Source organism: Pan paniscus, chromosome 8 (assembly GCF_029289425.2).
Source record: "Pan paniscus chromosome 8, NHGRI_mPanPan1-v2.0_pri, whole genome shotgun sequence".
NCBI lineage: Eukaryota > Metazoa > Chordata > Mammalia > Primates > Hominidae > Pan > Pan paniscus.
Genome location: NC_073257.2, coordinates 50,422,445 through 50,566,623, shown reverse-complemented (window position 1 = coordinate 50,566,623; position 144,179 = coordinate 50,422,445). Strand labels below are relative to the sequence as shown.

The window sequence follows — 144,179 nt, the reverse complement described above, 5'->3', positions numbered from 1 at the left end:
GCATTTGGCAGTGGCAGTAGCTTTCTTTGTTTCTGGAAATTTGTTACAGACATGGGAGCTCACAGCAACCTCTTTAGGGCAAAAAGATTGTCTGATGAATTAAAAGTAAATGGATCCAGCCAGGTGCGGTGGCTCATGTCTGTAATCCCAGCCCTTTGGGAGGCCGAGGCGGGTGGATCACGAGGTCAGGAGATCAAGACCATCCTGGCTAACATGGTGAAACCCTGTCTCTACTAAAAATATAAAAAATTAGCTGGGCATGGTGGTGGGTGCCTGTAGTCCCAGCTACTTCAGAGGCTGAGGCAGGAGAATGGCATGAACCTGGGAAGTGGAGCTTGCAGTGAGCCAAGATTGCACCACTGCACACCAGCCTGGGTGATAGAGCGAGACTCTGTCTCAAAAAAAAAAAAAAAAAAAAAAAAGTAAATGGATCCAATGTTACTAGCAGCATTATTGATTATAGTCAAAAACTAAGACCAATCCAAACATTCATCAGCTGTTGAGAGGATAAAGAAAATGTGGCATATTCATACAATAGAATATCATTCAGCAATAACATGTAATGAAGTACTGACACATGCTACAACATGGATAAACCCTGAGGAGATTAAGCTAGTGAAGAAGCCAGACATAAAGTCCCACATATTGTGTGATTCATTTATATGAAATATCCAGAGTAGGCAAATCCATAGAGACAGAAAGTATAATAGATTAGTGGTTGCCAGGGTCTGGAGGCAGAGGGAATGAGGAGTGACTGTTAATAGGTAGGGGTTTCTTTTTTGGGTGGGGAAAATGTTCTGTAATTAGATAATGGTCTGGTTGCATAACTCTGTAAATACCCTAAAAGCCACTGAATATCACACTTTAAATAGGTGGGCAAGATAGCCATATGTGTGTCATACTTAGGGTACTCAACTCTGCCCAGTTTGCCAAAATTTCCCCAGTTTTAGCACTGAAAGTCCTGAGTCTTGGGAAAACTTTTAGTCCCAGTAAAAATGGGACAGTCATCCTAGGCTGGGACTTAGAAGACAATTCTAGAAAATCTACTTCTTGGAATGAGTTTTGCGGACCCAACTGGAAATTTTAGAACATAAAAATATAAAATATAAAATTCACTGGATAAATTTAATAGTATAATAGAAATGGCAAAGCAAAAAGTAAGTAAATTTGAAGCACAATCAACAGAAAATGCCCAATGTATAGATGAGATAGAAATAAACAATTAAAAAAATAGAACATTTAACTCTGGAACCAACCAAAAGGTCTAATTTATATGGAATTAGAGTTCTAGGAAAGGAAAGAAAGAATTGTACAAAAATAATATTTAATCCCAAACAAGATGAATGAATATGAAGAAACCCAAGACTAAAAATATGAGAGTTAAACTGAAAAAAAAGGAAAAACATTTAAATCATAGGTAGAAGACAGTGCAAAAACATATTTTTAGTTCTAAAAGAATGAAAGGTTGATCTAGAATTATATAGCCAATAAAAGTATCTCTAAAGAATGAAGGCTAAAAACAGACATTTCAGATAAAGGAAAACAGAAAATTTGTATCCAGCAGACCTTCACTATATGAAACGCTAAAGAAAGTTCTTATAGATGAAAAGAAATGATATTAGAAAGAGACTCAGATTTTAAAGAACTAATAAACAGCATCAGAAACAGTACATGTTTGGGTAAATATAAAAGGTTTTTTTCTTCTTGATTTCTTTAATATGTATATGACTTTAAAGCAAAGAATATAATATTATCTTTGGTTACTCCACACATTTTGATAGGTTGCATTTTCACAATTCAATATAGTTTTGAATTTCTCATAAGACATTTAATTCATATATTATTTAGAAGTCTGGTTTTTTATTTTTATTATTTTTTACTTCATGAATTTTTTTTCTTTTTTTGAGATAGAGTTTTGCTCTTCTTGCCCAGGCTAGAGTGCAATGGCACGATCTCAGCTCACTGCAACTTCGGCCTCCTGGGTTCAAGCGATTCTCCTGCCTCAGCCTCCTGAGTAGCTGGAATTACAGGTGCCTGACACCATGCCTGGCTAATTTTTTGTATTTTTAGTAGAGGCGGGGATTCACCATGTTTGCCAGGCTGGTCTCGAACTCCAGACCTCAGGTGATCCACCTGCCTCAGCCTCCCAAAGTGCTGGGATTACATGCATGAGTCACTGTGCCCGGCAGAAATTTTAATTTCAGTTGCATATATGAACTTAGTTATTGAAAGATATATGTAAGAGAATGTAAAGTATATTTCTTCTACACACCTTTTTATTGTGGTAAGAACATTTAACATGAACTATACCCTGTTAATATTTTTTTTCTTTTTTTGAGATGAAGTCTTGCTCAGTCGCCTAGGCTGGAGTGCAGTGGTATGATCTCGGCTCACTGCAACCTCCGCCTCCCAGGTTCAAGCGATTCTCCTGCCTCAGCCTCCCGAGTAGCTAGGATTACAGGCAAGCACCACCATACCTGGCTAATTTTTGTATTTTTGGTAGAGACGGGGTTTCACCATGTTGGTCAGGCTGGTTTCAACTCCTGACCTCATGATCCGCCCACCTCGGCCTCCCAAAGTGCTATGATTACAGGTGTGAGCCACCGTGCCCAGCCAACAAATTTTTAAGTGTACAATACAGTATTGCTAACTGTGGATACAATGTTGCATAGGAGAGCTCTAGGATTTAATCGTCTTGCATACATGGAATCTGCTGCATAGCATCTCCTCATTTCTCCGTATCCCCAAACCCTGACAAAAAAAGCATTCTACTCTTTGATTCTATGAATTTGACTATTTTAGATACAGTAAGTCCTCAATGTCATTGATAGGTTCTTGGAACTGTGACTTTAAGTGAACCGAGGTACAGAAGGTTCTTGAATAGTTGTTCCCCTACAATGTTGATGGGAAAAAAAAAAAACCCCAAAACTGGCTTTGTTATACGTCCTTTACCTTAATGTTACATTTTCCAAGTACCTATCAATGATGTTAAGGGAAGACTTCCTGTACCTCAATATAACCGAAATCATGCCATATTTGTCCTGCTGTAACTGGCTTATTTCACTTAGTGTAATGTCCTTACAATTCATCCATGTTGTTGCATATGGCAGAATACCTTTCTTTAAGGCTCAACAGCATTCCCTTTTATGTATGTACCATATTTAAAAAATTTATCTGTCAATGGACATTTAGGCTAATTCTACATCTTGGCTATTGTGAATAATGCTGCAATGAACATGGGAGTGCAAGTATCTCTTTGAGATCTTAATTTCAATTTTTTGGATACATACCCAGAAGTGGAACTGCTGAATCATATGGTAGTTCTATTTTAAATTGTTTTAGTAACCTCCATGCGGTTTTCCATAGTAGCTGCACCATTTTACAGTCCCATCAACAGTGAAAAATTGTTCCAGTTTCTCCACATCCTTGCCAAAACATGCTATCATTTTTTTAAGCTTAGTAATCCTAACAGGTGTGAGACAATATCTAATTATGGTTTCAATTTGTATTTCTTTGATGATTAGTGATACTGACCAGAAGTGTCTTAATTAATCACCAAATACTTTAGGATTTCCTACTTTTCTGCTGTTGATTTTTAGTTTAATTCCATTGTGTTGTGAAACCATATTTGGATGTTTATCCTTTTAAATTTGTTGTATATTTTATGGCTCAGAATGTGATCTATCCTGGTGAATATGCCATGTGAGCTTGAGAAGAATGTGTATTTTGCTGTTGTTATATGAAATATCTTGTAAATGTAAATTAGTTAGTTCAACAATACTCTTACTGTTTTTCTGTCCACTGGATCAATTACTGATGAAAGAGCACTGAAGTCTCCAATTATAATAGTGAATTTGTCTTTCTCCTTGCAGCTCTTAACAGTTTTTGCCTCATGTATTTTGACACTCTTGTTAGGTGCATACACATTCAAAATTGTTATGTCTTCTTGGACAGTTGAACCCTTTATCATTGTGTAATGCCCCTCCTTTATCCCTGATAATTTTCCTTGTTCTAAAATCTACTCTGAAATTAATATACCTACTCCAGCATTCTTATGATTAATATTGGCATGACATAGCTTGCTCCATCTCTTTACTTTTAATTTATCTCTCTTCTTATATAATGTGGGCTTCTTGTAGTTGTTTTATGATCCACTCTAATAGTTCCTTAAATTGCTGTATTTAGACCACTCACATTTAAAGTGATTATTGATATAATTTGATTAATATATACCATATTTCTTTCTTAACCTTTTAGCATCAGAGGTACATGTACAGGTTTGTTACACAGGTAAATTTCATGTTGCAGGGGTTTGCTGTACAGATTATTTTCTCACCCAGGTAATAAGCACAGTACTTTACAGGTAGTTTTTCTTTCTTTTTTTTTTGAGACAGAGTCTCACTCCGTCACCTCAGGCTGGAGTGCAGTGGCACAATCTCCACTCACTGCAACTTCTGCCTCCCAGGTTCAAGTGATTCTTGGGCCTCAGCCTCCCAAGAAGATGGGAAATGGGATTACAGGCACATGCCACCACGCCAGGCTAAGTTTTGTATTTTTAGTAGAGATGGGGTTTCACCATGTTGGCCAGGCTGGTCTCCAACTCCTGACTTTAAGTGATTTGCCTGCCTCAGCCTCCCAAAGTGCTGGGATTACAGGTGTGAGCCACCACGCCCAGCAATGGGTAGTTTTTCTACCCTCAACCTCATCGCATCCTCTACCCTCAAGTAGGCCCTGGTGCCTATACTTCCCTTTTGTGTCCATATGTACTCAATGTTTAGCTCCCACTTATAAGAGCGTGTGGTATTTGCTTTTCTGTTTCTGCATTAGTTTGCTTAGGATAATGGCCTCCAGTTCCATCCACGTTGCTACAAAGGACATGATCTTATTCTTCTTTGTGGTTGTGTAGTATTCCACAGTGTATACTGCCACATTTTCTTTATCTAGTCTACCATACATGGGAGTTTGATTCCACGTTTTGCTATTGTGAATAGTGCTGTGACAAACATATGCATGCACATTTTTTTTAAGTTTTAAAAAACTTCTTTAATTTTTGTGGGTACATAGTAGGTGTATATATTTATGGTGTACATGAGATGTTTTGATACAGGCATGCAATGTGAAATAAGAACATCAGGGGAAATGAGGCATCCATCCCCTCAAGCATTTATCTGTTGAGTTGCAAACAATCCAATTACACTCTAAGTTATTTTAAAATGTAAAATTTCTTATTGACTATAGTCACCCAATTGTACTATTAAATAGTAGGGCTTATTCATTCTATTTTTTATTTTTTTTTTTGAGACAGAGTCTTACTCTGTTGCCCAGGCTGGAGTGCAGTGGCCTGATCTCAGCTCACTGCAACCTCCGCCTCCCAGGTTCAAGTGATTCTTCTGCCTCAGCCTCCTGAGTAGCTGGGACTATAGGCACGTGCCACCATGCCCCCGCTAATTTTTGTATTTTTAGTAGAGACAGGGTTTCACCATATTGGCCAGGCTGGTCTCGAACTCCTCACCTTATGATCCAACTGCCTTGGCCTCCCAAAGTGCTGGGATTACAGGCATGAGCCACTGCTCTGGGCCTGTTTTCTGGTTATTAATCCTTTGTCAGAGGGGTAGTTTGCAAATATTGTCTACAATTCCGTGGGTTGTCTTTTCACTTTGTCGATTGTATTTTTTGCTATGCAGAAGCTTTTAAACTTGATGTGGTCCCATTTGTCCATGTTTGGTTTGGTTGCCTGTGCTTGTGGGGTATTGCTTAAGAAGTCTTTGCCCAGATTAACATCATGGAGATTTTCCCCGATGTTTTCTTGCAGTAGTTTCACAGTTTGAGGTGTTAGATTTAAGTCTTTTATCCACTTTGATCTGTTTTTGTATATGATGAGAGATAAGGGTCTCGTTTCATTATTTGCATATGAATATCCAGTTTACCCAGCACGATTTGTTGAGGAGACTATCTTTCCCCCAGTATACATTCTTGGCATCTTTGTCAAAAATGAGTTTACTGTAGATGTGTGGATTTGTTTCTGGGTTCTCTATTCTGTTTCATTGGTTTAAGTGTCTGCTTTAATGCCAGTACCATGTTATTTTGGTTGCTATACCTCTGTAATATAATTTGAAGTCAAGTAATGTGATTCCTCTAGTTTTGTTCTTTTTGCTTAGAATAGCTTTGGCTATTCCAGGTCTTTTGTGGTTCCATATAAATTTAAAGATTGTTTTTTCTTTTTTCTTTTCTTTTTTTTTTTGAGACAGTCTCGCTCTGTCACCCAGGCTGGCATGCAGTGGCACGAACTCAGCTCACTGCAACCTCCGCCTCCTGGGTTCAAGTGATTCTGCTGCCTCAGCCTCCCCAGTAGCTGGGATTACAGGGGCCCACCATCACACCCAGCTAATTTTTGTATTTTTAGTAGAGACGGGGTTTCACCATATCGGCCAGGCTGGTCTCAAACTCCTGACCTCAGGCGATCCACCCACCTTGGCCTCCCAAAGTTCTGGGATTAAAGGCGTGAGCCACTGCACCTGGCTGTTTTTTCTATTTCTATGAAGAAGGTAATTTGTATTTTGATAGGCATTGCATTGAATCTGTGGATTGCTTTAAGTAGTATGGACATTTTAACAATATTGATTCTTCCAATCCATGAATATGGGATATTTTTCCATTTTTTGGTGTCCTCTTCAACTTCATCAGTGTTTTATAGTTTTCATTATAGAGATCCTTCACTTCCTTGGATAATTCCTAGGTACTTAATTTTATCTGTGGCTATTGTAAATGGGATTACCTTTTAAATTTCTTTTGCAGATTGTTCACTGTTGGCATATAGAAATGCTACTGATTTCTGTATGTTGATTTTCTATCCTGCAACTTTACTGAATTTTTTAGTCCTGTCAGTTTTTTGGTGGAGTCCTTAGGTTTTTCCAAATACAAGATCATATCACCTGCAAACAAGGATAATTTGATTTCTTCCTTTCCAACTTAGAGGCCTTTTATATCTTTCTCTTTTCTGATTGCCCTCGATAGAACTTCCAATACTATATTTAATAACGGGGTGACAGCATGTGTCCTTATGGTAGAATGATTTCTATTCCTTTGGGTAGACATCCAATAATGGGATTGCTGGATCAAATGGTAATTCTGTTTTAATTTCTTTTAAAAATTGCCACACTGTTTTCCACAATGGCTGAACTAATTTACTTTCCTATTAGCAGTATATAGGTGTTCCCTTTACTCCACAACCTTGCCAGCATGTTAGTTTTTGACTTTTAATAACAGCCATTTAGACTATTGTGAGATGGTATTTCATTGTGGTTCTGATTTCTTTTCTCTAATGATTAGTGATATTGAGCATTTTTTCATATGCTTTTTGGCCACAAGTATGTCTTCATTTGGAAAGTGTCTTTTCATGTCCCTTGACCAATTTATAATGGGGTTGTTTGGTTTTTGCTTGTAAATCTGTTTTAAGTTCCTTACAGATTCTGCATATTAGACCTTTGTCAGATGCATAGTTGGCAAATATTTTCTCCCTTTCTGTAGGTTGCTATTTGCTCAGTTAATAACAGAGTTTCTTCTACTGTGCAGAAGCTCTTTAGTTTAATTAGGTCCCATTTGTCAATTTTTGGTTTTGTTCCAATTGCTTTTGGCATCTGTCATGAAATCTTTGCCCTGTCTTGTGTCCAGAATGATATTTTCTAGGTTATCTTCCAGGGATTTCGTAGTTTTAGGTTTGTGTTTCTAATCTATCTTCAGTTGATTTTTGTATATGGTGTAAGGAAGAGCTCAAGTTTCAATCTTCTGCATATGGCTAGCCAGTTATCCCAGCACCATTTATTGAATAGGAAGTGCTTTCACCATGACTTTTTTTGTTGACTTTGTTGTAGGTCAGATGGTTGTAGGTGTATGGCATTATTTCTGGGCTCTCTACTCTGTTCCATTGGTCTATGTGTCTGTTTTTCTACCAGTACCATGCTGTTTTAGTTACTGTAGACTTGTAATATAATTTGCAGTCAGGTAATGTAATACCTCCAGCTTTGTTCATTTTGCTTAGAATTGCCTTGGCTATTTGGAGTGTTTTTTTTTGTTGTTGTTCCATATGAATTTTAAAACAGTTTTTTAGGTTCTTTGAAGAATGTCATTGGCAGTTTGATATGAATATCCATGAGCACAGAATGTTTTTTCCATTTGTTTGTTTCTTTGAGCAGTGTGTTGTAATTCTCATTTTAGAGATCTTTGACCTCCTTGGTTAGCTCTATTTCTAGGTGGTTTTTTTTTTTGTTTGTTTGTTTGTTTTAGACAGAGTCTCACACTGTCACCCAGGCTGGAGTGCAATGGTGTGGTCTTGGCTCACTGCAACCTCTACCTCCCAGGTTCAAGTGATTCTTCTGCCCCAGCCTCCCAAGTAGCTGGGACTACAGGCGCGCACCACCACACCTGGCTAATTTTTGTATTTTTATTAGAGAAGGGGTTTCACGATGTTGGCCAGGCTGGTCTCAAACTCCTAACCTCGTGATCCACCCACTTGGCCTCCCAAAAAGTGCTGGGATTACTGGCGTGAGCCACTGCACCCAGCCCCTAGGTATTCTTTTTGTGGCTCTTGTGAATAGGATTGCATTATTGATTTGGCCCTCAGGTTGGATGCTTGAATGTTGTGTTGAATATCTACCATGTTTCTTTTTTCTTTTCTTTTTTTTTTTTTTTTTTTGAGACAGAGTCTCCCTCTGTCGCCCAGGAAGGAGTGCAGTGGCATGACCTCAGCTCACTGCAAACTCTGCCTCCCAGGTTCAAGCGATTTTCCTGCCTAAGCCTCTCGAGTAGCTGGGATTACAGGAGCCCACCACTAAGCTCAGCTAATTTTTGTATTTTTAGTAGAGATGGGGTTTCACCACCTTGGCCAGGCTGGTCTCAAACTCCTGACTTCAGACCTCACAAAATGCTGAGATTACAGGTGTGAGCCACCATGCCCAGCCTGACAGTGGCTGTATTATTTTGCATTCTCATTAGCAATGAGTGAGAGTTCTTGTTGTTCTACATCCTCAAAAGCATTTGGTTTTATTAGGGTTTTGGACATTGGCCATTATGTATGTAGTGGTATGTTATTGTTTTCGTTTGCAATTCCCTAGGGACACATGATGTTGCGCATCTTTTCATATGCTCATTTGCCTTCTATATATCTTCTGTGGTGAAGTGTCTGATCAGCTCTTTTGCCCAGTTTTTAACAATTTTGCTTGGTTTTTACTGTTGAGTTTTGAGTTCTGTGTATATTCTGGATAACCATCCTTAATCAAACATGTCTTTTGCCAATATTTTTTCCAAATCTATGGCTTTTCTATCTCTTCATATACTTTCAAAAATTTTTTGAAATAAATTCAAATGTTGTCCTAGAGTTTGCAACATACAGTGTAAACTAATTCAAGACCACTTTCAAGCAACACTATATAATGCTTCACAGGCAGTGCATGTAGGTACTTCGTAACAGAGTGATACGGTTTGGCTGTGTTCCCACCCAAATGTCATCTTGAATTGTAGTTCCCATAATCCCCACGTGTCATGGGAGGGACCCAGTGGGAGGTAATTTAATTATGGGGGCAGTTACCCTTATGCTATTCTCATGATAGTGACTTCTCATGAGATCTGATGGTTTTATAAGGGTCTTTTTCCCGTTTTGCTTGGCATGTCTCGTTGCTGCCACCATGTGAAGAAGGATGTTGTTTGCTTCCCCTTCCACCATAATTGTAAGTTTCCTGAGGCCTCCCCAGCCATGCTGAACTGTGAGCCAATTAAACCTCTTTCCTTTATAAATTACTCAGTCTTGGGTATGTCTTTATTAGCAGTGTGATAATGAACTAATACACAGAGTATCCCAACCTGTTCTCTTTCATCCCCTATAACGCTGCAGTCATTAATTTCATTTATCCATTAGCTATAATCACAAAATGCACTTGAACTGCTGTTAGATCAGAATAAGAAAAATAAAACATATTATTAGACTATTATTTATTCCTTCTCTAACTCTCTTCCTTTATGTATATCTGAGTTTCAACCCCATACCACGTTCCTTCTCCTGGAAGAGTTTCTTTTACAAGATAGGTCTACTAATGACAATCTCCTTCAATTTTGTTTATTTGAGAGTCTTTATTTCACCTTCACCAGTAAAAGATAATTTCACTGGATACAGAATTCTAGACTGGTTTTCTTTCGCCCTTTTAAATATTTCACTCCACTCTCTTCTGCTTGAATAGTTTTTGAAGCAAATTACAATGTAATTATTATCCTTACTTTTCTATGGGTAAGTTGTTACCCCCCCCAACCCCCATTGGCTTCTTTCAGTATTTTCTCTTTATCTTAGAATTTTCTGTAGTTTGAATATGATAGGCCTAGGTGTGGGTTTTTTGGTGTGTCCTACTTGGTGTTCTCTGAGCTTCCTGGATGTGTGGTTTATGTTTGTCACCAATGTTGGAAAATTCTCACTCATTATTATTCCTTCAGTTCCTTTTTTCTTCCTCTGTTATTTCCAATTTACATGTGTTACACCTTTTGTAATTGTCCCATAGCTCTTACGTTTTTCAAATTTTCATTCTTTCTCTTTGATCATCAGCTTTGAAAGTTCCTAGTGACATCTCCATGTTCACTGATTATTTCCTCAGCTATGTTTTATCTACTGTCTTCATTTCTGTTAGAGTGTTTTTTATTTCTACCATTTCCTTTTTGTTCTTTTAGTTTCTAAGCCTTTGTTTATATTACCCATCTATTCCTGCATGTTGTCCACTTTTTCCATCAGAGTTCTAAGTATACTAATCACATAAACTTTAAATTCTTGCTCCAATAATTCCACAACCTCTTCCATATCTAAATTGAGATCTGATGCTTTCTAGTTAGAGGGTTTTGCTTTGTTTTTGTTTTTGTTCTTTTTTGTCTCTTAGCATGCCTTTGATTTTGTTGTTGTTGTTATTGAAAGCCAGAAATGATATATTGGGTAAAAGGGATAGATGGATATGGGCCTTTACTATAAAGTTTCATTTAAACAAATTTTTTTAATCTTTGTTTTTAAAATTATTCCTGAAACATCAAAGTTTCATTTTATCTGGCTAGGAGTTGGGCTGCATTTACCGTTTGCTGTAGCTGTGGTGTCAGAAGCTAACATTTCCTCTAGTGTTCTTATTTTTATCTTCCCTGTCATCCCTGTGTTTCCCTATTCCTTCTTAAGGCCTGAGGCTTGCAGTTCTTTTACCCATAACTCCATTATTATACAGGCAGCCGATTGTTGTGTGTTAAGGTGTGAGGTGAGGGGAAACGTTCTATACTGATATCATTGGGTGTCAGTCTTTTACTGAGCATCTGTCCTTGTAGCTGATGTGGAAAATAGTTTGGTAGTTTCTCAAAAAGTTAAACATAGAATTACCTTATTGAGAGGTAAAAGTTACGTGGTTAGGGTGGGTCCTTGGTAAAACTCATTTTGTTTTGTTTTGTTTTTAGATTGAGTCTCGCTCTATTGCCCAGGCTGGAGTGCAGTGGCACAATCTTGGCTCACTACAACTACAACCTCTGCCTCCCAGGTTAAAGCGATGCTCCTGCCTCAGCCTCCTGAGCAGCTGGGATTACAGGTGCCCACCACCACGCCCCGCTAATTTTGGTATTTTTAGTAGAGACAGGGTTTCACCATGTTGGCCAGGCTGATCTTGAACTCTTGACCTCAAGTGATCCGTCCAACTCAGCCTCCCAAAGTGCTGGGATTACAGGCGTGAACCACCGTGCCCGGCCAGTAAAACTTTTTAAAGAGAGAAACAGCCTGAGAAATCAGGCTGCAGGCACAGGTAAGGAAACTTGCACAAATCTCCAGCCCACTCAGATAAAGGAACTTGTTGCCAACACAGAAACGCCTTTGTTGTTTGTGCCTAAAGACATGCCCACAGCTATCTTGGTAAGAGAACGAGACCTAAAATATAGAAATGCCTTTGTCCTTTGTATAACCAGTGGGCTTCCAGGAAATAGTCTCTTCGTTTTTGGGCATGTACACAGTGGGTTCCGGTGGGCACTTTCCTTTCCTTTTCTGGACATGCTTTGGATTGTGAGCTGAGCCACTGTGAACCATCACTTCAGCCTCTGATTTGTCCCAGGCCAAGCTTTCCCTTCCACTCCTGATTGGTCCCAGGCCAAGCTGAGTAGCGCTCTCTTCAAGACTACTTAGCATGTCCTTTCCCTTCCCAGTCCATAAAAACCCCAGCCCCCAGCCTCACAGTGGGCAACCCACTCGGGCCCCCCTCTTTGCTGCAGAGAGCTTTCTTCTTTCACTTATTAAACTTTCTCTCCAACCTCGCCCTTTGGGTCCATGCTCCTTAATTTTCTTGGCCCCTGGGTGATACCTCATAATGAGAGACTGCTACATTGTGGTGTATTGGTAAGACAGCAACATTATGAGGCAGCAATTCCACTCCTGGTTAAAAATAAATGTTCGCACAACAACTTGCAACATAAACGTTCATAGCAACATTATTCATAATAGCCAAAAAGCAGAAAGAGCTCAAGTGTCCATGAACTGAAAAATAAACAAACTGACATATCCATAAAATAAAATGTAATTCAGCCATAAAAGGAACTAACTAGCATTTCTCTCAAGTGCTAAAGAATGTTTCTTAGAAACATCATGCTAAGTGAAAGAAGCCAGAAACAAATAGCCACATAGTATATGATTCCATTTATATAAAATTTCCACACTAGGAAACTCCATAGAAATACAAAGTAGACGTAGCAGTTGTCAAGAATAAGGGTGAGGAAATAATTGGGACTAACTGCTAATAGAGATGGGACACTGAAACAGAAATAGGACATATAAGGAAAGTTTTGTTTTGTTTTTGAGATGGGGGTCTCACTCTGTCACCCTGGCTGGAATACAGTGGCACAATCATGATTCACTGCAGCCTGGACCTCCCCAGCAGAGCGTGATCCTCTCACATCATCCTCTCAAGTAGCTGGGACTACAGGTACATGCCACAACATGTGGCAAATTTTTTTGTAGACACGGGGTTTCGCCATGTTGCCCAAGCTGGTCTTGAACTCCTGGGCTCAAGCAATCCACCTGCCTTGGCCTCCCAAAGTACTGGGACTACAGGCATGAGCCACCATGCCCAGCCCTATGTAGAGTCTGAAAGAAATCTCAAACTATGGACTTCAGTTAACAAAAATGTGCCAATATTGGTGTGCTAATTGTAACATACTAAGGTATGACATCAACAACCGGGGAAACAGTGTGAAGTAATATATGAAAACTCTTTGTACTATCTTCACAATTTTTGCAAATCTAAATTAAAAGTTTTAAATTCTTGTAAATTTAAAATTATTCAACAAATGGTGAAAAGTATAAAAAGTGACCCATAAAAAGCAGCAAAACAACAAACAATGAGAAAAAGTGATTGAGTTAAAGAAAAAACCTTAAATCACCAATTATAAATATGCTACATGTTTACCAACTAAAAAGAAAATAATGATGACAGAAAAGAAACATATAACATATGAAGCAAATGGGAATTCCAGAGATTTTCTTAAAAATCACTGAATGTGGCCAGGCGCGGTAGCTCACGCCTGTAATCCCAGCAATTTGGGAGGCTGCGGTGAGTGGATCACTTGAAGCAAGGAGTTTAAGACCAGCCTGGCCAACATGGTGAAACACTGTCTCTACTAAAAATACAAAAGCTAGCTGGGTGTGGTGGCACATGCCTGTAATCCCAGCTACCTGGGAGGCTGAGGCAGGAAAATCACTTGAACCTGGTAGGTAGAGGTTGCAGTAAGCAGTAAGCCAAGATTGCACTACTGCACTCCAGCCTGGGCAACACAGTGAGACTCCATCTCAAAAAAAAAGCAATTTCTAAAAATCCTATAAACAACAACAACAAAATGTTAAAAGGAGACAGAGAAAAAGCATACAACATATCCTGAGGAACAAAGATTTAAAAATTATCTTAGACTTGCATCACAAAGTATCCAAGCCAAAAAACAAAGGAATGAAACCTTTGGAGTATTAGAAGAAAAACACCCCTACCAATATAATCCTATAGCCATCTAAAAAATCTCCCATAAAAAGGCAAGAAATACCTTTTCATGCTCCCAAAAAACAAAAGCTGGGAACATTTATCACCAGGAAAATTGCATTACCAGAAATGTTAAATGGAATTCTGTTAAGCAAAAGGAAAAGAATACCAGATGAAAATCTGAATATCTACAAACGAATGAAGAATTTACCAAAAATGGTAAATAATGAGACAAATATAAAATATTTCTCATTCAAAAATTAAAAGGGCTGGGCACGGTGGCTCACGCCTGTAATCCCAGCACTTTGGGAGGCAGAGGCGGGCAGATCACAAGGTCAGGAGATCGAGACCATCCTGGCCAACATGGTGAAACCCGGTCTCTACTCAAAATACAAAAATTAGCTGGGCATGGTGCCTGTAATCCCTGCTACTCGGGAGGCTGAGACAGACGAATTGGTTGAACCTGGGAGTCAGAGGTTGCAGTGAGCCTAGATCGCGCCACTGCACTACAGCCTCCATCTCAAAAAAAAAAAAAAATTCTTTAAAAGGTAACTGTTTAAAGCAAGCAAAATAGTATAATGCAGGATTTATTGGAAACACAGCAATGGGGCCGGGCGTGATGGCTCACACCTGTAATCCCAACACTTTGGGAGGCCAAGGCAGGTGGATCACCTGAGGTCAGGAGTTCAAGACCAGCCTGGCCAACATGGAGAAACCCCATCTCTACTAAAAATACAAAAATGAGCTGGGCATGGTTGTGCACACCTGTAATCCCAGCTACTCTGGAGGCTGAGGCAGGAGAATTGCTTGAACCCTGGAGGCGGAGGTTGCAGTGAGCCAAGATCATGCCACTGCACTCCAGCCAGGGTGACAGAGCAAGACACTGTCTCTCTCAAAAAAAAGAAATGGAAAGTATGACAACAATAGTGCAAAATAGGAGAGGAGAAACTAAGTACACTCTAAGTTAAAGGATCTATTATTATTTGAAGGTAGATTGTGATAAATTAAAGAAACTGATGTAAATTTCAAAGAAACACCTATATAATAATGTTTTTAAAGTTGATCCAAATTGTGAAAAAAATGGAATACAAAAATACATTTAAAAAGACAAAGAAAAGAATAATGAAATAAATAAAAAACAATTAGTCTAAATAACATGGCATACAAACGTTTCTCCCTGTTCCTCCTTTCCTCTGGAAATAACAAGGGACAAGAAAAGGAAATTCTGAAAAGTGGTAAGAAAAAGGTAAACTGGCATATGAGCCCAGAACTGGAGGAACAATGCAACAGCATGGCACTTTATCTACACAGAATAAGGCATCCCAGACCCAACATTTCCTGACCTCCAAACTAGCAACAAAGCAGCCCTAGTAAGCTCATTCCTTTCCCTGAACTAAAGGGAGTCCCCTCTTACAGTCTCAGGCAAGCCTGAAACCCCTGGCAAAGGTGACTGACCTGGAGAATCCTCCAACAGTAAACAGGCGGAGAAGTGCTCCCCTCCCCAACCAAGAGACTGAAGTAGGTGAGGCCCAGCCAAGAAAAGGTCTCATCCAGGAAGCCTCTTTGTATCCACAGGCCTAAGAATTCTCCATCCCCACCAACAGATACCTCGTGGAATGGCCTGGAGAAACTCCTTTGGCTCCTTCAGGCAGCACCAACAAGAACCAGAGGCAGGCCCATCTGTACTAGATAAAAGGAGTAGACTAAAATAACACCAGAAAGACTCTGAAAACTGTCACTGGAACCACAGCCCATAAAGGTAAGCCAAGAACTGCAAGCTGAAACCTAAAGAAGGTATCTGCCTGCAAAAATAAAAGATTGAAATAGGACTCACAGTTTCCAAACCTAAGTAGGAAAAATGTACAGGATACCTTTAAAAATCACACATCCTAACAAAAACCAACAACAACAACTTGAAAGAGAGAAGAATCAAATGACACTAACACTGAGATGGATCAGATACTGGAATGATCTGGCAGACTTTAAAGCAGCCATTAGAAATAATGCTTCAGGCCAGGTGCCGCAGCTCATGCCTGTAATCCCAGCACTTTGGGAGGCTGGGGGCAGGTGGATCACTTGAGGCCAAGAGTTCGAGACCAGCCTGGCCAACATGGTGAAACCCCATCTCTACTAAAAATATAAAAATTAGCCAGGGGTGGTGGCACACACCTGTAATCCCAGCTACTCGGGAGACTGAGGCAGGAGAATCACTTGAACCCAGGAGGGGGAGGTTGCAGTGAGCCAAGATTGCACCACTGCAGTCCAGCCTGGGTGACAGAGTGAGACTCCGTCTAATAATAATAATAATAATGATGCTTCAAAATCAATAATACAGGAGTGACATCACCAAGGTGGCTAAGCAGAAGTTCCTAGAGCTAGTACCTCCCACAAAAACAACTAAAACAACTTCTTTCAATGAAAACAACTAAAGGAGATCAGAATAAAGCACAGGAGTCAAAGAATCTTGCAAAGCACAGAGACACAGAGAAACTCAGGCGGGCTGCACAGAGAAGGAAAGGAAATACCTCACCTCTGCCACCCCATACCCCAACTGGGATCAACTTGGAACCAGGAAGGACTTCTCCCTGTAGGGAAAAGTCATGCAGGAGGATGCCAGCAACCCCCATTACCACATGGACACCTGCAGTCTTTGCCACTGGGGACTCCTACAGGCCATACAGGTGCTGAGCCCACCTGAGGGAGCTGCTCAGAGCTATGCTTCACAGCTAGACCAGTGAAACAGCATAGACAGCCCAGAAAAAAAACAAATATATATGGTGAACTAATTTTCAGCAAGGGCACTACAAGGACACAATGAGGAAAAGGCAATCTCTTCAATAAATGGTTCTAGTAAAGCTGGTTTTTCAAATACAAAAGAATGAAATGGGACCTTTTTCTTATATCACACAAAAATCAACTCAAAAATACATAATAGAACTAAAAATAAGACCTGAAACCATAAGACTACTTTAAGAAAACACAGAGGGAAAGTTCCTTAACAGTGGCCTTTGCAATGATTTTTTGGATATCACACCCAAAGGTCAGGCTACAAAAGCTAAAATAAATGGAACTAAAACTAAAATGCTTCTGCATAGCCAAGGAAACAATCAACAAAATGAAAAGGTAACATATGGGTTGGGAAAAAATATTTGTAAACCATATAGCTGATAAGAGTTTAATATAAACAATTTATTTAAAAACTCATACAGTCAATAGCAGAAACAAATAACCTGGTTAAAAAACTGGACAAAGGACCTAATAGACATTTCTCCAAAGACATAAAAATAGCCAACACGTATATGAAAAGGTGCTCAATATTAGTAATCATCAGGGAAATGCAAATCAAAACCATATGAGATATCATCTCATACCCATAGGATGTCTATTAACAACAAAAAAAGACAAAAGATACTAAGTATCAGCAAGGGTATGAAGAAAAGGCAGCCCTTGTACACTGCTGGTGGGAATATAGATTGGTGCAGTCATTATGGAAAGCAGTATGGAGTCCTACAGACATTAAAAATAGAACTTCTGGCAGGGCGCAGTGACTCACACCTGTAATCCCAGCACTTTGGGAGGCCAAGATGGGCATTTCACCTGAGGTCGGGAGTTCAAGACCAGCCTGACCAACATGGAGAAAGACCATCTCTACTAAAAATACAAAATTAGCCAGGTGTGGTGGCGCATGCCTACAGCTACTTGGGAGGCTGAGGCAGGAGAATCACTTGAACCCAGGAGGCAGAGGTTGTGGTGAGCTGATATCACGCCATTGCACTTCAGCCTGGGCAACAAGAGCGAAACTCTGTCTCAAAAAAAAAAAAAAAAAAAAGGAACTTCCATATGACCCAGCAATCCCGCTTCTGCCTACACCAAAAGAAGATGAAATCACCACCTCATAAAGATCTCTGCACTCTGATGTTCATTGCAGCATTACTCTAAGTAGCCAAGATATAGAAACAACCTAAGTGTCTGTCAGTGAGCAAACAGATAATGAAATTGTGAAATATTTATACAATAGAATATCATTTAGCCTTAAGAAGGCGGCTCTGCCATTTGCCACAACATGAATGAAACTGGAGGACATTATGCTAAGTGAAATAGGCCAGATACAGAAATTAAAATATTGCATGATCTCACATGCATAACTTTTTTAAAAAGTCAAATATTGAGACAGAGAATAAAACAGTGGTTAACAGGTGTATCGGCAGGGGCAAACAAATCAGGAGAGGCAGGTCAAAGCATACAAAGTAGCAGACATGTAGGATGAACAAGGCTAGAAATCTAATGTATAATGTGAGGACCATAGTTAATTATACAGTGCTGTATTTGGGAAGATTGTAGCTGCTCTTGCCACAAAAAAATGGGTAAGTACACATGATGGATATGTTAATTTACTATTGTAAACATTTTACTACCTATATGTATCTCATAACATCATGTTGCATAACTTAAATATACAGCTGGCCCTTGAATAACACAGGTTTAAACGGCAGTTCATGTAAATGTGAATTTTCTTCCACCTCTGCCGCCCCTAAGACAGCAAGAGCAACCTCTCTTCTTTCTCCTCCTCCTCAGACTACTCCATGTGAAGATAAGGATGAAGACCTTTATGATGATCCACTTCCACTTAATAAATAGTAAACATATTTTCTCTTCCTTATAATTATCTCGGTAACATTTTCTTTTCTGTAGCTTTATTGTAAGAATACAGCATATCATACATATAACCTTCAAAATATGTGTTAATCAATTAATACTGGCAAAGCTTCTGGTGAACAGCAGGCTATTAGAAGTTTTGGGAGAGTAAAAAATTATACATGAATTTTAGATTATGCAGGGGTCTATATTCTTAAACCTCACATTGATCAAGGGTCAACTCCACTTATAAAAGAAAAAAAAAATAGCTGTAAAACAGCCTTGAGCAGATCCTTCAGGAGGTATTCCAGAAGAAGGCATTGTCATCATAGAAGATAACAGCTCCACCCAAATTACTGCCCCTGAAGACCTTCCAGAGGAACAAGATATGGAGATGGAAGACAATGATATTGATGACCCTTTGTGTACACCCTGGATAATGTGTGTGTTTAAGTCTTGGTTTTTAACAAAAGAGTTTTAAATGTTTAAAAAAATAAATTATAGGTCGGGCACAGTGGCTCACAACTGTAATCCCAGCACTTCGGGAAGCCAAGGCAGGCGGATTGCTTGAGCCCAGGAGTTTGAGACCAGCCTGGGCAATATGGCGAAACCGTATCTCTACCAAAAAAGAAAAATAAAATCAGCCAGGCATGGTGGCTCGCAGCTGTAGTCCCAGCTTCCTGGGAAGCTGAGGTGGAAGGATCACTTGAGCCCAGCTGAGACTGCATTGGGCCGTGATTGCACCACCGCACTCCAGCCTGGGCAACAGATGAGACCCTGTTCCAAAAAATAAAAAAAAAAAAATTGAAAATAGAAAAGAGCTTAGAAAACAAGAATATTAAGGGGGGAAATGTGTACTGCTGGCTGCACAATGTGCTTGTGTTTTAATCTAAGTGTGTTATTACAAAACAGGCAGTAAGTTAAAAAAAATTAAAAGTTTGGTCAGGCACGGTGGCTCACACCTGTAATCCCAGCACTTTTGGAGGCCGAGGAAGGTGGGTCATGAGGTCAGGAGTTTGAGACCAGCCCGGCCAACGTGGTGAAACCCCGTCTCTACTAAAAACACAAAAATTAGCTGGGTGTGGTGGTAGGTGCCTGTAATCCCAGCTACTTGGGAGGCTGAGGCAGGAGAATCGCTTGAACACAGGAGGCGGAGGTTGCAGTGAGCTGAAATTGTGCCATTGCCCTCCAGCCTGGGCAACAAGGGCAAGACTCTGTCTCAAAAATAAATAAATAAATACATTTAAAAGTTTATAAAGTAAAAAAGTCCCAGAAAGCTAAGGTTAATTTATTATTGGAAAAATAAAAGTATTTTTTTTTTTGAGACGGAGTCTCGCTGTGTCTCCCAGGTTGGAGTGCAGTGGCGCGATCTCGGCTCACTGCAAGCTCCGCCTCCCAGGTTCATGCCATTCTCCTGCCTCAGCCTCCCAAGTAGCTGGGACTACAGGCGCCCGCCAACACGCCCGGCTAATTTTTTGTATTTTTAGTAGAAACGGGGTTTCACCGTGTTAGCCAAGATGGTCTCGATCTCCTGACCTCGTGATCCGCCCGTCTCGGCCTCCCAAAGTGCTAGGATTACAGGCGTGAGCCACCGCGCCCGGCCAAGTATTTTCTATAAACTTACTGTAGCCTAAGTGTCCAGTGTTTATAAAGCCCACAGTAGTGTACAGTAATTTCCTAGGCCTTCATATTCACTCATCACTTACTGACACACAGAACAACTTCCACTCCCACAAGCTCCATTCAAGGCAAGTCCCCTATACAGGTGCACCATTTAAAAAATCTTTTACAATGTATTTTTATTGTACCTTTTCTATGTTTAGTTACACATATACCACTGGGTTACAACTGCCTTCAGTATTCAGTACAGTAACTTGCTGTATGGTTTGTAGCCTAGGAGCAATAGGTTATATCAGATAGCCTGGGTGTGTAGTAGGCTATACCATCTAAGTCTGTGTAAACACACTCTATGATGTTCAAACAATGACAAAATCACCTAATGATACATTCCACAGAAGATATCCCCTATGATTAAGTGATGCATGACTATATACAGAAAATCTCAGGGATTCACAAAAGATATCAAAATTAAGTTTATCAAGATCAATGGAAATAGGGTCAGTGTACAAATATCAAGTGTATTTCTAAATACAAACAAGGGACAACTGGTAATTGAAATTAAATAATAATATTTACAATAGCACTCAAAACCAAGATATACCTAGGGAAAAATTTAACATGTGCAACATCCATACACTGGCAATTAAAAGCATTGTTGAGAAACAATTAAAGACCCAATTAAATTAAAGGCACACTTAAATGGAGAGAGATATCATATTCATGGATGAGTCAATATTAAGATGTCAATTTTCCCCAAAGTAATTTAGAGTAAATGAAATCCTAATCAAAGCAGCGCTTTTTTTTTTTTAAGAAATTGACAAGCTCATTCTAAAATTTAAGTGGAAATGCAAAGGACTTAGAAAAGTCTAAATGATGCTGGGCACATTGGCTCATGCCTGTAATCTCAGCACATTGGGAGGCTGAGGAGGGTGGATCACCTGAGGTTAGGAGTTCGAGACCAGCCTGACCAACATGGTGAAAACCCATCTCTACTAAAAATACAAAAACTAGCTGGGTGTGGTGGCAGGCGTCTGTAATCCCAGCTACTCAGGAGGCTGAGGCAGGAGAACTGCTTGAATCCAGGAGGCTGAGGTTGCAGTGACTTGAGATTGCGCAATTGCACTCCAGCCTGGGCGACAGAGCAAGACTCTATCTCAAAAAAAAAAAAAAAAGTCAAAATGATTTTAAAACAGAAAACAAACTTGAAGAACTTATAGGACTTCATTTAAAGATGTACTTTAAAGCTAAGACAATGCTCTGTAAAGAAGATACAAAGGTCGATGTAACACAGTGGTCTCCAACATTTGGCACCAGGGACTGCTTTTGTGGAAGACAATTTTTCCAGACCAGGGTGGGTGGGGGAGGGGATGGTTTCGGGATGAAACTGTTCTACCTCAGGTCATCAGGCCCTAGTTAGACTCTTATTCAGCACTCACAACCAAATCCCTTGTATGCTCAGTTTACAATAGGGTTTGCCCTCCTGTGAAAATCTAATGCCGCCGCTGATCTGACAGGAGGCAGAACTCAGGCAGTAATGCTTGCTTGCTCACCTGCTGCTCACCTCCTGCTGTGAAGCAGGGTTCCTAGCAAGCCATGGACTGGCACTGGTCCGCTACCTGGGAGTTGGGGACCCCTGGTGTAAAATTAAGAGTCCACAGGTACATAGCATCCCCCTCCCATATACAGGCAAACACACACAAATAATTAACTGGATTTCAACAAAGGTACTGAGGTAATTCAATAGAAAAAGTTAAACTTTTCAGCAAATGGTGACGAAACAACTGAATAGTCAAGTGGGAGAAAATACATCTCAATCCTTAATTTATACCATACACAAAAATTAACTCAAAATAGATCACATTTACTCAAAATAGATCAGACATTTTGAATAAATTTACTCAAAATAGATCTAAAAACAGAGTTAAGGTACTGAGAAAACATGGGGAAAAAAACTTTGCTAACATTAAAGATTTCTTAGACAAGACCATTAAAGAAGAGCACATGCTTGTTGTCCCGGCTACTTGGCACGCTGAGGCAGGAGAATCGCTTGAACTCCAGGAGGTGGAGGTTGCAGTAAGCCAAGATTGTGCCATTATACTCCAGTCTGGGCAAAAAGAGCAAAACTCTGTCTCACAAAAAAAAAAAAAAAAAAAAATTCCACAGACTGGGGAATAATATTCACAATGAATAGAGAATTCCTGAAATTCAAGAACAGCAAGACAAAAAACCCAACTAAAAAGACAAAAAACCCAACTAAAAAGTGGGGAAACAATGTAAGCAGACATTTCATAAAATATGACATACAAATGGCTAATAAGTGAAAAATGCATAACATCATTATTCATCAGGTAAATGCAAGTGAAAAACACAGTGAAATGCCACTATACACTGATTAGAGTAACTACATTAAAAACAGTGACAATGGCAAGTATTGGCAAAAATGTAGAATTAAAACTCTCAAACATTAATGACAAAAATGTAAAATGGTACAACCCTAGGTTTGCAAAGTAAGTATATATAAAGCCAAATGAAAGCTTTGCATGTACTTATCCTACAAACCTAGAAATTTTACATCAAGTATTCACCCAAGATAAATAAAAACACATGTCTACAGAAAAATACACAAGAATGTCCCCTGGCAGCTGTTTTAGTACATTTTGTGTTGCTATAAAGGAATACATGATATAATTTATAAATAAATTTTATTTATAAAGAAAAGAGGTTTATTTGGCTCATGATTCTGATGTCTGAGAAAGCTTAAGATTGGACATCTTGTGAGGGCCTCAGACTGCTTTCATTTGGCAGAAGAGACCCAGTGATCACTGTGCATGGAGATCAAATGGTAAGAGAGGAACCAAGAGAGTTAAGGGAGGTGCCAGGCTATTCTTAACAACCAGCTCTCATGGAAACTATTGGAGCGAGGACTCTCTCACCCTTGAGAGAGGGCATCATCTATTCATGAAGGATCTGCCTCTAGGATCCAAACACCACCTATTAGGTGCCACCTCTAACATGGGATCAAATTTCAACATGAAGTTCAGACAGGACACACATCCAAATGATAGCAGCAAGTATATTCCTTGCAATCAAAAACCAGAAACAACAGAATATATAAGTCAAAATATACACATACAATAGAATACTAGTTATCAATAACATGAAGGTGTTACTAACACATGTTAAAACATAGGTGAATCTCAAAATCATGCTGAATCAAAGCAGACAGACACAAATGAGTAAATCCTGTATAACTCCATTTATGTGAAATGCTACAAAAGATAAATCTAGCCTGGTGATAGAAAGTGGATAATTAGGGTCAGGCACAGTGGCTCACACCTGTAATCCCAGCACTTTGGGAGGCCGAGGCAGGTGGATCATGAGGTCTGCCTGGCGACAGAGCGAGACTCCATCTCAAAAAAAAAAAAAAAAAAAGTGGATTAATTGGTTGCCAGGGCCAGGAGGGGAAAAGGGGAAGTGAGTGACTGGGAAGAGGAATGGGAAATCTTTCTGGGTAATGGGTATGCTCTGTATCTTTTTTTATTATACTTTTTTTAAAATTATACTTTAAGTCCTAGGGTACATGTGCACAACATGCAGGTTTGTTACATAGGTATACATGTGCCATGTTGGTTTGCTGCACCCATCAACTCGTCATTTACATTAGGTATTTCTCCTAATGCTATCCCTCCCCCAGCCCCCAACCCCTGACAGGCCCTGGTGTTTGATGTTCCCCGCTCTGTGTCCAAGTGTTCTCATTGTTCAACTCCCACCTATGAGTGAGAACATACAGTGTTTGGTTTTCTGTCCTTGTCATAGTTTGCTGAGAATAATGGTTTTCAGCTTCATCCATGTCCCTGCAAAGGACATGAACTCATCCTTTTTTATGGCTGCATAGTATTCCATGATGTATATGTGCCACATTTTCTTAATCTAGTCTATCATTGATGAACATTTGGGTTGGTTCCAAGTCTTTGCTATTGTGAATAGTGCCACAATAAACATACATGTGCATGTGTCTTTACAGTAGCATGATTTATAATCCTTTGGGTATATACCCAGTAATGGGATGGCTGGGTCAAATGGTATTTCTAGTTCTATATCCTTAAGGAATTGCCACATTGTCTTCTACAGTAACTGAGCTAGTTTATACTCCCACCAACAGTGTAAAAGCATTCCTATTTCTCCACATCCTCTCCAGCAACTGTTGTTTCCTGACTTTTTAATGATTGTCATTCTAACTGGTGTGAGATAGTATCTCATTGTGGTTTTGATGTGCATTTCTCTGATGACCAGTGATGATGAGCATTTTTTCATGTGTCTGTTGGCTGCATAAATGTCTTCTTTTTGAGAAGTGTCTGTTCATATCCTTTGCCCACTTTTTGATGGGGTTGTTTCTTTCTTGTAAATTTAAGTTATTTGTAGATTCTGCTCTGTATCTTAAGTGTGGTAGTTACTACATGAGTGTATACTGTTGTAAAAACTCATTGTATTAGTCCGTTCTCACAGCTATAACGATACTACCTGAGAGTGGTTAATTTAAAAACAAAAGAAGTTTAATTACTCACAGTTCAGAATGGCTGGGGAGGCCTCAGGAGACTTACAATCATGGTGAAAAGTGAAGGGGAAGCAGGCAACTTATTAACAGGGCGGCAGAAGACAGCAAGTGAGTGCAGGGGAAACTGACATTTTTGAAAATATCAGATCTCGTGAGAACTCCCTCACTATCATGAGAACAGCACGGGAGAAACCACTCCCATGATCCAATCACCTCTTGTCAGGTCCTTCCTTCAACACATGGGGATTACAATTCAAGATGTAATTTGGGTGGGGACACAGAGCCCCAAACCATATCACTCATAAAAGTGGCTAAACAGGGTATCTTTTACCATGTTTAAATTATACCTAAGTTGATTTATAAAAATTATCATACATTGTTTTAATAGTGAAACAAAATTTTGAAATTTCATAAACAGGAAAATGGACAACGTTTTATAGTTACACAAAGTCATTTATTATACCTTATTAAAATAAGTAAAGCTAAACTTATCAGCAGGTAAAAAGGTCAAAACCATGCATTTGAAGACAAAAGCTGAATAACTTCAACTTTTGCAAATACTTGCAAAACAACAAAATGTTATTGTACATACACAATAGTATATGTGTTATATGGAAAGAAAGAATAAAAGTAATGAGATGTGGTATCAATAAAAGCCAAGTTGAAAATAAGGCTTAAAGGTGGTAAAGGTTATAGGAAGTTAAAGGAATTTGGGAATGATATGCAGATGCTTCAACTACTTGTGTAATACTTTACTTCCAAGCTGCAATAAGTACACTGATGGTTATGTTATGAAATATTTGACTAAAACTACACCAGCCCACCTAAAAGAGTTCACTAAAATTGAGTCAATAGGCTTGGATTCAAAAAAGTAAGCTATACTGAGCTTCCTGTGGCTCTGAATTGGAGACTAAGGTCACATGGGCTAGAGGTTTCTAGGTGGTCCTCTAGCTTTGTACACACACTTAATGTGGTTTCCAGTCTCTGCACCTAGGAAGAGGGGCAGATGCAGCCTCAAGGACAACGTATATCCCACTGCCTCTGGCTGGTCCCAGTGTACGTTCTGGTAAGAGGGTCGTCCATCCTGAGCTCCCCTAAGGGTAGGTCCACTAGGCAGAAAACGCAGAGGCAACAGTATAGTTGGAGGGCAGACTAATCAAGGACAGGAGAGGCTCATGATAGGAAGGGCCATGGGGTAACACTCTTTCCCCAAAAGTGGACTCAGAGACTGAAAAGGTTATTGAATTTATTTGTGCTTTACAAAAATCATCATACTCTACAGTTATTATTTGTATAGAATTCTATTTACAGTTATATTTACATTTAAAAATTTGGGGTCAGAACAAAACATGACTGATTTTTTTAAAACATGACTTTCAGTATAATATTGTATCTAGAAGAAAATTTCTATTCATTATTTCCTAAATTGACACATTTCCTTTAACACAATCTTCAGATATAATAAGGTCTGAATTTTTGTTAATGTCTTCACATTCAAAATATCTGTTATAACTTTAACTAATATGAATTATCTTGCTCAGTAAAATGGCATTTCTTGATATAGGCTCAACTACATTTGCTGCATTCTTTGAGTGTCTTCCCTATTATTTCTTTAATATACAATGAGTAAAACTAGTGCATAAAGTTGTCACAAGAAAAAAAAAACCCACAGAATGTTGACGGTTTTTTCTAAATGTGGTTTATCTTATTTTTATTAATGGTCATTCTCTGGAAGAACATTTTCATATAACCATGTGAGTCATTAGATTATTTCCTATGTAAGTTCTTTAATAAACTCCAAATTATAGCAAAATATTTCCCCATATTCCCTACATGTATTAGTAGCATTTCTTCTACATGTATTCAGTTACTTTGTAGTTGTCTCTTACAGCAGATTTTCAAACATTCATTACATTATTAGGAATTTCCCCTATGTCTATTCTCTCTCTTTTTTTTTTTTATTAAGTTTTAGGGTACATGTGCACATTGTGCAGGTTAGTTACATATGTATACATGTGCTATGCTGGTGCGCTGCACCCACTAACTGGTCATCTAGCATTAGGTATATCTCCCAATGCTATCCCTCCCCCCTCCCCCCACCCCACAACAGTCCCCAGAGTGTGATATTCCCCTTCCTGTGTCCATGTGATCTCATTGTTCAATTCCCACCTACAAGTGAGAATATGCGGTTTTTGGTTTTTTGTTCTTGCGACAGTTTACTGAGAATGATGATTTCCAATTTCATCCATGTCCCTACAAAGGACATGAACTCATCATTTTTTATGGCTGCATAGTATTCCATGGTGTATATGTGCCACATTTTCTTAATCCAGTCTATCATTGTTGGACATTTGGGTTGGTTCCAAGTCTTTGCTATTGTGAATAATGCCGCAATAAACATATGTGTGCATGTGTCTTTAGCAGCATGATTTATAGTCCTTTGGGTATATACCCAGTAATGGGATGGCTGGGTCAAATGGTATTTCTAGTTCTAGATCCCTGAGGAATCGCCACACTGACTTCCACAATGGCTGAACTAGTTTACAGTCCCACCAACAGTGTAAAAGTGTTCCTATTTCTCCACATCCTCTCCAGCACCTGTTGTTTCCTGACTTTTTAATGATTGCCATTCTAACTGGTGTGAGATGGTATCTCATTGTGGTTTTGATTTGCATTTCTCTGATGGCCAGTGATGATGAGCATTTTTTCATGTGTTTTTTGGCTGCATAAATGTCTTCTTTTGAGAAGTGTCTGTTCATGTCCTTCGCCCACTTTTTGATGGGGTTGTTTGTTTTTTTCTTGTAAATTTGAGTTCATTGTAGATTCTGGATATTAGCCATTTGTCAGATGAGTAGGTTGTGAAAATTTTCTCCCATTTTGTAGGTTGCCTGTTCACTCTGATGGTAGTTTCTTTTGCTATGCAGAAGCTCTTTAGTTTAATTAGATCCCATTTGTCAATTTTGGCTTTTGTTGCCATTGCTTTTCGTGTTTTAGACATGAAGTCCTTGCCCATGCCTATGGCCTGAATGGTAATGCCTAGGTTTTCTTCTAGGGTTTTTATGGTTTTAGGTCTAATGTTTAAGTCTTTAATCCATCTTGAATTGATTTTTGTATAAGGTGTAAGGAAGGGATCCAGTTTCAGCTTTCTACATATGACTAGCCAGTTTTCCCAGCACCATTTATTAAATAGGGAATCCTTTCCCCATTGCTTGTTTTTCTCAGGTTTGTCAAAGATCAGATAGTTGTAGATATGTGGCGTTATTTCTGAGGGCTCTGTTCTGTTCCATTGATCTATATCTCTGTTTTGGTACCAGTACCATGCTGTTTTGGTGACTGTAGCCTTGTAGTATAGTTTGAAGTCAGGTAGTGTGATGCCTCCAGCTTTGTTCTTTTGGCTTAGGATTGACTTGGCGATGCGGGCTCTGTTTTGGTTCCATACAAACTTTAAAGTATTTTTTTCCAATTCTGTGAAGAAAGTGATTGGTAGCTTGATGGCGATGGCATTGAATCTGTAAATTACCTTGGGCAGTATGGCCATTTTCACGATATTGATTCTTCCTACCCATAAGCATGGAATGTTCTTCCATTTGTTTGTATCCTCTTTTATTTCCTTGAGCAGTGGTTTTTAGTTCTCCTTGAAGAGGTCCTTCACATCCCATGTAAGTTGGATTCCTAGGTATTTTATTCTCTTTGAAGCAATTGTGAATGGGAGTTCACTCATGATTTGGCTCTCTGTTTGTCTGTTGTTGGTGTATAAGAATGCTTGTGATTTTTGTACATTGATTTTTTTATCCTGAGACTTTGCTGAAGTTGCTTATCAGCTTAAGGAGATTTTGGGCTGAGACAGTGGGGTTTTCTAGATATACAATCATGTTGTCTGCAAACAGGGACAATTTGACTTCCTCTTTTCCTAATTGAATACCCTTTATTTCCTTCTCCTGCCTAATTGCCCTGGCCAGAACTTCCAACACTATGTTGAATAGGAGTGGTGAGAAAGGGCATCCCTGTCTTGTGCCAGTTTTCAAAGGGAATGCTTCCAGGTTTGCCCATTCAGTATGATATTGGCTGTGGGTTTGTCATAGATAGCTCTTATTAATTTGAAATACATCCCATCAATACCTAATTTATTGAGAGTTTTTAGCATGAAGTGTTGTTGAATTTTGTCAAAGGCTTTTTCTGCATCTATTGAGATAATCATGTGGTTTTTGTCTTTGGCTCTGTTTATATGCTGGATTACATTTATTGATTTGCGTATATTGAACCAGCCTTGCATCCCAGGGATGAAGCCCACTTGATCATGGTGGATAAGCTTTTTGATATGTTGCTGGATTCGTTTTGCCAGTATTTTATTGAGGATTTTTGCATCAATGTTCATCAAGGATATTGGTCTAAAATTCTCTTTTTTTGTTGTGTCTCTTCCTGGCTTTGGTATCAGAATGATGCTGGCCTCATAAAATGAGTTAGGGAGGATTCCCTCTTTTTCTATTGATTGGAATAGTTTCAGAAGGAATGGTACCAGTTCCTCCTCGTACCTCTGGTAGAATTCAGCTGTGAATCCATCTGGTCCTGGACTCTTTTTGGTTGGTAAGCTATTGATTATTGCCACAATTTCAGCTCCTGTTATTGGTCTATTCAGAGATTCAACTTCTTCCTGGTTTAGTCTTGGGAGAGTGTATGTGTCCAGGAATTTTTCCATTTCTTCTAGATTTTCTAGTTTATTTGCGTAGAGGTGTTTGTAGTATTCTCTGATGGTAGTTTGTATTTCCGTGGGATCGGTGGTGATATCCCCTTTATCATTTTTTATTGCATCTATTTGATTCTTCTCTCTTTTTTTCTTTATTAGTCTTGCTAGCAGTCTAACAATTTTGTTGATCCTTTCAAAAAACCAGCTCCTGGATTCATTGATTTTTTGAAGGGTTTTTGTGTCTCTATTTCCTTCTGTTCTGCTCTGATTTTAGTTATTTCTTGCCTTCTGCTAGCTTTTGAATGTGTTTGCTCTTGCTTTTCTAGTTCTTTTAATTGTGATGTTAGGGTGTCAATTTTGGATCTTTCCTGCTTTCTCTTGTGGGCATTTAGTGCTATAAATTTCCCTCTACACACTGCTTTGAATGCATCCCAGAGATTCTGGTATGTTGTGTCTTTGTTCTCGTTGGTTTCAAAGAACATCTTTATTTCTGCCTTCATTTCGTTATGTACCCAGTAGTCATTCAGGAGCAGGTTGTTCAGTTTCCATGTATTTGAGCGGTTTTGAGTGAGATTCTTAATCCTGAGTCCTAGTTTGATTGCACTGTGGTCTGAGAGATAGTTTGTTATAATTTCTGTTCTTTTACATTTGCTGAGGAGAGCTTTACTTCCCAGTATGTGGTCAATTTTGGAATAGGTGTGGTGTGGTGCTGAAAAAAATGTATATTCTGTTGATTTGGGGTGGAGAGTTCTGTAGATGTCTATTAGGTCTGCTTGGTGCAGAGCTGAGTTCAATTCCTGGGTATCCTTGTTGACTTTCTGTCTCGTTGATCTGTCTAATGTTGACAGTGGGGTGTTAAAGTCTCCCATTATTAATGTGTGGGAGTCTAAGTCTCTTTGTAGGTCACTCAGGACTTGCTTTATGAATCTTGGTGCTCCTGTATTGGGTGCATATGTATTTAGGATAGTTAGCTCTTCTTGTTGAATTGATCCCTTTACCATTATGTAATGGCCTTCTTTGTCTCTTTTGATCTTTGTTGGTTTAAGGTCTGTTTTATCAGAGACTAGGATTGCAACCCCTGCCTTTTTTTGTTTTCCATTGGTTTGGTAGATCTTCCTCCATCCTTTTATTTTGAGCCTATGTGTGTCTCTGCACGTGAGATGGGTTTCCTGAATACAGCACACTGATGGGTCTTGACTCTTTATCCAATTTGCCAGTCTGTGCCTTTTAATTGGAGCATTTAGTCCATTTACATTTAAAGTTAATATTGTTATGTGTGAATTTGATCCTGTCATTATGATGTTAGCTGGTTATTTTGCTTGTTAGTTGATGCAGTTTCTTCCTAGTCTCGATGGTCTTTACATTTTGGCATGATTTTGCAGTGGCTGGTACCGGTTGTTCCTTTCCATGTTTAGTGCTTCCTTCAGGAGCTCTTGTAAGGCAGGCCTGGTAGTGTCAAAATCTCTCAGCATTTGCTTGTCTGTAAAGTATTTTATTTCTCCTTCACTTATGAAGCTTAGTTTGGCTGGATATGAAATTCTGGGTTGAAAATTCTTTTCTTTAAGAATGTTGAATATCGGCTCCCACTCTCTTCTGGCTTGTAGGGTTTCTGCCAAGAGATCTGCTGTTAGTCTGATGGGCTTCCCTTTGAGGGTAACCCGACCTTTCTCTCTGGCTGCCCTTAACATTTTTTCCTTCATTTCAACTTTGGTGAATCTGACAATTATGTGTCTTGGAGTTGCTCTTCTCGAGGAGTATCTTTGTGGAGTTCTCTGTATTTCCTGAATCTGAATGTTGGCCTGCCTTGCTAGATTGGGGAAGTTCTCCTGGATAATATCCTGCAGTGTGTTTTCCAACTTGGCTCCATTCTCCCCATCACTTTCAGGTACACCAGTCAGACGTAGATTTGGTCTTTTCACATAGTCCCATATTTCTTGGAGGCTTTGCTCATTTCTTTTTATTCTTTTTTCTCTAAACTTCCCTTCTTGCTTCATTTCATTCATTTCATCTTCCATTGCTGATACCCTTTCTTCCAGTTGATCGCATTGGCTCCTGAGGCTTCTGCATTCTTCATGTAGTTCTCGAGCCTTGGTTTTCAGCTCCATCAGCTCCTTTAAGCACTTCTCTGTATTGGTTATTCTAGTTATACATTCTTCTAAATTTTTTTCAAAGTTTTCAACTTCTTTGCCTTTGGTTTGAATGTCCTCCCATAGCTCAGAGTAATTTGATAGTCCGAAGCCTTCTTCTCTCAGCTCGTCAAAGTCATTCTCCATCCAGCTTTGTTCCGTTGCTGGTGAGGAACTGCGTTCCTTTGGAGGAGGAGAGGCGCTCTGCTTTTTAGAGTTTCCAGTTTTTCTGTTCTGTTTTTTCCTCATCTTTGTGGTTTTATCTACTTTTGGTTTTTGATGATGGTGATGTACAGATGGGTTTTTGGTGTGGATGTCCTTTCTGTTTGTTAGTTTTCCTTCTAACAGACAGGACCCTCAGCTGCAGGTCTGTTGGAATACCCTGCCGTGTGAGGTGTCAGTGTGCCCCTGGTGGGGGGTGCCTCCCAGTTAGGCTGCCCGGGGGTCAGGGGTCAGGGACCCACTTGAGGAGGCAGTCTGCCCTTTCTCAGATCTCCAGTTGTGTGCTGGGAGAACCACTGCTCTCTTCAAAGCTGTCAGACAGGGACATTTAAGTCTGCAAAGGTTACTGCTGTCTTTTTGTTTGTGTGTGCCCTGCCCCCAGAGGTGGAGCCTACAGAGGCAGGCAGGCCTCCTTGAGCTGTGGTGGGCTCCACCCAGTTCGAGCTTCCGGGCTGCTTTGTTTACCTAATCAAGCCTGGGCAATGGCGGGCGCCCCTCCCCCAGCCTCGCTGCCGCCTTGTAGTTTGATCTCAGACTGCTGTGCTAGCAATCAGCGAGACTCCGTGGGCCTAGGACCCTCCGAGCCAGGTGTGGGATATAATCTCGTGGTGCGCCATTTTTTAAGCCCGTCGGAAAAGCTCAGTATTCGGGTGGGAGTGACCCGATTTTCCAGGTGCCGTCTGTCACCCCTTTCTTTGACTCAGAAAGGGAACTCCCTGACCCCTTGCGCTTCCCAAGTGAGGCAATGCCTCACCCTGCTTCGGCTCGCGCACGGTGCATGCACCCACTGACCTGCGCCCACTGTCTAGCGCTCCCTAGTGAGATGAACCCGGTACCTCAGATGGAAATGCAGAAATCACTCATCTTCTGCGTCGCTCACGCTGGGAGCTGTAGACCGGAGCTGTTCCTATTCGGCCATCTTGGCTCCTCCCCCTCTATTCTCTTATTTACTTTGGAAGATGACTTATGGTAAAAGGTTTGCCAAATTCTTTACATTCACAGGGGTCATGTCCTATTTGATTTCTCCTACGTATTTTCAGGTATGAATTGCTTGAGAAAGATTTCTCTCATTTCTACATTTATAAGCTTTTTCCCATGTGTATCCTTGGATGTGCTATGAGACTTGATTTCTCAGAGGGTTTCCCACACTGGTTACATTCATAGGGTTTCTCCCTTGTACTTCTCTGATGTACTTTGAGGCCTGAGCTGCAACTGAAGCTTTTCCCACACTGATTACATTCATAGGGTTTCTCTCCTGTATGTGTTCTCTAATGTTTAGTGAAATCTGACTTATGATAGAAGGACTTCCCGCATTCATTACATTTATAAGGTTTTTCCCCTGTGTGTATTCTCTGATGTACAGTAAGGACTGATTTCTCAGAGAAGGACTTCCCACACTCATTACATCCATAGGGCTTCTCCCCTGTGTGTGTTCTCTGATGTGATTTGAGGACTGAGTTGCAAATAAAGGTTTTCCCACATTTATTACAGTAATAAGATTTCTCCCCTCTGTGTGTTCTCTTATGTACTGTATAGTCTGCCTTATGGTAGAAGGTTTTCCCACATTTTTTACACACATAGGGTTTGTCTCCTGTATGCATTCTCTGGTGTATTGTAAGGTATGAATTCCTAGAGAAGAATTTCCCACATTCCTTACATTCACAGGGCTTCTCACCTGTGTGTGTTCTCTGATGTTTGGTTAGGTCTGATTTATTGTAGAAGGTTTTTCCACGTGCATTACATTTATAAGGTTTTTCCCCTGTGTGTATTCTCTGATGTACTGTGAGGACTGATTTCTCAGAGAAGGATTTCCCACACTCAGTATATTCATAGGGTTTCTCCTTTGCATGTGTTCTCTGATGTACTTTTAGGCCTGAGTTACAACTAAAAGTTTCCCACATTGAGTACATTCATAGAGTTTTCCCCCTAGGTGAGTCTTCTGATGTTTAGTGGCATCAGACTTGTGGCAAAAGGTTTTGCTACATACCTTACATTCATAGGGTTTCTCGCCTGGGTGAGTTCTCTGATGTATTGTAAGATATGAACTCCTAGAGAAAGATTTCCCACATTCATTACATTCATAGGGTTTCTCACCTGTATGTGTTTTACGATGTATTGTGAGAACAGAGTTGCTTATGAAGGTTTTTCCACATTGATTACATTCATAGGGTTTCTCCCCTGTGTGAATTCTCTGATGTACTGTAAGATATGACTTATGATAGAAGCTTTTTCTACATTCCTTGCATTCACAGGGTTGCTCTCCTGTGTGAGTTCTCTGATGTATTATGAGGTGTGAATTCCTAGAAAAGCATTTCCCACATTCCTTACATAGGGTTTCTCTCCTGTGTGGACTCTCTGATGTAGAGTGAGGAGAGATTTCCTAGAAAAGCATTTTTCACATTTATTACATTCATAGGGTTTCTCCCCTGTATGGATTCTTTGATGTTTGGTTAGCTTTGACTTTTCATAGAATGGTTTTCCACATGGCTCACATCCACAGACTTCCTCTCCTCTGTGTGTTCTCTGAGTTACATTAAGTACTGACTTCTCGCACAAAGCTTCCCCTGATTTGTTACTTTCAAATATTTTCTCTCTTGTGTTAGGAAAGCTTGATCTGTTAAAATTCCTACACTTTCAATATGTTTATAGTGTTTCACCTCCAAATGAACTCTATGTTTCAAGAAAGGGGACTTCTCAAAGGTTTTTTCATATTCATTAAACTCATAAAAGTTTTCTCTTTTTTCTGACATTTTATGGACCATGAGAGTTGAATTATTACAGAACACTTTATTACATTCATTGTGTACACAAGGATTCGCTCCTGTGTAAGCTTGCTTATATGTAATGAAAACTGCCTTTCCATAGAAATCCTTTTCACATTCCTTATATTCAAAAGATTGCTCTAAATTTTGAATTCTCAGATATGGAATGAAGTCCTCCTTATGACTGAGACATTTTCCATTTTGAATAAACTCATAAGGTTTCTCTTCCATATGAGTTTTTTCATGGTTACTATTGAGGAATAGTTTTCCATATGCACTGAGGTCATGAGGCATCTTTCTTAAATAGTTTTTCTTACTATTAAATAAATCTGAAATGTATTGCAAACTCATACCACATAAGTCACATTTACAAGGTATTTTTATGGAAGGAAGTGGGTGTATGCTGAAATCAAACACTTTTCCTACTATGTTACCACTCTCTATAGTCAGTGTTCTGTTGTTGATATATGGAGCTTGCCAGATATGTCTGTCCTGGATTTCCTGACAGTGCTCTAAGTTGATCATCCACTTTGCAGACTTCTAGAAATAAGAAAAAATAACCACAACTTATGAGTCTTGTGATATTTGTGATGAAATTACACTTACATACATACGTGCTTTTATATATAGTTGACTTAGTTTCCTGGAATAAAGTAATCCAAAAACTGTTAATCTCCTCCAGCCCTTTGGCTAGAAGAAAATAAACATGAAACCTTATAATGTGGAAAGTAGGGTGGAAATTTAGAACACACAATGGGCAATTTACAAATATGTACTTTGAAACAACACAGAGGTTACAAATAACCATAAAGCACAGTGAATATAGAATAGACACAAATAATGACACAAAACATTAGATATAAAAATGATACTAAAATATATAAAATAAATAATATAAATATAAAAATGGCTAATCTAGAAATGGGACACGCAGAGAATGAGAGGGGCAAGGAAAACTAGTAGTTAACAGTGTTCTAGAAAAATATCAGAGGAGGCCAGGCGTGGTGGCTCACACCTGTAATCTCAGCATTTCGGGAAGCCCAGGAGGGAGGATCACCTGAGGTTGGGAGTTCAAGACCAGCCTGACCAACATGAAGCAACCCCGTCTCTACTAAAAATGCAAAATTAGCTGGGTATGGTGGCACATGCCTGTAATCCCAGCTACTAGGGAGGCTGGACAGGAGAATCGCTTGAACCCAGGAAGTGGAGGCTGCGGTGAGCTGAGATCACACCATTGCACTCCAGCCTGGGCAACAAGAGCAAAACTCTGTCTCAAAAGGAAAAAAAAGAAAAAGAAAAAAAGAGAAGAAAAATGTCAGAGGAATGGTTTTATTTGTATGAAACATATCAAGTTTTAAATGGTGTTCTTCTACCACTTGAACCCACAAGGCAGGGGTTGTAATGGTTAGTGTTTCAGGTGGTATGAGTGAAAAGTGAAAATATAAAATATAAAAATATTTAGAAGACAGTTTACAAAAGTAAAATAGTAATAGATATGTTTTGTTTTGTTTTGAGATGGAGTCTGGCTCTGTCACCCATGCTGGAGTGCAGTGGCGTGATCTTAGCTCACTGCAACCTCTGCTTCCTGGGTTCAAGCAATTATCCTGCCTCAGCCTCCCGAGCAGCTGGGATTACAGGCACCCGCCACCTTGCCCAGCTAATTTTTGTATTTTAGTAGAGACATGGTTTCACCATGTTGGCCAGGTGGGTCTTGAACGCCTGACCTCAGATGATCCACCCCCCTCAGCCTCCGAAAGTGCTGGGATTACAGGTGTGAGCCACTGTGCCTGGCCTTTTTTTGAGATGGAGTTTTGCTCTGTCACCCAGGCTGGAGTGCAGTGGCATGATCGCAGCTCACTGCAACCTCCATCTCCCAAGTTCAAGTGATTCTCCTGCATCAGCCTCCTGATTAGCTGGGATTACAGGCATGTGCTACCACACCCGGCTAATTTTTTATATTTTTGGTAGAGATGGGGTTTCACCATGTTGGCCAGGCTGGTATCGAACTCCTGACCTCAAGTGATCCACCCACCTCGGCCTCCCAAAGTGCTGGGACTACAGGCGTGAGCCACCACACCCATCCCAATAACAGACAGTTACTTAACATCATTAAGAAAGGATGACGGAAAGACAAAAGTAAAATAACATTATGAGGGTCATTTGTGAGAGCAGCAGGCTTATAGAATGTAACGAATAAGATAAGTGAGGAAGATTTATGATTTGTCAGTAATGATTTCAGTTTCAGTTCTTGCCAATTTGCAGGGTATCAGAACATCCTCCCAGACTCCTGACCGCAGGTAAAACACTGCGTGAGTGGCCAAAGGCACTGGAAATAGAAAGGGGAAGGTCATCAGACCAAAACTTTGTATCATGGATATAGCAAGAGCTTATTATTATTTTTTGAAGATTCAATTTTATTGTTTTTCAACAGGTAATTTATGGTGATTACTGAAAACATATCAAGTTGTCTCCTAAATGTTAGTTTGTATCTTGTATTTGTCAGAGTTTTCCTACGACATCCACTGCACCTTTCTTCTTTTTGTACTTTGTTTTTTTGATATTTTCCCATTTTTTCTTCTTTACATCTTTGGAAGTTATACTATACCAGTTTCTCAATGGTTGGCTACTCATTAAATTTTACCAAGCTTTCTCATTCATCAAGATCCAGAGTTAGTTAACTAATGATACAATATCCATTATATGCCACATACCAAAGTGAGTTAATATCGTAAACCTCTTTTCTGAATTACAGAAGGATTTTGAAACACAATTTGATTATCCCCACCTCATTTATATGCAACTATTGTTTATTATATAATTGTGTCTTTTTTAGCGCTACAAAGTAAGTATCATTATTATTTTATACAAACATAATTTAGATTTACCTATGTTTCCTAAATTCCTATCACTTATTTACCAATACTCCCATCTCAAGCATTCTTTTAGGGTTCATTTTCTCTCTTCCTGTATTTGCTATTAGAATTTTACTAAAAAAATATGCAAAAGGTATGGTTTTTATAATTTATTGCAGGATCAATCCAATTTTAATTCTTTTTAAATGTTAAATGTAGTGTTCAGTAATCTGTGCTGACAGACATTCCTTCTTCCTTACTCCTTTTATTTCCTCTTTTACTACTCTGAATGTGTCTTATATGGTTGTTTTATAATTACTAATAAATCCATGGTCTTAATTAATGGGTGTTTGAAAATATATTTTCCATTATTTCTGTTTACTCTCACAAATGACTTATTTCGTCAGGTTTTGGTTTTAAGCTCATGTTTTGTTTAACTGTAAGTGGGAATATTGGGGATGCTTATCCTTGAGAGGAATTATTTTCCTTTCCTTAAAGCAAGCTACCAACCTGAGGTGACGGCCTAGAGTCTGGATTCCCTAGTGTGGGAGTATAGGAGAATAAGGGTGCATAAAAGCCCTCTATCCCTACAGCAGGAGTGCAGAACTACATTGGGCCCAGGATCCTTTACTGACAGAAAAATAGAGGTCTCATAACACTGAAGAAGAAGCAGGTACAGTTATACCTCAGGCTCTGCAGGGGATTGTTTCCAGAACTTCCCTCAGATACCAAAATCCACAGATGATCAAGTCGCACAGTTAGCCCTGCCACACCTGCAGATACAGAGGGCTGACTGTACATGGTGAAAGCCCCCATGCTGAGGCCCAGGCACACAGGGCCTGCCTATGACTAAGGCTGTGTTAGAACAACAGAGAACACCCTTGCCCCCACCACAAGCATGGCATAGAGTAACAGGGAGCAGCAGCCTATTGCTGGCAGAGGGGCAAGAGCAGGGAGACACAGGCTTGGAGGGACAGCTAACAGCCGACACAGAGAAGCACGCGGAAAATTCTCCTAATGCAAAATATCTAAGAACTATGGGATAACAGACATATACAAGCAACCGGAGACCCAGGGAAAAAAGATGAAAAACATCAAACCACAGTTGTGAAAAGTGAGAGAACAGCAAGAAAGAAAAATACCACACACACACAAAAGGCAAAATCTATAAATATCATAGCCAAACAGCTAAAAACCAAGGATAAAAAGAAAATCTTTAAGGTAGCCAGAGAAAACAGGATATTAAATGCAGAAAAACAAATATTTTTAAATTACAGCAGGAAATAATATCTAAGTCAGAAGACAACAGAATGAAATATTTAAAGTATGGAGAAAAAAAATGTCAACCTAGAATTCTATACCCAGAGAAAAAAAAATCTTACAAACAAAGATAGTTTTTTTTAGACAAACAAAAGCTCAGAAAATTCACTGCCAACAGAGCTTTGCTTTATGAAATACTAAAGGAAGTTATTTACACAAAAGGAGGAAGATACACAAAGATATTAAGAATGCCTAAAATGTTTTCAAAATGGGGGGCAAATATAAAAGACTTTTAAATCATTATAAAAGACGACTGGCTTTATAGAGCAAAAATACTACTGATACATTGTGGGGTCTCTAAGTAAAAACATATGTCTACAATATCACATACAAAGGGAGGAAGACTTTAGCCCAGGAACTCAAAACCAGCCTGGGCAACATGGTGAGAGCTCGTCACTACTAAAAATACAAAACAACTAGACAGACATAGTGGTATGTCCTGTAGTTCAAACTACTCAGGAGGCTGAGGTGGGAGGATCACCTGAGCCTGGGAAGTTGAGCCGTGATTGTGTGACTGCACTCTAGCCTGGGCAACAGATCAAAACCGTATCAAAAAAACAAAAAAGAAAAAAAGGGAGGACGGAATGGAGCTGTATCAAATCTTAAATCTTACATTGTTGTAAGATTCTAAGGTTATATGTGAAATAGTATAATATCACTTGAAAGGAGACTGTGATAAACTGATAATGCTTATTGTATATCATGGGGCAACCACTTAAAAGAAAAATTAAGAAAGAAGTACAGGCTGAGTATCCCTTACCTGAAATGCTTGAGACCAGAAGTGTTTTGGATTCCGGGTGTTTCTGGATTTTTTATTTTTTCAGATTTTGGAATATTTGTATATTGTCCTTTGAGGGAGTACTTGTGTGAGGGAATCTAGGTGATATGGTTTGGATTCGTGTCCCTGCCCAAATCTCATGTCGGATTGCAATCCCCAATGCTGGAGGTGGGCCTGGTGGGAGGTGATTGCATCATGGGGGCGGATTTCCCCCCTTTGGTGCTGTTCTCGTGACACAGGTCTCAAGAAATGTAGTTGTTTAAATGTGTGTGGCACCTCCCACCTCTCTCTCTTCTTCCTGCTCTGGCCACATAAGACGTGCTTGTTTGCCCTTCACCTTCCACTATGAGTGTAAGTTTCCTGAGGCCTCTGAGTTATGTTTCCTATACAGCCTGCAGAACTGTGAGCCAATTAAAACTCTTCCCTTTATAAATTACCCAGTCTCAGGTAGTTCTTTATAGCAATGCAAGAATGCATATAGCAATGCGAGGACTAATATACTATGCATGTATACAAAGATATATCACGGCTAAAGGGGGTTGAGAAAGTCTTTTTCCCTTAGGGACACTGAATAAACTATGTGTTGTGCCCCTACACTTTGTGCCCCATCACATAAGGTGTGGAACTTTCCACTTGTGGTGTCCTGTTGGCACTCAAAAAGTTCTGGGTTTTTGAGCATTTCAGATATCAGATTTTCAGATCAGGGATGCTCAACCTGTAATACTAACAAGAATTCAGCGGAGATAAAACAAAATAAAAATTATCAATCCAAATGAGAGAAAACAAGGAAAAAAAGGAAAAAGAACAAATGAGCAAGGAGGAAACACTCAGCAAAATAATATGAATCCAAACATTAAAAAATTGTATTAAATATATGTGGTTGAAATATCACAATTAAGAAGTAGAAGTAAGACTGGGTGCGGTGGCTCACGCCTGTAATCCTAGCACTTTGGAAGACCGAGGCAGGCAGATCACTTGAGGTCAGGAGCTTGAGACCAGCCTGGTCAACATGGTGAAATCCTGTCTCTACTAAAAGTACAAAATTTAGCTGGAAATAGCTTGAACCCGGGAGGCGGAAGCTGCAGTAAGCTGAGATTGTGCCACTGCATTCCAGCCCAGACAACAGAGTGAGACACTGTCCCAAAAAGAAAAAAAAAAAAAGTAGAAGTTTTCACATGAATTATAAAAGCAATATCCAACCACATGTTATTTTAAGAAATTCATGGCTGGGTGCAGTGGCTCATGCCTGTAATCCCAGCACTCTGGGAGGCCGAAGTAGGCAGATCACAAGGTCAGGAGTTGGAGACCAGCCTGGCCAACATGGTGAAACCTCGTCTCTACCAAAAATACAAAAAATTAGCCAGGTGTGGTGGCACGTGCCTGTAATCCCAGCTACTCGGGAGGCTAAGGCAGGAGAATCGCTTGAACCCAGGAGGCAGAGGTTGCAGTGAGCCGAGATTGTGCCATTGCAGTCCAGCCTGGGTGACAGAGCAAGACTCCATCTCAAGAAAAAAAAAAAAAAGAAATTCACTTTAAATATAAACAGATTAAAAGTATGGAAAAAGGTAAATAAAATTAAAAGACAACTGGAAGAGCTAAATTAATATCAAAATAGTGTTTAGAACAAAGAGTATTACTAGGTATAAAGAGAGATATTACATAATTATTAAGTGGTTAATTCATGAAGTAGACATAAGGATCGTAATATGTACAACTTAATAATGCTCCAAAATTCATAAAGCAAAAACCAAAATAATCAAAAGGAGAAATTCAATCCAAAATTGCAACTGAAGACTTCACTGTTGTGTATCACTGACACAGAAAGTTTTTGAGTGTTAGACCTTGACCTCATTTTCCCATTAGTCCTATGATTTTTATTGTACTCATTTGCAAAGAGCAGTGATTCTTAGGAATGTATACACTGCATTTTAACATAATTCACTTTATTAGAATACTGTCATTCTTCCCACTTGTTTTTAACCTCCACTTAATCAAATTAAATACAGTCTATAACGCCCAGGTTTTCAATAACACATTCTCACATTTGCTTTAGAATTAGTTCCTCAATTAAATTCAGAGGCTACCACCAATATTTTTACCATGCTTTTTGTGTCACTTCTTGGTTATCTGATATTCATCCTCTAATAAAAGGTCTTAGGGAGAAAGGGCCCAGAATTCTTGCCTATTCAAAAAAAGGTTTCCTCTTTTTTGTTAAAGAATCGCTCTTTAACCTGGTATAAAGTTCTTAATTTGACCCACCCTAATGATTTTGTAGCAATTGCTCTGCAGACTTTTATCAGTTTTGTTTAGCAAACTTTGTTATGGAAAAGGCTGAGATCAGCTGGGCTTTTTTCTTATATTGACTGGCTGTCAAAATGATTCTTTATCTTTGAAGTCTAGTAATATTATTAGGAATATATCACGATGTTGATCATTGTTGGTCTGCCTTCCTGAGGGATGGTTTGTCTTTTTATGTAGACTCAATTGTACCTTCTTTTCCCCAAAAAGTGTTATTGGAATATTTTCAATATTGGCTCTATTTATTTCATTTTCTACTTTGGGGAATCAACGGTATGTAATAGCATATATGTGAAATATCTTTTATACTATCTTCTTTATGCAATATTCACCTTTTATTTACTTCAGTTTCTTCTTGCTTGAAAGGCTTTCCACATTTATTTCTAATCTACATTTCAGCAATGCCTATTCTTTGGGAATCCTCCAATTTGCTTTTATTTTTTTTGAGATGGAGTTTCATTCTGTTGCCCAGGCTAGAGTGCAGTGGTGTGATCTTGACTCACTGCAGCCTCTGCCTGCTGGGTTCAAGTTATTCTCCTGCCTCAGTCTCCTAAGTAACTGGGATTACAGGTGTGCCACCATTCCCGGCTAATTTTTTGTATTTTTAGTAGAGATGGGGTTTCACTATGTTGGCCAGGCCTGTCTCAAACTCCTGACCTCAAGTGATCCACTGGCCTTGGCCTCCCAAAGGGCGGGGATTACAGGTGTGAGCCACCGTCCCTGGCCCCAATTTGCTTTCTTTACTGTGGTTCTTATTTTCTCTTCCAATTCTTTTCTCAGCCTGACATCCCAGAATGCATTTTATTAAATGAATTAAAACATTATACTGTTGCCTTAACATCCTTCTTGAACTCTCATATCATGCAGGTAATCAATTCAATTAGTCCTTTTTGAAATTCATGGTTTATTATTTGGCCCAATTATTTATCTACTTTATGTCCACTTTGATCAGGTGACATTTCATCACCTACTTTTTTTTTCTAATCTTTTTCAACTCTTTTTTCTTGCAGTAGTTTTGTGGGGCATTTTATGCTGGTTCCTTTTGGATTACTCAGCTTCAAAGGACATGAGCTTTTACACTCCATCAGTTTTACTAGGTAAAGGGAACAGAGCCATGTCTTAACCTAACAAGAGAGCTTCTTATGAACAAGTGTTTTGCACATACACCAAACTCAGTTTATGCATCAACCCAGATTGTCGCTCCTTTCTTGTCAGAGTAGCCTTAGTAATGGCTTGCTCTGTTATCACCCTCTTGTACTTTCTCTTTGTCCTAACCAGCCTTATTCCCCATTTCCTCACTTCTGCAGTAGGTCTGCCTATCCTGACCAATAGTTATTGAGTAAATTTTTATTTCAAATTGTTTGTAGGAATACAAGCTAAGATAGCATGTAAGTTTATTTCCCCACATACAGGTGTCTGTAACATTTTTTTTTCTGAAATGGAAAGTCTCATCTCTTGCATTGTCACAGAAAAATATGACTTGTGTGTCTGTTTCCATACGTAACCCTACATCAGCTTCACAGAACCAAACTGCATTCAAAGGAGCTCCAGCTGTCCTGTGCACAGCACTGATGTTATTCCAAGAGAGATTTAAGCTTTGCACCTCAGAGTATGTACTTTATCTCTGTCAAGTATATTACCAGTTCCTTCAAGCACCAGAAATGTTTTTGTTTCTTTTCATCTGCTGGTACATATAGACCTCCTTAATTTTTCAGTGATTCTGGCAGCATTTCCACTTGTATTGATTTGGGGTTTCAGATATCCTCTATTGTCATGAGATAAAGTTGTATTGCTCTTTTTCCTTATTGCTTCTGGATGATCTGTAGACAGAGACAGAGAAAATGCTGACTTTACACATCCTGCTTCAGAGAAGCTCACTTTCTCCATGAAACACTGTGTCTTCACTTTGCTGCAGGATACTACATTCTTTGTTTTCCACTCATCCCCAAACTGCTTTTTCTTTCTTCTTTGCTCAGTCTCCTCACTTTCATGACTTCTGAAAGCTAATGACCCAGGGGACAGCCTCCAGTCCTACCCCAAAAGAGAGGTTATCTAATCCATCAGCTTTAAATACTAAACTTAAAAACTGTTAACTACTGCCATAAGCTGATAATTTCCAAATAAATATCTTCCTCTTGGACTTGCCCCAAACTACCTGCTTATATGCCCAAATGCTTATTCGCCATGTAAACCTGGATATTTTATAATCACCTGAAACTTTATGTGTGCAAACTAAACACGTAACAATCCCTCCAAAACCGTTTCTCCTCAATATCCCCCAACTGGTACCCACTTATCCAACTGCTCTGGGTGAAATCTTTAGAGTCACTCTTGACTCCTTTCTTTCTTTCATGTTCCATATCCCACTCAATAGCAAATGTTACAGGTCCCACATTCAAAACATATTGAAAAGCCAACCACTTTTTAATTTTTTTTTGAGACAGAGTCTTGTTCTGTCACCTAGGCTGGAGTGCAGTGACGCAATCTCGGCTCACCTCAGCCTCTGCCCCTCGGGTTCCAGCAATTCTCCTGCCACAGCCTCCTGGGTAGCTGGGATTACAGGCGCATGCCACCACGCCTGGCTAATTTTTGTATTTTTAGTAGAGACGGGGTTTCACCATGTTAGCCAGGCTAGTCTTGAACTCCTGACCTCAGGTGATCTGCCCACCTCAGCCTCCAAAAGTGCTGGGATTACAGGCGTGAGCCACTGTGCCCAGCCAAAAGCCAATCATTTTTAATAATCACCACCACTCCAAAGTGTAAGCTACTATTGCCTTTTTGCAGACGGAAATACTCTCCTGACTCATGCTCCTGCTTTCATCCCTCTGTCCCCAATAGTATTTTCTTTGCTTACCAGCCAGAGATATTCATTTAAAAGACAAATCAGAAAATGTTCCTTATTGGGTCAATAGCTTCTCATTTTACTCAAAATAAAATCATAGTCCTTATCATGGCCATATGGCCCTACATAATTTGGGCTCCCATTACCTCTCCAACATCAACTCATACCACTCTTGCCTCATTCATTCTTTTCAATCCACACTGATATTTGTGTGTCCTCAAAGACCACACGTGCACTCCTGCCTCAGTGCCCTGCACTTGATGCTTTCCCTGCTATCAAGACTACCCCCAACTCCCACCCTCGTATCATTCAAGTTCACAGCATCCAAAAGCCTACCTTTCTAAAGTTTAACACTCCATCATTCTTAACCTTCTTTAATTTCCTTACTATTTTACATGACCACTTGGCATATCTGTGCATGTGTGGTAGTGCTGCCATTTTTGATCCTTATCTTTTTCTCCCAATCAGAAGGTAAACTCCATGAGGTCATGGATAAAATTCAGTTCACTACTCTATTTCCAGCACCTAAAACTTGAGTGACACACAGTAGGAATGAACATACGAGCAAACTCTTTTTTTTTCTTTGTTTTTTGAGACAGAGTCTCGCTCTGTCGCCCAGGCTGGAATACAGTGGTGCAATCTCAGGTCACTGCAACCTTCACCTTCCTGGTTCAAGTGATTCTCCTGCCTCCGCCTCCCAAGTAGCTGGGATTACAGGCACCTGCCATCATGCCCGGCTAATTTGTATTTTTGTAGACATGGGGTTTCACCATGTTGGCCAGGCTGGTCTCAAACTCTGACCTCAGGTGATCTGCCCATCTTGGCCTCCCAAAGTGCTGGGATTACAGGCATTGAGCCACTGTGCCTGGCCATGCAAATTCTTGAGAATTAAAATAATTCATACCATGTCACTGGCATCCTTCTGCTTAATACATGCCAATTCACCTGGGTATCTCTGGCCTGGGGGCTCTTCCTCTAATGTCTATGGCTGCTCTCCTTGTTCCAATTTGAAGATCACTTCTGGTTTAGGGACGCAATATCCTGTGAATGGGAAATGACATGGAAACTAGGTGAGGATAATGGACTTTAGGACCTCTGAAAGAGGGAGAAAATGAAACTTCAAAAGCCAATTTCAACCGTGTGTGGAAAAAGTAAGAAAACAACAACATTCTTTACAGCACCCCAAACAGTTCTTCTGCTTAATACTCTGAATATCAAGTTTAGTTTAATTAACCTTAACAAAACTTCCACAAGTTTCAGCAACCAAGAAAATATGTACACACTAGGAGTCTACATGAAAAACAGTTCCTACCTACCCACTGAGACGAGGTGGCTGTAGTTCTCTAGCATCACATCCCTGTACAGGGTCATCTGAGCAGGGTCCAGATGCTGCCACCCCTCCTGGGTGAAGCCCACAGTCACATCTTTAAATGACAAGGATCCCTGAAACAGTACATTCCATTCAAATTTAAGCAATCAAAATTTAAAGACATAAACGCTGTAAGAGAATTATTATAATGTTCACTATTCACAGTTAATCCAAAAACGTGTTATAGGATGTCTACTTTTGCACCGTACTTGGTTGGAAAAAAGAAATCATAATAGATATACCCCACCACCATGATAAGTAATTGGTGTCCCACCATGTGCCTATGTGTCACAAAGAATTCTCCTACTTTGGGGGAATATGAAGACAACTAAAACAATGTTACTGTTCTCAAGGAAAATATAGTCTGATAAGCACAGGCAAACCTATAATCACATAACTACAATAAGATGTTGCAGGTACCATAGTGAAAAGATGTAAAAAGTTATCTAAGCTTACAAAGGGGGAGAAAAGTTCTATTCCTGCTATTTGGTTGGGTTTCACTGAGGAGGTGAAGATTTGAATTCTTAAACAACTAGAGTGTTATTCATGAACTCAGGCAATAGCACAAGAATGGATACAGCTATCATATGTAGTTAAAGGAGTAACAATAAGCACATAGAATAGTATTGTTTGGGACGCTGATAAGATAAAGAGCTATAGAGGTATTCAGGGAACATCACTGAGTAATTTTGGACTTGTTCCTATAGAATTAGGGGTATCCAAAATATTTGGACATTTTTCAATCCTGGGTAATCTTTTTTTTTTTTTTTTTTTTTTTTTTTTAAGATGGAGTTTCATTTGTGTTGCCCAGGCTGGAGTGCAATGGCACAATCTCGGCTCACTGCAACCTCTGCCTCCTGGGTTCAAGCGATTCTCCTGCCTCAGCCTCCCGAGTAGCTGGGATTACAGGCATGCGCCACCACACCCAGCTAAGTTTGTATTTTTAGTAGAGATGGGGTTTCTCCATGTTGGTCAGGCTGGTCTCGAACTCCCAACCTCAGGTGATCTGCCCGCCTTGGCCTCCCAAAGTGCTGGGATTACAGGCATGAGCCACTGCTCCTGGCCCTATCCTGGGTAACCTTTTTGTTAATTTATAAATTATAAACTTATATTGCCAATCTATATATTAAATTTCACTCTTTTTCTTAGATTATAATATATGTAGGTAGGCATTTGAATATTTTCTTCTTTAATCCAATGGACTGTTTCGTCTAGCTCAGAGATGACTGACTGCTGCGGGTAGTGGGAAGCCAATAAGTAGACACAAACCAGCAGAGAGAGAAAGAAGCACCATTCCCAGGTTAGCAACACAAACAGCTGGTGAATGTTCATGGCATACACTGAGAACTGGAAAATAGGGGAAAAAATAGGTCAGAGCGTAAAAGTGAGTGGAATAAGGCAAGAAAAGATATAAAAAGTTATAAGAATTAGAAGAAATTAAATAAAGCTATCAGTATCTGCAGATGTCATAATTCTGCATGAAGAACACGCAAGGGAAGCTACAAATTATTGTAAGTAAGAAGTGAATTCAGTAAGTTTTTGGATACAAGATCAATGTATAAAAATCAAGTGGAGGCTGGGCACAGTGGCTCACGCCTGTAATCCCAGCACTTTGGGAGGCCCAGGAGGATGGATCATGAGGTCAGGAGATGGAGACCACCCTGGGTAACACGGTGAAACCCCATTTCTACTAAAAATACAAAAAATTAGCTGGACTTGGTTGCATGAGCCTGTGGTCCCAGCTACTTGGGAGGCTGAGGGAGGAGAATCGCTTGAACCCAGGAGGCGGAGGTTGTAGTGAGCCGAGATCGCACCACTGCACTCCAGCCCAGATGACAGAGCGAGACTCTGTCTCAAAAAATAAATAAATAAAATCAAGTGGATTTCGGCTGGGCATGGTAGTTCACACCTGTAATCCCAGCACATTGGGAGGCTGAGTGGGTGGATCACCTGAGATCAGGAGTTCGAGACCAGCCTGACCAACATGGAGAAACCCCATCTCTACTAAAAATACAAAATTAGCTGAACGTGGTGGCACATGCCTGTAATCCCAGCTACTCCAGAGGCTGAGGCAGGAGAATCACTTGAACGCGGGAGGCAGAGGTTGTGGCGAGCCAAGATTGTGCCATTGCATCCCAGCCTGGGCAATAAGAGCAAAACTCCAGCTCAAAAAAAAATAAAAAATAAAAAATCAAGTGGATTTCTATATACCAGCAACTAATTGTTTCAAAGTACCACCTATAGTGCCATCAAAAACAAGAAATACCAGCCGGGCACGGGGGCTCACGCCTGTAATCCCAGCACTTTGGGAAGCCAAGGTGGGCGGATCATGAGGTCAGGAGATCGAAACCATCTTGGCTAACACGGTGAAACTCCGTCTCTACTAAAAATGCCAAAAATTAGCCGGGCGTGGTGGCAGGCACCTGTAGTCCCAGCTACTCGGGAGGCTGAGGCGGGAGAATGGCGTGAACCCGGGAGGCAGAGTTTGCATTGAGCCGAGATCGTGCCACTGCACTCCAGCCTGGGTGACAGAGTGAGACTACATCTCGAAAAAAAAAAAAAAACCTCAGAATAAATCTAACAAATCATTTTTAAGACAATTACACAGAAAATTATAAAGCATTCTCAAGAAAAACAAAACAATATCTTTAAAAAAACAGAATATCTTTAAAAATAAAGGAACTAATTATAGTCATGGATTGGACAACTCAATATTACAAAGTTCTCAATTCTCCCTAAATTGGCCTATAAATTCTAGGTAATCCCAATCAAAAGCTTAGCAAATATTTTTGTGGAAACTGACAAGTTGATTCTCAAGCTTATATATAGAAATTCAAAGAACCAGCTCGGTGTGGTGGCTCACGCCTGCAATCCCAGCACTTTGGGAGGCCAACCCAGGCAGATCACAAGGTCAGGAGTTCGAGACCAGCCTGGCCAACATGGTGAAACCCCATCTCTACCAAAAATACAAAAATTAGCTGGGCATGGTGGCACGCACCTGTAGTCCCAGCTACTCGGGAGGCTGAGGCAGAATCGCTTGAACCCCGGAGGCAGAGGCTGCAGTGAGCTGAGATCATGCCACTGCACTCCAACCTGGCGACAGGTCTCAAAAAGAAAAAAAAAAAATTCAAAGAACCAAGAATGTTCCCATCATCATAAAATGAAGGCAAAAGGCCCGGAGTGATGGCTTACGCTTGTTAATCCCAGCAAATCTGGGAGGCCAGGGCAGGAGAATCACTTGAACCTGGGAGGTGGAGGTTGCAGTGAGCTAAGGCTGTGCCACTGCACTCCAGCCTGGGCGAGAGAGCTAGACTGCACTTGAAAATAAATAAATAAATAAATAAATAAATAAATAAAAATGGAGGCAACATTTTAAAAACTAAAAATAAATTTTTTTTAAACCACCAAGAATGGCCAAGGCAGTCTTAGAGAAGAACAAAAAAATGTGTGAACTCACACTAATTGTGGTTGTCAGAATTCTAAGATGAGCCTCAATGACTTACATCATTATATAATCTCCTCCTGTTAGTGTGAGAATTTGTAGCTCCAGTAAAGATTATATTACATTATATGGCAAATGGATTTTGCAGTTATAATTAAGATACCTTAATCAGTTTATTTTGAGTTGATCAAAAGAAAGATTGTCTTGGTGGGCCTTACCCAATCAGGTGAGTCCTTAAAAAGAAGGTAAAGTGGCCGGGCATGGTGGCTCATGCCTGTAATCCCAGAACTTTGGGAGGCCAACGCGGGCAGATCATGAGGTCAGGGGTTCAAGACCAGCCTGGCCAACATGGCGAAACCCCATCTCTACTAAAAACACAAAAATTAGCTGGGTATGGTGGCGCGCGCCTGTAATCCCAACTACTCAGGAGGCTGAGGCACGGGAATCGCTTGAACCTGGGAGGCGGAGGTTGCAGTGATCAGAGATCGCGCCACTGCACTCCAGCCTGGGTGACAGAGTGAGACTCTGTCTCAAAAAAAGAAGGTAAAGTATCAGAGAAAAGTTCCTACTGGCCTCTAAGAAGAAGCAAACTATTATGGGTTCTCATTTATGGGAAATGAATTCTGCCACGTGTGTATGGGGGACTCTGAGCCTCCATTAAGATTGGTGTCTCAGGCAATATCTCGGTTGTGGCCTTATGCCTGAGCACAGGACCTAACTAACCCATTCCCAGACTCCTGATCCATGGAACCTGAGGTAATAAAGTTGTGTTGTTTTGTGGCAAACTGTGGTAACTTATAACGAAGCATTAGAAAACTAACACACTAGTGGATATAAGAATTTATTATAGAGTAATTTAAGACAGTGTGGTATTGGTGAAAGAATACATTGAAACACCAATAGAAGAAAAGTATGGTCTAGAAACAGACCTTCAAACATGGATACCTGATTTATTTTTAAAAGTTTCACAGCTGAGCAGTGAGGAAAAGGACAGTCTCAATAAACTATGCTGATTAAATGGGTTTAAATATGGGGAAAACTTGACTTCAATCTCACACAATATGTGAGAATCAATTCCAGATGAATTGTAGGTTAAAATGTGATGAGTAAAAACAACAGAACTTCAAAAACATAACATGAAACTATATTCACAAGCAAAGTTTTTTTTAAAGCAAGATACAAAAGCACTAACCATAAAGGAGAAGACTGAAATAAACTGGACCACATTAAGAATGTCAATTAATCAAAAGACACCATTAATGCAAAAAAAATGCAAATCAGAGAGAAAAAAATATTGACAACATATCAAACTTTTAAAGGGACTATACCCAGAATATATAAAATACTTCTAAAATCAATACAAGCAAGATGACCTAATAGAAAAATGGGGGAAAAGATCCGAACAGTCATTTCACAAAAGACAACACTAACATGGCCAATAAACATGCTAAAAGTGCTCACCCTAAATAGTCAACCATTGGGAAAGATTATTGGGAAGAGGATGTTCACACAGTCTCCATATTCCAGCCAAAGATTATTAGTTTAAAAAAAGGAAAAGAAAGGCTGCTTTTCAAATGGAGATATTTGGTACTATTAGAAATAGTGGTACAAAGAGATCATATAAAAATTACATAATAAACTGGCATAAGATAAATGTATAGGCTGGGCGTGGTGGCTCACGGTTGTAATCCTAGCATTTTGGGAGGCCGAGGCAGGCGGATCACGAGGTAAGGAATTCGAGGCCAGCCTGGCCAACACAGTGAAACCCTGTCTCTACTAAAAATACAAAAATTAGCCAGGCGTGGTGGCAGGTGCCTGTAATTCCACTTCCTTGGGAGGCTGAGGCACAAGAATCACTTGAACCTGGGGGGTGGAGTTTGCAGTGAGCCGAGATCGTGCCACTGCACTCCAGCCTGGGCGACAGAGCTAGATTCATTCTCAAGAAAAAAAAAAGAAAAAAAAGAAAAATGTATAATCTGAATCTAATTGTGAGGAAAAACAAATCAGTCAAATACAGATGTGCAGGCATTCTACAACAGTGCTTCTAAGCGTGGTTGCATATCTCCTGGGTATGGGAATATTTAAAGAGCTTCAAATGATTCTAAAGAGCAGTTAAATTCAAGAATAACTGTTCAACGAGACTCCTGACCAGGACTTATTTTAAATGTCCATTATTATGAAGGAATAAAAAAACCCATCTTTGATTGGCTCTTGGGCCCAGCAAAGCTACAGAGGACATTTTTGGGGAAAATGGAAATTTTGTTTTGTTTTTTGAGACGGTAGCTCATTCTGTCACTCACACTAGAGTGCAGTGGTACGATCATAGCTCACTGCAGCCTTGACCTCCCAGGTTCAAGTGATCCTTCTGCCTCAGCTTCTTGAGTAGCTGGGACTAAAGGTGCACACCGCCATGTCCAGCTAATTTTTAAAAATTTTTTGTAACATGGGGTCCCATTATGTTACTCAGGGTGGTCTTGTACTCCTGGGCTCAAGCAATCCTCCCACCTTTGCCCCACAAAGTGTTGGGATTATAGGCATGAGTCACTGTGTCTGGCCTGGAAAAATTACACATAGATAAAGACAGAGAGAGAACATGTGGAAGAATACTTAAAAGTGTTGAATCTAGGTAAACTGGTGTTTATTGTCCTCTAAAAAGGACAAACTGGGAATAAGTATCTGTAACTTAAGTGACAAAGAAAAGGCAAAGCGTTCCTAAAAATACAGAAGGGAAGGCCGGGCGCAGTGGCTCACACCTGTAATACCAGCGCTTTGGGAGGCCAAGACAGGCGGATCACCTGAGGTCAAGAGTTTGAGACCAGCCTGGTCAACATGGCGAAACCCTGTCTCTACTAAACATACAAAAATTGGCCGGGCACAGTGGTTCACGCCTGTAATCCCAGCACTTTGGGAGGCTAAGGCGGGCAGATCATGAGGTCAGGAGTTCAAGACCATCCTGGCCAACACAGTGAAACCCATCTCTACTAAAAACACACAAAAAATTAGCCAGACATGGTGACAGGCACCTGTAGTCCCAGCTACTCACCAGGCTGAGGCAGGAGAATCAATTGAACCTGGGAGGCAGAGGTTGCAGTGAGCTGAAATCGTGCCACTGCACTCCAGCCTGGGTGACACAGCGAGACTCTGTCTTAAAAATAAATAAATAAATATACAAAAATTAGCTGGGTGTAGTGGCAGACGCCTGTAATCCCAGCTACTTGGGAGGCTGAGGCAGGAGAATCACTTGAACCCAGGAGGCAGAGGTTGCAGTGAGCCAAGATCATGCCACTGCACTCCAGCCTGGGCGACACAACAAGACTCCATCTCAAAAAAACAAAACAAAACAAAACAAAACACAAATGATTAGCCTTTAAAGTTAAAAAAAAAATGTAACTTAAAATTGCATTGAACCAGTCACTCCTATCAGACTGGCAGAAACCCAAAAGAATAACACATACACTTAGTTTGGTTTGCTACAGGCATAAAAGCATACTCATATCCTGCTCATGAGAATACAAAATAAGCAGCCATTATGAAGTGAAATATGGCAGTATTCAGTTACATTATATATGTATGAATTTACCACTGGACCTAGAAATCCCACTTCTAAGAATCTACCACAAAGACGCATTAGCCAAAAATTGAAAAGATGGGGCTGGGCGCGGCTGCTCACACCTGTAATCCTAGCACTTTGGGAGGCCAAGGCGGGCGGATCACCTGAGGTCAGGAGTTCAAGACCAGCCTAACTAACATGGTGAAACCCCGTCTCTACTAAAAATACAAAAAAAAAGTTAGCCAGACGTGGTGGGCACCTGTAATGCCAGCTACTCAGGGGGCTGCGACAGGGAGAATCTCTCGAACCCAGGAGGTGGAGGTTATAGTGAGCCGAGATCATGCCATTGCACTCCAGCCTGGGCAACAGAGCAAGACTCCGTCTCCACAAAAAAAAAAAAAAAAAATTGAAAAGATGTAGGCACAAAGCTAAAGCAGTATTTACATTGCAAAAGACTGGAAACAACCCAAATGTTGATTAGCAAACAACTGGTTGAAGGTATGTCGTACACTCACACTACAGAGTGCTAAGCGACTGAAACAAGACCTGAGGAAGACCTGCATATCCCACTGCAGAGTGAACTCCAGGTGCTATTATATGACCAAAGGAAGTCTGAGAAAATCAAGTATAATGTGGCAGCTTTTATACACAAAAGGAAAATATGTGTATCCACATACAGATCTGCTTATATTAAAAATAACAATAAAAAGATAAGTCATAAAACAAAATAAATCATTCTTCATAAGGTGAGGAAAGGAACAAGGAACCAGATGGAGGGAAAGGGATGAATTCCAGACTGATCTCTGAATATACTTTGCTTTACAGATTTGTCTTTGGAAACATTTAAATATTTTTCATAATTATAAAAAATGATTCTCAAAATAAAAACTCTAAAAACAAACAGCAATGAAACAAATAAATCTAATTATATCTAAAGTTGATGCCGTACCACTCAGAGAATTATTTCTGCTAAATTTAAAACAAAGGAATCTAACTGTATGTCACAATGGGGCTGTGCCCTAAGGACAAAAGAACTGCAAAATAAATCTTAAACTGGTTTCAAAAATATTTTGTTAACAATAATATTGGTATTGTTATTTTGGTATATTATGCTTTACAGGATAAAGCAAATAATCATGTTAATGCCCTTTGGAATATAGATTTTCAAATTAAGAAAAAAGGCCAGGTACGGTGGCTCACAACTATAACCTCGGCACTTTGGGAGGCCAAGGCGAGTGGATCACTTGAGGTCATGAGTTGGAGACCAGCCTGGCCAACATGGTGAAACCCCCTCTCTTCTAAAAATACAAAAATTGGCTGTAATCCTAGCACTTTGGGAGGCCAAGGCGGGTGGATCACTTGAGATCAGGAGTTTGAAACCAGCCTGGCCAAAATGGTGAAACCCCATCTCTACTAAAAAAAAAAAAAAAAAAAAAAAAAAAAAAAAAAAATTGAAATTAGCCAGGCATGGCGGTTGGGCACCTGTAATCCCAGCTAACTGGGAGGCTGAGGCAGGACAATCGCCTGAACCCAGGAGGCAGAGGTTGCAGTGAGTCGAGATAGCACCATTGTACTCAAGCCTGGGCAAAAAGAGTGAAACTCCGTCTTGGGGGAAAAAAAAAAATTAGCAGGGCGTGGTAGCAGGCGCCTGTAATCCCAGCTACTCAGGAGGCTGAGGCAGCAGAATTGCTTGAACCCAGGAGGCGGAGCTTGCTGTGAGCCAAGATGGTGCCACTGCACTCCAGGCTGGCTGACAGAGTGAGACTCCACCTCAAAAAAAAATAATAATAACAATAAGCCGGGCACAGTGGCTCACGCCTGTAACCCCAGCACTTTCGGAGGCAGAGGCAGGCAGATCACCTGAGGTCGGGAGTTCGAGACCAGCCTGACCAACATGGAGAAACCCCATCTCTACTAAAAATACAAAATTAGCCGGGCATGGTGGCACATGCCTGCAATCCCAGCTACTCGGGAGGCTGAGGCAGGAGAATCGCTTGAACCAGGGAGGCGGAGGTTGCAGTGAGCAGAGATTGTGCTATTGCACTCCAGCCTGGGCAATAAGAGCGAAACTCTGTCTCATAAAAAAAGAAAAATAACACAAAGATTACTATAAAGGATTTCAAATTTATAAATTAGTAAGAAATATAGAACAAAATCAATAGAAAAGTACGTAAGGTATATGAACAAAAGAAAACTGAAAGGCTCAACCCTACAATCAGAGAAATTGAAATCAAAACAGTGAGATTTTCTTTATCCACCAGATTGGCCATAATTTTAAAATATGACTATATTAATTGCTAGGAAGAAGATAAAGAAAATGGTACTCTCGGCCAGGTGCAGTGGCTCATGCCTGTAATCCCAGCACTTTGGGAGGCCGAGGTGGGCGGATCACAAGGTCAGGAGATCGAGACCATCCTGGCAAACATGGTGAAACCCCATCTTTACTAAAAATACAAAAAATTAGCCGGGCGTGGTGACGGGCGCCTGTAGTCCCAGCTACTAGGGAGGCTGAGGTAGGAGAATGGCATGAACCCAGGAGGAAGAGCTTGCAGTGAGCGGAGATTGCGCCACTGCACTCCAGCCTGGGCGACAGAGCGAGACTCCATCTCAAAAAAAGAAAAAAAAAAGAAAATGGTACTCTCATAAACGGCTGTGGTATGGTAACTTCGTAGACAAACTGGTAGCACCAAGTAACTCTGGAAATCCTTTCTCGCTCTGTTGCGCAGGCTGGAGTGCAGTGGCTCGATCATAACTCACCGCAGCCTTGAACTCCTGGGCTCAAGCAGTCCTCTTGCCTCAGACTCCTGATTAGCTGGGACTGGAAGCATGCACCACCATGCCCAGGTAAGTAAAATTTTTTTTTATAGAGACAGGGTCGCCCTATGTTACCCAGGCTGGTCAAAGACTCCTGGGCTCAAGCAATCCTCCCACTTTGGCCTCTCGAAGTGCTGGAATTACAGGCATAAGCCACTGTGCCCAGCCTGGAAATCCTTTCTCTTTATGCAGACAAAGTAAAGGATGTTTACTGAAGTATTACACACAATAAGGAAAAACGGAAATGACCTAAATGCCTTTCAATGAAAAAATGGATAAATGCAGTATGGTCTCAGAATATATGGAATAAAAAGGAATAAACTAATCAACTTGGATAGATCTTCAGTGCAATATTAATTTTTTTTTTACAAGCTGTAGTAACATATATACAAAATGAGATGGGCTATATAATTCTAAAAAACATAATAAACAAAAATATATACTCTTCCATGATACAAACATACATCTCCATGTACTTATACAAAGAGAGTAAGAAGCCAATGCATGTATGTAAATAGGATGGAACAGGGAGTCAAGGATCAAAACCCAGATGTGGTGGGCTGAACAATGGCCCCACAGATATCCACGTCCTAATCCCTGGAACCTGTGACTATGACTATAAATGGCAAAAAGGACTTTGCAGATGTGATTATGAAACTTGAAAAGGGGAGATTGTCCTGGATTATCCAGGTTGGCCATAAATGTAATCACATGTCTTTATAGAGTCAGAGGGACATCTGACTACAGATGAGAAGGCATTTTACAGACAAAGGCTGACTGAAGTCATCATGTGCTTTGAAAATGGAAGGGGCCATGATAACCTGAAATAAGCAAGAAAACAGATTCTCCCTTCACAGCCTCCAGAAGGTACCAGTCCCGCCACCACCTTGATTTTAGCCATATGACTAATTGCAGACTCCTGATTTCCAGAACGCTAAGATAATAAATGTGTGGTTTACGCTACTACATTTGTGATAATTTGTTACATTCAGAAACAGGAAACCAATACATGGGGGATATGTTATTTACCACGAGGTTGAAAAGATTCATTGAATGAGATGTCATTAGAAGGAAGGTAAGAGAAGAAGGTGGTGTGGCGCCACAGGAACCAGCAGCACAGGCTGTGCAGAAAACAGGCAGTAGGGTCAGGTGCTGCAGAAAGGTCAACTAACTCAAAACCTGCAAAATACTGGTGACAGACCACAGTCTGGGAAAATGGCAGAGAGGGGAACACCCAGGGTCCATCCTTCCACAGAAATACGGGAAAAAAAAGTCAGAGCAGCTTTATTAGAATTCTGGAATATAGACAAAGGTTTACAGCAAGTAAGCAAATCTTAATCAGGAGAATAGCAGCTGAAACCTGGTAGGAAAGATCTATGTTGTTTTAACTCACCTTCGCCCCATCCCCCTCACAAGCTGTATGAGTTTGCTAGCACTGTCATAATAAAGTACCAGAGACCGGGCGGCTTAAATGACAGAAATGTATTTTCTCACAGTCTGGAGGCTAGAAGTCCAAAGTCGAGGTGTCAGGAGGGCTGCTTCCTTCTGAAAGCTCTGAAGGAAGGTTCTGTTCTAGGATTCTCTCCTTGGCTGGTAAACAGCCACCTTCCCCATGTCTTCACATGGTCTTCCTTCTGTACATCTCTCTGTGTCCAAATTTCCCTTTTAAAAGGACACCAATTGATATGGTTTGAATTTGTGTCCCCGCCTAAATATCATGTCAAACTGTAATCTCCAATGTTGAAAGAAGGGGCTGGTGGGAGATGACTGGATCATGAAGGCGGATTTCCTGCTTGCTGTTCTCATGATAGTGAGTTCTCACAAGATCTGGCTGTTTTTAAAAGCGTGTAGCACCTCCCCCTTCACTCTCTTCCTCCTGCTCTGGCCATGCAAGATGTGCCTCTTTCCTCTTTGCCTTCTTCCATGGTTGTAAGTTTCCTGCGGTCTCCCCAGTCATGCTACCCGTACAACCTGCAGAACTATGAGCCAATTAAACCTCTTTTCTTTATAAATTACCCAGTTTCAGGTGTTTCTTTATAGCAGTGCAAGAATGGACTAATTAATACACCAGTCATATTAGATGAGGGCCCACCCTCATGACTTCACTTTAACTTTATTATCTCTGTAAATAATCTATCTCCAAATAAGGCAATGTTCTGAGGTACTGTGGGTGGAGCCTACAATGAGTGAAATTTGCAGGAGGCACAATTCAACCCATAACACTGACTCAGTAACAGTCCTTAAGATGAAATCCCGTATTCCTGGTATGAGTTCCCAGTGCTTGAAGGAGCAGAATAGAGCTGGTTCTCAAACAACTGGGGTTGACTGTTTTGCTCTGTCTGGTGGTGGCCGAAAGAGTAACACACAGTGCTAAGAACTCTCAGACAGAGAAATGACAATGTGGCAGGCACCTATTGAAATCATTTAAAGGTAAATGAACCAGCTGTGGCCTTTGGGGCAAAGGATATTAGTTGGGGTGAACAACAGATACATAAAAATAAGCCTGGGAGGAAGAGTGAGATGCTTTTGGGCTTTGGAAAAGCTTCTATATACTCCTGGGAATCCAGATGATGACACAGCAATCTAGGACAAGGCCCATGCTCAGAAAAGACCTGAGAAGGCCCTAATCTTTCACTTCTGTTAAGTGGTAAAACTATCTCTGCTTGTAGATGACATTTTCTTATGAACAGAAAATCCTTGAGAATCCACAGGGAAACCATTAGAGCTAATAAAGAAATTCAAGGCTGGGCGCGGTGGCTCATGCCTATAATCCCAGCATGTTGGGAGGCCGAGGCGGGCAGATCACGAGGTCAAGAGATCGAGACCACCCCTACCAACATGGTGAAACCCTGTCTCTACTAAAAATACAAAAATTAGCTGGGTGTGGTGGTGCATGCCTATAGTCCCAGCTACTCCAGAGGCTGAGGCAGGAGAATCACTTGAACCCAGGAGGCGGAGGTTGCAGTGAGCCAAGATTGTGCCACTGCACTCCAGCCTGGCAAAAGAGCAAGAGTCCATCTCAAAGAAAAAAAAAAAAAGAAAAAAAGAAAAAAAAGAAATTCAATAAGTTATAAGACCAAGATTAGCACAGAAAAATTAGCCATTTTTCTATAGCAATTAGAATCCAAGAAGTAAATTTTAAAAACAATTTACAATTAAAAAAAAATTCTAACTACAATAGCATCAAAAGAATACTTAGGAATAGATTTAACCAAGGAGGTCTGAGACTTATACACTGAAAACCATAAAACTTTTGCTGAAAGAAATTAAAGACCTAAATAAAGGGAAAGATATTCCTTGTTCATGAATAGAATACTTAATATGGTTAAGAAGGCAGTACTTCCCCAAGTGTTCTGCAGATTCAATACAAAATCGAATAACCTTTTTTGCAAAAACAGACGTGACCGTCAAACTCATGGAACTGCAAGAGACCCTGAAGAGCCAAAACAATTTTGACAAAGATAAATAAATTGGGACTTACACTTTCTGGCTTCAAGACTGCTACAAAGCTACAGTAAACATAACAGTATGGAACTGGCACAAAGACAGACATATAGATCAACTGAATGGAATTAAGAGTCCAAAAAGAAACCCATACATCTATGGTCAACTGATTATCAACAGGGGTGCCAAGACAATACAATGGGAGAAATAATAGTTTTTTCAAAATTAGTTTTGGGACAACTGGATATCCACAGGCAAATAAATGTGAAATTGGACCACTTCCTCACACTATAAACAAAAATTAATTCAAAATAGGTCAAAGTCCTAAATGTAAGTGCTAAAACCATAACACTCTTAGGAGAAAATATAGAAGTAAATCTTCATGACCTTAGGTTTGGCAATGGATTCTTAGATATGACATCAAAAGTATGTGCAACAAAAGAAAATATACATTAACCAGACTTCATCAAAATTAAAACCTTTTATGAATTAAAGGATACTATCAAGAAAATGAAAAGAAAACTCATAGAATGAAATATTTGAAAATCATATATCTAACAAGGGTCTAGTACACGAAAGTACTCTTACAATAAACCCAATTTAAAAATGGACAAAGGACTTGAATAGACACTTCTGCAAAAGAGATATACAAATGGCCAAGAAGCACATGAAAAGGTGCTCAAATGCATTAGTCACTAGGAAAAAGCAAATCAAAACCACAATGAGATACCACTTAACAAACACTAGAATGGCTATAATTTAAAAAATAAACAATAACAGGTGTTGTCAAGGATGTGGAGAAACTGTAATCCTCAAACATTGTTGGTGGAAATGTAAAATTATGCAGCGCTGTGAAAAAGTTTGGTGATTCCTCAGTAAAAGACAAAATATATGATCCAGCAATTCTATGTCTAGGTATATATCCAGAAAACTGAAAACAGGTGTTCAAACAGAAATTTATATACATATATTCATAGATGTACTATTCGCAATAGCCATTAGGTATAAACAACCCAAACATCCATCAACTGATGAATAAACAAAATGAGGTGCATCCATGTAAGAGATTATTCAGCAATAAAAAGGAATGAGGTCAGATACATGCCACAACTCAGATGAACTTTGAAAACATTATACTAGGTGAAAGACGGACATACAAAACACATATTGGCCAGGCACAGTGGCTCATTCCTGTAATCCCACCACTTTGGGAGGCGAAGGTGGGAGGACTGCTTGAGCCCAGGAGTTCAAGGCTACAGTGAGCTATCATTGAGCCACTGCACTCCAGTCTGCCCTGTCTCTATTAAAAAAAAAAAAAAAACAAGCAAAACCCATAGTGTATGATTACATTTATATAAAATATCCAGAATAGGAAAGTCCATAGAGACAGAAAGTATATTAGTGGTTGCGAGGCAGTGCATTTAGGGGTGAATGGAAAGTGACTGTAAAGCATATACGTTTCCTTTTGGAATGATGAAATGCTCTGGAACTAAATAGTGATGATGGTTGCACAACATTGTGACTATGCTAAATGCCACTGAATTGTGCACTTTAAATTGTTAATTTTATGTTATGTATATTCTACCGCAATAAACAAATATATCATTGGTGATGTTTACAGACAAAAGTCCAACAAATGGTAGGAAATAATCCATTCTGCATGAAGCATGCGTTGAAAATTTAATTAAGTGCAGAAACATTTGCCAGAAAATAATCTCTTAACTGAATATTCTACAGATTAAGCAAGACTAAGAATTTTGGAAAGTTATTTTAAAGACATACCATCAATTTATTCTCTATATGTTTAAAGTTTTATCCAGAAAAAAAAAAAAAAAAAAAAAACAAGACTAACTGAAAGCCATTTACATGGGCTCTAGTAACATGGTCCCTAAAAAACTTCATTAATTCAGTGTGGCTGAGTACCTTGCTTTTTGCTTTCACTAAAGAATAATTACAGGTGTTTATTTCATGGTTGCCACCAGAAGGCTGTCCATCATTGTATAAAAAGCAAAAGAAAGGCCAGGCACGGTGGCTCACACCTGTAATCCCAGCACTTTGGGAGGCCGAGGTGGGCAGAGCACGAGGTCAGGAGCTCAAGACCAGCCTGGCCAGCATGGTGAAACCCCATCTCTTCTAAAAATACAAAAAATCAGCCAGGCACTGTGGCACTCACCTGTCGTCCCAGTTACTCAGCAGGCTGAGGCAGGAGAATCGCTTGAACCCTGGAGACGGAGGTTGCAGTGAGCTGTGATCGTGCCACTGCACTCCAGCCTGGGCGACAGAGTGAGACTCTGTCGCAAAAAAAAAGGAAAAAAAATATATTTTTTCAGCTTTTAGTATCAGTCTTCACATATGTACCAAAAGGAACCAGGTAGCATCATTCTCATCAGCAATGAAAGCCATTAACAGATCATCTCTCTTTGCCATAGTTACCAGAAAGGTCAGAAATATTTGCAATTCAAATCTCATAACTAACTCCACATGATGTGTGTGTGTATATATATCAATATATACACATATATAGATATATACACATATATACAGATATCAATACCTGTGTATGTGTATATATATATTGCATATATATACAATATACACACAGATAGCTGTATATATACACATATATACATACACATATATATGTGACATATATATGCCAACTTTGCCCTTCTGATCTGCTATTCCAATGCTATTGGCCTATAGACCTGAACCCTAGCATCATCGCTAGGGTTAATCTTGTTAAAAATGAAAATTCTCAGGCCCTGTTCTGTTTTAATAAACTTTCCAGGTTACTTTTATGCACACTGACATTTGAGAATCATTGTGTTAACCCTGTTTCTTTGAAGTTCATTGTATCTATTTCGACTTTTCCAATTTGAGTATAAGGGTCAACCTGCTAAGATCCACTGTAAAGCAAAGTACAGAATTACTTCATCAACTCACATAGGATTTCTTCATTTTCTGCTGATCCTGGAATAATGTAGAAATCTCTGAAGGTTTACCTGGGATAAAAAAAAAATGAAGCAAGTCACTAGAAATATGAAATGCTTTGGATTTGCCTACTTAAAAAACTGCAAACATCACTGGGCGGGGGGTAGGGGGGGTGGTAAAACGTCTCTCTGTGGGAGAACATCCCTTTCAACCTGGAGAAGAGGCAGGAAGAAACCCATCAAGATGCACCCACGTATATATTGGTGACAGTTATATGATCACATGGAGCTTGGATGTGTCCTTTTTTTTTTTTTACTGAGTGGATATAACTGTTTTCGGCTGATTTTTTAAAACATGTGTACCACTTTGTGTTCTCAAAGAAATAAAACAATTATAACAAAAATGATTAAACAAATCACAACACACTAAATGCAGTAAAGCTATGTAAGCCTTCATCAGAAGTTTCATCGAACACGGATTTTTTTTCCTCGTTTTACTCCTTAAGTTAAAAGAACTCAACCAAAGCTATGAAAGAAGGATTGGAGGCACTTTAAGGTAAGGTCACTTAAGCTGTTTTTCTACAGTATATGTAGTTTCTCAAAAGACTGCCTTTTAAAGATGTCTGTTTTAACGGTGATAATGTGATTAGCACCGGCCTGGGTGTGAGGAGACTCAATGTCTACTCTCAGCTCTGCCACTAACACAAAGCCAGGGAAATTCACTTACACTCTCAGGGCCAATTTTTCCCAAGCTCAAACAAGACAAACAGAAAACCTTTCTTGTACTACTGTCGTACAATGTCAGAAGAAAGGAATTCATCAGCATATCTTTAGATGCCAGATTCATGGAGTGCAAAGATTTTGGGATCTGGGAAGAGGGAGTGAAAAAAGAGTGGGGGCTATACTGGGATTGGTGAAGACAGAATATACTCAGCTCTAGCTCTAAAACCACTTTACCCACAGCACATCTCCCAAACTCCTCCAGTGAAGCTATATTTCCTGCATGGCCTAACCCTCCTTTATTCCTCTCAGCCCACTTTCCTACTCTCTTTTGAAATCTGGTGCAGACCTTCTCTGTGGCGTGTCTTCTGGATGTGGCAACGTCATCCAAATCTTACTTATTCTGAGCCTTGTGTGCAAATCTAGTATCTGCTCCTTTCTGGGAGCTATTGCCTCTGCTCAGAAACTCCGATTTGGAGTGGTTCTTTTCCACATGGATCTTGTTCCTCAAGATGTCTTATTTCACATGAAAGGGTCGTGATTGAGCAATCTAGGGGGTACGTGACAGGGGCTTCATGCACCAGTAGTCAGAGTGAAACAGAACAGAGCAGGGAGTTTCACAGTGTTCTTCCACACAATGTCTGGAATCTATGGATAACATCGGTTGCTAAGTCATGAGTTGATTTTTAACTACTTGGTTTAGGCCAGGCAGGCCCAGGCCTGGTTTCAGGTCTGGTTTTGGGTCTGGTGCCTGGCGCTGGGCTGCCTGCCTTTGGTTTCACTTCCTTGTTTTTTTCTTAAAACAGGTACTGAGTATAAAACAATATAAAACAATATGAGAGGGTCTCTCTCTCTCTTCCCTCACCATGATCCAATCACTTCCCAATAGGCCCCACTTCCAACATTCGGGGTTACAATTCAACAGGAGATTTGGTGGGGACACAGATCCAAACCATATTCCCAGTCAAAAGTATATTGCGAAAAATAAAAGAAATGAAGATATTTAAAATATCACATAATATACCATTATGACATCTAAGACTGGAAATCATTTTAAAAGTTATATGAAAAGCTTAATTTAAATACTAGGAAATATTCAAGCTTGATGTAGATGTGGGAAAAAATGTTTACTTCTATCAAATTGTATTAAGTTGTATAAACTTTCTAGAAGCTTCTTTGTGTCATACTTCAAAATGAGAATATTCTTTAGCAATCTTATAGTTAAAATAATCCCAATAAAATAATTGTCTAGTGATTCTATACATTAGTCAGTTGTCAGAGAAAAGGCTTACATAAATATGAAGGCTTCCTTGGTTCAAAAATCTGCAGGGTAGGCCAGCAGGGAAGAGTTGCAGTCTGAGTCACAGTGCAGTCCACTGGCAGAATGCTCTCTTGCTTAGGGGAGGTCAGTCTTTGTTAATCTTTTCTATTCAACGTTCACCAATTTAAATGTTAATTTTATCCAAAAACACCTTCACAGAAACATCCAGACTAATGTTGACCAACTATCTGAACACTGTGGTCTAACGAAATTAATACATAAAATTAACCATCACATATACCTTGCAAATGAGTTCATAACAACAAACAATTGAAAGCAATGCAAAGACAAATTATGATAGAGCAGTAGATCACCATTAAAAGTATGGATGTGGATGTACTAACTTACAGTTGCGGGTGGTTTTCCACAGTATGTTTTAAAATCAAAATTGTAAGTTCAAACAAGAATATGTAAGGCAGGCTGGGTGCAGTGGCTCACACCTGTAATCCCAGCACTTTGGGAGGCTGAGGTGGGCAGATCATGAGGTCAGGAGTTCAAGACCAGACTGGCCAACATGGTGAAACCCCGTCTCTACTAAAAATACAAAAAATTAGCCAGGTGTTATGGTGTGTGCCTGTAATCCCAGCTACTTGGGAGGCTGAGGCAGGAAAATTGCTTGAACCTGGGAGGTGGAGGTTGCAGTGAGCCAAGATCGCGCCATTGCACTCCAGCCTGGGTGACAGAGCGAGACTCTGTCTCAAAAAAAAAAAGAAAAAAAAAAGACTAGGTGTGGTGGCTCATGCCTGTAATCCCAGCACTTTGGGAGGCCGAGGCGGGCGGATCACCTGAAGTCAGGAGTTCAAGGCCAGCCTGACCAACATGGTGAAACCCCGTCTCTACTAAAAATACAAAAATTAGCCAGACATGTTGGTGCACACCTGTAATCCCAGCTACTTGGTAGGCTGAGGCAGGAGAATCGCTTGAACCCAGGAGGTGGAGGTTGCAGTGAGCCGATATCACACCACTGCATTCCAGCCTAGGGGACAGAGCGAGACTCCATGTCAAAAAAAAAAAAAGTAGCCATGAAGCTCCTTTGAGACTTTGCTTAGAAATTTTAAGTTCAGGAGTTCGAGACCAGCCTGGCCAGCCTGGCCAACATGGTGAAACCCCGTTTCTACTAAAAATACAAAAAATTAGCCAGGTGTGGTGGCGGCTGCCTGTAATCCCAGCTACTCGGGAAGCTGAGGGAGGAGAATCACTTGAACACGGGAAACGGAGGTTGCAGTGAGCCAATATCATGCCACTGTACTCCAGCCTGGGCAACAAGAGCAAAACTCCAACTCCAGAAAAAAAAGAAATTTCTTCCACCAGATATCCTAGTTTATTACTCTAAAATTCTGCCTTTCATAAAGGCCTTAGGCACAAACACAATTCAGTCAAATTCTTTGCCACTTTGTAACAGGATAGCCTTTGCTCCAGTTTCTAATAAGATATTCTTCATTACTGTCTGATACCTCATCATAAAGGCCTTTACCATCCATATTTCTAACAGCATTCTGGTCATGAACATTTAAGTAATCTCTAGGAAGACTCAGACTTTCCCTGTATCTATTCTTATATTCTGCGCCCTCACCAGAATTACCCTTAATGTTCGTTTCATAGCAACATAGACTTTTCTAACCTCTCTGCCAATTCTTCTGTCTACCCACTACCCACTTCCGAAGCTGCTTCCACATATTTTGGCATTTGTTATAGCAACACCCCACTCTCTAGCACCAAATATTCTGTCTTAGTCCATTTCATACTTCTATAACATAATACCACAGACTTGGTGTATTGCACTGTTCTTGCATTGCAATACATAAATACCTGAGACTGGATAATTTATAAGAAAAGAGATTTCATTGGCCCACAGTTCTCCAGGGCTTTACAGGAAGCATAGTACCTGCATCTGCTTCTATGGAAATCTCAGGAAACTTACAATCATGGCAGAAGGTGAAGTGGGAATAGGCATGTCACATGGTGAAAGCAGGAGCAAAAGAGAGAGAGTTGAGGGAGAGGTACCACACACTCTTACACAGCCGGATGTCATGAGAGCTCACTCATTATTGCAAGAACAGCACCAAACCATGAGAGGTCCGCCCCCCATGACCCCAACATATCCCACCAGGACCCACCTCCAACAATGGGGATTATATTTCAATGTGAGATTTGGGTGGGGACAAATATCCAAACTACATCACTGGGTAATTTATAATGAACAGAAATTTATGTGGCTCATGGTTCTGGATACTGGGAAGTCCAAGATCAAGGGGCTGCATCTTGTGAGGGCCTTCTTGCTGCAACATAACATTGCAGAATAAGCACATGGTGAGACAGGAAAGGAGGCCGAACTCATCTTTTTGAAAGGAACCTACTACCAAGTTAATGGTCTTAATCCAGTCATGAGGGCCCTGCCTCTAATTATCTATAATAGGTCCCATCTCTCAATACTGTTGCATTGGAGATGAAGTTTCCAACACATGAGCTTTGGAGAACACATCCAAACCGTAGCACATAGATCAATGGAATAAATAGAAAGCACAGGAATAAACCCGCACAAATGTGGTCATTTGATTTTTGACACAGGTGCAAAGACAATTCAGTAGAGAAAGGATAGTCTTTTTAACAAATGGTACTGGAACATTTAAACATACATATGCAGGCTGGGCGCGGTGGCTCATGCCTGTAATCCCAGCACTTTGGGAGGCCGAGGCAGGCGGATCATGAGGTCAGGGGTTCAAGATAAGCCTGGCCAAAATGGTGAAACCCCGTCTCTACCAAAAATACAAAACTTAGCTGGGTGTGGTGGCATGCGCCTGTAATCCCAGCTACTCCGGAGGCTGAGACAGGAGAATCGCTTAAACCCGAGAGGTGGAGGTTGCAGTGAGCCGAGATCGCACCACTGCACTCCTGGGTGACAAGAGTGAAACTCTGTCTCAGGAAAAAAAAAAAAAAAAAAAAGAAAGAAAGAAAAGAAAAATACACATGCAAAGAAACAAGCAAACAAGAATATTGACTTATATTTCAATGTCGTAAAAAATTATCTCAAAATGGATTATAGGCTTAAATACACTTAAAATTCTACAACTTATAGATAAATATGTAGGAGAAAGTCTTTGTGGCCTTGATTAGGCAAAGAGTTTTTAAATTGTATACAAACATCACAATTTATAAAAAAAATTACTAAATTGGACTTTATTAAAATTGAAACTTCTTGCTCTGTGAGAAGATACTGTGTAGAGAAAAAAAGGGAATGAAGGTTGGGTGCAGTGGCTCACACCTGTAATCCCAGCACTTTGGGAGGCTGAGGCGGGTGGATCACCTGAGGTCAGGAGTTTGAGACCAGCCTGGCCAATATGGTGAAATTCCGTCCCTACTAAAAGTACAAAAATTAGCCGGGCATGGTCGCAGGTGCCTGTAATCCCAGCTACTCACGAGGCTGAGGCAGGAGAACAACTTGAACCCGGGAGGCGGAGGTTTGCAGTAGGACGAGATTGCGCCACTGCACTCTAGCCTGGGTGATGACAGTGAGATTCTGTCTCAACAACAACAACAACAACAACAACGACAACAAAATGCAACCATTTGTCTTTTACCTACCTTTGACCTGGAAGCACCCTCCCTGCTTTCAGTTGTCCCGCTTTTGCCGCCTTTTTGGACGGAACCAATGTTCATTTTACATATGTTGATTGATGTCTCATGTTTCCCTGAAATGTATAAAACCAAGCTGTGCTCCAACCATCTTGGGCACATGTCAGGACCTTCTGAGGCTGTGTCACAGGCCTGCATCCTCAACCTTGGCAAAACAAACTTTCTTTTTCTTTTTAAGACAGAGTGTCAGGCTGGTCTTGAACTCCTGACCTCATGATCCACCTGCCTTGGCTTCCCAAAGTGCTGGGATTACAGGCGTGAGCCACAGCGCCCGGCCGCAAAACAAACTTTCTAATAACTGAGACCTGTCTCAAGTTTTCAGAGTTCACACAAGAAATCACCATTTGGAACACCACAGTAGTAATGGTTGCAGCCAAGATCCACCAATGATAACTAAAATCAGTGGAAAAGTAGAAATAGGGTATTTGCATAGTCTCAAAGAATCTCTCCCTGAATTTACTAATCAGTGTGGTAATTTAAAAATATAACCACAAATTTAAAATGGAGCTTATTTCCTTTCCCCTTGAGTGTGGGCTGGACATGTAGACCCACTTCTATATATAGACTGGAAAGGGAAAAATAGGGAGAAACCTATCAGACACCACCTTAACCAAGTGTTAAAAGACAAATTTTAGAAAATTAAGTTTAGCCGAGTTCATTTCAGCAAAGAAAGATTCTTGAATCAGACAATACTCAGAACTAGAAGAGGTTCAGAGAATTCTATAAAGTGGGCAGGGAGTATTTATAGACAGAAAACAGAAGTGCTCTACAGAAACAGCTTGACTGGTTACAGCTCAACTTTGGCCTTATTTGGAAATGGTCTGATTAGTTGGCAGCCTGTAACTGGCTTTAGCTCAGCTTCTGTAACTGGCTGACTCAGCCAGCTATAAAAGTTTAACAAGCTATGCTTTGTTTGTTTACATACCAAGGTAGGTTGCAGTCCTTACATCGGCCCTAAAGGTAGGGAGGCAGCCTCAGGACAAATTTCAGTTAATTTAATACATGTAATCATGGTCAATTAACCAGTAAAAAGTCATGTTGATACCATGCCATCTGATATCACACTATGAGAAAGCCACAACCTGTTTGTGGGGTGCTTCCTAAAAACTCACAACCTCAGTCTAATCAGGAGAATGTTACCATGTGGGTTCTTCTTGGCTGCTGCCTAGAAAAAAGCCAATAAACTGAGAACGACAGGATTGCAGCAGAAAAAGAGTTTAATAATTGCAGGGTGGCCAAGCAAGTATGAGAGATAATTCTCAAATCTGCCTTCCTGAGAATTTGGAGGCTACAGTCTTTCAAGGATGAAAAACTTTGAACTTCTCTAGCCTCCTGCCCATCAGGAGGCTAGAGAATGGGGAATGGTGATTGGCTGCGTCAGGGATGAAATCACAGGGGTGTTGAAACTGTCTTCTTGTGTTGAATCGGTTCTTGAAGGGGGTCACAGGATCAACTGAGTCCATTTTTTGCTATGGGTTACTGGTCCCAGTGGCACCAGTTGGTCCATCAGAATGTAAAGTCTGAAAAATAACTCAAACACTAGTTTTAGGTTTTACAATAGTGACATTATCTATAGTGACAATTGGAGATGTTATAAATCTTGTGACCGCTGGCTATGTGACTCTGGAGTAGTAAGCAGTTACAAAAAGGCAGGTTATAAAAGCAAAAACTGGTTAGAGTTTATGCCTGCATCTTACAGAATTTAGGTTCCTACCAAAATTCTAAACTTGTGGACTTCCACTAGTTTTACAAAAATGGTTTTTGTCCCCAAACAAGGAGGGGGTTAGTTTCAGGAAGGGATCATTATCGTTCTTGTTTTAAAGTTAAACTATAGGCTGGGTGTGGTGGCTCATGCCTGTAATCCCAAGCACTTTGGGAAGCCAAGGTGGGAGGACTGAAGTCAAGAGAGTGTGCTTTCATCTTCATAGCAAGGTCATGAAAGACAAGGTAGGAGCAAGAAACTATTACAAACTGGCCAAGGCTAAGACATGACAAGTAAATGTACTGTGATACTGAGAGACAGGACAAGCTGGATTTCCTAGGCCGACTAAGAATCCCTAAGCCTAGCTGAGAAGGTGACTGCATCCACTTTTAAACATGGGGCTTGCACTTAGCTCACACCCGACCAATCAGGTAGTAAAGAGAACTCACTAAAATGCTAATTAGGCAAAAACAGTAGGTAAAGAAATAGCCAATCATCTATTGCCTAAGAGCACAGCGGGAGGGACAATGATCGGGATAGAAACCCAGGCATTGGAGCCGGCAACAGCTACCCACTTTGGGTCCCCTCCCTTTGCATGGGAGCTGTGTTTTCATTCTATTAAATCTTGCAACTGCACTCTCTTCTGGTCCGTGTTTGTTACGGCTTGAGCTGAGCTTTCGCTCGCCGTCCACCGCTGCTGTTTGCGGCCTTCGCAGACCCGCCGCTGACTTCCATCCCTCCGGATCCGGCAGGGTGTCCGCTGTGCTCCTGATCCAGCGAGGTGCCCATTGCTGCTCCCAAGTCGGGCTAAAGGCTTGCCATTGTTCCTGCACAGCTAAGTCCCGGGTTGGTCCTAATCGAGCTGAACACTAGTCACTGGGTTCCACAGTTCTCTTCCGTGACCCACGGCTTCTAATTGAGCTATAACACTCACCACATAGCCCAAAATTCCATTCCTTGTAATCCATGAGGCCAAGAACCCCAGGTCAGAGAACATGAGGCTTGCCCCCATCTCGGAAGCGGCCCACCACCATCTTGGGAGCTCTGGGAGCAAGGACCCCCGGTGACAATATCCTTGACTGGTTGCTGGAACAGAAAAAGGGCATTAGTGGAAGAACTGCTTAAGTCTGAATAAACTCTGCAGTTCAGTTAATAGTACTTGTACCTATGTTATTTTCTTAGTTTTGATAAATATACCATGGTCATGTAAAATACTAACACTAGTGGAATCTGGGTGAAAGGCATATAGGAACTATTTTGCAACTCTTCTGTAAATCTGAAATTATGAGCAAATGAAAAGTTTAAAAAAGTGGACAATGACCCAGGAGTTGATTTTTTAAATGAAAAGTTGTAACACACGCACATGCTCATAGTGTGCTGAAAATGCCAGATGTGCACGTAAAAGAATGTACGTGTAGTGTAGTTCTGGGTAAAGTATGGTTGGTTTTGGGAAATGAGTGCGTGCTTTCTTCTTCAAATTTGTTACTCAAACGGCTTTTTTTTTTTTAAACATATGAACAATTTTATGTTTGGGTCTTGAACTGCTAGCTTCTGTTTTTCCTTATTCCAGAGAATAACCGTACTGGTCACAGATTTTAGTTTTCTCTTCCAGTCTTTCAGTTAAACGTTACCATGCATGTTCGTGAATGAATTCAAGCACACCTTTCCTTCTCTTGGCTTGTGTCTAAAAGGCACATTGATTTGATCCACAACCTCTGGGGACACTGACAGAATCCTTGTTCCAAGCAGGAGTGGGTAACTGAGACAGCAATCTCTCAACCCACTATACAAGGCTGTTTTGCAGGAGAGCCTTATGATGACCAGCATGATATATAATTGTGAGAAATATACTGAACAATTTATGTGTCAGACACCAGTTTAAGTGCTTTTACAACATAAGCGCCTCCAGTTCTCATAAAACCCCTGCTAGGTAGGCACTATCAGCCTCATTTTACAACTGAGCGGTGCGGCCAGAGCAGACAGGCACCGTCTAGCGCCGCTTCCAAGCCCCGCATCGCATCCACCAGCCTAACTCGGGCGCTCGGCCTCTCCCTCTGCGCATGTGCATCCCCGCCTCCCGCTCCAGGCGAGTCCTTCCCTGGACTCCAGTCCCTTGTGGGAAACAATCCCTCGCCTCCGGAGGCGGCGAGGAGCGGCGGGTGAGCCCCGGAGCACTGGGCGAGGGCCAGGGGGTCCCCGCGCTGCCCCGAAGGCGGGCGGGCGGCGGCTAGACCTCGGCGGTGGGGAGGGACCCCTGGCGCCTGCGGCGACGGTGGGACGAGGGCGTCTCTGTCAGAAGGGGATGAGGTCTGGCGTGGGAACGCGAGTTCCGGGGCTCCCGGGGGTCCGTATGCGTCCAGTCCCTGCGCCTGGCGCTCAGCGAAGTCCTGTAGCACGGGGTAGGCAATGCGCACTGGCCCGAAGGGGAGGGAACAGGCTGCGGGGAGGGGACAGCACGCGCGTGCGTAGCGTGTGACGTTTGCCGTGCGCGTGCGCATGGCGTTTGATGTGTGCGTGTGCGCTTTTTGTGCCCTGGGCCGGCGGGGAGGAGGCGGGGCTGCGGGGGAGAGCGACTGCGCCAGGTCCGCGACAAATGAATTAGACACAATTATCCACGGGAGACTCGGTTTTCCTCTCTGTAAATTACAGATATTAGGAATACTTGCCGCCTGGGGTTGTTTTGAGCACTTTCATTGTTTAGGTGCTGTATTTATTGGGTGTGCGTTCCCTGGGAGAGCCCGAGGGAGACGGCTCCTGCACCGGCCCCAAGGGCCTCTCTGCTCGTGGAGTGCAGGAGCGAAGGGGCTGGCCTAGCTGACCACCAGGGCCCCTTCTGGCTCTGACCGCCCTCCTATCCCAAGTAATTATTTACACGTTTCGCGTTCGCTTATGTATTATGTGTAATCATGGCACAGTATCCTGAAGCCGTCGGAGTCTGTGTGCTGGTGCAAGGTCTGGGACAAATTTAAGAAGAGAGAGGTGAGCTGGAGCTGAGGGGTGGGCGCGCAGGCTAACAGGAACGTCACCTCTGGAGAGTCTGAGGGCAGGGACGGGTGAAAGGCTCACGGCCACAGCGAAAGAAATGCTGTTATCACCCCTCCGCGAACACCGGGTACATCCAGATGAGCTGCTGAGCTTCCTCCTCTCTTGGCCTGATATCCCCGCCGGATGGTAGTGCAGGCAGGTGATACTTGGGTTATCTGTTTTGACCTTATTTGAAAGATGGAAAAACAAAATTGAGTTTGAGGAGGTGAGTAGTTCAGATCTTGTCATTCGTTAGAGGCAGAACTGAGATTAGAAGTCAAGTCTGCAGTTTCCCGAGCCACTGCTGCCCATTTTGTTACTCTATATCACAGTTTCTCATTAAAAGATCCTTTTGAGGAATTGTTAGCAAGTTAGAACAAACATTTTAAAACTTGCATTTAACATCCTATCCCTTTTTTTTTAGAGATCTTTTGCATTATCTAACCTCAGGGCATTAATGGTGTTAACAGGTCAATAGATAAACAATATGGCCTGAGTTTTTTTTTTTCCCTACAAGGAATTTTGACAAACCCATAGTGTTTTTTCCTTCAGATTACTGTTAACTTGTTAAACTCATCTTTTCATGTTTTTAATTTTTCTGTGTCACAGAACCTAAATTGGTAATAAATCAATAAGAAATATTTACATTCACTCAGTGAAAAGTGTCATGTCTGAGCTCAGCATATATCGGAGCCACACATGGACACGTAAGTATCTTGTGTGTGGACCTGTATAGGCAGGTGAATCTCCGAACTGCAAGGCCGGCGAAGGCTCTCCTGACATTCTTCCTTTCTAATCCTTCAGCTCTCCCTCCTCCACTAAGAGCGGAAAATGAACAAATCCCAGGTGAGATTCTTGTTTCTTTATTCCCAGTTTGTTTAAAAATGGATTTCTGAAGTTTATAAGGGTTTATGTTTTGAAAATGGAAAAATAGAAATAGGCAAAAATTGACATTAAGGGAAATAAAACTGAAGTAGCAAATCCAAAATAGTGCAGTTGGCAAATTAGATGCAGGATTTTTAATTTTGCAGAATTATCCAAGTTATTGTAATGTTATCTCTAATTGTTCTAATAACAATTCTGAAATAAATGCAGTAAATTGTCTATAAGTATTTCTTTGTAGAAACAAAGAACACAGTTACAGAGCAGAACTCAGTGCATATGCTTTTCAGGAGAACAAACGCTGAGGTTTGATGGTCCTGTTTGATCCAGGAATAAAACCTTGACGATGTGGAGGAATGGAGGGACTGCATGTCCTCAAAACAGTTTTCCCTAACTGTTTGTGTCAGCTCGTTCTTATTTCTAGGTTGAATCACTGACAGTTCCGACTTGTTTCTGTGTTTCTCATTTATGTTTCAATCTGATGAATGCAACCTTATTCCCTCACCTAAACTCACCTGAATCAGTTCTGGCAAAGGCCACCAAATCATAGTCAAGGCTAGTGCATGTTTTTGCCTTTGCATTACTTGCCTGGTCTGCTGCATATATTGTTAACCATGGTCTTTGTTTGGAGAGTCTCCTCTGTTGGTGTCTGTAATGCCACCCTCTGAGCTGTCCTTTCCTAACTTTGATTCCCTCCCTAGTCCTCATGAAGGCATCTTTTCTTTTTGCTCCAGGCATTGCTTATGCGTGCGTTTCCATCCTTAGCCTACTTAGGTTCTTCTCGGTCTGTTTTTCCTGACTGGTTTCATTTTTTTTTTTTCCTTAATAAAGTGCTTTTGAATTAATAATACATTAATGTAATAATACATTACTTTTACTTTTTTAAAAGTATAAGTGATAACAAAAGATGTACATATATATTCACACTCCCTTCCTCTGTTCATGCAGTTTCTCCAGGTAGGGTGACATTTAATCATTCAAACCGAGACATTTTCACCGAGAGTGAAAGAGGTTCTATAAATAATTATGCTGAGACAACTGGCATATATTGGGACAGTCCCAGACATACTGGAATGTATGGTCAACCTACCAAAGATGTCTATTTTTTTTCTAGTTTTTGGTTTACTTTGCCAGTGTTTCTTTATCCAGTTTAAAGAAAATATGTATGTATATTCTTATTTGCTTCCTCAGTTTACTTAAAAAGGAATCTGTTATCTCTAGGGCTTATCAAACTTATATGTGATTGTGCATTCCTGGCATCTTTTTAACATGCAGGTTCTGATTTAGTAGCTGTGGATGGGGTCCTTTATTCTGAAGTTCTGATAAACCTCCAGCTGAAGCTGATTCTGATGGTTGACTTACACACTATTTTCCATTATTCCTTTTTCACTTAACAGCATACAGATGTTTCTCTGACAGAACATGAATAGCATTTTCTCTCTTTGTCACAATTGCCTAGTAATTCAAGTCCATAGTTCATTAAACTACTTCCAGCTGTTTGCTATGACAAACCATGTGGTAATGAATAACCTTGTACATTTATAATTTTGTGTGTATATGTTTATATATTAGATGAATTCCCAGAACTTGATCAGCTTAGTGGGAATGCCTGTCCTAGAGATAGTATTATTTTGTTTTCCCATTGGCAATGCATGGGAATGCTTATTTCTTCACAGCTCCTCCCATAGAATATGTGGTTCAACTTTTGGATTTGGGGCAACCGATAGGTAAAAAGTGGTATTTCATATAGTTTGCATCTGCGATTTGCTTCACTGAGTGAGGTTGAATACCTTTTCGTGTGTCTAAGGGTGTCTTATATTTATTTTTCTATGAACTTAACTGTTAGTATCTTTTGCCTATTTTTCTTTTGGGTTTTCTGGTCTTTTTTCCCCCCAGTGTCTTTTACCCCTGTGTATTATATGAGTTGCAAGCCATTATTTTTTGGTATATCATTTGTCTTTTGATAATTGTTCATGGTGTTTTTCCCTATGCAGAAATATTTGGTTATTTTTGTTGTCCAGTTTATTAATCTTTTCCTTATGGTTTTGGACTGATAGCATTTGGAGACATAGTTAGAAAGTCCTTCCCACTTGATTATAAAGAATCTGCCCATGTATTCTAATACTTTTATGCATTTTATGTTTAAATCTTTAATCCATTTGGAGTTTACTTGTATGTAGAAACTTAATTAAATTACTACAGTATCATTCCATTTACTTCACCCCCCGATGTGTGCTGTTGTTTTGATGCTTTCTTCTCCTTGTGTTCTGAACCCCACAAGGTATCTTTAGTATTACGACTTTAGAGAGTGGGTAGGCTTTCGTATTTACTGAAATAATTGCCCTTTACTGTGCTTTTTCTTCCCTTTTGCAATATCATGCTTCATCTACAGTTATTTGCCTTTACCCCAAAGAAGTTTTATTGTTTCTTGTGCAGATCTTTTGGTGACAGATTCGTCATTTTTTTTTGTTTAAAGATGTCTGTATTTCTTCATTTTGAAGGATATTTTCACTAAAGACAGAATTCTGGAGTGAGAGCTTTTTTTTTCTTTTCTTTTTAGCACTTTAAAAATACCATTCCGGCGGCCGGGCACCGTGGCTCCTGCCTGTAATCCCAGCACTTTGGGAGGCCGAGGTGGGTGGATTACCTGAGGTCGGGAGTTCGCGACCAGCCTGACCAACATGGAGAAACCCCGTCTCTACTAAAAATACAAAAAAATTAGCCGGGCATGGTGGCGGGCGCCTGTAGTCCCAGCTACTCGGGAGGCTGAGGCAGGAGAATGGAGTGAACCTGGGAGGAAGAGCTTGCAGTGAGTGGAGATTGCACCACCACATTCCAGCCTGGGCGACAGAGACTCCGTCTCGAAAAGAAAACAAAAAACCATTCCGATGACTTCTGGATTGTTGTTGTTTTTGTCTTAAATCATCCTCCCCCTTGAAGGCAATTGATCTTTTTTCCTCTGGTTGGTTATGAGATTTTCTCTTTTCTTTTGGTTTTCAGCAATTGTTACTTAATATAACTTGGTTTGGTTTTCTCTATATTTATCCTGTAGTATTTTGGCAGGGGTTGATTCTGAGGTATGATATCCTTGTCAGTTTAAAAATTCTCAGCCTTGGCCTGGCACGGTGGCTCACGCCTGTAATCCCAGCACTTTGGGAGGCCAAGGCGGGCAGATCACGAGGTCAAGAGATCGAGGGTGAAACCATGTTTCTAGTATAAAGTACAAAAGTTAGCTGGGTGTGATGGCGCACATCTGTAGTCCCAGCTACTCGGGAGGCTGAGGCAGGAGAATCGCTTGAACCCAGGAGGCAGAGGTTGCAGTGAGCCGAGATCACGCAACTGCACTCCAGCCTGGCAACAGAGCGAGACTCCATCTAAAAAAAAAAAATTATCTGCCTTTTCTTTTCATCAAATATTCTCTACTTTCCTTTTGGTACTGCAGTTACACCTATTAGATCTCTCAGTTCTCTAAATTAAATAAAAACACAAAATGTGTGTACTGTTTCTATATGAAATATATAATTACATATATAAATACATATATTACATATATAAATATATTTTATATATAACGTATATAAATATATATTATATCTATATATCTATATCTATATCTATATATAGAGAGAGATAGGGTCTTATTCTGTCACCCAGGCTGGAGTGCAGTGACAAATTAGATTCGTTTATCCACTACAGAATAGCTGAATTACCATGAAGATCTCTCCTGTTGCCCTTTTTATAGCCACACCTACCTCCATCCTGGCCCTGTCATTCCCCAACCCCAGCCAACCCCTACTCCTCCCTAAATTAATCGGCAACCTACTAATCTGTTTCTGTCCTTTCAAGAATGCTACAGAAAAGGAAACATACAACATTAACCTCTTGGGGTTAGCTTTTTTCACTCAGTACAATTCCCTGGTGATTCATCCAGGTTGTATATGTGTCAACAGTTCATTCCTTTTTGTTATTAAGTAGTGGTCCATGGTATGGATATATCACATTTTTTTTTTTTTGAGGTGGAGTTTCACTCTTGTTACCCAGGCTAGAGTGCAATGGCAAGATCTCGGCTCACTGCAATCTCCGCCTCCCGAGTTCAAGTGATTCTCCTGCCTCAGACTCCCGAGTAGCTGGGATTACAGGCATGCACCACCACGCCCGGCTAAGTTTGTATTTTTAGTAGAGACAGGGTTTCTCCATGTTGGTCAGGCTGGTCTCAAACTCCCAACCTCAGATGATCCACCCACCTCAGCCTCCCAGAGTGCTGGGAATACAGACGTGAGCCACCGCGCCCGGCTGGATATATCACAGTTTAATCATCCACCTGTTGAAGGACGTCTGGGTTAATTTCCAATTTTGGGCTATGAAAAATAAAACTGCTGTGAACATGCCATTTTATATTTCCGCTAGCCACTGTACGCATGATCCAGTTTCTCTCTATCCTTGCCATCACTTGGTGTTAGCACTGGTTTTTTTTTTTTTTTTTTTGGTCATTCTGATGGGTATATAGTGATTTTTTTTTGTTATTTATTTGCATGAAAGTCTTTTCATGTGTATTTTCTGCCTGTATATTCTCTTCATTGAAATAGTCCTTCGTGTCTTAGAACTGTACTGGAAGAATGGTAATTTTTTTTTTCTTGAACCCCTGTAACAAGAGATAGATTAAGAAGAGAAAAGCAAGTTTATTAACAAGTATGTTTCATATATACATGGGGGACACCCAGAGAATGAGTGTTTCACAAAGAGGTGGCTTTGAATTCCAGCTTATATGGCATCTTCATCAAAGAACAGGAAATTTTTAGAGAAACGTTAAGACAAAGGAAAGGGGCTTGGAATCTCTAAGGCTGGCAACTTGGGGGAAAGCAAATAAATGGCCGATACAGGCTAGTTTGTGAAGCTAATTAATGTAGATTCCCCTGGTACCATCTCTAGGACCATCAGTTCTCAAGTTGTCTTCAGTTGTTAACCTTTGTTCTCCTTGATAGATGGGGAGGCAAGGATACCTTTTGTCTTCGTAAATCCATGTCCTGCTTTTAGGCAGATAGAGACAGGACAGCTTTCTTGTGTCTACTTCTTGCCTTCAGCTCAACAATTCTTCATATTTTGGGGTGGCATATTTCTGGTCTCCCACATTACTATTTTCGAATTGGATTTTTTTTTAATGTTTTGAGTTTTAATAGTTTTTTAAATTTTCTAGATAGTAATCCTTTGTCAGATATGTGGTTTGCAAATATTTTCTCCTTGTTGGTAGCTTATCTTTTCAGGGTGTTTCACAGAGCAAAAGTTTTTCACTTTGATAAAGTCCAGTTTGTCAATATTTTGTTACGGATGATGCTTTTGTTATCAAGTCTTAAGAACTCTTGCCTAGCCCTAGGCAAAGATTTTCTCTTTTTTTTTTGTCTAAAAATTATATAGTTTTATATGTTATATTTAAGTACTTCATCTATTTAGAGTTAATTTTTGTGTAAGGTATGAGGTTTAGATTGAGGCTCAGTTTTTGCCTATGGATGTACAATTGCTTGCAGCACCATTTGTTAAAAATTTTTTTTCAAGAAATTTGTGAAAATTTTACTGAACTCCTTTTGTACCTTTGTCAGAAATCACTTAAGTATATTTGTGTAGGCCTATTTCTGGGTTATCGTCTATGTTCCATTGGTGTATGTGTCTGTGCCTCTGCTAATACCACGCTATCTTGATGACTGTGACCATATAGTAAGGTTTAATATTGAACACAGTGATTCCTTTTACTTTATTCTTCTTCATAGTTGCTTTAGCTATTCTTAGCACCTATGCCTTTTATATAAGTTTTAGAATAAGCTTGTCTGTGCTTATAAAAATCCTTGTTGGGAGTTTGATAGGAATTTCATCAAGATACTGATTTTAAGAGTAAGATTTTTTTTGACTGACTCTGCTATTTTTTCAGCAAATATCTTTCCTTTCCCTGAAGTTAGCATTTTTTATCTTTCTTAATCTAGTCATTCATTCATTTAGCAACTATTTATGACTGTTCTGTATTACTAAATCTTGTTGAATTGCAAACGCTGTTCAAAGAGAGTTGGTATAGTTTAAATTGCTCACTTGTAATGTGACAGCTATTTAATATACAAGGAGCTTTAGGCTCCCTTAGCTGGGCATTTGGGGTAGAGGAAAACAAGCCTGAGGTGCTTTGTTAGCCTTTTTTTTTTAAAGACAGAGTCTCTTACTCTGTCACCCAGGCTGGAGTGCAGTGGTGTGATCTCAGCTCATTGCAACCTCTGCCCCCCAGGTTCAAGCAATTCTCCTGCCTCAGCCTCCAGAGTAGCTGGGATTACAGGCACCTGCCACCGTGCCTGAGTAATTTTTGTATTTTTAATAGAGACGGGGTTTCACCATCTTGGCCAGGCTGGTCTTGAACTCCTGACCTTGTGATCCACATGCCTTGGCCTTCCAAAGTGTTGGGATTACAGGCGTGAACCACTGCATCTGGCCCCCTGAACTTCTTTATATTTATTTTTATTTCTCTTTTGTACTGTCTTCCATGTTCATTCTATTTCTAAAACATCTTTAAGGGTTCTTTGAAAAAAATTTTTTTTTTGAGACAGAGTCTCATTCTGTTGCCCAGGCTAGAGTGCAGTGGTGTGCTCTCCGTTCATTGCAAGCTCCGCCTCCCGGGTTCACGCCATTCGCCTGCCTCAGCCTCCTGAGTACCTGGGACTACAGGCGCCCTCCACCACACCCGTCTAATTTTTTTTTGTATGTTTAGTAGAAACGGGGTTTCACCTTGTTAGCCAGGCTGGCCTTGAACTCCTGACTTCAGGTGATCCGCCCGCCTTGGCCTCCCAAAGTGCTGGGATTACAAGGCGTGAGCCACTGTGCCCGGCCGTTTCTTTGAAATATTTAAAAAATTTTTCACCATTTGTGAAAATCTTACAATTTAACCATGTTTTTAAATTTCTTTCCTTTTTTTTTTTTCTTTAAAGACAGGATCTCACTCTGTTACCCAGGCTGGAATACAGTGGTGTAGTAGTCAGTAGTCATAGCTGACTGCAGCCGCAAATTCCTGTGCTCAGGTGATCTGCCTTAGTCTTTCAAAGTGCTGGGATTATAGGTGTGAGCCACCATGTCTGGCCTGTTGTTAATTTCTTACTGCTCTTTCTTTCTCCCTGAAGGCTTATCATGGCAGTGTGTTCTTGGTTTATGGAACGAATAGTTTTAAAAATCTGTTTGAAGATATTAGGATTAATTTTCCATTTCTATTTCTTATATTGATTTGGTTTCTTAGCATTCATTTCTAGTCATCTTGGTGAGTATGCTTTATGCTGTTGCTTTTCCTCAAATATCTAGTAAATCTTTATTTTCCATTCATATTTAAAAGTGAAGAACTAGTTTGATCAGCACAGGTAGCTAATGTGAATTCACTCAGCCGTTGAGAAATGTGTCCTCTATTACTGTCTCCCACGGTGGAAAGGCCAATTCAAGGATTGTAGATGAATTGGTAAGGAAACATAATAGGTAAGAAATCCAGCAGGTTTCCTGCCAGAACCTAGAACATCTCCAAGCTGGTGGCTGTGCTTGAAATGGACTTCATGCCTCTGACTTCTGTTTGATCTTACCATTCCGTATCTTTCAGAAATTACTCAAAATGTTTCTTCTGCTGAGGGGCTCCTTCCCAGGAGTATTCTTTTTTTTTTGAGACGGAGTCTGTCTGGCTCTGTCACCCAGGCTGGAGTGCAGTGGTGTGATCTTGGCTCACTGCAACCTCTGCTTCCCGGGTTCAAGCGATTCTCCTGCCTCAGCCTCCCGAGTAGTTGGGATTACAGGCACTGGCCACCATGAATGGCTAATTTTTGTGTTTTTAGTAGAGACGGGGTTTCCCCATGTTGCCAGGCTGGTCTCGAACTCCTGAGCTCAGGCGATCTGTCCATCTCAGCCTCTCAAAGTGCTCAGATTATAGGCATGAGCCACTGTGCCTGGCTGTATTCTGTTTTTCTTTTTTCTTTTGAGAGGGAGTATCGTTCTGTTGCCCAGGCTGGATGTAGTGCAGTGGCGTGATGTTGACTCACTGCAACTTCCTCCTCCTGGGTTCAAGCGATTCACCTGCCTCAGCCTCCCGAGTAGCTGGGACTGCAGGTGTGTGCCACTATGCGCAGCTAATTTTTTTTTTGTATTTTAGTAGAGATGGGTTTTACCACATTGGCTAGGCTGGTCTCAAACTCCTGACCTCAGGTGATTCACCCACCTTGGCCTCCCAAAGTGCTGGGATTACAGGCGTGAGCCACTGTGCCCTGCCTCTTTTATGTTTCTTCACTGATATTTTTGGAGTTAGGATAGATAAATATCTATTTCAGGCTAGAAATACCCATTCTTCTTTTAGCTTTTTATTTTGGAAAATTGCAAACTTACACAAAAGTGAGAAAGTAATATATTAACCCCCATGTACCTACCCATTCTCAGCTTCCCCAGTTATCAGCTCAGAGCTGTCTCACTTTTACTTTCACCCATTCCTGCTGAGATTATTTTGAATCAAATTCAAGATAATTTTTTTTGTAAACATATCAGTAAGTATCTCTGAAAGTTGAGGCCTTTTTCTTAACTTTTAATATGAAAATTTTCCAACAAAATAAACACTTGTATAATTTTTACCTAGATTCAGCAGTTAACATTTTTGCCTTATTTGCTTTATCTCTCCTCTGTATATACATTTTATTCTGAAATATGTTTGAAAATAAGTTACCCACATTATAACACTTTACCCCTAAATAACTTGGTATGAATTTCTTCAGCATAAGGACATTTACTTACCTAACCACAATACAATTATCATGCTAAGAAAATGAGCAGTAATCCACACTGTTACCTAAATCCGTTGTACTTTAAAGTTTCCCAAAATGAGACAGTGTTTTAAAATAAGAAATAACTAGGATATTAGTGGAGGAGGTTGTGGTGAGGAACCATAGCCACAAAATATGTACGTGTATATAGTAATCTTGTGGCTGAGATTGAGCCACTGTACTCCAGCCTGGGTGACAGAGGGAGACTCTGTCTCAAAAAATAAATAAATAAATAAAAATAAAAATAAAAAGTTAGCTGGGCATGGTGGCTCACACCCAGCTACTCAGGAGGCTGAGGTGGGAGGATCAGTTGATCCCAGGAAGTGGAGGTTGCAGTGAGATGAGATTGTGCCACTGCACTCCAGCTTGGGCCACAGAGTGAGTCCCTGTCTCAAACAACAGCAGCAACAACAGCAAAACACCACAATACAGTTACCACACAAAATTTGAAAATTTCTTAATGTATAATCGGTGTTTTCCAGTTTTTGCATTTTTTTTACATTTGTTAAATCAGAATTCAAATATGGTTGAAATGTCTTTTATCTTTAAGACTTTGTGAGTTGTATGTTTCTTCTCCATATCTTTATTTACTGTAGTGTATTTGTTGAAGATTTTCCTTGTTGTGTCACTGTGGTTATGTTTAACGTGTTTCTGTGATCCCTGTATTTTCTCTAAGTAGTCGAACTTAATCCTGATTGATGCTTATGTTTTGCTAAGAATTTATCATAGATTGTGTTGTGTACTTCCATCAGGGCCACATAACATCTCATTGTCCTCTCGGTTTGTTGTTGTTTGTTTTCTTGAGTCAGGATCTTGCTGTGTGCCCTAGGCTGGAGTGCATTGGCTCAGTCATGGCTCACTCCAGCCTTGAATTCCTGGGCTCAAGTGATCCTCCTGCCTTAGCCTACTGAGTAATTGGAACTACAGGTGCATGCCACTATACCTGTCCAATTAAAAAAATTTTTTTTTGTAGAGACAGGGTCCTGCCACCGGATCCTGTTGACCAAGCCGGTCTCGAACTCCTTGGCCCAGGCAATACTCCCATTTTGGCCTCCCAAAGTGCTGGGATTGCAGGAATGAGCCACTGCACCTGGCTTCATTGTCTTTTTGTAATGTTTGAAAGTCATTGATTATTGTCTAAATTTAGTAATTCATTAAAGATTGCAAAATGGTGAAATTCGAATTCTATAATTCCTCTTTCTGTTACCAAACCAAACTTGGGTCCTCTCACCAAGCACACAGAAAAAGCTAAAACTGACATTGGGATTTGCAGCAAGAGAAATGGAGGCATTTATTGCAGGGCATTGGGCAAGGAGAATTAGGTGGTTAACGCCTAAGACCTGTGATCCCTGATGGCTTATAAGCAAGGGTTTTTAAAGGTGATGGTACATTTCAGGAAAGCAGAAGTTACAGGCAAAAATCATACATCAGTACATGAAGGTTATACATTGATTTCGCCAGCTGCCCAAGGTTTGTACCAGTTTACTTTGCCAGCAGCAGTGCGTGCATGTTCTTATTCCACACATTCATCCTGAGACTTGGTATTTTATTTTTTATTTTTGCTCTTCTGTTGGGTGTGTTGTGGTACTCTTTTGTGGTTATCCTAGAAGTTACAGGGAGCATTTTTGACATATTACAATGAAATACAAACTATTCATTGTACTACCTAAACCTGTAACTTTGAAACATGTTGACTCCATTTATCCCCCTTCATTTCTAGGCTTTTCACTCCTTCCTGCCTTTTCATAGTTCTAGTTTGGGTCATTTTTCCTTTTCATGAAAATTCCCTTTGATGTTTCTTATAATGCATATCTGTTGTTTGTCATTACTCTGTTTATGATTTCCAAAATCTTAAACTTTTATTTTTGCTGTATATAGAATTCTACCTTTGAGTTTTTGTTTTTTCCTTTTACTTTAAAGTTGTCTTTTCATAATGTTTTGGGTTTTTATATGGCTGCTTTTAAAGTTCTCTTTTGATTTTGTTTTAGCTTTTGTTTATTCTTATTTAAGATCCACTGAACTCTGTGAATGTGACTTAATTTTTTTCATGAGTTTTTTTTTTTTTTTTTAAATCCATTCTGCCAATCTCTGCCTTTTTGTTGGAAGAATTTAACCTATTTAGAATTAAAGTTGGCTGAGCATGGTGGCTCTTGCCCGTAATCCCAGCACTTTGGAAGGCTAAGGCAGGTGAATCGCTTGAGTCCAGGAGTTCGAGACCAGCCTGACATGGCAAAACCCTGTCTCTACAAAAAATACAAAAATTAGCCCAGTGTGGTGGCACGTGCCTGGAGTCCCAGCTCCTCAGGAAGTTCAGGTGGAAGGATCGCTTGAGCCAGCCTCTGGGAGGCAGAGGTTGCAGTGAGCCTAGTTGGAGCCATTGAACTCCAGCCTGAACCACAGAGTGAGACCCCCATCTCCAAAAAAACAAGAAAGAAAGCGAGAGAAGGAGGGAAGGAGAAGGAAGGAAAGGGGAAAGGGGGAAGGGAAAGGGAAAGGGGAGGGACAGGGAAGGGGAAAAGGGGAGGGGAAGGGAGAAGGAAGGGGAAAGGAAAGGGGAAGGGAAGAAGGAAGGGGGGAGGGAAGGGGGAGGGAAGGGGAGGGGGAGAGGGAAGGGAAGGGAAGGGAAAAGAAAAGGAAAGGAAGGAAATAGTTAAAGTCGTTTCTAAGAAGGAAGGACTGACTTCTGCCAGTTGCTGTTTTTTTTCTGTCTTTCGAATTGTTTGTTCATTTCTTTCACTGCTCTGTTTAGCTGATTTTTTGTAGCATATTTTGATTTACTTCCCATTTCCTTTCCTGTATTTTTTAAGATATTTTGTTGGTGTTTACCATGGAGATTAACAATGAACATTCCACATTTATAACAATCTAGTTTAAATACCAGTTTTGTCTCAGTATCATACAAAAACTCTGCTCCTATACAGCTGCCTTCTCCCTACGTTGTTGTTGCTACAGATTACATCTTTATACATTGTGCACTGAATGACATAGATTTATAATTACTGTGTATGCATTTTCCTAAACTCCTTTAGGAAATAAAGATTGGAGTTACAAACTACAAGTTGGACTTACAAAATGCAAAATGCTGGCTTTTGTACTTACATTTTTTTTTACTAGAGCTCTTTATTTCTTCATACGGCATTGAGTTATGAAGATCTTTTAATTTCAACCTTCCATTTAGTATTTTCTGTAGGGCAGGGTTTATGATAATGAGTTCTCGTGGCTTTTATCTGGAATGTTTTAATTTCTCTTTCATTTTTGAAGGATCAATTTGCCAGGTTTACAATTCCTGGCTGGCAGGATTTTTATTTTTGTTTTTCCCCTCTTAACACTTTAAAGATGCCATCCCACTGCCTTCTGGTCTCTGTGGTGTCTGACCTCTGTGGTTGTTATTTGGCTTTTGATAGTTTGATAATAATGTGCCTCAGTGGATCTCTTTGGATTTTTCTTACTTGGGGTTTGTTGAGCTTTGTGGATGTAAGATTTGTGTTATTCTTAGAATTTGGGCAGTTTTTAGCCCTTATTTCTTTGAGTAATCTTTCTCCCCATTTCTCTCTCTTTTTTCCTTCTGGGACTCCTGTAATTGTATGATATATAGTCCACTCAAAGGTGTCCCACAGGTCCCTTAGGCTCTATTCACATTTCTTTATATATTTTTTTCTGTTCTGCTCCTCATACCAGATTACTTCAATTTTTATATTCTCCAATTCATGATTCTTTCAGCTGTCTGTTCAAATGGGTTGTTAAAACCTCTAGTGGATTTTTAAATTTCGGTCATTTTACTTTTCAGCTTTAGATTCCTACTTGGTTTCTTTTTACAATTTCCAACTCAGTTCAGACATTGTTGGCCTCATTTCTTTTAGTTATTTGTCATTTTTGATGACACTTAATTTATTTAAAATCTTTGTTTAGTAAGTCCAATATCTGGGCTTCCTTAAGGAAGGAATTTGTTTTCCTTGAGTAGGCTCTGTATTCTTGTGTCTTTGAATACCTTCTACGTTTTTGTTGGAAATTGGACATTTGAATATTTTAATATGGTAAGTCGGGAAATCAGATTTTTACGCTTCCCCAAGGTTTGCTGTTTTTCATTTTTTTTTTTTTTTGAGGCAGAGTCTTGCTCTGTCGCCAGGCTGGAGTGCAGCGGTGCAATCTCGGCTCACTGCAACCTCTGCCTCCCGGGTTCAAGCAATTCTCCTACATCAGCCTCCCTTGCAACTGGGACTACAGGCATGCGCCACCACGCCCAGCTAATTTTTGTATTTCTTTTTTTAGTAGAGATGGGGTTTCACCATGTTGGCCAGAATGGTCTTGACCTCTTGACCTCCCAAAGTGCTGGGATTACAGGCATGAGCCACCATGCTCGGCCACATGCTATTTTTATAGTCTGGTTTCCTTGTTCTATATGTGACACTGAAGTCTCTGTTCCTTAGCTTGCTTTCAGCTAATGTTTTTACAGAGATTTCTTTGAATCCCTGGTGATAAAGACAACAAACATTTCTCTCAGTCTTTGCACATTGACTCTGCTCTGGGGTACTCTTTAACATTTAGCCAGGCTGTTTACAACCTTGCTTTAGCCTTCGTGTCCTGATTGCACTGAACCTCGAGAATAGCTGGAGGTGAAAGCTTATGATCTTCTTAAAGCTTGTATACATTCTGCCTTGGGTATGTTTCTGGATTTCTAATTTTCTCAGTATATATGGGGTTTTTTGAAAGCCCAAATTTCCCAAAGAAACCCTTTCCAGGTTTTCTTCTCAGGCCTTAAGTGGTATACTCTATGTCTCAACCATAATCCTCTGCTGCAGACGACTGCAGATATTTTGTTCCCCTTACAGTGTTTTTGAGCAAGGACTATTTTTTTTCTCTCCTAAATGAGTTCTGAGTTAGGTGAAACAGAGACAAGCATATCGCATCAGTCCTTCAGGTATTTCCCACATAGTTGGAACAGATAAGCAATTCCTTTTAAGTAAGGTCTGCTCTGGTCCCTCTAGAATCAAGGACCAGGACCCACACTTGGAATGCGGGCTGCCGTCTCAAGGCTGTCACCAAGCCAAGGAGGGTTGGGGTAAAGCCAAGTAGAAGTGCCACAAAGCTTTCCTACCATTTTGAAGTTGCCTTTTTTTTTTTCTTTCTGATTTGGCATCTACTTGGTTGTGGTCAGCCTTTGACCTTTTCAGAATTCTGACGAAGTTTATTTTGACAGTTTCTGCTTGTTTTTTGATGTCTCTGAGGGGACCTGAGCTTGGTGCCACCTACCTCTCCATTTTGCTGACATCATTCCACTTCATTAATCTTGTCCTCTTGTATGTTTCTTTCTTATTATATAAACTTTCTGCTTTAGGAGAGTTTTAGATTTATGGAAAAGTTGTGAAGACAGTAGTACAAAGAGTTTCCATATACCTCCCGTAGACACAGTTTCATTAACATATTAATGTAGTACATTTGTCACAATTAATGAAACAATACTGATATATTATTAGGTGATTACCACTTTATTGGGATTTTCTTAATTTTTCCCTAATGTAATTTTTCTGTTCCAGGATGCCCACATTCTACTTAGTCATCATGTCTCCTTAGGCTCTTCTTAGCTGTGACAGTTTCTCAGACTTTCCTTGTTTTTGATAACCCTGACAATTTTGAGGGGTTCAAGTCAGGTGTTTTGTAGAATGTCCCTCAGTTGATATTTGTCTACTGTCTTCCTCATTATTAGACTGAGATTAGGGTTTCTTAGAGGAAGACTACAGAAGTAGTGTCATTCAGTCACATCCTATCAAGGGAAAATGCTATGAGCATGATTTATCACTGTTGATTACCTGGTGGAGGTAGTGTGGTCATGTTTCTCCACTGTAAAGTTACTCCTTTGTCCTCCGTTTTCAACTGTACTCTTTGGAATGAAGTGGAGAGTTACGCTACACCTCCTTGATGGCAGAGTATCCATATAAATTATTAGGAATTCTGTGCAGGAGATTTGTCTGTTCTTTTGTGTTTACTTATTTAAGCATTTATTTATATTAGTATGAACTCATTGCTAGTTATTTTATACTTTGGTTATAATCCAACACTACCTTTTTTTTTTTTTTTTGGTAGACCATTTTGTTTTTAATGCATGAAAGAAGGACAACAAAGTGGTCAGAGAAATTTACTCCAAAGGAAGTAGAGTTAAGTTAGGAAATAGAACATAACTTTAAAATAAATACTTTTAGTCATTGCCTCAGAAAGTTTCAGTAGATCATCACATAAAACAAGAGCAGGCTATTATTGAAAAACAAATAAGCATCAAAACATTCTTGGAAATTAAATACACATCTTTAGAAATGTGCACATTTAGACACATTCAGGTAAAAATTTTAAAAATCCACAGATAAAATTTTACTAGCTTCTAGAGAGGGATTATTTATAGCTATAAAAAATCATGTGAACATATGCCTTTTCATCTATGACACAAGATGCTAGAAAACAGAGAAGCTGAGAAGACAGTCTTAAAGAAGAAGGATTTTCATCTGAATCTTCCTTTGGTTTAACCATATACCTTGTTATTTTGTTGTTCCAACTGCTTCAGCTTGGCCATGAGGCTGTGTTTTCAGTTGGTTCCTGTGTCCCTTTGACATAGCCCACTATTGTGTTTTCATTTGAGTACTTTCTCATTTTCTGGTACCAGAAGTGATTTCAGGCTCATTATATACGTGCCAGCCCTAGAAGCAGCTGGTTTTCAAAGGAGCACTGGTTTTCTTTTTTTCTTTTTTTTTTTTTTTTGAGACATAGTCTCACTCTTGTCCAGGCTGGAGTGCAGTGGCATAATCTCGGCTCACTGCAACCTCTGCTTCCGGTTTGGGTGATTCTCCTTCCTCAGCCTCCCGAGTAGCTGGGATTACAGGTGTGTGCCACTACACCCGGCTAATTTAGATTGTTTAGCTTTGTAAGATATTGCCAAACTGTCTTCCACAGGTGCTGTATCATTTTGCACTCCCACTAATTGTGAATCAAAATTCCTGTTATTCTGCATCTGAACCTAAAATTGATACTGTCATTGTTTTGAATTTAACCATTTTAATAAATATTATGGTATCTCATTTTTGTTTCTTTAATGACACATGATGGTGAGCATCTGTTCATATGTGTATTTGCTATTGGTCTGTCTTTGGTGACGTGACCATTCAGATCTTTTGCCTATTTTTCAAGTTGCATAATTTGTGTTCTTATTATTGAGTTTTGAGGGTCCTTTTGCATATTCTGCTTCTAACACCTTTTTAGGTAAGTGTTTGCAAATATTTTTTCTCAGTCTGTGGTTTGTTTTTTCATTTTTGTAGAAGCATCTTTTGCAGAGCAAAACATGAATTTGATGCTATAAATTTCTCTCTGTGAACTACTGTCTCTGCATCCCATAAATTTTGATAAGTAGTATTTTCATTTAAAACATTTAAAAATTTCTTTTGAGACTTCCTCTTTGATCTATAGGTTATTTGTATGGTTGTTTAGCTTTCAGGTATTTGGAGGATTTTTCAGCCGTCTTGCTTATTGGTTTCTATTTAATTCCATTGTAGTCTGAGAACATGTGTTTTTTATGATAGCTATTGCATTAAGTTCGTTAAGGTGTGTTTTATGGCCCAAAATATGTTCTGTGTTGGTGAATGTTACATGTGAACACGAACAGAAGGATAGAATGTGTATTTTATTGTTTGGGATGAATTATTGTATAAATGTCACTTAGATCAGGTTGGTTGATAGTGCTATTTTGGGTCATATATGTACCTACCGATTTTCTGCCTGCTTGATCCATCAGTACTTACAGGGGTGTTAAGTCTCCAATTATGGTGTATATTTCCAAGTTCTCCTTTTACTTCTCTCAGTTTTTGCCTTATGTATTTTGATAGTCTTTTGTTAAATGCATAAATGTTTCAGATTATGTCTTCTTTAATATGATTTTGAACCCATCCAATAAGCTCTTAATTTCAGATATTGTACTTTTCAGATCTAGAATGTCCATTTTATGTATGTGTGTGTGCATGTGTGTGTGTGTGTGTGTGTGTATACATGTATAAGAGGTGTCTGAGACCACCCCCAGGTTATTAATGATGTCCTAGGATGACTCAGCATATATTGGAGCATGGCGTTAGAAACCAAAATTGGGGTGCTAGGTGTGTCAGTTGTTACTGATGTATTGTTTCTTGTAGACCCATAGTCATACTTATGGCTATGATTTATTGTAGTGAAAGGATACAAAGCAAAATCAGTGAAATTCCTAGAGGTTTCTCCCAATGGAGTCTCACAGAACACACTTAACTCCTCTAGCAATGACATGTGACAACGCACGTAAAATGTGTACCAAGGAAACTCACTAGACATTTGGTGCCCAGAATTTTTATTAGAGGCTAGTCACAGGTACTTTCTGCCTATCATATACCAAAATTCTAGACTCCCAGGAGCAATGCACATACTGAGTATAAACCATATTACTTATGGTTATAGCTCAGGCTTAGTGAGCCGTTCTTATCAGAGAAGGTTAAGGTCAGAACCTTTCTGAAATCCAAGTTCCCAAATGCCCATCAACGGTGATCTTTTGTAGCAGACCTTTCAAAGGTTAGTAGTCTCAGGCTTGCTGTATTAACCTTTTTCTGTATAGCACACATACCATGTATGTGTTGAACTTCCCTCATTTTCTCATTTATTTTGTTAATATTTTCTTCTGTTTTGTTGAACATATTAATTATAATTCATTTTGAAGTTCTTGTTTGTTAATTCTACTATCACGGTCACCTGTGAGTTTGCTTTTTTTTTTTTTTTTCATTGTCCCTATCTCTTCACATACCATAAATTTTTTTACTAGATACCAAATATTGTATTTAAAAAAGAAACATTGGAAACATTGGTGGAAGCTCCAGAAGATGATCTCATTGAGCGGAGAGGATTCATCCTTTTCTCTGATGGGCATGTAGACTGCGGGGCAGTCACTTGAATCAATATGTGCTGAGCTTGGTCATATTCATTTCAATCCCATTATTTTAATAACAAAGTTTTACTTCCTTGATGACAGTTAACTTGATAATGTAAAAGGTAATATGAAACAACTAATATTTCCTCTGTAACTTCAATCTCCTTGGTACACACTGCTAGTTCCTGCAGTTTGCAACTTAATAAATGTTATTCTGTGTATCTCCTTTTCAGGTCATAAGCACTCTAGGAACAGGGACCATGTTTGTCTGTTTTCACCAGTAGGATTTGCTGCAGCTAGCACAATTCCAGACCCTTAGTAGAAACTCAATTTATACAAGATATTTTGTATTCTATATAGTATAGCAGCACAGAGGGAGGTAACCTGTCATTTTTTAGTAAACTCTAAAGAGATTAGTTCTCTTAAATCTTTTCTATATCATCTAGTTCTGACCATTTCATGTAAAAAGGGTATACTATTACAGGAACAAGTGTCATTCAAGGATGTATGTGTGGACTTCACTCAGGAAGAGTGGTATCTGCTGGACCCTGCTCAGAAGATTCTATACAGAGATGTGATCCTGGAAAATTATAGCAATCTTGTCTCAGTAGGTAAGGAGTTTTTTTCCGCACATGGCTGTCAATAGCATGCATTTACTAGTTGATGCCCTGTAGTTTTCTGATGTAAAGCTTGAGATTGAAGGCTCTGAGATGACTGATCCCATTTTGCCACCATAAAGGTGCTCTTCCCTCGTCAGAGATTGGTTCATTTGTGCACATTCTTTGAGTAGCTGGTGAAGCTGTGCCTTTCTTCCCCATCATGTATTCAGAGCCCCTGAAACCAAGCTATTTAGCTCCAGTCCTGTGGTATTTTCTCTTAACAGGGTATTGCATTACTAAACCAGAAGTGATCTTTAAGATCGAGCAAGGAGAAGAGCCCTGGATATTAGAAAAAGGATTCCCAAGCCAGTGCCACCCAGGTGAGTTAGTGATTTCTGGAAGATGAAAGCCAGAGGAAATTAGAACTTAGGTAATTGGTTTAGGATTTGTCACCTTTGGAATATTTTTCACAAATGTCTCTTTTTAGCCCCAGACCTTTGGAAATGATCAAAAACAATTGGCCCACATCCCTGTTACCTTAATCACTCCTCCATATGTTATTCTCACTCATAAATGCTTTTCTTGGCTGGGTGCGGTGGCTCACGCCTGTAATCCCAGCACTTTGGGAGGCTGAGGCAGGCAGATGACGAGGTCAAGAGATCGAGACTGTTCTGGCCAACATGGTGAAACCCCGTCTCTACTAAAAATACGAAAAATTAGCTGGATGTGGTGGTAGCTGCCTGTAGTCCCAGCTACTCGGGAGGCTGAGACAGGAGAACCATGTGAACCTGGGAGGTGGAGGTTGCAGTGAGCCGAGATTGTGCCACTGTACTCCAGCCTGGTGACAGAGTGAGACTCAGTCTCAAAAAAAAAAACAAACAAAAAAAAACAAACACTTTTTTTTTTTTTTTTTTTTACATTTTAAAGTATTTTACTTATATCTATAATCCAAACCAGTTGGCTTCATTTTAGATATGTTTTCTTGGTTAGTTTGTCTTTATCTTTTAAAATTGTTTGCCTTCCTTCCGTTGTCTTAGACACCTTTTGTTAGCTGACAGGTATTCATGCAATCCTTCTATATATTCATTTAACAACATATGATGAGCACTCACTATGTCTGTTATGTTTTAGGTAATTAACAGAATAATGTCCCTGGTATCTTAGTGTGTGTATTAAAATAAAGGACAAAAAAATGTGTGTGTGTGTGTGTACATGTCTGTGTGTGTGTGTATATGTACACACCCATGTGCATATGTGTGTGTATATAGGTACACACACACTGTGTTGGGTCATGGTAAGTGCTGTGAAGAGAATTCACACAGGAAAGGAGGACGAAGAATGACGGTATAGTCTGTTTGGCAGTAGGTTAGAGAAAACCTTTTTGAGGAGTTCCCACATCAGAGATGAGGCTTTAATATGAAAGTGTGAGCTATGTGGATTCAGTGTAGTCCAGGCAGAGAGAACATCAGGTACCAAACCTCTTAGACAGGTGTGTTCTTAGAATGTTTGAACAGTGTCAGGGAAATCACTGTGGTTGGAAGCTAGCGGGCATGGTGGAGACTGGTAGGAGATAATGTCAGGAGAAGAAACATGAGCTATGGTAGATACATACATTTTACTTTTGGTGCTATGAGAAACTGTTTTGAGTAAATGTAAATCAGCTTAAGTCATCAGATTTGATTTACAGTTTAAAAGGATCTCTCTGACATCTATGCAGTGTATATACTGTGGTGGGTGGTTGTGGGTGGTATGAGTAGGGATAGGGTACCATTATGTGCTTCAGAGGAGAGAGGATAGTGGCTGAGACTGTTGGAAGTGCCAGAGGTACTGAGAAGTGGTAGGTTTGTACAAATATTTTGAAGATGGAGCCAAGAACATTTGCTTTCAGATTGGGTATGAGAGAAGGGAGAATCAAGTGTGATCCCAATAATTTGTCTCAAGCAGCTAGATAGATTAGGTTATCATTTACTGAGACAGAGAAAAATTAGAGAGGAGACATATAAGGGAGTTATCACAGATTTAATTTTGAACACCAGAAGTTGGAGATAACTCTTATAATCGAGTCTATTTTTGACTAAGAGATTGGATATGTGTAAGTACATGGTTGAGGTCAGAACTAGAAGTATCCATTTGAAAGGCATCAACTTAAGATGATGTTAAAGGAATGAGGCAGAATGAGATCTTCAAGAGCAGAAGTCAACAGACTTTTTTTTGTAAATGACCAGATAGTAAATGTTTGAGGCTTGGCAGGCCACATATGGTCGTGGTTGCAGCTGCTCTTCCTCATCTTCTTTCTTTTCCTTATTCCTTCTCGTTCTCCTCTTGCTCTTTCTCCTCTCTTTTCCTCTTCCCTCTTCTGTACTGCCTCATCCAGCTTTTTCCCTTCAAAAACTTAAAAAACATACTTAGCTCAAGGGCCATTGCCGTGCAGTTATATGCCAACCCCTTTTCTAGAGTGTGATTGTATGTAGGTGAGAGTAGTCCTGGGACAATAATGCTTTTAGTAAGTATTAAATTCATCCCTTAGAGGATATTGAAGAATAACAATCTGAGCTACACAAAAACCAGAGAGCCTGGTTTCCTGTAGTCAAATGAGGTACATTCTTCCATGTTACTGCTATCTTGAATGGCAACCATGGCATCACCGTACTAATAAACCTGTTAATATTTCCCACCGGTCTGTTTGTTCCTATTGTTATTTTTCATTTAAAGCTATCTTCTACATACTTTTATATTCTCACTTTTCACTGATATAACTCAAAAGCAAAACTATGTGTTCTCATTCCTGACTCAGTCTAATTGTTAGTTGTCTAATTTCTAATTCCTAGTTGGTTCTTTTCTCTTTTTTTTTAGCCTAAATTATTCAATTTATCTTCCTTTAGCTTAACAAACTAACCTAAAGTTGCTGCTTATTAATAAATTAAATTTCCCTTTCTTTTCTTTTTTTAGTTTTAAACCTTTGTGTCAAGGGCTGACTTTCAATAGATTGCAGCAAGGGAGCTGCTCAGTAAATTTCCCTTTCAATGACTATAATAGTGTAGTCCTTTGCTACCTGTCTTAAATTTCTTTGTTTCTGCTCCCTAAAATTTATGTCAAATCCCGTCCTATTCTATATCTTAAATTTTATTTGCAAATGTTTTCTCATTTACTGGAAAACTTCCGTTCTTGTTTGCCTTGCCTTTTTTCAGGTAATTCATACTGTGTTTGTAAAGTGTTTAGAAATTGAATAGTAATGGCTTGTTATTATTTCACTTGTTTTAAGTTAGAACTTAATTTTTTGCTGAAACTTAAATAGTCCAGATTTTATGACATTAACTCACCAGTGGCTGTATGCCAAAAACTTAGACCTGTTCATATGGCTTAGGGTTGCTTAGGGTTTCTTTCTGCATTGAGATTTTTGTTCTCCAAAAGAGAAGGGCCTCTCTTACTAATTTGGGTATTTTGATAATTACTTTGTTGATTATCTGTGTAGCCAGATTTAGGACAGATCATTCATTTTCATACATTCTGAAAGTATTCTATGATACTCTTCCTAAATACATATTCCCATATTTTGTCTTCGTGTATTATAGCTGATCAGGTGCAGGTTGGAAATAATTCAGTGCACGTTGCTTTATAAGAATAATGTACAGTTACATTATAGTAACACCTGCCAAGATCTGGACTCTGGTCACAATAGGGGCGATAGCATTGAGCAAGGGATTTATTTTATGTTACCATGAATTATATAAACAGTAACTTCTAAAAGATGGAGCAAGTGGAGCCTTAAAATGGTAGAGATGTTATAGAGATTTTTGCTATCATTATTTTATTATTATTATTATTAGTTTTTGTTTTTAAGTTAAAGTAGCAGTTCACTGAGGGATATCCAGGATCTAAGGAGAGATAAGGATAAAATGTTTCTAGTTGAGTGGAAGGTATGTTATTAGGGATGAGCAATTTCTGAGAGTCTAATCTCTAGCCAAACTGCACAGAAATATTTTCAATAGATTTGCATGATGTTGAGAAGATGAGGGTGTAAACCATGCTTTACCTCTGCCAAACCTAATTCTTATGTTTCTCACTACCACTCACTCTATTTCCTTTTTAAAAAAACAACTCCCTTGAACTCATTCTCTGTGCATTTCCTGCTCTTTGAAAGAACAGCTCTCAGAATATCTCCATCTCCTGTTTATCATGTCTTGAGTTTATTTCACCTTCCCTAGTATGCTTTTCCTACAGCATTAAAAAAAACTATTTCTTCTCAATAAAACTTAAAGAAAACACTGGCTCTTGGGCTATATAGGACTGTTCTTTTGAATCCAAGGAAGTTGATGTTTTCAGAATGTTAATTTTCTTGCTGATTCAAAGATAGAAAGAAGCGTGTACTCTGGTGGGAATTCTACCCCAGTAAACTGTGTGTGAGGGGATTAGGACCAAGCTCTGTTTTGTCTCCACCAAACCTAATGCATCCTCTGAAACCCCTTGTCTGCTAATCTTCACCATCACTTTATTCAGTGTTCATTGTCTCTGTTGGGTTCACCCCATTTTCTCCAAGTTTTTCTATTTCTGAATCAGCCACTCTGGTTCCCTGTGCTGTGAATTTTATTTCACCTTTTCTTTTCAGTTTTGAAGGTTATATTTATAAAGTGTTAAATATCATTGCCAATTTCTTCTCCCTGTTTCCACTGAAGCATGTTTTATGTTTTCCACCTAAACCTTGGAGGGTAAAGAAAATGTACACTTGAACTCAGTTCACACCAGGAAACTGAATTTAAAACAAAAGAATTGACTGTATGGCATTTGTGTAAAAGTCTGATTCCATCAGAAATGTATTAAGGTTCATAAGATGTGGTTATTTTTCTCATTTCTAGAAAGGAAATGGAAAGTTGATGACGTGTTAGAGAGCAGCCAGGAAAATGAAGATGACCATTTTTGGGAGCTTCTATTCCACAACAACAAAACAGTAAGTGTAGAAAATGGAGATAGAGGAAGCAAAACTTTCAATTTGGGCACAGACCCTGTTTCTTTAAGAAATTATCCCTATAAAATATGTGACTCATGTGAAGTGAATTTGAAAAATATTTCGGGCTTAATTATTAGTAAAAAGAACTGTTCCAGAAAGAAGCCTGATGAGTTTAATGTATGTGAGAAATTGCTCCTTGATATTAGGCATGAGAAAATCCCTATTGGAGAGAAGTCTTATAAATATGATCAAAAAAGGAATGCCATTAATTATCACCAGGATCTCAGTCAGCCAAGTTTTGGCCAATCTTTTGAGTATAGTAAAAATGGACAAGGCTTCCATGATGAGGCAGCATTTTTTACAAATAAGAGATCTCAGATAGGAGAGACAGTCTGTAAATATAACGAATGTGGAAGAACCTTCATTGAAAGTTTAAAGCTGAATATATCTCAAAGACCTCATTTGGAAATGGAGCCGTATGGATGCAGTATTTGCGGGAAGTCCTTCTGCATGAATTTAAGGTTTGGACATCAGAGAGCTCTTACAAAGGACAATCCTTATGAATATAATGAATATGGGGAAATCTTCTGTGACAATTCAGCTTTCATTATCCATCAGGGAGCTTACACAAGAAAGATTCTCCGTGAATATAAAGTGAGTGACAAAACCTGGGAAAAGTCAGCTCTCTTAAAACATCAAATAGTACACATGGGGGGAAAGTCTTATGATTACAATGAAAATGGGAGTAATTTCAGCAAGAAGTCACATCTTACCCAGCTTCGGAGAGCTCACACAGGAGAAAAAACCTTTGAATGTGGTGAATGTGGGAAAACCTTCTGGGAGAAGTCAAACCTCACTCAACATCAGAGAACACACACAGGAGAGAAGCCCTATGAATGTACTGAATGTGGGAAAGCCTTTTGCCAGAAACCACACCTGACCAACCATCAGCGAACACATACAGGAGAAAAACCCTATGAATGTAAGCAATGTGGAAAAACATTCTGCGTGAAGTCAAACCTCACTGAACATCAGAGAACACACACAGGGGAGAAGCCCTATGAATGTAATGCATGTGGGAAATCCTTCTGCCACAGATCAGCCCTCACTGTGCATCAGAGAACACACACAGGGGAGAAACCGTTTATATGTAATGAATGTGGAAAATCCTTCTGTGTGAAGTCAAACCTCATTGTACATCAAAGAACTCACACTGGGGAGAAACCATATAAGTGTAATGAATGTGGGAAAACCTTCTGTGAAAAATCAGCTCTCACTAAACATCAGAGGACTCACACAGGGGAGAAGCCGTATGAGTGTAATGCATGTGGGAAGACCTTTAGTCAGAGGTCAGTGCTCACCAAACATCAGAGAATTCACACGAGGGTGAAAGCTCTTTCAACATCCTGAATGTTAGAACCCTTCATACACTTGTGAAATTGGTTATACAGTTTCAAAAAAGGAGATCAGAGAAAGCCAAAGAATGTCAGAAATTTGTAGAAAATGACTTCTTGTTTGAATATGTAAAAGCTTTCAAGAAAAATTAAAACTTTTCATTAGAAAATTTGTACTGAGGGGAATTCTATTCATCTAAGTAATATGATGAAAATATTTATCTGGAATTTATGTTGTTTAGTGTTATATTCCAGACGTGATACCAAAATTTTATTGCAAATATAATGGACAATATTTATTTATACCCATATTCACAGTGGAATCTGAAGCTTATAAAAGTTGAATGACAGCAGCATTAAACATATATGTGAAGAGTCCCCGATGTTTGTAGACCTTATGTGAGTATGCAAATATAATAAATTTGAGTATGCTTGATTTGTATATTGGAACTCAACATGATCATAAGGAGAAGATACGTACCCTTAATTGAGTAACTACTATGGTATTTGTTAATATTTTCTACACTAAATACCATTGGTGTCTTTGTAGGTTGACATAATTATATATGTGTATGTACATATGTTTGTGTGTATATGTAAATATATTTCTACACACATACTTAAATATAGTGATGTGCTAGTATAACCTCATACTGACTTAAAAGTTCTGATTGTTAAATTTTAAGGAATTTTGTGAGCCAGTTATTAAAAGCAGTCATTATTTAAAATATGTAAACTTACAGTTAAAAACAAAGGTAATAAATACTCAGCACTCATCACTTCCTAATTATTTTGCTACATTTCACTATTACCTTTGCTGTTTTACTTATTTAATCTGTATGATGAAAATACTGTATAATAGTGTGCACTGCACATCTGTCTCTTCCCAGCTCCACATTCAGTGCTGTCTTGGTAGCTTGGACTTAGTGGGAGTGTTTACACCATGGAAATTGACAAATTATAAATCAGGGTTTTAATTTTCTCAGAGAACCTGCTGTCAAATATTTACAGCACATCACTGTGTATATATGAAAACGTATTTGGCAATACAAACCACATACCCCTTCTATTTCCTGACATAAATAAATGGCTATGGCCATTTACAGCTGAACCATGTCTTCAAGAAAGAAGCCAAAAATATTTCCGTGAGGTTTTTAACTACCTCTGAATCTGTCCTGCTCTAAATACTAACGGAGTCTCTTTGTAGGTTGGCCAGTATATGTTTTTAGTGAAATATTATTTCACAAAGAACTATATCACATACCTTTCCTCTGACTGTTTCCTGGCATATATGCATGAATATGGCCATTATTGAACTATCACTTCAGTAAAGAAGTTAAACAGTACTTTTCTGAGGTTTTTCAGCTACCTCTGGGTCATTCTGTAATGTAAATGCTGTTAATAAGAATGGTTTTTACATAAATTATGCAAAGGTTAACAAGCAGTAATACTGCACTCCTCAAAAAGTGGCATTATGTAATGAAAGGCCCTTTTGATATCCTTGATTTTTCATTGTGTATCTGTTTGGGCATGGTCTATGTAACACTAGTTCTGCGTATTAGTATTTTAGAGTATCTCTGCCTCCCTTGTCCTGTTGTTTCTTTTGCCCCCTTGGAACACATTGGTCAGCAGTTCTAAGAGACACTGCCCACATGATGGCCATTCCCTACTTCATCCTTGCTGAGCTAAATTTTATATTTTTGTGCATCCTTCTCCCAGATGACTTAGGTGGTAAGTCCAGATTAGTCAAAGCTAATCATGGAGGTTCCATTTTAATGATTCTGTTGGGGTGAACTTGGGAGCAATGAGATGTTTGGGAAGTATTGTGTAGTACTTCTGGGAAAGATCTCCTTGATACAACATTGTCATGACATGAGAAGAGACTCTTTCTGCTGGGCTTTTTCATGTCTGTAACATGGTATTGGCTTATCGTTTTTATCTCTGAAGGGCAGTAGCCTGAAGATAACAGTGCACAAGGTGGGAAAAGCCAGCTCAGAGGTGACGTTGCCGAGCTACTCTGCTCTCTATACCTGTTCTCTACTGGGACTTTTTATAACCCTCAATAACTGTTTTTTATTTGGTCTTAGGGCTGTCTGATACTTAGAGCTGAAGGCATTCCAGCTGACACAGAGGAATATTTTTCTAAGTGTTAATGTTCTATATGGTAATTAGGGGGAAGAATTATTTCTTTTCACAAGTTAATATAGGGATGGCTGTTTGTATCAGCCATGGTTCTTTCTGGTGGAAAACAGAATTCTCCAACTAAAAACATTTTAATGGCAGACTGATTACAGTGGTGTGGGCCAGAAACAAGGGACAGTGAAACACCCAGAGACTTGTATCAGCAGGAAGCCATTGCCATTCTGAGCCTTGAAGGGCAAGGATGGAAACAGTGTTACCAGAGCCCAGTAAGAACTGCTGTCATGAAGGAGGGGCCACCTTGTAAGAGACATCATTACTACCAGAACTGTGGTGCCAAATTGCTGGTGTCTCTCTTTGGAGAAACCAACCAGATACATCTGCTGGAGAGCCCAGGTGGGCACAGAGAAGGGTGGAGAGAGAATCTGGGAAGAGAAATGGAGAATAAGCAGCACAGTGTTATTCATTTCTGTAAATTCCTATGTAGAAGGCTCAGTGTTAGAAATAAAGTTATTCTACTAGTTGCAAGTTAAGTGTTTCTGTTTGTTCTGCTTTCCTGTTGGCATAAGTAAACTCCCTTTGGAACTACACAGGTATGTCTCTCCTTCAACATGTGTGAAGCAGACATTATATTAAATTACATTATTCATACCTCCCTGTGGTGTTTCTTATTGTATGTGGTGTAAGGTAAGCAGCTCTGTATTCTTCCAAATAAATAGCCAGTTGTCCCTGCACTGTTTGATTAATTCACCCTTTCTTGTGTTAGTTTGATACATTTTTATTATGTACTTAAATATGTGTTATGACTATTGCTTTTGACTGCTCAATGCAACTTTTCTGCATTCTTCTAGTAATAGAACATGTCATTGTGATCACGGAGTGGCATTTACCCCAATCCTGGCTCTGCAGAGTACTGTGTCTTCATGTCCTCCACATTTGTATTGATCCAGAAATGATAGTTTGTTGTAAAATAGGCCAGTGACAAGCCCTCCTAGAATATTTTTATTGGGAGGTCACTGTAGACCAGAGAGTTTGTGTCCTTATTGCTTCCAGCAGTCATATTGAGAAAATACATTTGCTCTGTAATCTATTGAAAGTCAGTCCGCAACACAAAAATGAAAAAAGAAAAGAAGATGGCTATGATAAGCGCCATAAAGAAAAATCAAAATAGGAAAAGTTGTCAGATACAAGGTTTGATTTTAGATAGGATGGAGAGGAAAAGACCTCACTGAGCAGGCTACATTGAGGGAGGAGTGATGTGGATAATATCTCGAAGAAGAGTGTGTGTTCACATGTGTGTATCTAACACATGCATGTAAACCAACAAAAGATTCTGTTTCGTGAGACCCTTACCCTAATTACCTGTAATGTACTTTGATATTTTCTCTTATACTGCATTCTATTAAAAGAAATACTTTTTCTCATACACTAGACTGATCTCACAATGAACAGTTTATCCCCCAGTGCACTCATGTATAAACCCGGATGAGAATTGCTCAGTCATAGATTTGTGATTTCTGAAATGACTAATCACTCCCAGTCCCTGGAAATAGTTTTCTGGTAAACTCCTAAGAGCCTGTTTTTGGAATTGGGCCTACTTTCCGTCTTGAAATTGCCCTCCTCTGGTCTAGTGGGCCCTGTCACTTCACACCCTACCTGTATTTAGCAGGGAAATGTGGAACTATTGCTTCTGGGAGGGTTCAGCCCTTGGGTATCCTTGATGCCTTCAACCCCTACCCCTGTTTGCTTCTGGCAACCAGAGACTGTGGCTGTGACTGCCCTGGATCCTTTCATCATATCTCTCCTTTTCTGAGGAAGACTTACCTATTCCCATTCCTATTTTTCCACTGAATCTTCATCTCTCGTCCAGTGACTGGACACTGCACACTCAGCCTCCTCCCTTTATCTGAGGAACTCCAACTCCCTTTTCCCAACCTACCACTCTTCTCAGATCTTGCATTCCCAGGCTTCTCTTTCAGACGGCAAAGAACCAATGTCTCTCCTAGACAGCACTTATGAAGAGAAAGGTCTCAGATACTTTGGTAGGTGAGAACTGATGACTAATATAAAGCTATCCCATGTTTGGAGTCCATACTTTGGTATGGCCAATACTCTCTGTTATTGGTTTCTTTGTCTACAGAATGGGGTAGTTATCCTCTCTACAAAAGTGGGCCTTACCGGTAAGCCTGCTTTCAGTAACAGCCAAAAATTCTCCCTTTACTGATCCCCTAAAGGAGGCTCAAGACCTCAGAAAAGAAGAGTTCAGAATTTCTTCAACTCAGACCCCTAGTAAAGGCTTGCCCTATTCTTGTGGATCTCTGATAACATCCCTTAAAACAGAAAACGAACTTGGAGAAGCTTGGCAGCCATGACTGGTGCCCATGACATAGTGAGACTTCCTTAGCTTTCTCAGGCCTAGATTCCCCTATGCTGATGTCTGCACCAGCTGCCATTACTGAGAGAATAAGTCTTCTTTGGCATTTGACAGATGAGTTCTCTTCAACCCACCTCACCCACATATTGGGTCACTTCCCTAAAGTAACTTGGTTTTTAGTTCTGTCTGGGCCTTTTTCCATGCACTGTAACCAATATATATGTGCCTGTAGAGAATTTATAATACACTGGAGTTTTATGGGCATTTGAGTATTACAAATCAAGAAATATGGTCAGAATATTAATCAAATGCTAGAATATGTACAAAATCATAAGAGATTTGTTGCCTGGAATTAGATCCAGGCATAGCCGGAGAGTTTTAAGTTGTATTTTTAATTGCTTCTAAAGAGAGATAAATAGTAGCATCAGCTCATCCACAGGAAATTAACTGTAGATGAATTGATACTACTATTACGTATGGTTTTTAGTTTTCTCAGATGATTTGGTGATTTGTACAGACATTTTTGTGACGTTATTACAGTTAAAAATATTTTAAAGTTCCTATAGAAAAGTTACCTAAGTTTTCAAACTGGTAATGTTAGTGGTAGTGATGAAAAACGTACCTGAACGTCAATAACTTTAGAAGAACAGTCAGATGCTATCAAAGGCTGTGAAAAACTTTAACCATGAAACAACATGGAGTTAGTTTAGTAGGTAATGATGAGGAAATAATACTCAGAAAATAGACATTAAAATCACTGACATGACTTTACCACAGAAGTCATACGGTTACACTCTCTGAAAATGTGTTTTTCCACTTATTTATATGAGAAAATTAGTGGGGAAAATAGTACTTTCTGTTATCTGTGTGTCGTGATAGTTTTATCAGGGACTTTTGGTTTATATTACTTCTTATATTTCAGTGTCCTTTTAGGATACACACACACACTTACACAATGGAAATACAATATATATGGTGAACTCATTTACAATACGCGATTACCAGTTTTCCATGTTAGTTTTTCTACCCTTACCTGATCATTTTTACGACTACTTAAAATTTCTCTGCTGGATCAACAATATTTTATCTACATCCTATCAATGGCTCACTTTTAGGTAGCTTCCCATATTTTTACTCTTACAAATGAACATTATGGAGGAACACCTTTGAGCATATACCTTTCTACACTTGTCCAAGTTTTCTCTCTCTCTCCCCCCCCTTTTTTTTTTCACCTGCAGACACAGGGCAACCAAGTTGTCGTCTTCAAATTAATTTCTCAGAGTCTACTCTCTGGATAATAGGGGTGAGTTTATTTTCAGTTCTAATGAAACTGACTCCAGGAGGTCTGTATGGATTTCATTCCCATTCAAAGTTTGGAAATGTGACGGCTGGGTGGGGTGGCTCATGCCTCTAATCCCAGCACTTTGGGAGGCCGAGGTGGGAAGAATGCTTGAGCCTAGTAGTTCAGGACCAGCCTGGGCAATATGGTGAAACCCTGTCTCTACAGAAAATACAAAAACTTAGCCGGGTGTGGTGGTGCACACTCATAATCTCAGTTAACTTTGGAGGCTGAGGTGGGAGAATCACCTAAGCCTGGGAAGTTTAGGCTGCAGTGAGCTATGATTGTGTCACTGCACTCTAGCCTAGGTGACAGAGTAAGTGCCTGTCTCAAAAACAAAAAATTTGGAAATGTGCGCCCACCATTGTCACAGTGGGTGCTGTTCTTTTTTTTTGTTAAAAAATTCCAACCTTACTAATATAACATGATAAAATATTTCTTAAACATTTTCGTTTCTAAATTTTCTACAGACATTGAACAATTTAAAAATAATTACCCCTCACTTTCTTAATGTTGGCTTATATCACTAGGCTCACTTTAATTGAGGTGCTCATCATTTTATAATAGCTAGTCATGGAAGATTATTAAGATATTTTCTTGGTTCATGTGCTCTTACAAATCTAAGTACATAGTTTACCTTTTTACAGGAACAATGGAAACTATTGCTTTTTTCACTTTATGAACAATGTATCAACAGGATAGTCTTTCTCATTTCTGGGAGATATACTTTAACATTTGTCTATGGGAATATTTTTTTTTAAGTTTTCAAATTACTTCAAGCTTTTAAGTAATTTTGGCTGGGTGCGGTGGCTCACGTCTGTAATCCCAGCACTTTGGGAGGCCAAGGCAGGCAGATCACGAGGTCAGGAGATCGAGACCATCCTGGCTAACATGGTGAAACCCCGTCTCTACTAAAAAAAAAAAAAAAAAAAAATCAGCCGGGTGTGGTGGTGGGCACCTATAGTCCCAGCTACTCAGGAGGCTGAGGCAGGAGGATGGTGTGAACCGGAGAGGTGGAGCTTGCGGTGAGCCGAGATCGCGCCACTCCACTCCAGCCTGGGCTACAGAGGGAGACTCCGTCTCAAAAAAAAAAAAAAAAAAAAAAAACTTTAAAATAATTTTTTGCCTCTGCAATTGGTATGCAGTCTTAACATTAAGATTATAAATGCTCATTATAATTTTTAAATGCTTTGGTAGTTTAAATTTTATATTTCCATATCAAGTATATTTATTATGTGAGGTAAACATTTACACGTACCATGTGATCTACAGAGAGAACCACTTACCCCAACACCATTTATTAAATAGACCTATTTCTCTCTACTTTGAAATGTCACTGTGATGGTTAATTTTATATGTCAACTTGACTGGGTCATGGGGTGCCCAGATGCTTGGTCTAACATTCTTCTCGGTATATCTGTGAGGGGGTATTGGATGAGATTAACATTTAAATCAGTAGACTTAAGTAAAGCAGATGAGAGTGGGTGGGACTCATCCAACTGATTGAAGGCCTGAATAGAACAAAAATGCCAACACTCGTGAGTAAGAATTCCTACCAGTGACCTTCAAACTGGATATCAGCTTTTTCCTGCCTTTAGACTCAATTGAAACATTAGCTTTTCCTGGGTCTCGAGCCTTCAGCCTGGAATAACACTCTCAGTCCTCCTGGGCCCCGAGTTTGCTAACTCAACCTGCAGATCTTGGGACTTGCTAGCCTCCATAATCAGGTGAGCCAATTCCTTATCATAAAGCTCTTTCTATGTATACATCTTCTTATTGGTTCCATTTTTCTGGAAAACTGACATAGCCACCATTATCATATACTGAATTCTTACATCATCTTAGGCCTTTACATATTTTTTTTCAGACTCTAAAATACTTAGTTTATTCTAGCCATTAAAGATGCATCTTTGCCCTGGTATGGTGGCTCACGTCTGTAATCCTAGCAATTTGGGAGGCCGAGGTGGGTGGATCACCTTAGGTCAGGAGTTCAAGACCAGCCTGGCCAACATGGTGAAACCTTCTCTCTACTAAAAATACAAAAATTAGCCAGGCATGGTGGCATGTGCCTGTAGCCCTAGGTACTCAGGAGGCTAAGACACAAGAATCGCTTGAACCCAGGAGATGGAGGTTGCAGTGAGCCGAGATCGTGCCTCTGCACTCCAGCCTGGGTGACAGAGCGAGATTCTGTCTCAAAAAACAACCAAAAAATAAATAGATAAAGACACATCTCTAGTCAAGCTTTAGTCTGTATCTTCACAAAATTCTTGACCCCCCTCATTATTTCACATAAAATTTACATTTGTTCTAGCTGCAGTACAGAAGATTTGAAAATACAGAATGTTGAGAATTTGTTTGGAATGTTGTGACATAATACGTTTCTTTTTTTGTTAAAAAAAAATGATTAGTTCCTGTTGTTATTTGCTTTTTTTTTTTTTTTGGAGACGGAGTCTCGCTCTGTCACCAGGCTGGAGGGCAGTGGCGCAATCTCGGATCACTGCAACCTCCGCCTCCCAGGTTCAAGCAATTCTTCTGCCTCAGCCTCCCGAGCAGCTGGGACTACAGGCACGTGCCACCATGACCAGCTAATTTTTGTATTTTTAGTAGAGACAGGGCTTTACCATGTTGGCCAGGATGGTCTTGATCCCTTGACCTCGTGATTGGCCCACCTCGGCCTCCCAAAGTGCTGGGATTACAGGTGTGAGCCACCGTGCCCAGCCACTGTTTGCATTTTTTAAGCTGTCATTCAATAAACTTATAGTTTCCTTCACATAGCCTGCACATTTAATTCTGTATGTTTTTTAGAACATGTAAACATCTTGACCAAGTTTTATAGTTTCCTTCACATAGACCGCACATTTATTTAATTCTAGGTATTTTTTAGAACATGTAAACATCTTGATCAGGCTTGTCTAACCTGTGGCCCATGGGCTGCATGTTGCCCAGGATGACTTTGAATGCAGCCCAACACAAATTTGTAAATTTTCTTAAAACATTGTGAGCTTTTTTTGTGTTATTTTTATTTTTTTTAGCTCATCACCTATCGTTAGTGTTAATGTACTTTATATGTGGCCAAAGACATTTCTTCCTTCCATTGTGGCCCACGGAAGACAAAAGATTGGACACCCCTGATCAAGATTGGACACCCCGATCTTGACTATATTATTATAATGAATATAACAGAGACATTTTATTAATATGTATCTAATATATATTTACCACTGAAGATTCTCATGGTACACAGTTCAGTGAAGAGATTATCACAAAGCATCATGCCCTTTGTAGAAATGTCAGACTTTGCACTTCAAATGAACTGAGAGGATGAATCATTTCTTTTAGATTGTTTTCTGAATTTTTTTTCATTTTTGTTTAATATATATATAGTTTTTCCAAGTTGATGTATTTTGCAACCTGGGAAAACAGTCATGGAGATGACACTTTAATTGTTGTTCTCGTTTTCAGCTTTATTTAAATGTTTTTTTCTGTGTTCACAAGTGAAATTGATACGCAGTTTGTGGTAGCTTTCTATGTAGACAAGGCTGTTATTTAAGACCATTCCAGACCATGTCCTTTGTGACTGTGAAGGGGCAAGGCCTCCAGGGAGAGATTAATTTGAGCAGCACCAACTTATTACAACTTTTGGAATGATTGCTACCGAGTGTCTACAGTGGCTCATGGGACACTAAATTCAGCAATGTGATGAGCTGGGCCTCTGACGACACCGGGAGGGGAAGGCATAGCCCCTTATGGGGGGCTTATGTTGTCTCTAGCCTCTGAGGGAGCTGATTGCTGAGGCTCCAGTCTTTAGCCTTTATCCTTTGGAAAACTGGTTCTGGGCGTAGAACTGGTTCTGGGCAGAGAACTGGAGAGGTAGTTTGTGCACTTTGGAATTGGAATTGGTTTGAGGGGAGTTCAGTGGTATTTGGTAGTTACAGAGAAAAGAAGGTGAGATTAGCTTATAGTAGATGGGATCCAAAACTCCAAATGACTGTCATTGGAATCCATTAGCGTCTTGTGTTTTCAAGCCTGTCCTGGATGTAGGTAAAGGCCTTTGAGGATAGGCTGTGCTCCAGGGTCAGGGTTGAAGAGGGAGTAAGGGTAGGGACTGGGACTGAGCAGTGGGTTGGCTGTGGTTGCCTTTGTTGCTTTCTTTGAGGAAAGCTCCCTGTGTAAGTGGCCAGGTATGTTCAGTAAAATGTGCAGGCCTTAATTCCAGAAGAACTGACCCTCTGCAGCTGTCTGTACTATGGAGTGAGGCTCTTGAATGTGATTGAAGAGTTGTTAAAGGCCGTCTAGTAAGAGCTGGACTGAGGGGTGTGAGCGGTCCATAGTAAAGCACACTGTTCAAGAGCATGGACTTTGGAGTCAGTGAGGCCTGCATATACATCCACCACACTTAACAAATATGTGACTGGACAGGTAATTTAACTACTGAAAACCTCAGTTTCTTCCTCTCTAAATGCGAATGGCAGTAGTACCTACTTTGTGGGGTTATTCTGAGAGTTAAATAAGAACCAAGGAAATCCTAAATATATTCATCCAACCGATAGGTATGTCATTTTTGTAGTTGCTTAGGAGTTATTTCTAGATGAAACAGACAAAACTCTGTGCTTTTATAGAACTTATTTTCTAGTGGGGCAATAAATATAAAAAGTTACCATGACTTCCACAATGGCAGCATGAGGACCTCTGTAGACCTACTTCTCAGTGAAGTGAGCATAACTGATTAAAATTATGTAGGTCTTTGGGATCCCAGAGCACCTTTAGTCCCGGGAGACGCTCTGCCAGCCAGAAATGATGGAAGAATTGCATAGCCTGGACCCACGACGGCAGGAATTATTGGAGGCCAGGTTTACTAGAGTAGGTATTAGTAAGGAAAACTAGAAGAGGAAAAAACAATAAATATGCAAGAAGAAATAAATACATGCAAAACAGAATGGGAAATATTCAAGAGTTGGAAAATCAGGAAACAAAAGGCAAAATGAAGGACAGTACATCAGATTTAACAAAAGGGACCACTTAATAGTGAGTCTTCCAAACAGAGCTTGTGCAGCATGGGATCCTTGAGTGATAAAGAAGTAGAGACTCCCGAGAAAAAGCAGAATGACCAGCGAAAGTGGGAAAGAAAAGCCGAACCACATGAAACTAGCCAAGGGAAAGGCACTGCTGGGGGACGTAAAATTAGTGATTACTTTGAGTTTGCTGGGGGAAGCGGGCCAGGGACCAGCCCTGGCAGAAGTGTTGCACCAGTTGCACGATCCTCACCACAACATTCCTTATCCAATCCCTTACTGTGACAAGTAGAACAGCCCCTCTGTGGTTTAGATGGCAGCACTGCAAAGGAGGCAACGGAGGAGCAGTCTGCTCTGCCAACAGCCTCATGTCAGCAATGCTAACAAAACCTCGGCTTGACCCAGAGCAGCTGGCACAAAGGGGAGCTGGCCTCTGCTTCACTTCTGTTTCAGCTCAGCAAAACAGTCCCTCATCTATGGGATCTGGCAACACAGAGCATTTCTGCAGCTCCCAAAAACAGATCTCCATCTGGCACAGACAGACCCAGTCTGACCTCACAATAGAAAAAATGTCTGCACTAGAAAACAGTAAGAATTCTGACTTAAGGAGGGAAGAATAGATGATTTATTAAGAGCCAACTGTGATTTGACACAGCAGACTGATGAACAGCAAAAGATGCTACAGAGATACAAGGATGATTAAATAGATGTGTGACAATGAGCAAGAAAGTCCTCATAGAAAAGTCTAAAAGAGAAGATGGCATGTAGAGATAAGAGCATGCAAGACCGCTTGAGATGGGGCCACTTTACTACTGTCCGACATGGGGCCTCGTTTACTGAACAATGGGCAGATGGTTATGCTTTTCAGAATCTTATCAAGCATCAGAAAAGGATAAATTCACAGAGGGAAGAGATAGACAACGGAAAATGTTAGCAAAGCGGAAACCTCCTGCCATGGGTCAGGACCCTCCTGCAACCAGTGAGCAGAAACAGCGGAAAAGCAAGACCAATGGAGCTGAAAATAAAATGTTAACATTAGCAGAATACCATGAACAAGAAGAAATCTTCAAACTCCGGTTAGGTCATCTTAAAAAGGAGGAAGCAGAGATCCAGGCAGAGCTGGAAAGGCTAGAAAGGGTTAGAAATCTACGTATCGGGGAACTAAAAGGGATACATAATGAAGATAACTCACAATTTAAAGATCATCCAACGCTAAATGACAGATATTTGTTGTTACATCTTTTGGATAGAGGAGGTTTCAGTAAAGTTTACAAGGCATTTGAACTAACAGAGCAAAGATACGTAGCTGTGAAAATTCACCAGTTAAATAAAAACTGGAGAGATGAGAAAAAGGAGAATTACCACAAGCATGCCTGTAGGGAATACTGGATTCATAAAGAACTGGATCATCCCAGAATAATTAAGCTGTATGATTACTTTTCACTGGATACTGACTCATTTTGTACAGTGTTAGAATACTGTGAGGGAAATGATCTAAACTTCTATCTGAAACAGCACAAATTAATGTCAGAGAAAGAGGCCTGGTCCATTATCATGTAGACTGTAAATGCTTTAAAGTACTTAAATAAAATAAAACCTCCCATCATACACTATGACCTCAAACCAGGGAATATTCTTTTAGTAAATGGTACAGTGTGTGGAGAGATAAAAATTACAGAGCTTGGTCTTTCGAAGATCATGGATGATGATAGCTACAATTCAGTGGGTGGCATGGAGTTGACATCACAAGGTGCTGGCACTTATTGCAATTTACCACCAGAGTTTTGTGGTTGAGAAAGAACCACCAAAGATCTCAAATAAAATTGTTGTGTGGTGGGTGGGTGTGATCTTCTATCAGTGTCTTTCTGGAGGGAAGCCTTTTGGCTATAACCAGTCTCAGCAAGACATCCTACAAGAGAATACTATTCTTAAAGCTGCTGAAGTGCAGTTCCCACCAAAATGAGTAGTAACACCTGAAGCAAAGGCGTTTATTCGACGATGTTTGGCCTACCGAAAGGAGGACTGCATTGATGCCCAGCAACTGGCCTGTGACCCGCTACTTGCTGCATCATATCCAAAAATTGGTCTTTGTGAGTAGCCCTGCTGGGGCTGCTATTGCTCAACCTTTGGAGTGTCCAACAGCTGTTCTTCGAATTGAGACTGACTCCAAGGCCACAAACTGTTCAACACACACAAAGTGGACAAAGAGCATTTAGCAGCAGGTTTGGAACGTAGAGAATCTGAATGGATCTGATGAAACCTGAACCAGGTGCTTATTTTGTTGCTTTTTTCCCATCCACTGAGCATGACAGCATGGATTCTCTTTAAGGAGAAACCATGGGCAGCTCCAGCCAGGCCTCATAGGAAAAGGCCCGGCATGAGGTTCTGGCGTCAATGGCCACTGTGTATGGCTGCTCTGAGTGAGGAAAAAACTAAAAAGAAAAACTGGTTCCATGTACTGTGAACTTGAAAACATGCAGACTCACGGGGGTTCCTGATGCAATGCTTCAGATGAAGATTGTGGACTTGAAAATACAGACTAGAAGGCCGGGCACAGTGGCTCTCAGCACTTTGGGAGGCCAAGGAAGGTGGATCACAAGGTCAGGAGATCGAGACCATCCTGGCTAACACGGTGAAACCCCGTCTCTACTAAAAATACAAAAAAATTAGCCAGGCTTGGTGGTGGGCGCCTATAGTCCCAGCTACTTGGGAGACTGAGGCAGGAGAATGTCGTGAACCTGAGAGCGGAGCTTGCAGTGAGCCGAGATCATGCCACTGCACTCCAGCCTGGGCGACAGAGTGACACTCCGTCTCAAAAATAAATATATAAATAAATAATAAATAAAAAAGAAAATACAGACTAGGCTAGTCCAGTGTCTATATTTAGACTTGTTCTTTTAATAAAGTTTAGGTAACATCTTCTAAAAAGTTTGTAGCACAAAGGCTCAGCTGGGGATGGTGTTTGACTTCGGGGGGAAAAATGCTGTTGCCTATTAAAGACACTAGAGTTAGTGTTTTATCCCTAAATAATTTCAATTTTTAAAAACATGCAGCTTCCCTCTCCCCTTTTTTATATTTGAAAGAATTCATTTGGTTGTAAAGTGAAACCCATATTAGCAAGTACGTGGCAATGTTCATTCCAATCAGATGCAGCTTTCTCCTCTCTCTGGTCTCCTGTTTGCAATTGCTTCCCTCCTCAGTAGGGAAAAAATTGAGTGGGAGTACTGAGATGTGTGGGTTTTTGTCATTGGACAAAGAATGAGGTTAGAAGACTGCGGCTTGGAGTCTCTCTAGGTTTTCAACTATTTCTTCACAATTTGAATACCTGATGGTTGTCCCTTTTAATTTATTTGAAGTGCTATTTTTTTAAAAAAATAAAGGTTCATCCATGCAAAAAAAAAATTATATAGGTCTTTGGAAGTGGTTCTTAGGGCATACAGCAACTAAGCACTACTTATTCAAGAAAAATCTACTAAAAGTCATTAGGAACAGTGAGAGTCTGTGGTATTTGAACCACAATCAGTGCCCTCCCGTCTTCCTCCCAGGTCAATATGACAAACTCTTAAGTGGGTGCAGCCAAGAAAACAGAGCTCCCTTGCCTCCCAGCTCCCATTTGAGGGCAGTGGCATCTACATGGGAGGGGCAGGCTGCTAGTATTTCTCATACATCTCCTGCAAGTTGTTTAAGAGGCTAAATTGCAGGTTAGTACAGCTGAGGAGAAATCCCGGACTCCCTTCCACCCAGACCCCATTCACATGACACAGGCTCTATCTCAGGCATGGTGTCCTGAGAATATAGGGGCCCAGTTACCCTTACTTTGACTTAGTAGTGTGGAGGTTCCAAGCCAGAAGAGGAAAGCCTAGAAGACCAGCACCCTCCTACCCTCCCTACCCAGCACCCTTCTCCTAAAACACGGTTCCTAGAAATAATCATTCCACTCTCTCCACCTTAGCCTCTGGGGCATGGCTCAGAGATTTCACCAAGTGGGGAAAACAATTCATAAAATCAAGAGGTCAAAAGCTCTGCTAATGAACTGACCTTATTTGAATGAGTGTACAGGAAAGGTCAAATCTAAGGGTACTCAAAAACGAGATTTTGATGAAAAACAAGAAGAAGCTGACAGCTTCAATGAGAATTCCAAGCTAAACATAGGCCACGTGTTTACCAGAGGTGAACCAACGAAAGAGACAACTAATAATAGGCCCCCCTTGTGTCAGAACAAACCTCCAGTACTGACCTCAGAAGCTGTTCCTGTAGGAAGGCTTGTATGGCAAATTGTGGTTACGTGTGGTTAATTTTAGCTCTGAGCGTGGTAGTGGCTACCCATCACCCGTGCCAGCAGCTTTGTATGTGTTCCTGAAGCAGCTTACTGAAGCCAGGATAGGCATTAAGGACCCTGTCCTGCAAATATTGGGGAACTGTGCTCTAGTCACTGATTGCTCCTTCTGATCGTGGAGGTGCAGACACGGAGGTGTAAACACAGAGGTGAGCGGCTATTGTAACTCATTGCCATTGTTGCAAGTCCTTCCCCTTATTCACTGGAGAGATGCTCTTTTGATTTAATGAATTGCTTCCCCCCTGGCCCTCATCCCCCCTTCCTTGGCAAAATTTCTGAGCCATTCCCAGAGCCTAGGGTGGAGAAAGTGAAATGGTTCTTTCTAGCACCCATGTTTTAGATGAAGTAAATTCCTGAGGATTTAAAGACTTCGTGCTTTCCCCTTCATTTCTCTCTCTCTCTCTGTCTCTTTTTTTTTTTTTCCATTATCGGAACCAGAAATGTAAGGACTGGGACCTTTAGCAACCACGTATACAGAGGAATTTAGAAAGTTGCCACGCATGCCCAGGAAAAGGTCCAGGCTCAGAAGCGACCTCAGAAGAGCTTAAGTTTACATCTCAGTCTAATCTTTCATATGCAGACACCCTGTAACTATTTTTTAAAAATAAATGAATGAGAACAAAAAGCCTAGCAAACCTTGGGTAATGGGGCGAATCTGATCTCCAGAGATACCACACCATAAATTTCAAATGTCCAGTTTTCAACAACAACAAAAAAATCACAAGATGAACAAAGAAACAAGAAAGTATGACTAATTGAAAGCAAAAAAGAAAAGAAACTGTCCCTGAAAAAGACCAGATTGTGGGCTTACCAGACAAATTAAAACACTGTCTTAAAGATGTTTAAAAAGCTAAAAGATAATGTGGACAAAGTCAAGAAAACTATAAACAAAATGGAAACATCAATAAAGATAGAGAAAACAAATTCTGGAGCTGAAAAGTACAACAACTTTGCTAGAGGGATTTAAAAGCATATTTGAGCAAGCAGAAGAATGAGTGAATTTGAAGATAGGGTCATTGAAATCAAATTTAAGGAAAGAAATAAAAAAGACTGAAGCTGAGCGTGGTGGCTTATGACTATAATCCCAGCACTTTGGGAGGCTGAGGCAGGTAGATCACCTGAGGTTAGGAGTTTGAGACTAGCCTGGCCAACATGGTGAAACTGTCTCTACTAAAAGTACAAAAATTAGCCATGCATGGTGGCGTGTGCCTGTAATCCCAGCTATTTGGGAGGCTGAGGCAGGAGAATCGCTTGAACCCAGGAGGCAGAGGTTGCAGTGAGCCAAGATGATGCCACTGCACTGCAGCCTGGGGTACAGAACGAGACTCCATCTCAAAAAAAAAGTCTGAAAAAAAAAAAATAAAGAAAGCCTAAGAGACATGTGGGACACCATCAAGTGGATGAATATATGCATTGTTCGGAGTGCCAGATAGAGAAAGCATAGAGATAATTTGGAGAAATAATTGGTGAAACATTTTAAAATTTGATGAAATATATAAATATAAACCTAGAAGAAACACAATAAACTTCAAGTAAGATAAAATCAAAGAGGCCCCACACTGAGGCACATTATAATCAAACTGTCAAAGGCCAAAGACAAAGTTTTAGAGCAGCAAGAAAGAAGCAGCTTATACATAACATACATACATACAAGCCGTTCTCAATAAAGTTATTAGCAGATTTCTTATCAGATCATGGAGGCCAGAAGGCAGTGGGTTGAAATGTTCAAAATGCTGAAGGGAAAAACAAATCTGTCAGCAAACCTGTATTTGGTAAAATTTTCTGTCAAAAGTGAGGCTGAAATTAAGTCACTCCTGGATAAACAAGAGCTGAGGGAGTCTGATAGCAGTAGACCTGCCCTGCAAGAAAGCTGAAAAGAGTCCTTTAGGTTGAAATGAAAGGACACTAGACAGAAACTAATGCCATAAAAGAAATGAAGATATCTGATAAAGGTAAATGCACAGGGAGTTATGATACAAAGATGTATTACTGTAACTTTGGTTAGTAATTCCACTTTTTGATTTTTACATGATTTAAGAGACTAATGCGTAAAAAGGTTTTGTGTCTCTGGACACAATGTATAAAGAAGTCATTTTTTGACATCAATAACTTAAAAAGTGGTGGGGACAGTGCTGTGTAGGAGCGGAGTTTTTTGTATGTTATTGAGGTTAAGCTAGTATAAATTTAATTTATAGTGTTATGACTTTAGGATGTTAAATGTAACAAAACAGCTGTAGAGAACACATAAAAAGAAATGAGAAGGGAATTAAAAGATTTTACTAGCAAAAATCTACTAAAAAGAAAAGAACTGTAATTCAGGAAATGAGGGACAAAAATGCTGTAAGACATAGAAAACAAAAGCGCAATGATAGATGTAGATCCTTCATTTTTGGTTATTACTTTAAATGTAAATGGTTTAATTCTTCTATCAAAATCAGAATGGATTAAATAAAACCAAATGTGATTGAACAGTACTGTCTACAAGAGACTCAGGTTCTAATCTGTGTCTGAAGACACTAATGGGTTAAAAGTGAAAGAATGAAAAGAGATATCCCATGCAAGTTGTAAAAAGAGCAGGAGTGAGTGCAGTTGATCCTTGAACAATTGGTGGTGGGTTAGGGGCACTGACCCCCAACACAGAAACACACACAAACACATGCACACGCAGATAACTTTGGCCTCCCCCAAAATGTAACTACTAGTGGCATACTATTGACCAGAAGACTTACCAATAACATAAACAGCTGATTAACATGTATTATGTATATGTATTATATACTATATTCTTACAACAAAGTAAGCTAAAGAAAAAAATCGTAAGGAAGATAAAAATGTTTATTCATTAAGTGGAAGTGGATCATCATTAAGGTCTTCATCCTCATTGTCATCACATTGAATAGGCTGATGAGGAGGAGGGAGAGGAGGAGTCAGTCTTGCTTTCTCAGGGGTGGCAGAGGCAGAAGTGGAGGAGATGGAAGGGAGGCAGGAGAGGCAAACACACGTGGTATAACTTTCCAGAACTACATCATAATTTCTGTCTGATGCTTTTTGCTTTTCTAAAAAGGTATCTATACAGTAACAGTCCTATTGTTTGTTTTGATTTCAGCACCTGTATTATAAAAGGGTCCATGTCATAAAAGAAGTTAAAAGCAGTCTCAAATAATTGGAAACCTTCTGCCAGATTGTCTAATGGCAGTTTGTTTTACGACATTGTTTCTTGTACGTTCTTCTACGTCTTACGCCTCATGGTCGGGCTTTGGAAGTGCTCATCTCTGTCAAGTCATCTGGTAATTCCTCTGTTGTGAAGTCTATGAGATCCTGAATTTCTCCAAGATCCATGTATTGAAATCTTTACTCTCCTGCTTCCACCACCTTTTTTTTTTTTTTTTTTTTTGCCATATCCACGATCTCTTTTATGATTTCCTTGATTGGCTCTGTCATAAATTCTGTGAAGTCATATACAACATCCGGATATAGTTTTCTCCAGAAGGAATTTATTGTTTTGGGGTCAATGGCTTCTATGGCTTTTTCTGTAACAGTCATGCCATCTTCAGTGCCAGTGGTGTCATCCTTCCAGTCTTTCATGGTGTTCTATCAGGGTTCTCTTCCATAGCATTAACCATCCTTTCCATGGAGTACCATTGTAATGAACCTTAAAGTTCCTTATGCCCTCCTCATCTAGAGGCTGAATTAGAGACACTGTCTGGGGGCACATAGACCACTTTGATGTCTTTGGTGTTGAACTGCTGGGGTTCTGGGTGGCCAGGGGCATGCTCAATATCAAAGGAGCTTCAAAAGGCAGTCCCTTACTAGAAAGGTATGTCCTGACTTCAGGGACAAAGCATGGTGAAACCTATCCAGAAAAATGGTTCTCACTGTCCAGGCCTTTGTATTGTGCAACCAAAAGACTGGAAGCTGATGTTTATCTTTTCTCTTCAAGGCTGGGTGTTAGCAGTTTTATAGATAAAGGCAGACCTAATCATAAACCCAGCTGCATTTGTACTAAAGTAGAGTTAGCCTTTCCCTTCCTGCCTTTAATCTTGGTGTCCATTTCTCTTCCTTAGTAACAAATGTCCTTTGTGGCACTTTTTTTTTTCCCAAAGACACTTTTGTCTACATTAAAGACCTGTTCAAGCAGATATCCTTCCTCCTCAATGATTTTCTTTCTTCCTTTTTTTGAGACAGGGTCTTGCTCTGTCACCCAGGCTGGAGTGCAGTGGAGCGGTCATGGCTCACTGCAGACTTGACCTCCTGGGATCAATCGATCCTCTCACCCCAGCCTCCCGAGTAGCTGGGACTAGAGGCATGTGCCACCATGCCCGGCTAATTTTTGTATTTTTTAGTAGAGATGGAGTTTTGCCATGTTGCCCAGGCTGGTCTCGAACTCCTGGGTTCAAGCAATCTGCCTGCCTTGACTTCCCAAAGTGCTGGGATTACAGATGTGAGCCACTGCGCCGAACCCTCAGTGATTTTCTTAATGGCATCTGGGAACTTGTCTGCTGCGTCTTGGTTAGCAGAAGCAGATTCTTCTGTTATTGTGACTTTTTAATTTTTATTGTTTACTTTTTTTGACACAACATCTCACTGTCAGCCAGGCTGGAGTACAGTGGCATGATCACAGCTTACTTGCAGCCTTGACCTCCCTGGCTCAAACAATCCTCCCACCTCAGCTTCCCAAGCAGCTAGGACTACAGGGGCATGCTACCACACCTGACTAATATATATATATATATTTTTTTGTAGAGACAGGGTTTTGCCATGTTGCCCAGACTAGTCTTGAACTCTTGGGCTCAAGCAGTCTGTCCACTTCTGCCTCCCAAAGTGCTGGGATTACAGGCACGAGCCACTGCGCCTAGCCTAGAAATTTCTAAAGCCAAACATCTTTCTAAAACTATCAAGCCGTTCTTTGCTGGCTTTAAATTGTCTAGCTTTAAATCCTTCATGGTTTTTTTTTTATTTTTTATTTTATTTATTTGTTTACTTTTTTGTTCTAAGTTGTCATATAACTTCACTATTTCTCAGATTGCATTAGAGTCTATAGGTATGCCTTATGGCAATCCTGCAGCCACATAAAAACTGCATTTTCAATATGAGATTACAAGATATTTTGCTAAAAGTGCAAAGTTTTTGCACCTGTGGCACAGCTGCAGTGACAGCTTCATAAATTTTCTTTTTCTACAGTGGTTCTTACACTGGATTCAATTATCTTGAAACAGTGGGTAACCAAGCTGCACACCTCAATCTAAAGTACATATTAAGCAATCCATCTTTTTCTTGTAATATCATGACTTTTCTCTGCTTCTTGGGAGCGCTTGCAGCATCACTAGTGGTACTTCATATGGGTCCAATAGTGTTATTCAGTTTTTATGGAAATTCACTAAAAATGATGAAAAATATGTGAAAACTGTAAGAGGTTACTTTTACTGTCATATGCAGTTTACTGGAGAAATGAACTGCTCACACAAAGATGATTAGCTTTACATGATATTTTAAGCGGATACTTCAGCTCACCACAATAGCAACAGGACTTGGCTCTGAAATTATTATAGTAGTATAGTATATACTACAGGTAATTTTATGCCATTATGATTTAATACTACCTCTTCACGTCTGTTAACATTTCTCTTGACAGCTAATGGTACCATGTACAGTCTTTATTTGTGTATGTTTTAATAAAGTTTAGCTTTTTATAGGAAATTTGTGTATTTCTGGATAGTAAATGATAAAATAGACTAGTATCTTCAGATATTTTATACATTTATTTCATACCTCTTTTGCTTAATTTTTTCAGTATTTCTAGGCCACATGGTTTATCTGCAAGTTTTTTTCAAATTGTCACATATCTCCAAAAACTTTTCCAATATGTTGGAAAAACTCCATATATAACAGACCCATGCAGTTTAAACCCATGTTGTTCATGGGTCAACTGTATGTTAACATCAGACAAAATAGGCCTTAAATCAAAAAGGTCACAAGAGATAAAGAAGGATATTGTATGTTAATAAAAGTTCAATACAGCAAGAAGATATAGCAATAATGAACATTTATGCACCTAATAAGAAAACATCAAAATAAATGAAGTGAAAATTGACAGAACTAAAGGGTAAAATAGACAGTTCTACTATAATAGTTGGAAACTTCAATATGTCATTCCAATAATGGATAGAACAACCAGACAGAAGGTAAGGAAACACAGGACTTAAAAACACAATAAGCCAACTTGATTTAACAGACATCTAAGTTAAATTATGTTTGCAGTTCAGTCAAGGTTAAGGTTATTTTTAGGGCCTAACTGGCTTTGTCTGCTCTGGGATTATCCAGACCTGGTCTGCATTTAAAAATTTGCTTCAATACTCCCTTTTAGGATCAAGTAGTACACAACACTATATCCAACAACAACTACTACAGAATACCTATTCTTCTCAAATGCACGTTAGTTATTCTCCAGGGTAAACCATATGTTAGGTCACAAATTAAGTCTCAATAGATTTTAAAAGATAGATATTATACAAAGTATATTCTACGACCACAACAGTATGAAGTTAGAAAATAATAATAAAAGGAAAACTGGAAAATTTATAAATTTGTGGAAATAATTTAAATAATATACCTTTAAACAACCCATAAGTAAAAGAAAAAAATCACAAGGGAAATTGAAAAATACTTAGAGATGACTGAAAACAGAAACAAAACATACAGAAACTTATGGGATGCAGCAAAAGTTGTGCTAAAGGGGATATTTATAGCTATAGGTGCTTACCTTTAAAAAGAAGAAAAATCTCAAATCAGTTATCTAACATTACATCTTAAGGACCCAGAAAAAGAGCTAACTGAAGGCTGGGAGCAGTGGCTTATGCCTGTAATTCCAGCACTTTGGGAGGCCAAGACTGGTGAATCACTTCAAGTCAGGAGTTCAAGACCAGCCTGGCCAAAATGGTGAAACCCTGTCTCTACTAAAAATACAAAAATTAGCCAGGCGTGGTGGCGGGTGCCTGTAATCTCAGCTGCTTAGGAGCCTGCAGTGGGAGAATCACTTGAACCTGGGAGGTGGAGGCTGTAGTGAGCCAACATCATGCCACTGCACTCCAGTCTCAGTGACAGAACTAGACTCCGTCTCAAAAATAAATAAATAAACAAACAACAAATAAAAAGAACTAAGCTCAAAGGTATCAGAAGGAAGGAAATAAAGAGTAGGGCAGAGATAACAAATTAAAGAATAGAAAAACAATAGAGAAAATCAACTAAACCAAGAATTGGTTGTTTGAAAAGATCAACAACAAAATTGACAAACCCTTAGCTAACTAGACTAAGAAAATGACTCAAACTACTAAAATCAGAAATGAAGACAGGGATATAAATACTGATTCTACAGAAATAAAATACAAGAAAGTACTAAGAACAACTTACTACAACAAATTGGATAACATGGATGAAATGGCTCAATATCTGGGAACACAATATCATTGACATAAGTCAATACTGACTCATGAAGAAATAGAAAATTATGTAGGTACATAATTAATAAGGAGACTGCATCAGTAATCAAAAAAAAACTCTTGACAAAGAAATGCCCCAGACCTGATGCCTTCCTTGGTGAATTCTACCAAACATTTAAAGACCGACTAACATTAGTCTTTTTTAGGCTCTTCCAAAAAATTAAAATGAAGGGAACACTTCCAAATTTGTTCTGTGAGGTTAGTATTACTTTGATATCACAGCCATACAAAGATACTACATGAAAATGAAACTGCACAGTAATATCCCTTATGAACCCTAATGCAACAATCTTCAACAAATGCTACCAAACTGAGTTCAGCAACATGTTGAAAAGATTGTATACCAGCTGGGTATGGTGGCTACTGCCTGTAATCTCAGCATTTTGGGAGGCCAAAGCAGGTGGATCACTTGAGGCCAGGAGTTTGAGACCAGCCTGGCCAACATGGCGAAACTCCATCTCTACTAAAAATAAATAAAAATCAACCAGGTGTGGTGGGGTGTGCTTGTAATCCCAGCTACTCAGGAGGCTGAGGCAGGGGAATCGCTTGAACCTGGGCAGTGGAGGTTGCAGTGAGCTGAGATCACATCCCTGCACTCCACTCCAGCCTGGGCGACAGAGCGAGATTCTGTCTCAGAAAAAAAAAAAAAAAAGAAGAAAAAGGTTATATACCATGACCAAGCAGGAATAAGAAAAAAAGATTATATACCATGACCAAGCAGGAATTTTTTCTGTTTATTTCTGTAATACAAGGATGACTCAACATATGAAAGCCACCTAATGTAATACATCACATTAATAGAATGGAGGGAAAAACATGAAAACATGATGTCAATTGATGAAGAGAAACCATTTGACATATTTCAACACTCTTTCATAATGAGCTATGCACATGTGATAAATCAACATGTGTAAGAAATAGAAGGAAACTACGTCAATGTAATAAAAACCATATATTAAAAATATACAGCTAATGTCGTACTCGGGTAAGACTGAAAGTTTATATTCAGCATAATATGGAAGTTCTAGCCCAAGCAATTAGGCAATAAAAAATAAATAAAAGGCATACAGATTGGACAGAAGTAATTTTTTTTGTTCTTATATGATTTTATATGTAGAAAACTCTAAAGAGTCCATCCACTAAAAATGGTTAGAATAAATGGACTCAGCAAAGGAGCAGAATACAAAATCAACACACAAAAATCAGTTGTGTTTGTATATACTAACAATAAAAAATCCTAAAAGGAAATTCAGAAAACAATTTCAGCATCAAAAAAGCTACATCGAGGAGGCAAAAGACTTGTACACTGAAAACTACAAAATGTTGCTGAAATGCATTAAAGAGTAAATGGAGATGTGTAAATCCATTCATTTACATTGATAGGAAGACTTAATATTGTTAAGATATTATATAGTACTACCCAAAGCAATCTACAGGTTCAATGCAATCTCTATCAAAATACCAAAGATGTTTTTGCAGTAGTAGAAAAATATATCCAAAAACTTCTATGGAATCCAAAGGGACCCCCGATAGTCAAAATAATTTTAATAAAGAACAACATTGGAGGTCTCGCACCCCTTGCTTTCACTCCTCCTGATTTCAAGAGTTATTACAAAGCTATAAATCATAATAGTGTAATAGTGTGGTGCTGCTATAAAGACAGATGTATAGAACAATGAGAAAGAATAGAAAGCCAAGAGGCCCTCAAAAATATGGGTAAATGGTTTTAGACACGGGTACCAAGACCATTTAATGGCAAGGACAGTCTTAAAAAAATGATGCTGGAGGGTGTGGCGGCACATACCTGTAATCCCAGCTACTCGGGAGGCTGAGACAGGAGAATCACTTGAACCTTGGAGGCAGAGTTTGCAGTGAGCAGAGACCGGGCCACTGCACTCCAGCTTGGGCAACAGAGTGAGACTCTGTCTCAAAAAAAGAAAAAAAAAATGCTGGGAAAACTGGGTATTGACATGCAAAAGAATGAAGTTGGATTTTTACCTAACACCATGTTCTCAAAGTAACTCAACATGGATTAAAGGCCTACATGTAAGAGTTAAGATTGTAAAGCTCCTAGAGGAAAACATAGGGGGAAAGCTTAATGACATTGGATTTGGTAATGATTTCTTGGATATGACACCAAAAGCACAAGCCACAAAAGAAAAAATAGACAAATTTTACTTTATCAAAATTTATAACGCTTTTATGTTTTTTAAAGGACACTATCAACAGAATGAAAAGGCAACACACAAAATGGGAAAAAATGTTTGCAAAACACATATTTGATAAGAGATTAATATTCAGAATATATAGATAACTCCTAAAACTCAACAACAACAAAATGAACAAATTGATTAAAAAATGGGCCAAGGACTTGAGTAGACATTAAAAAAAAAGATATTCAGATGGCCCATAAGCATATGAAAAGATAGTCAATATCACTAGTTATTAAGGAAATGCAAATTAAAACCACAATGAGATACCACCTAATCCTCAATGGAATGGCTACTATCAAAAGAAGGAAGGGAGGGAGAAAGAAAGGAGATAGAAAGAAAAAATATCAAGTGTAGTTGAGGATGTGGAGAAGTTGAAACTTTTGTGCATTGTTGATAGGAATGTAAAATGGTACAGCTGCTATGGAAAATGGTGCAGCTATTATGGCAGTTGCTCATAAAATTAGAATTACTATATGATCCAGCAATTCCACTTCTGAGTATATACCCAAAATAATTGAAAGCAGAGTCTGAAAGATATTTTCACACCCATGTTTATGGCAGCATTATTCACTAAAGCCAAAAAGTGAAAGCAACCCATGTGTCCCCTGATGGATGAATGGATAAACAAATTGTAGTATGTTCACACAGTGCAATATTGTTCAGATTGAAAGTGTTAAACATAACTTTACTATCTTGCTCAACAATTCTACTCCTAGAAATATACGCAAGAGAAATGAAAACAGATACTCAAATGCTTGTACACAAATGTTCATATGTACATGTTTGTACTGCATGTATTCATATTTGTCCTGCAAATGCAAGAATCTGAATACTGTACCATATGTATGTATACACACATATGCATATGTGTGTGTATCTATATATAATATGCTATTGGTGAATATTCTTAACATTGTGTAGGTAACCACCCAACACTTTTTTTAGAATGATGCAAAAAGAGTATTATTACGTTAGAATATTTTATATAATTTCCCTATCCCAGAGAATGGCTCCATCATGCACATTGACCCAGTGATCCCTTATATACTCCTCTTACAAGAAAAACAGACATGATGAAAAATTTTGGAGAGTTTATTTGAGCGAACAGCAATTTGTAAATCAAGAAACACCAAACCGAAGAAGCATAAGGGACAGGTTTTTACAGAGTGAATGTGGAAATAAAGAAAATATTTGATGGGTTACAGTTGTACAGTTTCCTTATTTGGTCTATTCCATTGGAAAGTCCCTAATTATGTAAGTTAGTTGGCTGCTTCTGATTGGTTTAGTATATATCATATATATCTGATAACCTGCTTTAAAGTCTGCTCTATCTGAAATTAATATGGCTATCCCCAGTTTCTTTTCATTAGTACTAGCATTCAGATATTCAATTGTACCAGCATCATTTATTGTACAGATCATCTTTTCCTATTGAATTACACTGGCAACTCAATAGTGTACTCTCTGCCTAGGTTCAGCCCATGTGGAGAAATGGTAAATGACCTAGTGAAGAAAAAGCTAGAAATCCTCAGGGTGCCCAGGCAAGGCTCCTCCTCTCTAGAATTGAATTTCTGTTATCCTCATTACTTCTACCACTCTCCGACATCTTTGAAAATACAAAAAATACAACTGTTATTATTTGTCTAGTTTTTTTCTAGGTGTTGAAGTGGGTGCATTGGCCTAATACAACTTAGTAACTATGTCTTTTTTTAGGAGTGGAACACAGAATGACATAATATGATTCCTTCTAAATTAAAATAAAATTGTAATGAATCAGAATTTATAAGCTGATATACAAAATAAAGTATAAATAATGTTTATTATCATTATACAATTATTTAGCTATTAAAGAAGAATGAACTCCATTGCTTTAGTGCTTGTGAATGAACCATACTCTTATTTTATGGACTTGGAAACTTTGTCAATGATTTGATAACCCATCCTTGATATTAAGATTCACATTATTAATATCAGGCTGGGTGCTGTGGCTGACGCCTGTAATCCCAGCACTTTGGGCGACCTAGGCAGGGTGAGTGGATCACTCTAGCCCAGGAGTTCGAGACCAGCCTGGCCAACATGGCAAGACCTTGTCTCTACAAATAATTAAAAAATAATTAGCCAGGTATGGTGGCAGGTGCCTGTAGTCCTAACTATTCGGGAGGCTGAGGTGGGAGGATCACTTGAGCCGAGGAGGCGGAGGTTGCAGTGAGCCAAGATGGCAACACTGCACTCCAGTCTGGGTGACAGAGTGAGACCTTGTCTCAAATAAATAAATAAATAAATAAATAAATAAAATAAATAAGATTCACTATTATAATTCAAATAATCATTTTAATAATATACAACTATGTTTTCTACTCAGTAATTAAGTAGTAATGCTAGTTACAAGATTGAAAAAGTATTCTTGAAAATCCTCAGTTTATGAACTGAAGTTTGATGTTATAACAGGATACATATTCAAACCACCACCCTCAGGTACAGTTAATGTAGTAGACTGCACTCTGAAATATCGCTTGAGCCAGGGAGGCGAAGGCGACAGTGAGCTGAGATCGCGCCACTGCACTCCAGCCTGGGTGACAGAGAGAGAAACCCTGTCTCAAAAAAAAAAAAAAAAGAAAAAAGAAAAAAAGGAAACAAGTTTAGAGAGGTGAAGTGACTTACCCAAGATCATATAACCAGCAGCTGCAGGAACCTAGTTTTCGAACTCTGTTCTCCATGTCTTCTTGTTCTTTTTAATTATCCACCATGTCTAAAACCCAACATTGTTATTCACAGCATTGTTAACTGATGTGCCTTCACAGGAAACTTGTCCCGTGTGTTTCCGGGATTCTTGATGTTTCTTCTGAGCTCCAGGGTCAGGCAGTATGATTGAAGTTTCTAAGCCAGGTAAGCCTTGTCCAGCATTTGTCCTTGGGGGACTTTGTTTGAATTCATGGATGGCCCAGGCCTTGATTCTCAGGGAAAGTGTGTTATCTGAAGGTCAGATTGAAGGTTCCAACTAAATTTACTTTGTCCCCTTGTCCCAGCATCCTTGGAATAAAGTAGCTTTTGAGGTAATAAGGAGTAGTCCCTAAGAACCCACGTGGAAGGTCACACTTCTGATCTGAGACCTTTCAGCAGAGCCTCAGAGCAGAGTGGAAAAGGCCAGGAAAGAGCATGTCTGGAACTGCCTGTTCACTGAAGACATTCTTGGCACTCCTCTACAGTTAAATAACACTTGGTGATGTCAGCACATGCAGAAACCATGGCAGACTGTCCAGTGGATGGGCTTTCAGGAAGAATTAGGCTGCCAGCATGAGCAAGGGGCAGGCAGCACAGGAGAGGACACGTCACTGCCCACTGTGAGGACTGTGAGGACACAGTCTGGGGAAGGCATCGCCTAGATGGGGAACTTGTCCCTGTGCTCCTCCATAAGCCTGCTCCCTTCCTGTCTACTCACTGTCTTTGCAGCCTGTGGAGATGCATCATTGTTCCTATTCTGATGTTACAAAAATCAAGTGACAGTGTTGTATAAAGGTCAAAAAATGGGCCTAGAAAATATGACTTATTTAATCATTTCATTTGTTAGTGGCATACTCAGAAAATAACTAATTAGGGCTGGGCTCGGTGGCTCATGCCTGTAATCCCAGCACTCTGGGAGGCCGACATGGGAGGACTGCTTGAATCCAGGAATTCAAGACCAGCTTGGGCAACATAATGAGACCCGGTCTCTACAAAAAAAAAAAGTATCTGGCTGTGGTGGTGCGCACTTGTAGTTCTCCTACTTAAGAGGCCGAGACTGGAGGATTACTTGAGCTTCAGCCCAGGAGTTCAAGGCTGCAGTGAGCTGTGAATCATACCACTGTGGTACAGCCCGGGCAACAGAGCCAGACCCTGTCTCAAAACAAAAAACAAAAAAGTCTAAGTGCCATCCAGTCTTAAACAATTAAGCCACATCAAGTTTCTAAAATTAAAAGATCCTTTTGAGAAACTGCAACTGAGTTAAAATAAACAACTAAAGCACCCGCGTCTGTTTTCTGGAAATGTTGAGGAGGATTTTCGAACTGAAGGGACAAGTACTATCATTAGGAAGGCTGAGAAACAGTACAGCCAGGGCATTTTTTTCCAGTGTTTTAACGACTGCGCAGTTTTTCTTTTCTGTATTGTAATTTGCTTGATTGATTCTCTGTTGTTTTAAATTTTTCTTTTAGCCAATGGGAGGGGAACATGCATTTTTTATGAATTAGTAGGAAATATTTACAGTGATCTAATGAAAAATTGCATGTCTAAACTTTTGGTGACCTGTCAGAGTCAGCATGGACATGTGGGTGTTCCTCCACAGCGTCTCTCCTGTTCTTAGGGTTAAAGGGACATTCCCCCCAGGGACCTTGCATGCAAGTTTTCTAGGCAGGTGAGTCTGCAAGCTTCATGGCAGCCAGGTTGCACAGGATCTCATTCTCTTTCCTTCTTCCCCAGCTTTACCTTTATAATTCTCTTCTATTCTCCATGAGTAACAAGAAACGAACAGATCCCAGGCGAGTTGTTTATTCCCACTTTGTTTTACAATGGACTTTGTGAGATTTGTAAGGGAACAGAAATTAAAATAGAAAAAACAGAAATAGATAAAACTCAACATCAGGGAAACTATAAAGTAGCAGGTCAGTAACTGAGCAAAGTCAGTTTTCAATACATGCAGGTCCTATAATGTCCCAGATTATCGAAGCTGAGCTGCAGATTTTTGATCTTTCTCATCAAAAATCCTCTGATCTTTCTCAAAGATCCTCTGATCTTTCTGACAGCGAAAGAGAATTCAAAGAGAAGTCTTTCAGGAGATTAAAACATTGAGGTTCAAGTGGACAGTTTTTCAGTGGTCTTGCTTCATCCAGAGATAAGATTCAGAGTATCCAGAAGAAGGCTGAATGGTCTGCATGCCCTTAACATAGCTCTGCTTGAACAATTCCCTCCTTTCATCTGTGGTACTGCACATGAAACTGTCACTCACTCTGCTTCCTTGCTGACACTTGGTGTTGTCAGACTTTAGACTTCTTGCCAATCTAACTTCTCTGAAAACCCTGTCATTTTAATATGCATTTTTCAGATTACTAATGAGCTTATATATCCTATATTTATGGTTTTTTTGTAAACAAATTACTATTTTTGAATCATTTTTCTATATTATTTTTAAGGCTCTTATATATATTTTGGAGAATAATTCTATGTGTATTATATTTGTTACCAACTCTCCAAGTTTTTCTCTTGCATTTTATTTATACAGTGCCTTTGGCTTTATGAGAATATTTTTATCTAGGCTGATCTGTTGATTTTTTTGTATTTGATTTTTTAAAATCTTAAAGTTCTTATTTAATTCAATATAATGTTTTTTTTTTTGAGACGGAGTCTTGCTGTGTCACCCAGGCTGGAGGGCAGTGGCGCAGTCTCGGCTCACTGCAACCTCCCACTCCTGGGTTCAAGGGATTCTCGTGCCTCAGCCTCCTGAGTAGCTGGGTCTACAGGTGCATGCCACCACATCCAGCTAATTTTTTTTATTTTTCATAGAGATGGGGTTTCACCATGTTAGCCAGGATGGTCTCGATCTCCTGACCTCATTATCTGCCTGCCTCAGCCTCCCAAGGTGCTGGGATTACAGGCGTGAGCCACCGCGCCCAGCAAATATAATGATTTTTTTTTTAAATGTTGTTTAGGCCGGGCGCAGTGGCTCATGTCTGTAATCCCAGCACTTTGGGAGGCCGAGGCAGGCAGATCACCTGAGGTTGGGAGTTCGAGATCAGCCTGGCCAATATGGTGAAACCCCATCTCTACTAAAAATACAAAAATTAGCTGGGTGTAGTGGCAGATGCCTGTAATCCCAGCTAGTTGGGAGGCTGAGGCAGGAGAATCACTTGAACCCGGGAGGCAGAGGTTGCAGTGAGCCAAGATCGTGCCACTGCACTCCACCTTGGGTGACAGAGAGAGACTCCATCTCAAAAAAAAAAAAAAGAAAAAATGTTGTTTAATGTTTATACGCTGCTGGTGGGAATGTAAATTAGTTCAGCCACTGTGGAAAGCAGTTTAGCGATTTCTCAAAGAACTTAAAACAGAACTACCATTCTACCTAGCAACCCCATTAGTGGGTATATACCCAAAGGAATATAAGTCATTCTGCCATAAAGACACATGCACACATATGTTCATTGCAGCACTATTCACAATAGCAAAGACATGGAATCAACCTAAATATCAATCAACAGTAGACTGGATAAAGAATATATTGTACATATACACCATGAAATACTATGCAGCCATAAAAATGAATGAGATCATGTCTTTTGCAGCAACAAAAGGTGGAGCTGGAGGCTATTATCCTGAGTGAACTAACACAGGAACAGAAAACCAAATACTATATATTCTTACTTATAAGTGGGAGCTAAACATTGAGTACACATGAACACAATGAAAGGAACAATAGACACTGGGGACTGTTTGAGGGTAGAGGATAAGAGGAGGGTGAGTGTCAAAAAACTACCTATGGAGTACTATGCTTATTACCTGGGTGACAAAATAATCTGTAAACCAAATCTTCATGACATGCAACTTACCTATATAACAAACCCATACATGTACCCCTGAACCTAAAATAAAAGTTTTTTAAATTTTCAAATTAATGTACTATGTCTGGTGTTTTCTTTTTTCTTTCTTTTCTTTTTTTATTTTTATTTTTGATAGAGACAGAGTCTCATTATGTTGCCCAGGTGTGTCTTGAACTCTTGGGCTCAAGCAATCCTCCTACCTCAGCCTCCCAAAGTGCTGGGAAAACAAGCATGAGCCACCACACCTGGCCTACTTCTAGTATTTTTTAATACTAGAAAAATATTTAAGTCTTGAATCAATCTGGAACTCATTATTGTAGATAATATGAGGACAAATCTAATTTTACTTTTTTCCACATAACACCAGTTGCAACCAACCCTAGTTATTAGCGTTTTTCTCCAGTGAATTATAATGCCACAGTTATCATTACATGTATTACTATGTCTGTGTGTATTTTTTCTTCCATTCATCCTTAATTAATTCTCCATTAGGTTCGTCTTGTCCTGTCTCACCCTTCTTACGAGTCTTACTGAGTGTAAGCTGGCATCCTAACCTTGCACCTGATTTTCAGAGATAAGTCAGGAAGTGTTAGCAAACACTGGAATTTTTTTTTTTTTTGGAGACAAAGTCTCACTCTGTCACCAGACTGGAGTGCAGTGGCGCGATCTCAGCTCACTGCAACCTCTGCCTCCCTCGTTCAAGCAATTCTCCTGCTTCAGCCTCCTGAGTAACTGGGACTACAGGCGTGCGCAATCACGCTCAACTAATTTTTGTATTTTTAGTAGAGATGGGGTATCATTGTGTTGGCCAGGATGGTCTCGATCTCTTGACCTTGTGGTTTATAGTTTTTCTGGTTTTCTAATAACTCTGGTCCAATTTTGGATACACATTTATTTTATTTTTTCACATACTTATTTTAAAATTGTACATTTTTTAGGTTTTTTATTATATATTAATCTTTAAAAGGCATGATTCTTAAAATATTTAATCTGTAGTTAATGTTAATTTTTCATTCCAGTTTTTATCAGTTATTATATTGCACTTTAATAAGGAAGCTGTTGATTAGAAAATGAAAAACTGTCTTCTGGCTGGTCAAACATCTGAAGACCTAAAATGTTAGCAAGTACATACAGGGTTGGCATTTTCAGATGGAGATGTCATTCTTTAAATACTCTCCAAGGAGAAGACATGTACACTTGACCTAACAGGGCCAGCTATTACTAGATACTATATAGCAAACTGTGATGATTTATTTTTATTTTTATTTTTCTGTGTGTGCTTATAGGTTGGGCAATGTACTTACATTTTGAAAAATTAATACAATATAAACAATATAAATCATACATAATGTGAATTCTGACTTCTATACCTGTTCCATCACCACCCTCCCCTTCTAGGGAATTATAGGGAACAAAGTTTTTACATGTGCATTTTTTTCATTTTTTTAATGCAGACAAGTAAATTAGGTTTTATATCAATCTACCTACCTGCATGTATATATGTGTATACATATATGTTTGTGTCCACACATAATATATATTTTTACCCCTTTCTTGTTATGTTTGTATTCATATGAATATACATGTACATGTGTATCTGTGTATATATTTCTACACTCTTACACAAAGGATAGAACACTATATACCTTGTCCTTTAATTTTTACATATAACAGTATATACTGGAGATCTTTCCAAATTAGTACACATGGAAATTCCTCATTGTTTTATTAACATTTTTTTATTGAGATGAAAGTCACATACCACAACATCCACTAGTTTTTAGTATATTCATATAGTTGTACAACCATCACTCCTATCTGAATTCCAGAACGTTTTCATCACTCTCAAAAGAAACCCCATAGCCATCAGCAGTCACTCCCCTAGGCAACCACTAATTGGCTTTTTGTTTGTGTAAATTTGCCTATTCTGTATATTTCATATAAATGGAATTATATAATTTGTTGCCTTTGGTGTCCGACTTCTTTCACTTAGCATAATATTTTCAAGATTCATTTATTGTAGCATGTCTCAGTACTTTATTCATTGTTAAAGCTGTGTTGTATTACATTGTACAGATATACCAAATTTAGCTTATCTATTATCAGTTCGTAGACATTTGGATTGTTTCCACCTTTTGGCTATTATGAGATGGAAGCAATGCTGCTGTGCGTTTGTGTATACATTTTTGCATGAAAATATGGTTTTAATTCTCTGGATATATACCTAGGAGTAGACTTGCTGAGTCATATACTAACTCTCAAATTTAACTTTTTGAGGAACTACCAAACTATTTATCAAAGAGGAAGCACCATTTTGCATTCTAATCAACAATGTGCATGAGGGATTTAACTTCTCTACATCTCACCAATACTTGTTTTTGGTCCATCTTTTTTATTACAGCTTTTCTAGTGGGTGTGAAAGGAGATCTCATTGTGATTTTGAGTTGATTTTCCCTAATGACTAAAGCTGTTGAACATCTTTACATGTGCTTGTTGGCCATTAGTGTTATCTTCTTTTGAGAAATTTCTATTCATATCCTTTGCCTGCTTTTTAATTGGGCTGTCTTTTTGTTGTTGGGATATAAGAATTTTTTAAAAATATATTTGGATACCAGACCCTTGTCAGATATGTAATTTACAAATACTTTTTCCCATTCTGTGGGATGTCTTTTCACTTTTTTGATGGTATCTTAGGAAGCACAAAAGTTTTAATTTTGTTGATGTTCAATTTATTCATTTTTTCTTTGGTAGCTCATGCTTTGGGTGTCATATCTAAGAAACCACTACCTAATCTAAAATTAATCTAAGATTTTGCCCTATGTTTTCCTCAAGGGGTTTTAAAGTATTAGCTCTTTCATTTAGGTCTTTGATCAATTTTGAGTTGATTTATATATGTATATCATGAGGTAGGGGGTCCAACTTCATTCCTGAAGCCTCCTGAAACATATCTAGATCTTTGTTTAAAGCGTAATTTACGTCCCCAGATACTTTGAATGTTTAACTTCAATTGCTTTCAAGAAACTATTCTTTACTACTCTAAGTTGTATGTCTTTAGACAAGTTTCTTAATCTTTATATGCCTTAGCTTCCTCATCTGTAAAACAGGGATAATAATATAACCTATCTCAAAGGGTTGTGAGGATTAAATCAGTTAGACTTAATTACTATTAGATGTTATAATTCTCTCCTTTCTTATCTTCCATTTGCAGTTAGGGGCTCTAGAAAAAAAAAACTATATTTGTTGATGCATGAGGTTTCTTTTTCTCACCTTGCTTATAATTCTGCTATATAACTGCCTCTATTTTTGTCTTCCTAATGTTTATGTGTAACTGATATTCTAATTGATTGATGGAGGAGCCAGTTGAGGTAGAGATATTTTTCTGTTCTCCCCCAAAATGGTAGAAACTACAGATGTGTGAACCAAGATGTAAAATCGAATTAAACAATATTATTTTACAAATCCTTTTTTTGCAAAAAAAAAAAGGTAACCTAGAATATTGAAAGGGGGAAAATGGGATTTGGTGATTAGGATCGACTTATTACTAAACAACTCTGATAGACTAAGATGACTATATCAGCACTCATAAAAAGCTGTGAACCTAGTCTTGACACAACGATAGATCATCATTTGGTGTATTTATTCCTTACAAGTATTAAAGATTTGCCAGGTATTGTGGCTGATACTTGTAATTCCAGCACTTTGGGAGGCTGAGGTGGGTGGATCACTTGAGGACAGGAGTTGGAGACCAACATGGCCAATGTGGTGAAACCCTGTCTTTAATAAAAATACAAAAAAAAAAAAAAAGCCAGCTGTAGGGGTGCATGCCTGTAATCCCAGCTACCCGGGAGGCTGAGGCACAAGAATTGCTTGAACCCAGGAGGCAGAGGTTGCAATGAGCCAAGATTGTGCCACTGCACTCCAGCCTGGGCGACAGAGCAAGACTGTCTCAAAAAAAAAAAAAGTATTAAAGATTTGTGTTTGGAGAACACCACAGGTATTTCTATTTATTGCTTGCTTCCCCCACCTTTTATTATTACAAAATATTATTTCCCATAGTTAGATATATCAGTTAATCAAATAGACAGACTATAACCAATTAAGAAGAACTTGCATTTTCTTCCTGAGAGAAATGTATTTGAAGCCAAAGCTTAGCCACATTTAAGTGCAATTGTATAACCAATTCATGATAAACGTAAAATTCACCAGATGTGATTAATTTTCTTCTATTCTAGAAAAAGTCTGGGTACTCCAGAATATTCAACACCAGCAACCCAGACAGGTTATATTAATAAAAAACAAAATAATGATTAATCATCAAAAGACTTTATGTGGAAGGCATTTAATATTGGTATTAATCTTGTTGATTCAAGAAAAGTACTCTATCAGTAATATGATTCATATGATAAAAATTTGAAATATATTTCAGAATTAATGATTAGTAATAGAAACTGCATGAGAAAGGTGCCTCATGAATGTGATATATGTGGGAAGTGACATTGCATTTAAACTTGAGGAAACATCTACTGAAATTAAACCTCATGAATACAATCAAAATGGAAAGGATATCAGTCATAATGAATACTGTGTTCAGCTTCAAATTTTGGGGCCACACTAAGGATTTAATGAATATGGAAAAGACTTTTATAAGGCAGACTCTGGCAGCCAAAAGAGATCTCATGTTGGGAGAGGGGGAAAAAAAAAACAACGCTTTTTGAATTTAATGACTGTGAAAGCACTTTCTTCCAAAAGTCAGTTGTCAGGATATATGAGAGAACTGAAATAGAAAGTAAGCGCATGAAAGCAATGAACATGGCAATCCTGCACAGTGTCAAAAAAATTATATCAAACAGCACATACAGGGGAGAGCCTCTTTGAATATGGTTCATTTGGGAAGACCTTTGGTTACTCATCAACAATTATTATACATCAAAGAAGTCAATCAAAGTAGACATCTCATGATTATCCTCAGTGTATGAAAACTATAATTGAACCATCACATTCTACTGTACGTACATCAGAGAGCTCCTATAGGACAAGAACCCAATGAATATAATGAATGTAAACAAGCAATTAAGATTTCAAACTTTAAGAGAATTGACACAGTAGAGAAACTTTGTGAGTTTACTGAGTGTAGAAATGCCTTACACAAAAAGTTCCACTTTACCCATTATCAGAGAACTCACATAGAAATCTTGTGAAAGTAGTCAGTGTGGCAGAACCTTCAACAAAAAGTCTTATCTCACAAAACATCACAGGCTACACACAGGGGAGAATCCCTATGAATGTAGTGAATGTGGCAAAGCCTTTTATAGTAAGGTACATCTCACTAGACATCAGAGAATACACATAGGGGAGAAGCCCTCTGAATGTGCTGAGTGTGAGAAAACTTCCTGTGTGACATCAACACTGAGTGTGCATCAGAGAACACACATGGGAGAAACCTTATGAATGTACTGAATGTGGGACAATCTTTAACCACAAGTCAACACTCACTGAACATCAGAGAACACACACAGGAGAAACTATGAATGTACTAAATGTAGGATAACCTTTTTTGCAAAGTTAAAACTCATTGGACAACAAAGAATACACACTGGGGAAAAACCTTATGAATGTATCAGATGTGGGAAAACTTTCAGTGGTAATTCATGCCTCACAGTACATCAGAGAAAACACACGGGGGAGAAACCCTATGAATGTACCGACTGAGAAAACCAGTAGCAATTTAAATCTCACACTACATCAGAGAACAGATACAAGAGAGAAACCCTATGAATGTACTGAATGTGGGAAAACCTACACTCACAAATCAAGTCTCAATGAACATTGTAGAATATAGGGCAAAAGCTCTGTGAATGTAATAAATGTGACACATCATTGTGCCACAGTTCAGTCCTTACTAAATGTCAGAGAATTCAAAGAGGAAAGAAGCACTATAAGTATAATGAATGTAAGAAATCCTTTTGCTAGAAGACAAACTCTGTGGTACATCAGATAGCACACATAGCGGAAAATGTCTTTTAAATGTTGAAAATGTCTTAAATACTGAAACTCCAAAATTAAATCCATAAACCAAACTCATTATATATGAGAGAACTGATGAAATGCAGCCGTGAACATCAAATAATCATAATCAACAAATCAATAAAAAAAACCTTGTATATATAAGCATAACTACTTGTACATCAAATTATTAGTCTAGGATTTAAACCTTATGGACAGTTGGTATTAACATTTGACAAGATTTTAAAAAATTATACATCTGAGAATCCATTTTTAGGGATCTTAACGTGGAAAAACATATTAAAAAGAAATGTCATCACAGTTTTTGCATCAGATGTGATGTGAAATATTTTATAGCATAAAGCCAACATTCTTATATGTATATGTGTACATGCATATATACATGGAAAAGTAGGAAATCCTTTAAAATTTGAATAAGTTTAATGATCAAGAAAATAGAAATAAACATATAAGGTCTCTGAGATCTATATGCATATGTTGCATCACAGGAATTATGCACATATTGGATTTGCATATGTGATTCCAGAATAAGTGGGTATAGAATGAATATATTTGCCCTTAATATAATCATTAGAACTAGACCCACTGAATTCTCCACACCACTTTGCCTTAATATCTTTCAACACTTTTATTTATTTTATCTGACAAATGTAAAATGTTATATTTGATACCCCTTCTTCAACATTTTTTTGGCCTAATTAGATGGTATTGGCCATTGGTATCGAACCACATCTTTAATAAAGAATCTGTGTTTATTGTTATTTGTGTTTGTTTATGTTTCCATCTGCTTTATTTAAATAAAAGTTTTATTTTTGAATAAATTTTTTTTAGACAGAGTCTCTCTCTGTCACCCAGGCTGGAGTGCAGTGGCGTGATCTCGGCTCACTGCAACCTCCGCTTCCCAGGTTCAAGCAATTCTGCTGCCTCAGCCTACCGAGTAGCTGGGACTACAGGCATGTGCCACCATGCCTGGGTAATTTTTTTTGTATTTTTAGTAGAGATGGGGTTTCACCATGTTGGCCAAACCGGTCTTGATCTCCTGACCTTGTGATCCACCTGCCGCAGCCTCCCAAAGTGCTGGGATTACAGGTGTGAGCCACCGCGCCCGGCCAATATCTTTAAATTCAGAGAAAGTTTCAATGATAATAGATTTCTCGTACACCTTTCACCCAGTTCCCATGATGTTATCATTATATACAACCTTGGCATATATGTCAAAATAAGAAATTAACATGGGTACAACACTATTAATGAAAAATTTTGTTTGGATTTCACCAGTTTCCGTTAATGGTGTTTTTCTGTAGACTGGCATCCAGTCTAGGATGCCACATTGTGTTTAGTTGTTATATCAGTTTTTCTGTCTTTTTCAAGACCCTGGCACTTACGAAGAATACTGGTCAAATGTTTTGTAGAATGTCTTTCAATCTGTGACTGCCTAATGTTTTCTTACAATCATACTGGGGTTATGGAATTTGGGGAATAATACCACAGAGATTAGGTACCCTAATTGCATCATATGATGGTGTGCATGATACCAACATGACTGTTGGCTGATGGTGTTAACTTTGATCACTTGGTTAAGGTGGTGTCTGTCTGGTTTCTCACCTGTAAAGTTACAGTGTTTTCCTTTCCATACTCTTGTTTTTTGGAAATGAGTTGCTAAGTCCAGCTCATACTCTAGGCATGAAGAGTTAAGCTTCACCCCTTGGAGTGGGGATAAATACATATATTATTTCTAGTCTTCCAAAAGGAAGGTTTGTTCTTTCTCATTTGTTTATCTGTTTATTCAGCCATTTATGTCAATGTGGCCTCATGGATATTTATTTTATTCTTGACATTACTCCTTTTGTTGCTCAGTTTGTTTCAGCTTTGGCTACTGGAAGTTTATAGGGAAACAGTTCCATGATGGCACCCTGGCAGTCTTACATGTCTCCATACATGGCCACATAGGACAGGCTCAACTGCAGGCTGACCTGTGTCTTGGCAGGTAGTGAGGAGCTATCATGAAATTACATCTCATTCACCTCCCTATCTTGTGGGAGGCAGTTTCTCATCTGCCTCTCTGGTCCCAGGCGTGAGACTTTGTACCTTGTCACCCTCCTCCATGGGTAGATCTGCAAGCTATAAAACCACTTAACTGTGGTCTAGAATTAGCTCTTCTGCAAGAGAGTATCCCAGCTACTCATGCTGCCCATCCTATGGCCCTTTTATTCTTGGTATCATCCTGTGGGAGAGGAGATACAGGCAGCTGACACTATGGTGATCTTGTGTATGTGGTCTATGTAAGGCATAAACTGTTTCAGTCCATTTGTGCTTGCTTTGTTCTTACCAGCCAATAGCTGCAGTAGTCACTGCTGCTTAGAGACTGCTTGAGAGAGCTCTTTCAGGTTGGCTTCTGGGTTCTTTCAACATGCTCCCAACCTTTTGTTGTTAAAGGAATTAAAATGTTTATTGCATTTATAAGGTTAATTTTTATTCAAATGGCTTTCTTCTTTTTGTCTTTTGTTGCTGCTTTTAATTATTTGGAGAAGGTTATATGCTTTTCATAATGACATCCCACTGAAATCCATCTGTCTCCCACTTCCCTGTTGTGGGGTGGCTATTTCAAGTTCATCAGATAAGCCAGAAGCTAATCTCCACCTCTTCAATTGGTATATGAAAAACAGAAAAAGTCCCATACAAAAGAGTATACCTGAAAACGAATATACCTGAAAGTAATAGTGTGCTAAAACTGCCAAGGCTTTACTCACATTTTTGTATCAGTGTATTCACATCTAGCATAATAAATGACCATTAACATATTGTGGAAATAAATAACAAAGGCCGGGCACGGTGGCTCACACCTGTAATCCCAGCACTTTGGGAGGCCGAGGTAGGTGGATCACGAGGTCAGGAGATTGAAACCATCCTGGCTAACATGGTGAAACCCCGTCTCTACTAAAAATACAAAAAAATTAGCCGGTCGTGGTGGCGGGTGCCTGCAGTCTCAGCTACTTGGGAGGCTGAGGCAAGAGAATGGCATGAACCTGGGAAGCGGGTTCAGATTGCACCACTGCACTACAGCCTGGGAGACAGAGTGAGACTCTGTCTCAAAAAAAAAAAAAAGAAGAAAGAAATAACAAAGTATAAGAGAAACAAAAACATAGACCATTTTTCAGCCCCAAGGTGGGAACTTGACTGTTGTCATGTCAGAGCTAAAGTACACTTCTAGTACACTTTTTTTTTTTTTTTTAAGATAATGGGGTCTCAGTCTCTTGCCCATGCCAGACTGCAGTTGTTCAATCATGGCTCACTGCAGCCTTGACCTTCTGGCCTCAAGCGATGTTCCTATCTCAGCCTCCCATGTAGCTGGAGCTACAGGAGTGCACACTCACACTTGGCTAACTTTTTTTATTTTTTATTTTTATTTTTTTAAAAAATTATTTATTTATTTATTTATTTAGAGACGGAGCCTTGCTCTGTCGCCAGGCTGGAGTGCAGTGATGCCATCTCGGCTCACTGCAACCACCGCCTCCCAGGTTCAAGAGATTCTCCTGCCTCAGCCTCCCGAGTAGCTGGGACTACAGGCATGCGCCACTACGCCCAGCTAATTTTGGTATTTTTAGTAGAGACGGGGTTTCACCATGTTGGCCAGGATGGTCTCGATCTCTTGACCTCGTGATCTGCCTGTCTCGGCCTCCCAAAGTGCTTGATTACAGGCGTGAGCCACTGTGCCCGGCCTAACTTTTTATTTTGTAGAGACAGCGTCTCCCTATGTCGCACAGGCTGGTCTTGAACTCCCAGGCTCAAGCGATTTTCCAGCCTCAGCCTCCCAAAATGCTGGATTACAGGCATGAGCCACCATTCCCAGCCCTAGTTACTTTTTTTTTTTTTTTTTTTTTGACACAGAGTCTTGCTCTGTCGCCCAGGCTGGAGTGCAGTGGCGCGATCTCGGCTCACTGCAAGCTCCGCCTCCCGGGTTCACGCCATTCTCCTGCCTCAGCCTGCCGAGTAGCTGGGACTGCAGGCACCTGCCACCACGCCTGTCTCATTTTTTTTTTTTTTTTTGTATTTTCAGTAGAGACGGGGTTTCACTGTGTTAGCCAGGATGGTCTTGATCTCCTGACCTTGTGATCCGCCCACCTCAGCCTCCCAAAGTGTTGGGATTACAGGCATGAGCCATTGCGCCCGGCCCCAGGCAGGTTTTAAGTACAATTGAAAGAAAAGATAAAGCTTGTGGTTCATTCATCCACTTCCTACTAGAGTGGAAGTAGTGTCCTAAAACTTCAGGTGTTCTTAGTAAACTAAGCTGGAGGAATTTTTCCCTTGTTCTAGTCCAGAGCAAATATTTGTTTATTGAGAAATATATAACTCCTTCCCCTATCTGTGTTAGTCACCTGTAAAGAGATGAATACAGGCTGGTATCCTGTTCCTCTAGGCTTCTCAGTCAACACAGCTGATGTTATAGAGTTCATATTTTCTGAGAAGAAACTTTTTTACAATAAAGGTACCAGAGAGAGGCTGAATGCCATCAGCTCTGTGTACTTGGGTACATTTTTGGATGAGTAAGCTAATAAATTATCTGTTGTTCTATAATTATGTTTCACCTTGCCTGAGAGAAAAAGATCTTCATTGCCCTGTCCCTTGAAAGCACTGAGAAGGGGTTATCAAAAAAGACACTTCTGAAAATGGCTTATCTTTCTAGATTACCATAAAACACCATTTTAGTTGATACTGATATTCAGCAGACACCTTTTGAGCTCTTCTGAAATGTTTGCCCTCTCCACCTAACAATAAGTTTATGGAGTCTGAAAAATTACTCTGTAGAGGGCATTTTTGCTCAAAGCAGTCTCCATTGGCTTTTTAGCAGTTTTTTTTTTGAGATATAATTTATGTAACTTAACATTCATCCACTGTATACAATTCAGTGATATATATTAAATTTTAAGAGTTGTGCAAACATTGCCACAATCCAATTTTACATTTATATCACCCAAAAACATTCCTTCACGCCAATATGCTGTCAGTCCCCACTCTAACTCCCAGCCAATCACTGATCTGCCCTGTGTCTATAAAATTGTCTTTCAGCCTGGCCAACATGATGAAACCCCATCTCTAACAAAAAATGTAAACTTTAGCCGGGGATGGAGGCATGTGCCTGTAGTCCCAGCTGCTTAGGAGGCTGAGGTGGGAGAATCACTTGAACCCAGGAAGCAGAGGTTGCAGTGAGCCAACGTTGTCCCACTGCACTCCAGCCTGGGAGACAAAGTGAGACCCTGTCTCAAAAAAAAAAAAAAAAGTCTTTCTAGACATTCATATAAATATTTAGTCTTTTATGTCTAACTCCTTTTATTTAACAAAATGATTGTTTTAGGTTCATCCATATTGTAGGGGTTCCAGTTTCTCCATATCCTCAACATCATTTGTTATTGTCTGTTTTTATAATAACTATTCTAGTAATTGTGTAGTGGTATCTTATTGTATGTTTAATTTGTACTTCTCTAGTGACTAATGATGTTTGCTTTGTTTGCATTTGTGTATTTTCTTTATTTTTTTAGACGGAGTCTCGTTCCATCACCCAGGCTGGAGTGCAGTGGTGGCTTCATGGCTCACTGCAACCTCCACCTCCCAGGCTTAAGTGATTCTCCTGCCTGAGTCTCCTGAGTAGCTAGGATTACAGGCACATGCCACCAAGCCTGGGTAATTTTTGTATTCTTGGTAGAGATGGGGTTTCACCATGTTGACCAGGTTAGTCTTGAACTCCTGACCTCAGGTGATCCACCTGCCTCAGCCTCCCGAAGTGCTGGGATTACAGGTGTGAGCCACCATGTCTGGCCCTTGCATTTGTATATTTTCTTTGATAAATGTCTCATTCAAGTCTTTTGCATGTTTTCTTTTCTTTTTTTTTTTTTTTTTTAAGATGGAGTCTCACTCTGTCGCCCAGGATAGGGTGCAGCAGCACGATCTTGGCTCACTGCAACCTCCACCTCCTGGGTTCAAGCGATTCTCCTGCCTCAGCCTCCTGAGTAGCTGGGACTATAGGCACCCACCACTACACATGGCTAATTTTTTATTAGTAGAGATGGGGTTTTACCATGTTGGCCAGGCTGGTCTTGAACTCCTGACCTCAGGTGATCTGCCTGCCTCAGCCTCCCAAAGTGCTGGGATTACAGACTTGAGCCACCGTGCCTGGCCAAGTTGTAAGTCTTTATATATTCAAGTTATGAGACTTATCAGAAATATTACTTGCAAATATTTTCTACTAATATATGGCTTATCTTTTCATTGTCTCAATGTTATCTTTTGAATCACAATAGCTATCACTTTTAATGAAATCTAGTTTACTTTTTTTATATGAATTGTGCTTTGTTGTCTAAGAACTCTTTGTCTAACCAGTGGTCACAAAGATTTTTCTTCTATATTTTCTTCTATAAATTTTATACTTTTAGCTCTTATATCTGAGTCTTTGATTCATTCTGCTTTAATTTTCATATATTGTGTGAGGTAAAGGTCTAAGTTATTATTATTTTTTTTGGCATGGGGATATACAATTGTCCCAGCATGATTTGTGGACATACAATTTGTTTTAATGCCAAATTTAATTTCCTCTTGAAGTATCTTGGCACTTTTGTCAAAAATCAGTTGACCAAAAATAAATAAATAAATAAACCAAAAACTGAAAAACATACATACAAAAGCAAAACAGGAAAAAAGATCAGTTGACCAGTGACACATAGCATCCTGGGCAGTAAAAGTTTATTCCTGGACTCAATTAATTTCCATTATCTATGTGTTCGTACTTATGCCAGTGCCACACTGTCTTGATTTTGGTAACTTTATAGTATACTTTATTTATTTATTTATGTATTTTACTTATTATTATTTTTTTTTTGTTTTGAGATAGAGTCTTGCTCTGTCACCCAGGCTGGAGTGCAGTGGTGTGATCTCAGCTCACTGCAACCTCTGCCTCCCAGGTTCAGGCGATTCTCCTGCCTCAGCCTTCTGAATAGCTGGGACTACAGGCGTGTACCACCATGCCCGGCTAATTTTTTGTATTTTTAGTAGAGACAAGGTTTCACCATGTTAGCCAGGAAGGTCTGGATCTCCTGACCTTGTGATCTGCCTGGCTCAGCCTCCCAAAGTGCTGGGATTAAAGGCATGAGCCAAAGCGCCTGGCCTATAGTATACTTTAAAATCAAGTAGTATAAGTTTTACAAATTTGTTCTCTTTCAAGATTGTTTTGGTTTCTTAGACATGACACCTAAAGCATGAGCTACCAAAGGAAAAAAAATGAATAATTTGGACATCAACAAAATTAAAACTTTTGTGCATTATCACAATATTCAGCCTTATTTAATCCATAAACATGGAATGCCTCTTTATTCAGTTCACATAAATAAAAATTTTCATAAAATACACAAAGGTAGAATACAATTATTAACCCTACAAAATGAATTTTGAGAAAGAAAGCAGCTGTAAACTATATTATACTTTGAAATCCATAAAACAAAAAGTAGTACTGTTTAAAAAACTAAACTGATCTTTCATGCTCTTATTTTTTCAATGGCATGATTCATGTATAAACATACATAACATTAAAACTATGCAACCTCAAGATTATGTCTACATTTTTAATTATTTGCATTATATAGTCATATAATGCATATAGCACTTTTTTCTTGTTTTTCTAATTTTTACTGGGTTGTCTTGGAACTAAATAGTAGGCTATTGGAGCTGATGTTGTTGGTTGCCTACTCTACAAGTTATTCCACATTACTTCCCTGCTGTCAGCCTGGATGTTAACCCTCTCCCACATAATTTGGGAATGACATGAAACACAGAGGCACTGTGGGCATAAAAACAACCTATAATCAGAATATATTTGAATTCCAAATAGAACAATTCACTGTTTTTCCAGAGTAGAAGGATTCCCGTGAAATCATCCTGCCAAAAGAATCTGATTGATCTCTGCAAAAAATGGTAATATATTGAGTGCTCTGCATTGATCTCTACTTCTGAAAAGTCAGATATTTAGCAGGAGCTTTATCAGCCTTAGTGAGATAAAACCCATGTTGTCAGGCCCAGGTATAGTGCCCATTTCCTGCTGTCATGGCTACTCCATTCTTGGGCTTGTGTGAACACTCATGGGACCTAGGCTGACAGCCACTGGATAAATGACTCTGTCCACTGCTTCTTCTGTGGTAGCTGCTCTTTGATGGACATTAACAAAAGACTCAAAGATCTGCACAATTTGTGTGCACTACCAGATATCCAACCCCCTTCTTCTTTACAAGACCTCCTTGGCTCCAGTCTTCCAATCCTGTTCCAACCAATCAGTCTATTTACCAATCTTCAAGAATCTGGGTATTACCTTAGCTCACTTTTCTTGCCACAAATAATAATAAACAAGTGTGTGATTTGAAGTCCTGTTCATTGGGAGGATTTCCCCATCATCACCATCTTTCAGGGACATTCCTGAGTGGAATTTTAGTGGCC

General features: G+C 39.5%; 2 protein-coding genes, 1 long non-coding RNA gene and 1 pseudogene across 19 annotated transcripts; 2 read left to right on the top strand and 2 right to left on the bottom strand.

Moving 5' to 3' along the window:
- Positions 1-43,199: 43,199 nt before the first annotated feature.
- Positions 43,200-61,795, bottom strand: LOC117974554 (uncharacterized). Its single transcript, XR_008619907.2, has 4 exons — positions 61,499-61,795; positions 46,023-46,149; positions 45,611-45,747; positions 43,200-43,684 (listed from the first exon to the last, which is right to left on the bottom strand). It is a non-coding gene; the product is annotated as an uncharacterized LOC117974554 (long non-coding RNA).
- Positions 61,796-71,577: 9,782 nt separating this feature from the next.
- LOC134731069 (uncharacterized) lies at positions 71,578-72,129 on the bottom strand. Its single transcript, XM_063607203.1, has one exon. It carries the CDS (start codon positions 72,127-72,129, stop codon positions 71,578-71,580), a length of 552 nt encoding a protein of 183 aa, XP_063463273.1.
- Positions 71,691-131,252, top strand: ZNF248 (zinc finger protein 248). Of its 17 annotated transcripts, none has more exons than XR_010113172.1 (8): positions 71,698-71,790; positions 73,265-73,362; positions 73,460-73,501; positions 91,752-91,878; positions 92,151-92,246; positions 96,720-96,811; positions 98,524-98,604; positions 100,153-101,078. XR_010113172.1 is itself a non-coding variant. In XM_057298850.1 (7 exons), exons 3-7 carry the CDS (start codon positions 73,487-73,489, stop codon positions 98,551-98,553), a joined length of 360 nt encoding a protein of 119 aa, XP_057154833.1. In that variant the 5' UTR covers positions 71,691-71,790; positions 73,265-73,362; positions 73,460-73,486; the 3' UTR covers positions 98,554-101,078. The 17 variants fall into 17 exon arrangements, 14 of the variants coding, with proteins under 14 accessions (XP_057154833.1, XP_003814824.2, XP_034786200.1 ...); XR_004664591.3 differs by lacking the exon at positions 71,698-71,790 and adding an exon at positions 72,073-72,610; XM_057298850.1 differs by having other exon boundaries at positions 71,691-71,790; positions 98,524-101,078.
- On the top strand, positions 109,362-116,504 carry LOC129393196 (serine/threonine-protein kinase tousled-like 2; annotated as a pseudogene).
- Positions 131,253-144,179: the final 12,927 nt, after the last annotated feature.

Bases quoted from the DNA above. Each gene is read 5' to 3' on its own strand.
- LOC134731069 (XM_063607203.1), bottom strand. From the start codon at position 72,129: ATGCGCACGCGCACGGCAAACGTCACACGCTACGCACGCGCGTGCTGT.
- ZNF248 (XM_034930309.3), top strand. The intron at 91,879-92,150 runs GTAAGGAGTTTT...TTCTCTTAACAG, and splicing joins TAGCAATCTTGTCTCAGTAG to GGTATTGCATTACTAAACCA. The intron at 92,247-96,719 runs GTGAGTTAGTGA...TCTCATTTCTAG, and splicing joins CCCAAGCCAGTGCCACCCAG to AAAGGAAATGGAAAGTTGAT.